Consider the following 144,179-nt stretch of genomic DNA (forward strand, 5'->3'; position numbering starts at 1 on the left):
TAGTTTTAATAAATATCAACCTTTCAGACATAAGTGCCCAAAATGTAAGATTCATCCACACACACTGTCAGCATCAAGAGATCATGCCATATACAGTAATCTTAATACGACAATGCCTAGCACATAGTGGGGATGTCCAATTATCAGTACATACTCATTTTTATTGCATTAACCAAGTGCCTTCTGTCACAGATGTTGATGCCCCTCAGAATCTGGCTGCCAGTAATATTCAAACAGAGACTGCCATGTTGACATGGAAGCCACCAAGAGCAGACATCAGCGGGTATATCCTCAGCTTTGAGTCGGCTGATGGCATGGTCAAGGTGAGTGAACTGCACAAATAAATGACTAAACATTAAACATGATGATTTACAGCAGTTTATTTGGGCCTTAAAACGAAAGCTTGATCATTTATCCGGTCAACAGTGATTACTACATGCACTGTCCAATGCTTCTGTACTGATAGTTGTATGTTCCTGGTTTTCTTCTCTTGGCTCAGGAGGTTGTCCTAAGCCCCACAGCAACGTATTACAGCATGTCTCAGCTGACTGCCTCCACAGAATACACAGTCAAACTGCAGGCCATCGCTGGGCCAAAGAGAAGCAGAATCATTTCTGCAGTCTTCACCACCAGTGAGCCAATATATGTATTTTACAGCTTCACTACATGATTATGGACTTTTAGTTGTGAAGATGTTGAATAAATAAACTTGCCCTTGGTCAAACTCTTTTCTTTCTTTATCACAGTTGGAGTGCTGTACAAGCATCCTAAAGACTGCTCGCAGGCTCTGTTGAATGGAGACACAGCCTCAGGCTTGTACACTATTTATGTGCGTGGAGATGAGAGTCAGCCCCTGCAGGTCTACTGCGATATGACCACTGATGGAGGCGGCTGGATTGTGAGTAATTATTCCTCCAAATTACATGCAGGATAGAAAAATTAGCTGTTATTATCTTATAGAGGTTTTTTTAATGGGATAGTTCGCTCAAAAATTCAAACATTTACTCACCCATATATCATACCAAATGCTCCAATGAAAGTCATGCAGGGTTTGGAATGACATGAGGATAAACAAATGATGATTGAATTTGAATTTTCAAGTCTCATCAAACACAGAGAGCAAAAACAGGCTCTCGTACACAAGAGTCATTGAAATATTGTGGTACCTCCACGCAGGTGTTTGTGAGACGGCAGAGTGGTAAAGTGGAGTTTTTCAGAAACTGGAAGAACTACACTGCAGGCTTTGGTGACCTGAATGATGAATTCTGGCTGGGTATGTTTATATCTGTGCAGACATGGCAAATTGCCAATATTGCCCTAAGTATAGAGGTCCAAATGTGTATTGATATGGTGAAATTTTGAGCATATTGGACTACTGATTCCATTGGCTGTGTCTGCAGGTCTCTCTAACCTCCACAAGATCACCTCCTCTGGGCAGTATGAGCTGCGTGTGGACCTCAGAGATAAGGGAGAGTCTGCATATGCACAGTATGACAAGTTTTCAGTCTCTGAACCACGCAGTCGCTACAAAGTCCATGTTGGAGGATACAGTGGCACTGCAGGTAAAGTATTTGACCCCTTTGTACTTCTATTTATTTATATTTTTCATTAATTATACATTTTTTGCCTAATATAAATATATATATATATATATATATATATATATATATATATATATATATATATATAAATATATTTTTTTGTCTAATATAGTGTATACTACAGTACCATTCAATAAAAAAGAAAGAAGTCTCTTATGCTCAACAAGGCTGCATTTATGTATTTATAATATTGTGAAGTATTAATAAAATGAAAAATATGTTTTCCATTTTAATATATTTTAAAATGTAATTTATTCCTGTTATGACAAAGCTGAATTTTCAGCAGCCATTTCTCCAGTCTTCAGTGTCATATGATCCGTCAGAAATGATTCAATATGCTGATGTGGAGTAGAGGTCTGCGCGGGACTGTTTTTTAAGTCCCGCTCCCGCCCGCTCCCGCTGGGGTTATTTCCCGCACCCACCCGTTCCCGCTATATATACACTATTTGTTCACCCGCTGTCTGCTTAGAATAATTTTCTTCCCGACCCGACCATCCCGCTTTAATATAGATCTCCCAGAATTTCACATGTACATTTTCACAGAGAAAATAAAAATGTAGTCTGCACAAACATTTTTTTATTATTATTTTATTCGCCTTGTCAATATACAAAATTTAACATTTTGCTGCAGACAGTAGGGGAAAAAATATCGCAGCGAAAAAAAAGAAGAAGTGTAGGCTATTATTTTTATTCGTATTATCAAAATTCGTAACATTTTGCTGTTAAGAAAATACAATCAATGCATGACAGAAAGAACCGTTACTGGTCCGTGCGTGCAGCGCGTGCATAACGGTCCTGAGTAACCTACAGGGCAGACTGTAGCCTATACCGGGTGGTCGATAAGATTAAGATTAGGTAAAGCGAAGATATGCTGTTCTGAAAGAACGTCGGCGTCGGGAACGTGATATTGAATGACCGACCGCTCCCGTTCAAATTACACCAGAGTTACCGACCGCTACCGTTTTTTAGTCGGAAATTTAATCCCGCGGCGCAAAATATCTGGTCGGGTCCCGCGGATCCCGCGGGACAGCCGCGGGAATGCAGACCTCTAATGTGGAGTTTCTCATTATTATAAAATTTGAAAAGAGGTGATGAACAGCTTTTGAAGAGTAGTGTGTATGTATGCGTCTGTGTGTGTATAAATTATCCTCAAAAGTAAACATACAACTTGATCATTGCTAGTTGTTTTAAAATCGGACTGATTTTGTGATGATGCTGTTTTAAAGGTGACTCAATGACGTACCACCACAGCCGTCCATTCTCAACTTACGATCATGACAACGATATAGCTGTCACCAACTGTGCGTTGTCTTATAAGGGAGCTTTCTGGTATAAAAACTGTCATCGAGTCAATATAATGGGCCGATACGGAGACAACAGTCACAGCAAGGTACACATTTCAAATGTGCTTTCTCACTTGTCATACAGTAGAGACAGATTGACATTTTTGTTTGAGTTCCCTGTAAGAGAATCATGTGAATATGAAAGAGATACACACTATATGTCAAGATAATTTGAATTGTTTTTTTGTTTCTTTTCTCCAGGGTGTAAACTGGTTCCACTGGAAGGGTCATGAGCACTCCGTCGAGTTTGCAGAGATGAAGATCAGGCCCGCCAACTTCAGGAACTTTGAGGGAAGGAGAAAGCGATCATAAACCAGTGCGCTCCGACTCCAACCAACCTTACCCTCCTCTGCTGCCCATTCTCCCCTTGTTCCTCCTGCATCATCTCATCCCCTTCATCTACCAAAGCCACTGCCAGGAGCCCAGCCTGCTCTCTACACTCTCCTATTCATGGAGTACAAGAGCAAAAAAAGCTGAAGTCCATACACAGTTGTGTGTGTACCACTTCTGTTCAACAGTAAACCAATAGACTCATAGTGAAGTGTTTAACATTACACACTGTGCCTGTACATCATAAGCACACCAAAGACAGACACTCAGTAACATCTAGATAATACAATGCTGACGGAGGGGAGATTTTGAGTTTGGCTTGGTGCTTTCCAGTTAAAAAAATAATGATATTATTCTTTCTGTACATCACATACAGTTACAGTGGAGAGAGTTGAATGTTTGTGTGTGGTATTTTATTTAATGTTATTGGAGCCTCTTCCCAAGGCTGTGGTTAGCCTCAAGAATACTTGATCTTTAACTTCTCAATTAGGGTGAGAAGTTTAATGGCACATGATAACTCAGCATTTAATATGCAGGACTGCATAACAATATCTAGTGGGAAGGCTCAGATAACTTTTCATCTCTTTCTAGCCAGTGTGTGATAAATCTAAGTACCCATGCTCTTCTCTCTCCCACAACTCATACTCATCAGTTCTGAAGTCAAGTGGCACGTTTCTCGAACTGGTATCTTTACAGTACTGCTAAGTGTTCATTTATATGCACCTTTTGTCGTGTTTCCTGTACCCTATAACTATATTGGCATTCAATCACAAAGCATAAGAATCTTGATTTGTTGCTTGATATCCTCTAAAAGATTTCAATGAAACAAAGGTTAAGGCAGGACCTATGTTTAGTCTTTGGATTAAGTGATACTTTGATCGCCATTTATGAGCTTGTATGATGTTCAAGAATCATAAAGGAAAAGTAATGGCCAGGTTATTGAAATTATTGTAAACATAGTCTTATATGAAAGTTCTGTTTGCAGAAAGAATTAATATACAAAATAAGTCTTCGTGTTTGCCCCTACCCTGCTATCGACTAAACCACTGACCCATACGATACCTGTGTAAATTATGTCTCGTTTTGGTATTTGAATATTTTTGTTTGTTTGTTTATTAAATGGGTGTACAACAGGTGTTTCTTTGTAACCCCTCTTACAATAAAACAGATTTTGTTTAATAAATCACGTTTTCAACATGATTATTTGGACAGACAAAATTAGCCTAATGTAACATTTACAATTTTCACATATATTCAAAACATTTTATTCGTTTCATGGAATCCATAAAGAAATAGATGCTGAGTGTTTTTTAACTTTATTCGAGTATAAGTGCGATCACGCAATCTGATTGGCTGGCTGGCTGACCGTTTTATCATCACTGTACCAATCCGCAGCAACCTGGTAGACAGGTAAAGGCGGAAGGTAATGGGGTGATTGGGGAACTACTTTTTGATGAATGGGATCGTAGATAATGAAACCCATATTTTGAAAGTAGGCTATGTGTATTTATGTTTAATAAGCGTGTTCTCATTCGTCCTTGTTGCTGTACTTCAGAAACCGTTCGCGATTAATGTCACGGATATGACAGTCTAAAACTAAATTCTGCTACTAAATCACAGTAGGCTTGTTTAAGATGAGCAAAATATGCGCAGAACCGGTCATCGCTAATCACCGTGAAATACATGCCATGCCGGTTAGCAGGGGGGAATCTAGAAAATTACTTATAGGGTGGCAAAGGGTTGGCATGAGGACAATGGGGTTCATGGCCTGACATACACATTTGTGACCCTGGATCACAAAACCATGTCACAAGTCGCACGGGTATATTTGTGGCAATAGCCAACAAGGCTACATTGTATGTGTCAAAATGATCGATTTTTCTTTTATGTCAAAAATCATTAGGATATTAAGTAAACATCATGTTCAATGAAGATATTTTGTAAATGTCCTACCGTAAATATATCAAACATTTATTTTTGTGAGTGAATGCAAAATTGCGAACATAAATGACAGCTTTTTCTCAATTTTTTCAGCTTTTTCAAGGCGATTTTCTCAATGTTTAGATTTTTGTTTTTTGCACCCTCAGATAACAAACCATACATCAATGGAAAGCTTATTTATTCAGCTTTCAGATGATGTATAAATCTCAATTAAAAAAAAAATTGACCCATGTAACTGGTTTTGTGGTCCAGGGTCACATTTTTGTTCATGCATATGCAAAACAGTTGCATTACCACAAAGTAATCTATACTGTTTACAAATAATTAAAAATAAATAACAAAATGTCAATATCCAGGGCACCAAATCAAGACACTGTATGTTAAAAACATCAACAGATTATAAATGTCTATGAGCTTGTGTCTTTACACTGTTTAATATTTTAGCGTGAATTTGCAGTATATTCCAGATTGATAATTGCATTACAGTAATTTCATAGAAGGACTTCTCTTGTATCCACTCTCAGACATTTCTAGTAAAATCTATAGTACTTCACTGGCAAGTTTTTACTGTTGTACTGTGAAAAAAAGTCTAGGTTTTACAGTGAGTTTACAGCATTTTTACAGCTTACAGGGGCGATGAATTAAAAGGGGCGGTATACACGACACTGTTTATAACTAAAACCACAAAACTTTGTATGCGCTTTGGCCGTTCATTTACACGACGACAGCGTTTTGGAGGCCTAAAAACACAGACCTTTAAAATCGGGTTTCAAAGTGTAAGTTTTTGAAAATGATACCGTTATCGTATCCATGTAAAGTACAAAATGTGAATCTGTGAATATGTGCACAGGCACATGGTCTTTCTTTACAAAGTGACATCGCCAGCTACTGGCCTGGAATGCACAATACAGATTTTTTTTGTTGTTTTTGTGGATCTGTGTGAATGGGGATCGTTTTGATAACATTGTCATCTATACAAAGATTTTTTTTTTCCATTTTTAGTACATCATTGTTGTGTAAACGTACCCTAATTCAGCTATAGCGTAATGCTGAACCTTTAGGCTTGCCATACTTTAATGCTTATTGGTTTAAATAATCGTGATGTACTGTATTGTTCTTTTTAAAATGTTTGATTTTAAAACTGTGATATGTTTTCATGTTAAATATGGTAAATATTTCCAAACTCTCTGAAAGTGTGATCTCTATGGATTATATATATAGCTTACTACCAGTCAAAAGTTTTAGATTGGTAAGATTTTTTTTTTTACTATAGTAATTGATAATATTTCATATTACTGTTTTTTTTTTATTATCATTATTATTTTTAATCAAATAAATGCAGCATTGGTGAGCAGAAGAGGCTTTTTTTAAAAACGTTTGCGGTGGGTGGTGTCCGTGCCGGGAGACGGTGGTGTCCGTGCCGGAGACGTTGGTGTCCGTGCCGGAGACGGTGGTGTCCATGCCGGAGATGGTGGTGTCCATTCCGGAGACGTTGGTGTCTGGGCCGGAGACGTGGGTGGTGTCCGTGCCGGAGAAATTGCTGTCCATTCCGGAGACGGCGGTATCCGTGCCGGAGTCGTTGGTGTCCGTCCTGGAGAGGTTGGTGTCCTTGCCGGAGACGGTGGTGTCCGTGCCGGAGATGGTGGTGTCTGTGCCGGTGTCCGTGCCAGAGACAGTGGTGTCATTTCTGGAGATGGTGGTGTCCTTTCCGGAGACGTTGGTGTCCGTTCCGGAGACGGTGGTGTCCGTGCCGGAGACGATGGTGTCCGTTCTGAAGAAGGTGGTGTCTGTGCCGGAGATGTTGGTGTTCGTGCCGGAGAATTTGGTGTCCGTTCCGGAGACTGTGGTGTCCGTTCCAGAGACGGTGGTGTCCGTGCCGGTGTCCGTGCCGGAGTCAGTGGTGTCCTTTCCGGAGACGGTGGTGTCTGTGCCGGAGACATTGGTGTCCGTGCCGGAGACGTTGGTGTTCGTGCTGGAGACAGTCGGTGGTGTCCGTGCCCGAAAGGTGCCAGAGACGTTGGTGACCGTTCCGGAGACTTTGATGTCCGTGCCAGAGACGGTGGTGTCCGTGCCGGAGACTTTGGTGTCTGTGCCGGAGACATTGGTGTCTGTTCCGGAGAGGGTGGTGTCCGTGCCGGAGACGGTGGATGGTGTCTGTGCCAGAGACAAGTGGGTGGTGTCCGTGCCGGAGACGTTGGTGTCCGTTCCGGAGACATTGGTGTTTGTGCCGGAGACGGTGGCTGGTGTCCATGCCGGAGACGTTGGTGTCCGTGCCGGAGACATTGGTGTCTGTTCTGAAGAAGGTGGTGTCCGTGCGGCGGCGCGCTATAGGACGGGTGAACTGGCTGAAAACTCCAACTACAGTGATGCCATGACTACAATGGCCAACCAGCTTGAAAAGATGCAGCACAACCCAACCCAACTGGTCTCTGCATTTTACTGTTTTGGGAAAAGGATGTCGGTGTCAAAACGGCGGCGGGTGGTGTCCGTGCCGGGAGACGGTGGTGTCCGTGCCGGAGACATTGGTGTCCGTGCCGGAGACATTGGTGTCCGTGCCGGAGACTTTGGTGTCCGTGCCAGAGACTTTGGTGTCCGTGCCAGAGACTTTGGTGTCCGTGCCAGAGACTTTGGTGTCCGTGCCGGAGATGTTGGTGTCCGTTCCGGAGACTGTGGTGTCCGTGCCGGTGTCTGTGCCGTAGACAGTGGTGTCCATGCTGGAGTCGTTGGTGTCCGTGCCGGACACCAACACATTTTTTTTTTTTTTGTATCTTATGGACTTATTGTTTTTAAAATATCAAATCAGCTAATATTCGAGGATTAGACTAGTGTTCGATTGCCGTTATTTGCCTTAACTTATTTCAGGCTAACGTTAACTTGTATAAAGACGGGTTGCTGTTGCCTTTTTATGTTACATCATGTTCATTGTGTTTTCACTTTTCACTAATCTCTAACTAATGTCAACTTTATGACTTTCAGATAGTACAGACAGACTGGTCACAGGTGATTGTGTCAGCTCACACCGCACAATGGGTCAATTAACTATAGTAGCAGTAACATGATGTTAAGTAAATGTAAAATTTAATTAAGTGAAATTAAGCTTATTGTTTATAATTCTTACAATTATATATAGTTATATAATTATTTAATGTATTATAAATATATGTAATGTATAATTCTTACAATACATTCATATAAACAATATGTTCAGGTTTAAAACAACTTAAGCATCTGTTTGTACTGTTAAACACTGCTGTTCAAACGTAATGATGCTGAAAATTCAGCTTTGCCTCACAGGAATAAATTACATTTTAAAATACATTAAAATATAAGTGTAGTTAAGGAAGAGTGGCAAGCCATAGGGGAGTCATCTACGGGAGTCATCCTAATTCATAAATAGTGTTAAACATAAACTTTTTGTGAACAATATTGTCTCTTTCTTCTAAATGGCCCTTGGAGTTTTAGAAAAGGGATAAATTGTGTTTGTCTTCATAAAATACTATGTAGGACACTTTTCTGTAGCTGTATGACGACTAGTGAATAGTAGCCTACAGCAGATATTTCATCGAGGATCCATATGATTACACGGTATGTCTAATGGGTTAAATATGGTTAATAGGCCTATCTAAATGTAACTTTATATAAATTCACAACAACATATTTCACTCAGTCTCCTGTATATAAAAACCAACGTTGAATATAACTATCAAACAGTAGGTAGCCTATAGCGTAGGGGAGAGCGGGGCACAACCTAATGCTTTTTGACTTTCTCAGTTTGTGTAAATCTACTTATGGTTCAGAGTATTTATTTTTTCCCACATTAATTTCCCACATGTCTAGTACAATTATGTGTTTTTGTTTTATTAATACAGTATATACTTTTTTCTTGATATACCCCGAAAGAATGGAAGTGAAATGTGACAACATGCCCCATAGGTGGGGTACATTGTAACATGTGTGGGGCACATTGTAACATAACATATGACAGCTTAAAATATCTGATCTAATAAAAAAAATATACAAAACAAACTAAAATAGTTTCTAAATAAAATAAAATTAAAAAACTTTTTCATATAAAATAATGGCAATTTTTAATAATTAAATAGAAACTCATTTTTGAGTTTTGACTACGAACACATGAAAACAGCTATACAACATAGTTCAAAACAAATAAATAATTAGTAATTTCTGGACATTGACTCTCAGTTTTTATTCACCTTTTTCTCACGTTTTCTCAATAAAATTAATAAAAGTATAGAATATAATAGCATATTTCTAATAGGGGCACATTGTAACGCAGTGTTACAACATGCCCCACCTGCACAACTGGGATTTAAACCCTGCTAGTGTCTTCTGCTCGTTAGCGAAGCATTAAAGAACTATCTCAACTGTTAAATAACATCTTGGAGACTAAAATAATATCAGATTTGTCTTATTTTAAATAAACACAAAAAATAGAGATGAAAATTTAACTTAAGTAAGAAATTTACTTTTGCTATGGGTTAATAAATGTCTCTGGATATCTTCCCAAAAAAAAAATATCTTCCGGATTTTTTTTTTCTATATAGTGTTGATATGGCAACTAGTAAATAAACAAAGTTCCGTCATCCAAGCATGTGCGGAAGTATTTAAAACAAGCGTGTAACAACTAACCCCGCGTTAGGTTGTGCCCCGCGCTCCCCTATCATTACTTTGTCCATCTGAAATCACACAATCCACTGCGAGAAGAGAACTGTAGTGTACTTGCCTGCACTATACTCTTCTCGACTGAATTCCAGGGCGAGGCACATCTCAAGTGAGGTTCTCGTAAAATCATGTTGCCAGGTTGTGCGAGGAAAATGCGCTTATGCCGCGGAGAAAACTAGCTAGTGTTTATCGCCTGTTTTGCGATTATTTGTGCGGGTTTCTTTAACATTTTAAATGAAGAAACTCAATAGCTTAATTGTGAATTCAAAATCAAGCAAATGTCTGTCTTCATTCAATCATCAAATCATTGTTTCGCTTCTGTATAGCCTATGCTAGAATAATCTGGCAACTCCGGAGAAAACACGCCCCGGTGATACAGCTACATGACAAATATTTTTTTTTAAATTAACCTTTATAGATTAGCTGGTTTATCTCGTGAATTACGTCCACTTAAAACCGATAGAAAAGTAAAATGGTTTTACTTTAAAAGTGGGTCAGCAAGTTAAACTGCCTGTCAAGAATGGTTGGTAACTTCTGCCAAACAAACGCATCTTAGCCTTACGCAAAATTAGCTTTCATCAAACATTCAAGTTTTGTAACTGTCCCACATGTGTGGGGCGATGAATTTTTTATTGTGTGTTAATATGCGCAAACGATCGCGGTTTAAACTTTTAAAATACCTTGCTTTCGCTGGATTAATAACACTTTTAGTTATCTTCGCTTTCAACGGCACATTACTTTGGCCATCTCTTCCGAAGAGGACTCCAACACCTAAAAAGCTTCATGATGTGATCTCACCATCAACATACAGATTCATTCTGAACCAGCCAGAACTGTGTGAGAAGAAGAGTCCTTTCCTGGTTCTTATGATCCCAGTGACTCTCAAAAGCAGAGAGGCTAGGACTGCAATTCGAAGGACATGGGGTCAACATGGCTTGATTCCTGGTGTGGATATTTTGCATTTGTTTGTCGTTGGTCAGCCCGCACAAAGCGACCCAGTACTGCAGGAGCACCTTGAGAGGGAGAGCAAGGAATATGGTGACATTATTCAAATGGACTTTGTGGACAGCTACCATAATCTCACAATCAAGACAATGATGATTATGAACTGGATTTCCACTTACTGCCAGGGTGCCTGGTATACCTTGAAGATTGATTCAGATGTCTTTCTCAATGTGCATTACCTGGTGGACTACCTGCATGGTCGGGACGAGTCCTCAAGGAAAGACTACATCACTGGATCGGTCATCTCAGATGCTGTTCCTCACAGGGACAGTTCCAACAAATGGTATATGCCAGAGGATCTTTACCCAGACACCTGGTATCCTCCGTACGTGTCTGGAGCAGCGTATGTCTTTTCCACTGACCTGGCCAGAAAAATATCATGGGCCTCTAGATTTGTGCTGCCAATTCCACTCGAAGATGTTTATGTGGGGATGTGCCTGCACGTCCTGGGTGTAAAACCAGTTTACGCAACAAGATTTCTGGGACTTAGGAATCTTTTTGAGGTGCGCAGGCTTAGTTATGAAAGGTGCACTTTTGCCAAGCGTATTGCAGTGAATGGCTTTAATCCACAGAATCTTCTCCGCATTTGGCATGACTTTCAGAAGTCTCAATATACATGTTGATACAGACTACTTCATCAAACTGAAATCCTAAAATTGTATTAAAAGTACAGTTCATTCCTTAAACAAGCTTCACACATCATTGTGATACACATGCAAGAGAGAACAAACAGTTTCAAATGGCTTAGAACACTTACAAAATAATGGATTAGAAAACATTTTATTATATAAATAATCAATACATATTAGAGGGAAGGTCAATACATATATATAATAAATAAATAAATAGGACATATATTGGTGGAAGTGGTGATGTGAAACACTTCTTTAGATAACAGAAACAATTACAACAACAACAACAACAAAAAATCCTCTTGAAGGCAAAAGAGTAAAAACATTATGAGAAGATGGGAGAGTCCTCAAGAAGTGGGGATGCCTGTTGTGCTATTTTCAGGATTTTTATTCATAATGTGTGAAGTAATATCAATAATAATATATTTGGTCTGGTTTCAAAATGTAAAAGACAGCTGATTGGCTGTTTTATGTGCCCTTTTGTAATTGCTGTCAATTTTAAAATCAGAGCGACCCTTATAGATATATCTGCAATTTATTGTATTAATTGGATTGCAGTTGCATTGAGTATATTGTGCTTCTGTCATGAAACAATTCGTAGCAAATGTGATTATAAAAGAGTTACCACCCATGCACTTTAAACAATAAAAATATTATTTATTATTTTGATAAAATGTGTGATGATTGTCTGTTTCCTCTAGGGAAGGTCACATTATGAACTGTTTGCAAACCCCAAAGATTCTGGTGCGTAATTTATACAGACGGGGGCGCTATTTCACTAATAATAGCGAGCGGAGGAAATGTAGTGAATATGTGGGCTAAAATAAAGACATTATTTATTGAAAGGTTGTATGACTAATATTTATATATATTTACAATCCAGATAGTAATTTGCTATATGGCCATGTCGAGTAAATTGACATCTTAGTACACAGAGCTAGAGTTTATTTGTAGGCTATAACGAATTAAGCAGAAATCTGTCGTCACTTTCTTTTGCATTTACCGCCTGTGGTACAGTTTGAGCCTGGAAAGTGTTTTAGTTTTGTAAGAGAAACTACAAGTCACATTTTCTAGTTTAATTAAATTCATGCCGATGGAGTTGGTACGCTTAATGCTTAAGTTAAAACGGTATCTTAGATTTGTATAGCCTACACGCAAATGGTCACTAAATTAATCTGTTTGGTGAAGAGATTCAAAAGATTCGAGTCAATGAACAAAATCACACCACTAGCTCTGAGTAAGCAGCAGCTCGCTCACTCACTCACTCACTGGTTTTAAAGCAGGTGGGTGGGGCTGAACGTAACAATTATGACGTCATGGCAACTGGCTCCCACTCAACCCAGCCCATTAAACATAGACCGCTTTAAACCATGTTAAGCAGTTGTAAGTCTGAAGGAGGGCTGGTTCACTGTATTTGAGGATTGTAGGGTTGAGTGACGGTAAATGGACTCATCCAAGAACAGAAGCGCAGTAGAAGCAAGTGATGCTACCGTTTGTCTCCGACTAGAACTTGTTTGGGGGTTGTAGCCGATTTTATTTGATCGCTGAGCAATCAATCAATCTATCAATCAGCAGCGGAGGTGAAAGACGCCGGGGTGCTTTTTGCTGTGAGTAAGAGATTGATTTTTATCGGGTGCTACTGCTAGGATGTTATGCACCTTGATGATTTTCCTACTTGTGTGTGTGTGTGTGTGTGTGTGTGTGTGTGTGTGTGTGAGAGAGAGAGAGAGAGAGAGAGAGAGAGAGAGAGAGAGAGAGAGAGAGAGAGAGAGAGAGAGAGAGAGAGAGATGAGAGAGAGAGAGAGAGAGAGGAGAGATGAGAGAGAGAGAGAGAGAGAGAGAGAGAGAGAGAGAGAGAGAGAGAGAGAGAGAGAGAGAGAGAGAGAGAGAGAGAGAGAGAGAGAGAGAGAGAGAGAGTAAAATTCTAATAAACTAGGCTTCAAGTGCACGTTTAAAACATTTCTGCTTGTTAACAACCGCATCTTGGTCCATGCATCCACCCACTCATCCGTCTGTCATTTTCATGTCCTCATTTAAATTTTGACTGATAATATGATGCGTCAGTTATGTGCACCAAGAACTGGCCTATTTCAGAGCGCTCTCATTGTGCATGTTACACTTTATCAGAGTTTGTTGGATTTAAAATGTCATGTCGGTTCATTGTGTTGTTTCTATGTCCTTGCTGATTCTGTTACATTTCTATGTTTTGTGTGTATCTGTTCATGGTTGCTTCTATGTGTGTCCCTTTTCTTATAGCTTCTGTCTAATAGGCACTTCCCAGCTTGTCTGTGTTTTGAGCTCCGGCGGACGCCTCTTCCACCCACCTCAAGATGCACATGAATAGCTTATTAAACCAGTGCAGTAAGTAACAATACTATAGGAATTAATCAATGTTTTGTGCAAAAAAAAAAAAAAAGAATTGTACATGAAACAGCTAGTTGTCCATGTGTCATGAAGAACAGGTTTTCTACTTTGCTCTGCCTAATGTATTCAATCAACTCCGTGATGCCTGGCTCAATAGAGAGGTTTGATAATCCTCACTTGACCTTTCTCATCTCAGTATGGCTGGGAATAAGTTAGGGGAATCACATTGAGAATGTCATGAAGAGAATTTGTCAGAATAGAAGTTAGTGGTTGAGGAGATCCCCCCCCCCCCCTCCCCCTCCATGTAAAAGTGCTTTGAGTACCTAGAAAAGCACTATATAAATGTAAAGAATTAGATATTCCCAGAGCTTCTAGTGACGTTCTCTACCCCAGAGTTGAAGTCTTGTGACACATGTCTTCATAACTGAGTGTTTCAGACAAGGCAACAGTGCAATAGAGTACCATGGTTAACATATAGTTGTCTCTGGCATTGTGTTGTCTCCTCGTGTGTTGTACTCGACTATTTTTATTCTTGAGTTTATATCTTTCGGTCTGTGCCCTCCTGTTGACATAGCTGATAATCCTCCCTGTCCTTTGGTGTGTGAGAGAGGAAAACATAGGTTTCCTCCCTCCATCTCCTTCCAAAAGTGCACTGCCCAGTCCTATCTCTCTCCTATAAAACAGCAAAGGGGCTGTTCTAAAAAGTACTCAAAAGTACTTCCTTCTATTTCCACACTGTATACGGTCTTATTTGTCTTTACTAAGTGCAGCATAGATGTATGTAGTTGTTGATGCTTGTCGAGCACAGAATCGTGAAGCACAAACATGTGATGCTGTAAGAGTCAGAAGTCAAAGTCAAGGGTAGACTAACAAAAATAAGCAAACCTCAGAAGATAATTGCTTTGATTGAAGGAAGAATGTGATGTTTATATTGATCGAACCTTGAGATGTGCTTGGAGACAAGTTGCGTACATGACATAAGAAGTGTCTGTGATTAGAGACTGAATCCTTCTGATAACATGAGAGTGGCGCTCGCGTACATCCGGATATGCAAAGGGTGATATGTAGTGTACAAGCAACAGCAATTACATACGTATTATATATTATTGTTCAAATGTTTGGTGTCAAGTCAAAGTTTATGTATATATTTTTTTTTTATTGTTTTGAAAGAAATTGATACTTTTAGTCAGAGAGGACATTAAATTGATCAAAATTGACAGTTAACGACGGTTACAAAAAAAATCTATTTCATATTATGTGTTCTTTTGAACTTCTATTCATCAAAGAATCCTGAAAAAGATTTCCTCAAAAGTTTTCCTTAAAAATATTAAGCAGTTACAAGCAACATTAATGATAAAAAAATTAATATTTCTGGAGCACCAAATCAGAATATATGAGTGATTTCTGAAGGATCATGTGACCCTAAGGATGGATTAGTGGCTGCTGAAAACTCAGCTCTCAAAAAAAAAAAAAAAAACCTCAGGAAATTAGAATTTCAAATAAATTGTAATATTTCACCATATTATTATTTTTTTATTATCAAATAATTGCAGCCCTTGTGAGCATAATAAACTTCTTTTAAAAACATTTAAGAAAATCTTACCAACCCTAAATATTTGAACAATAGTGTATGTGTGATATTACAATAGGATTCAAAATACCTAATATGTAGTTATTTAGGGCTAGTTTTTGAATGGTTTTTAGTGTATGTATTGCAAAAGAGCAAAATCTTTCTTCTCTCATCACAGGTTTTTTTTTTTTTTTTTTTCATAGTAGTGAAGTTGTAAAGCCTTTCCATGCTTTAGCTTAGATACTATATATCAGATACCGTATATAAGTTCAGCAGATTGAGTCAGTTATTTTGTCAATGTTTGCAAATGCAGCCTATTAGGCAGCAAATCATTGTGACAAAGCAGTCTCTGTTCAGAGTCATTATTAGGAAACTAGATTTCTCTTGCTGTTCCTTTGATTGATTTTTTTTCCCAGACAGGTGGGCTCCAGTCTTAACGAAATCATTACGACTAGCCCTCGCACCTAAATTGCTTAAATTGAGTTTGTGCTTGCACAGATGCGAGTTTGATCAATTCGACATGCTGCATTTGGTCACGCAGAAACCAGTGCTCCCAAAACTCCAAGAAAATAACAGACAGGCAGAGATGGAAAAGAGAAAAACATCAGTAAGACTTTTGACATTTGTGATGTTTGGTATGCCACTGTGCTGAATGTTGTTTTGTGTAGAGAGAGAGAGAGAGAGTGAGAGTGGGAGAGAATGTGAGGGGGAGATCTCTGGAGCGACGCCAAAGCTTTCTCTTCTCCAACAGATTCAGTCTGGAACAGACCTCAGCTTCTGCCCCTGCAGTTCACACCAATCCCAGCAGCCACATGAGAAGGGAGGGAGAACTTGTCGTGATGTGGATTAAAAGAATGCAACAAAAACAAATACATGGCATGTTGTGCGTAGACGCTTATTATGGTGCGATTATGGACACTAGTATGAAGCGATTTACTTGGTGTGAATTTCATGACTTGATCACGTGACGTCCTCTCATGTTCTTATCACGGTCTCTCATCTCTGTTCTGGCCTAGGCTTTTCTGAGAATGTTCAGGACTTTCTATCGTCCCATTTCTCATGTTACTGCTGCTTCTGATCTTTTCCAACAGCATATTCTATCTTCAAAAAAATCAGTGATTGATCAGATCAGTGTTGTTATTGTTAACTAAAATGTAAAAATGGTTTTCATTAATTGAAATATAGCTGAAATAAAATGATGCATAAATCTCAGATAAAACCTAAAATTAGAAATGTTGGCTTGGCAATTAACTGAAATCTAACTTTAAGTATTACATTACTAAGACTGAAATAAAAAATAAGTTAAAGATAAATATAAAAATGACAAGCACATGACAGACTTACTAAAAATCAAAATGGAAAAACCTATTTTAAATAAATGTATTATTATTAAAAAAATTATATTAAATACTATAAAGGTATAAAAAAACTCACAAGATATTAAGATCACATTTTTAGTAATCCAACATCTGACCAATTAAGAAATCGAACTGCATGCAAAGTGATACTAACATCTAAATTCACCCCCCCCCCCCCCTTCAAGGTTGAAAACTTGCCGCATACTTCCTGTTCTGGTGTTGATCAGACAAACAACTGTTCACCTGATACCAAGAGCAGATCTGTTTTAATGTTTTATAAGAGATGTATATTATTTTGTAAAAAAAATTAAATTAGATGTTCTTTATAATATTTAAAAATGTCTAGTCCTTTATAGCTTCTACATAACTAATTTCGGTATATTACTGCATGCTGAAGCATTAGTGTTCCTGTGAAAGTCTAAGTTGAGGGTCGATTTCCTCTCGTGTGCATGTGAAGGCAGGTTGCGGGCCTCATGATGGCATCCTCTGACGTGCTGTGTAAACTTTGAGTCAATGTCTCCTTTTGACCCGCATATTTCACAAACCCTGAGTCTCTTGTACGAGGGCAGAAGTTAGCTGCCACTTAGATAGCGGCTGTTTCCTCCCTGAGTAACTGGGAGGTTGTAACCACTTCCTTTAGTGAATTTTATCACTGTAATGTTAACTTGTGGTTTGTCTAAAACTAAATCAGCTTGCATGCTTAAACTCCAGTGGAGATGTCAGCTGTTATAAATCAGTCCGTACTAGGATGACACTTCAACTTGCGCCAAAAACATGCTTTTCACTGGAAGTTATGTTTATTTATTTGATTATTGTCATTATTTTCTGAATGTACTATGAACTCAAACTTCAATTGAGGTCTGATGTCAAATAGTGAGTCTGTAAAAGTACACAAAAGCTTTAGAGGAACCTCCAAAAGTCTGAAGTCACTCTTGGAGTCTTTTATTTATCATTCTGGCATTAAGTATAGAAAATGGTGGATGGAAGAGACGAGTTAGGATTGCACTCTAAGCATTTTGCTTTTTAGTGAGGTTGTAAAACTGAAAGGGCTGTGATTGTGCGTCTGCTGCTGGAAACACAAAGACTGCATGTGTGCGCTGTACCCTTGATGAATACCGCTAGATGATTCCCGCTAAAGTGACAAAGCCCGGCGGGTTGTGTAAGCGTGCCACTCCGTGCTTTTCCCCGGCAGCATCATTGGGCTGTGATGACAGTCCCCATTGACTTCAACGCCCCACTTTATTCTCTGTGTCTCCCCAACATGGAAATACTGACGCATTAAGTTGCAAGCACAAGTCTAGACCCCAGATATTATATGAACCAAGAGTGAACTGACACTAACCTAGTGCTGTTGATTGTGTTTTAAGATATTACAGGTGTGTATCAAGTTGGAGAATACTTGTTTTACTAGAGTTATGCTGTGTAATGTGTTTTTTTTTTTTTTCATCGTTATATATTTTTGCTGAATTTGCTCAACCTCACAAGAAAACCACAGTAATGTGTGACACTATTTCATGTTGCAAATATCCTGTGTGAGTTTAGAGTCTGACTTCCAACCTATACAGTATACAATATATAAGTCTCCTATGCTCTTTAAGGCTGCATTTATTTGTAAAAAATACTATAAAAACAGTGATATTATGAAAGGGCATTACAAATAATTCTTTTCTGTTTTTTTCTGCCACTTAGTTTTTGGCAGCCATTGCTCCAGTCTTCAGTGTTGCATGATCCTTCAGAAATCATTGTAAAATGCTCATTTTGTGCTCAAGAAACTTTTCTTGTTATTATTGCAGTTTTTGGAGGAATTTCAAAACAAATTCAGAATTCTTTGGTAAATAGAGTTCAAAAGAATCTGTAACATTATAATTGTCTCTTCATCAAGTTGTTCAAAACCAATGTGACTTTCTTTGTATGATTTGCTGTGTGCAGTTAAACTCGGCAAAGTATCAATGGGCTCCAAAAAGTCCATAAAACACCATATAAATAAATATATCCCTGTTGTCTGTGGTCACTGTATTCTTTCACTCTATGAAAAGATCAAACTGTGCATTCTTCTAAATATCTCCTTTTTTGGTTTACGAAAGAGTTACAAGAAGATGAGAAAACGATGACAGAATTTTCACTTTTGTGTGAACTAACCTTTTAAATGTATCTCAGTGAGTCTCAGCAGTAAATTTCTGTAATTTGTTGATGTCTCATTTGTGTTTTGATCAAGAACAGTCCATCTTTCACCTGCATGAATCTTTATCTGCATGCTGTCCGTGGCTATTTTAAGACATCCCTCTCCTGTCACTTTTATACCCCGCCACAGCAGGCGAGAGCCTTCCTACTCATTGAGCTAATCCAGTACTCCCTGTATGAGCTTCAAACCAAGAGCTTCACTTTCATCCATAAACGCACACTGCTTCCTTTAGAAACCAGCTACTAATTATTTGGCAGTTTAAGCTTTGCGCTTGATAAATATTTAAAGAGGCATTTCACAAAGAATTCTTTGATTTAAAAAACGTTTTTCAGTAAATGTTAGACTTTTAACATCGTGTTCTAACGCTGAATTACTTTTAAGCAGTCCTTGTGGAAAGCTTTGGTGTTTCTCTCAACACTTTGTGTGTGTGTTCGGTTCTCAGCGGAGATCTCCAGGATGTGTGAGGTGGACGTTTCGTCTGAGCCCACCAGCCCGACGCTGTATAGAGAGTCTTCTGATACATACTGCCATGTGGACCGCTGGCAGAAGCTACGCACAGCCGTCCGCAAGCTAGAGTTCTGGGAAAACTTTTCGCATGAGCTGATTGGCAGTGGCTTTTTCTCAAAGGTTTACAAGGTAATGCTCAAAATATCTTGAATCTGATGACATGAATCTGTCTGTGATTTAATAATATATGTGCAGTAGGTGCTAAGAAATTTTGGCAGACATGAATTATCTGATTAGTCCTTTAACACATTGTCTGTTAAGAATTTTGCGCAATTTTCACTACTTCATGCATATTGATTTATTTTGTTACTCAGTTGTATTACATAATAGTTTACAGAATTCTGTCATAAATGTTTAATAGTGAAGTCCATCAACAAGAATGAAGAAGAGTGATAAATTCGATCTTAATGGAAATGACTTGTAATCATCCTATTGTACTGCAGAAGTTCTCCCAGTGTGCGGTATATATTTGTGTGTATATTTTAATGGCACTCATACAGTGCAGTATTGTAGTCCTACTAATTAGGACATATTTGTCAGCTAAGCCCAGTTTGAGGTGGCCCTTGTGCCGAGTACACCATACCCATTAATGGGTTCCTGATGAGTCCCTGCTGTGTAAATTACATAAGCGATGATTGCACAGCTCAACTGTCTCAGCAGTTCTGCCCCTTCCTGTATATTAATATGGAAGCTTTTCTCTTTGATTGTACTGTAGAGAGAGATCGGAATGTTTTAATACCTCTGTAGGATTCATTCCCTTCCCCTCTCTTCTGTTTTTCATTTTATTGTCACTTTTCTTTATTTTCAGGTCATCCACAACAGCACACGGAAGGTGATGGTAGTAAAGATCTATAAGAATGATGTTGATCAGGACAGCATTGTAAGAGAAATCAGCCTTCTGCAGAAACTCTCACACCCCAACATAGTGAGGTATCCCTGAATTAATAACTTGCCATATACTGCACTCATTTTATTGATTTATTCATTTATTAATGATATGATATCATTATAATTTTTTGCTTCATCAGAATGGGATGACACCTGGTGGCTTTTGTCGCATTAGCTATGTGTGAACAAAAAAATCAAGGACGTGATTCGGATATGTTAAAGGGTAAAAAAAAGTCACACTTGGCTCCTTCGCGGTCAAAAATAGACTGACATAGGAAATTAATGGGAAATACAAAAAAAAAAAAATTGAAACCTCTATGAAGATAATCCTTTGGTGGTACAACTACAAATAAGCCACTGTGCAGAAAAAAAGTGCACAGCAATGAAGGGGTGACACACTTATACACACACATATATATATATATATATATATATATATATATATATATATATATGTATGTATGTGTGTATAAGTGTGTGTATAAGTTATATATATATATATATATATATATATATATATATATATATATATATATATATATATATATATATATATATATATATATATATATATATATATAATATATGCAGAGTTCAGATGCAAAAGCCTCTAAGTGCCATCTGAAATTTTCCTCTAGAATGATCATTTTTATCAAGCTCGTATATTTAAGTTCAGTAGTTTCACTTAAATGACAATTAATAGGCCATTTTCGTTGCTATTTAAGTGAAATAACTGAACTTAAATATAAAAGCTTGATAAAAATGATCATTCAAGAAGAAAATTTCAGATGGCACTTAGAGGTAACACATAAGAAGTAGACACATCCCCCCCTCCCCCTCACCCCACACATATTTATGAACTAGCGCAACTATAACGCAGAGCTTTTAAAGTTTTTGCAAATGTGTGAAAAAAATCAATTGTCACAATGCAGTAAAAAAAAAAGAACCGCAAGGAAGAAGTTGCACAAGAGTACAAAAGACACACACACACAAACTAACTTACATACTCACAGAGACACACACAACACACTAATTAGGTGTGAAATGAACTGAAATGAACTGGTGTGGCTGTAACAATATGGTAAAATTGAGCCAAAAGACTCAAATAAGAGGTTGAAATCAGATCAGACCCAGATTGATTTAAGCTATGATAAAGCATACATGTTCAGTTTTGTTACATTTTTATTGAATTATGATGTTATGTGTTACAAAATGTCCTCCTCTGTGTTCAGGGTGTTAATGCGAAAAATGACACTTCAAATCACATAATAAAAATTAATCTAAACCTTGACAAAAAGAATGTCTAAGTATAAATCCAAATCCACAACTTAATAAAAATAAGTATTTATTTCTAAAAACCAAAAAAAAGTTAAATTTCAAGGCTTTGGTCACTTTTGACCGCGAAGAAGCCAAGTGTGACCCCTAAACAAAGAGGGCCAGAGGGTTAAATAATATTTATAGCATAAAACTATTGTCTACAGAAAGGATTTTTATTTTTACCGCTGACAAAGGTCTGTTGATATTTGGTTACCGGCATATTATTTTTGCTTTCCATTCTCTTTTTTTTTTTTTATGTACACTGCGTATTTACACTACCAGCCAAAGTTTAGACCCACTGGACTGATTGTACTATATGTTATCCTAAAACCGTTTAATCTATTCAAAAGTATTTTGCTTTAAGGCTTGCAATTAATTAATGAATTTGACTTAAGAATTGTCTGATGTTTAAAATGCATCACCGGATGCACCTCATGAAGCTGGTTAATGTGTGTGCTGTAATCTAGACAAACGAGGGCTACTTTGAAGAAGCTAAAATAGCAGAGATTTTTTTTTTTTTTTTTTTTTTTGGCCATATCCATACTTCCATTTGTGGTTTCAGTTTTTTTTTTTTTTTTTTTTTTTTTTTTATTATTCTGAAACTGTTGAAAACTGTAATCGTGAAGATTGAGCAGGTGTTTCCAAAACTTTAACTGGTAATCTATCTATACATATGACCTTGTCATTAAAATCCAAGATACTATACTAGATTTTGAAGAATTCTGACAAGCCTGTTAAAGGTTAGATGTCACACCAAGCCCTGTCCAGCACAGCACTGTTATACTGCTATTAATCCTGCACTGTGACGTGTGTTTGTCTAAGAAATCTCAGAATGGCTTTTTTTCCCCATTGCGTAATGGAAGGACAGAGCCATATTCAACTGTCTGGAAAGTTGAGATAAATTAACACTGCACAGTTACTGCCAGCTGTCATCACCATATTACAGATGATAGTCATGTTGACCCATGAACAGAACTGCTGAACCAAATGAGGTCACCATGACTGTGAAATATTATTTACCCATGTTCATTGCTTCATGGTTATATTAGTGATGACAAATGAAAGCTTGAACATCACTTTTTTACTCAAAGTAACTTTCCATTTCTAAACAATTGTGCATTTGACAAATGATTTGGACTGTCTTTTAACTTACTCAACATTGCAATTTTAGGGAACATGTCATGCTGATGGTTCGTAACCTCTTTCATCTCTTTTTTTCAGGTATCTGGGTATTTGTGTCAAAGAGGACAAGCTGTACCCAATTCTGGAGGTGAGATTTCCATCTTAGCCTCAAAATGAAAGTTTGTTTCGCAGTTTGAGTTTATTTTATGCAAAAATTAATCACATATTAGATACAGTACAGACAATTAAATGTTAGATATTGAAAAATAATGAATAAATAATTCAATATTAAATCAGCTTTCATTATATGTGAAATCATACATTAAAGTTTAACAGATGAAACAAATCTAAAGAGTGGAAAATATTTTGTTTTATATAAACTTTACCTTTTGTTTTTATCATTTTGTTTTATTTTATTGTTGTATTACATTACATTACACTGGCCCTAGAGACCTGGACATAACTATAAGAATAAAAGTGAGTGTTTGTTTGTTTCTTTCCCTCACTGACTGTTTCTCTTGACAGTATGTCAGTGGAGGATGTTTAGAGGAGCTGCTGGCCAGGAAAGACGTGTCTCTGTGCTGGAGAGAGAAAGTTGACCTGGCCTCTGACATCACCAGAGGGATGATTTACCTCCACTACAAGAACATCTATCACAGAGATCTGAACTCGAAGGTACAGCAGGACTCTTAATCGCACTCATCTTTAGTGACGAACAGACTGTACATATAAAATGAGAATGGAAAGCATAGATAATATAACCGAACAGCAATCATCAGATCTCAGAGAATGGTTGTCTAGTCTTTACATGGAATTTTCCCCTGAGAAATACAGCAGACATAGATGTTTGCGTCAGTGTCATTGGTTGCCAGGATTCACAGAAGTGCTCACCAAACCTGGGGTGAAGGGCGAGGCAACAAGGCCAGTCCATTGTGATGGTAATAAACTCTCCCACTCAGTCTTTCTGTCACATACACACTCTCTCCCCGTTCCCATCTCATTTGAAAATGCACAAACAGTGTATAGGCTCGCAGATCCCCCCCCCCCCCCCCCCTTTTTTGTTTTGTTTTGTTTGTTTTCACCCTCGTCTCTGTTCCACTGCCTATTTGTTAGCCATTCAGATATGAACAATGAGCAAACAAAAATGCCAGCCACACGATTTACACAACCGTGACATCTAGCACGTCGGTTAGAGTGATCATCGATTGGTTTCCACTGCTCTGTAGTTGGCATTTGACACTCAGAATTTGGTATGACTGTGGGAAGATGTCAGAAAATAGAAGCTATTAAAGTTGACTGCTTCCCTAAAGCTGGTGTTTTTAAGAGCTTGTGGAACATTACTTTAGAGGAGGTGAAAGGGTTCATCAAGCTGAATGGCACAAAGTGTTTCAGAACTACAGGATTTAAATACGAGATCAAACATTTGCAAAGAGATTCATATGCATATTTGTTAGAGATACACAAATACATGTAAGATACTAAAACATTTAATATATGTCTGTGTACAGTGCTTAACAAATGTATTAGTTTATTATTATAAAATGTATTATATATATATATATATATATATATATATATATATATATATATATATATATATATATATATATATATATATATATATATAATACACTATTTACAAATTTTTATGTGTATATGTACTTTTTTTTACTGTTTTTTTGTTTTTGTTTTGTTTTTTTGTTTTGTTTTTTTAGTCAAACAATCTCAGTACTTTTTTTCTTTTTAACCCACCCATTAGCTGCACAGCCAAAGGGTGTTGCAACACTTGGCATATGCATTAGCTACTGTTCTAAATTTGGAGTTCTTCTAGGCTCAGGGCTGTGCTTGGAGTTTTCTTAGTCCTATAATCATAGGTCAGTTTTTGGGATAGAGGCTTAGCTGAGGTTTCTAATTCAATCCAGATGCAGAACTTGCTGTTTTATCCATCAGCACTTTCTGCTCCAAGATTCCCACTGGTCTTATGTAATGTCTCGGTTGTACCTGGAGTCCCCTTACTCTGGTCAGCTTCAGTGTCTCCTCATCTGCCTTTCCTCTAAAATAACAGCCCATTTTTATTATACCCACAATAATTTTGTTTTAAACTGATATTCAGACTAAATGGTATGCTTGTAGCCATGACACATCATCGCTAGAGACCATTCAAACTGAAAGCGAGGTATAACATTGCATATTGGTACCCCAGGGGTGTTAGAGAGATGGAGGAGAGGAGTTGTAGGTGGTCCAAGCCCTTTGGCGAGGTACAGGGTCAGCTGAATAATTCATTAAACGGAGACGGTGATGATGAGGAACGTCTTTCATTTGAGCCTGGGAGTTTTGCTTCTGCCGCTAGGCACATTGTCTCCAAAGGCACATTACATGCTACAGATACTAAAGAACAAAATGGCTGTCATGTATCCTATTTATGTTTTTATGCATAATTTATCTTGTAAATATAAAAAAGCTCTGCAAGTGAGCGCCGTCTTGTGGTGCCATCTCAAAGAGGCACAAAATCTCTTTCTCAGACCTTTTTCTGTTCTGTTCCTGATCCATCCTGGTGGAATGATCTGCCCAACTCAACCAGACCTGCTGAGTCCGTGACCATTTTCAAGAAACGGCTCAAGACGCATCTTTTTCGGCAACACTTGATCCATTAATACTAACACTTTATCTTCTTTTCTATATCTGTTATCTTAAAAAAAAAAAAAGTACATGTACTACGTTAGATTAGGTCATAGCACTTGCATATTGTTGTCCTATTGTTAGTTTAACTGCTTCTATTGTTCTCATTTGCAAGTCGCTTTGGATGAAAGCATCTGCTAAATGAATAAATCTAAATGCATTTGATCTGTATTGCATTTAGATGCCATTCACCTTATGTATTTACATAGTTTACATTGAAACTAAAAGTCCACAGACAAGTCAGTCTGCACAGGTTCAAACTTTTAGTTTGTGTTTATTTAGAGAATCTGTATTTTAAATGTCTGCCATATAAAAATGCTGTGTAAGAGTTTTTGGAGAAGATTGAGAATGTCATGAAACTTTATGCTAGTTTTTGCTGCCCCCTTTTGGCAGTGAATAAAAACACTCACTTAAAATGATTCTGTAACCCAAGATGCTTGTTTAAAAATTTTAACATTTTGTTTTTCCTTGCTATATCTGGAATAATTTATTTTAAATAATTTAATGACACGTATGACTTCATTATTTAAAAGGGAAGTTAATATTAATTCATAACATGCAATTATTTATTAGCAAATATAATGCCATATACTCTATTGTTTTAAAGATTGAGGTCTTTAAAGAAATGAATACTTTTATTCAGCAAGAAAGCATTAAATTGACTAATATATTTATAATGTTATAAAAGATTTCTATTTCAAATAAATGCCGTTCTTGTCCTGAAACAAAATATGTAGAAAAAAATAATAAAAATAAAAATAAACAATGTGAAGCAGCACAACTATTTCCAACATTGATAATAATAAGAAATGTTTCTTGAGCTCCAAATCAGCATATTAGAATGATTTCTGAAGGATCATGTGACACTAAAGACTGGAGTAATGATGCTGAAAATACAGCTTTGCCACCAGAGGAATATATTACATTTTAAAAATGTTTAAAATAGTAAACATATTTTTCATTTTATTAATTGAAAAGTTATTTTAAATTGTAATATTTGACAATATTACTGTTTTTACTGTATTATACTTTTACTGTATTAAATCTGAACAAATGCTACTGTATTCCAATCCTAAAAGTGAAAATAAATGAGTAGTAATAGACTAAAAAGAGACAGAAAACTGAAAAATACTAAGCGTGTATGTTTGTGTCTCCCACAGAATTGTCTAATAAGGGTGACCACGAGGGGCAGAGAAGCGCTGGTGACTGATTTTGGTCTGGCTCGAGAGGTGGTAGAACTTCCTGCAAAGGACAGGAAGCTTTCACTCGTGGGCTCCGCCTTCTGGATGGCCCCTGAGATGCTGCGCGGGGAGCCCTACGACCGCAAGGTGATGACTCAAAAATGCCAGAACAAGATGTGAAATTGTGCGCCTGTGAACACAGTGTTCTAAAGCATTGGTTGTTCTCGCTTTATGTAATGTTAGGTGGATGTGTTCTCTTTTGGAATTGTTCTGTGTGAAATTCTGGCTAGGATCCCAGCAGACCCAGAAATCCTTCCAAGAACACGGGTGAATATAAATAGCATTATTGACACGATTGAATGCCACATCCAGTATCAGAAGCACATGAATTTTTTTTCCTAAAATCTACCGTTCCTCTATGCATTTATGATTTTGTGTGCGTGTGTGTTGCAGGATTACGGCCTGGATGTGTCAGCATTCAGGAAAATGGTCAGTGAGTGTCCTCAGCATCTTTTGGAGCTGGCAGCCAGCTGCTGTCTGGTGAGTGACCTTTTGTGTATATAAAAATGGACACTCATTTCCTCTATCAGTTATGCTTAAAAGCAAACAAACCCTGTTCCCTGGAAAAGGATGTTCTGCGTTACCATCTGAAAGTCTGTTCTGTCTCATGCAGATAGAAGCTTTCCGGAGACCTTCTTTCACAGAGCTTCAAGACGAGTTGGGTGAAATTGCTGAGACTTTGGAGACTGCTGGCACTGATCTCACCACAGGCTGATCTGCGGCACAGCCTCGGGTATCCCATCAGCCCTGCAAATGGACTTGGACTTAAGCACAATGACAAATGCAGCAGAACTGCAGATTTCTCTCTGGGCTGTTTGCATTGAAAGAGCAAAAGGTCACTATTTATTATGAACGTTCTGCAAGTAACAGATGGCCTACACTTCAACTTTAGCACAGCTGTCCATGGTATACTATTACTATATATTGCACAGTGTATTTATACTAAAATAAATGTCGTATCAGGTTCCAGCTAAAGTCTTTAGCTGTTTGCAGTGTCATTTACAGAGCTACAGATTTTCAAACAAATTGCTATATCTGTTTTGCATATGTTAGATTTAAAAACAACCCTAAATTAGGTTCCGAGGCTTAAGATAATCAATAATAAAAGGACTAATTTGAGGGTCACAAGTTTTAAATAACCAAATAATATTTTCATAGGTTTTAATAAATCTATACATGATCAGTATAAATGAATTTGTAGTACACGAGAAAGTAATTTTATAAGTATTTTGGTACCAGTTGCCTGAAAAGGAAAAAAGTGCATTTGTATTGCTGAATTATATAAGTGATATATTTGAAAATTTAAGTGTGTACCTTTCTTTATTTGTGAGCAATTTGTACAGAATCAAGCACTCATCACTTGTGGGTTTGCCTCCACTGTGAGCTGAGCTATTGATCTTTGGAAATTCTCCAGAACTCACCAGCCACCACAGGATGAGGCCCATTTCCTGCCTTAAAGGGCTTCAGTGTTGCTGTTCTCTATTGTAGTGCTCTCATTTGGGCTGAGTGTTTGATGAACCTTATCTTTTTTTTTTCCTTTGCAACACCCAAACGAAACTTAAGTGTTCATTCTCGTTTGCCATGTGTTGTGAATTTAAGTACTCGTACCAGAAGTGTGAGATGGTACTAAGCCAACTCCAATTGACAGTGACCTCAAACACTTGACATTTCACTTAAAACAAGTCATATGGGCTGTAACTAAATGAATGTGTGATTTGTGCACAAATCAGAAGAAAAAAAAAACTCACATTTTGAGATCAATATACCTAACCAACTTGGCAATGTTGGATTGTTTTCGTTGATTTAAAAAAAAAAAAATGTAATATTGGTAACGCTTTACAATAAGGTCTCATTTGTTAACATTAGTTATTAACTAACTGGAACTAACAATGAGCAATGCATTTGTTACAGTATTAATTTTTGTTAATGTTATTAATAAAAATCCAGCTGTTCATGCTAGCTCACAGTGTATTAATAAATGTTAACAAATACAACTTTTGATTTTAATAAATGTAGAAATAAATTTTGAAATCAGTGTTACTTTTACAGCATTTATTAATCTTACATGGTTATTGTTCATTGTTAGTTCATGTTAACTAAAGTAGTTAACTAATGAAAGCCTATTGTAAAGTGTTACCTTAATATTTACGTTCTGCTCCGCTGTTGTTTCAGTTTTTACTCATTATGCTTTAGATGCCTGTGATTTGCCTCTTGAACATTGTTCATTGAACTTTAACAAGATCTACATTCTGTGCCTCATAGAGGAAACTTGACGACTTGAGAATCTTGTGCACTGTCATGCTAACCTCATATCTCTGGTGTCTGTATAGTCTGAATCTTTCTGCAGTTTGTATTGTTTTTGTAATGAAGTACAAAGAGGAAATGAAGCATATGTGAATGGTGTGTATTTTTCAAATAAAGCCATTGAAAATCTACTTATATGATAAATTTAGTCAAGTTCTTTACACAGCAAATGCAAAAAAAGTTAGCATCATTTCATAAGAGCTAATCAAAAGACAGTATAAGTTGGACTGACGCTCTCTGCCTGATTGAAGTTGAGTATGATAAGAAACATTTGTGTAAGTATTATCGGACAAACACACTTTGCTTTCGTGTCTGGTTCCCTGGCAACTTTGTCAACTGTGTGGTCCGTCTTAAGATACCCAATGCTAATCGGGCTTCTTTGTGGCGCCGCTGCTATCAAACAACTCAATGCAAATTATTTGAATAATAATGAATGGGAATCATCGTATTAAGGGATTAATCTCTTTTATGTGATGCTGGGCTATTGAATTAATAATGCAGGTGACAGGATTAAGACCGCCATGGACTACATTAAAAACAGACCTGAGAGTTTGAACCATAGACTAAAAAAAGAACTAATTAAGGGTGTGCCATATCACGATTTCTTTTTTCTTATTTGTTATCGTGGATGATTAAAATGTCTCCATGATCTGCTTTTTGAAGAAATCTCGTATAGCCTATCGTGCTACAGTGTGTGTTCTATTTGCAGTTCTGGTGTCTCCGTCCCTGTAGGCTACAACGCGACGTACATTAGCATCATCACATGTTAACTCAGAGGTCGAGTTACACTCGCGGGATACTGCAAATTACAAAAGTTCATTATTTGCATGTGCTTTAAAGCCTTGCCGGTTAAACATTTCATTTGCGTGCTGATGCCTGTTTTAACATACACCCACATGAGCGCATGCACTTAAAAGCCTGTCAAACAGCGCTTGGTTACTGGACTAAGTTATCTTTCGAGTATTGTGCTAATACTGTCAATTACACACAAGGTTTACATAAACACAATTGGTTGTCTAAGGTCTAAAGTGAAAGCAAACATTTGAGAGAAAATCGGGTGTGTGTCATATGCCTGTATATTAGATGGGCCGATCTTAAAGTGACAGTAGCTTAATAGTAAACAGGCTGCCTGCTTGTCCTTAAAGGGATAGTTCACCCAAAAATGAAAATTCTGTCCATATTTACTCACTCTAATGTTGTTCCAAACCTGTATCCAGTTTCCGTGGTGGTGTCCATGCCGGTGTTCGTGACGGTGTCCGTGCTGGTGTCCGTACCAGTGTGCGTGCCGGTGTACGTGCCTGTGTCCGGGTCCGTGCCGGTGTCCATTCCAATGTCCGTGCCAGGTGTCCGTGCCAGGTTTCCGTGCCGGTGTCCGTGCCAGGTTTTCGCGCCGGTGTCCGTGCCGTTGCCCGTGTCGGGTTTCCGTGCTGGGTTTCCGTGCTGGTGTCCGTGCCGGGTTTCTGTGCTGGTGTTCGTGCCGTTGTCCATGCTGGGTTTCCATGCCGGTTTCCGTGCCATTGTCAGTGACCGTGACGTTGCCGATGTCCGTGACGGTATCCATGCCAGTGTCCATACCGATGTCCGTGGCGGGTTTCTGTGCCGTTGCCGGTGTCAGTGCCGTTTCCGGTGTCTGTGCCGGTGTGGGGGGGACATTAGTTTGGCTGTATTGTTCTGTCTTGCAGTACCCCTAGTGTCATTAGGGTTAGGGTTAGGTTAGGGTTATTCTTATTGGTTGATTGTCTTGATTGTTCACAGGTGTTTCTTGTTAGTCATTAGTCTTGGTGTATAAATAGCCCTCATGTTTCCATCGTATCATGTCATGTAACCAAGTCAAATTCATGTTTTTGTCATTTTTATCTTCGCCACTTTGGCGTAAATGTCTGCCATTCTTTTTTATTTTATATTATGTTACCTTGTAAGGCTTTGTTTTTAAAATAGGGACATTAGTTTGGCTGTAATGCTCAGTCACTTGCAAAATAGTAAAACCAACATGAAAAAGAATCGTGATAAATTCGTGAATTGTGATTTTCCTGAAAAAAATCGTGATATGATATTTTGCCATATCACCCACCCCTAGTTTGAACAGTATTTTTCAGAGTTCTACGCAGTCTTGATTCTTATGTTTCTTTAGAAATAAAGTCACAGAATCTCTGTTCGAATGTCATATCATTGCCTCTTTTCTCGCAGACATTAATTTTATGCACTCTTCATTTTGTCTTTACTTGACCTGAAAACAAAATTGAACAATGTTACTGGTGCCTTTGGTGTTTAGACAACGGCCTGTGTTTGTTTCCAGCTGTACCAAAACACTAAACAGATGTGAATGAATAAATAAACACTGCCTTTTCTTCAGGTTTCTGTTGGTGGGCACGCAGAGCATGTCTCTTTCCCTTGTTTTATCAATCAGTGATTTATGACTAGAAAACAAATTTACAAGCAATTTACACAATTTAAATCTATTGTACTGTCACAGGGTGATTAGAATGTTAATATTAACAGTATAAGATCAGATTTGGAATATTAGAAAGTTATTTTCTGTTTTCTGGATGCCAATCCTGTGTTTATGTAACTCCCAGTGTGCCTGTTTTTTCTGCCAAGCCCATGATCATTTATGTCAGTTTCTTTTGGCTGAATCTACTATGTGACTATTACACATAATCATCCTGAACAAAGACAACATCAGATACAGAGATACATGCTGTTTCTTCTGTACAGACCACACAACAATCCCACAATGCACTGCAACAAGCTATGTGAAAGAATAAACACAATCCAAGCTTTTTAAAGCACTTTTGTAGTGGATGGAGTTGCTGCCTATGTAGATAATTTCAGACATTATTGAGGTACCATGAGAGTGAGATATAGCTCATCAGGTTTGGGAACAGAGCTTAAATCTAAATTAAGTCTCTCCAAAGATATATTGTTTACATATTTGTTCAGTCCAAAAGAGAGACATTAATAACAATCATAAATCGTTCAAAACTAGAAAATCTTATTTACAAATCTGTCACCATTTTGCCAAGAACGGTAGTGACACAATCTGTCCGTTAGATGGCAGTGTCTTGTTTGATTCACACTTACCTGCCACTTTTAAAGCAGTGACACTAAAAAGCGTTTTGGTGTGTCACTGCAGGCGTTTAGGTTTCTTCACAAATATTTATCAGTACAGCTGTTTCCAACATTGATAATAATATTTATCCTGAAGGATCATGTGACACTGAAGACTGGAGTAATGGCTGTTGAAAATTCAGCTTTGTTATTATCACAAATAAATTAGGCCAACATTATAAAATGTTAAAATAGAAAACAGTTATTTTAAATTGTAATATTTCACAACACGTTGTACTGTATTATTATTATTATTATTATTATTATTTCATCAAATAAATGCAGCCTTGGTGAGCATGAGACTTCCAAAAACATTTTAAAAATCTTACCTCAATCTTTTGAAACGAACCACACTATTTTCTTACAGTTAAAATATTTTTCCCCTCTTAACGTTTGGAAAACACCTGGTCTAGCAGATATTTTTCATCCAAAGTTACAGTAGCCTATTCATTTCAGGGAGCATCTTTGGGCTGAATGTCTTATGCCTGGCTCACACTACAGGAGTTTTAAAATCCTAACTGATTTTGAAATCTGGTTGCAGCAGACACTCTTTGCAGATTTTCTTACCTCAAATCTTAAACATGCTCATACTACAAGATTTGAAAATCGCGGCGCATCACACACTACAAAATGTTACTAAGATTATCATGCCAGAGGAAGCGCCTCACGTGATCTACGCAGCAGATCGGAAGCGGGAAAGCGGATGTAAACAAAATGGATACTGTAACACGAAAACTTGCTGTATCAATAAGATTTTTTCTCCGTTTCTCGGGAGGGGGAAATCGGGCATAAATCGGACTAAAACTCCTGTAGTGTGAGCCAGGCATAAGTCGATCATTGTTATGCTTTGTTTACTGGGTCACTTTTACCTGACAGAAAACCCATAAAGAACTGTTAACGGCTCAGTAAAACGACTAGGCTATTATTAACAATAGCAGTAACAATACACCCAACACTTTAATCATTCTGAATTGTCATCATCCTCAAGACACTTTCTATATATTAATTTGTTCTGTTATTGATAATTTATTTATTTTTAATATTAGGCCTAATATTTAGTAACAGATTTACCATTATACATTGCAAGTAGAAGGTTCAATGAATTTCACCACTTAGGCAACATGTGCAAGCACAAATCTTTCATATGGGGCTGCTCATAGTTTCCCAGAAATGTTGTAAGACCTTGAGGAACAGAAGGCAATAATCAAGCATTTTATGAGTCTTCTCCCTTCAGCACCATCAAGTCTGGCTGCTCATCATCCATGGGTTTAATGTTGTGTGTCCACCGTGGAGCAATAGCAGCCACGTCATTCGGCCCTGCTGTCTCTGACCTTCATACAACCCCCCCACCCGTCTCAGAACATTGGATCCTCTGTGGGGCTCATGCGCTTCCCACAGCCTGTTATGAGAGTCCTGATCGATTGAAACCATTCAAATGTCAGAGCTCCTCCCATAAAGAGCATAATCCAACATAACATAACACTGGTGTTCAAACAAAAGGGATTATTATTTTTAAGGCAGCACAGAGAATAGTTTGTGGGATATAAGTAATGTACACTTTACTGTCCAACTGTTAAAGGGTCTATTGTGCTTAGTTTCATGTACCGTAGTATTACTGCTTCAGGAAGGTGCAGCTAACATATTCTGAGCAGAATAAAATGAATTTATATGGCTAATGGAGTGTGAAATGTAGAACAGGAGCGTGACTAAAGGACAGGTCACAAACCACTAATATACTAGCCACATATAGTGTATGGGTCAACGGTATACTGAAAGTCACCTCTTCAGTGTATTTTTGAAAAATAGGATATAAAAATCCAGTAAGTATAATCCATTAGGCTAATAGGAAAGTGAAATAAAAAAGGACATAAATAATTTGTATCACTATGAGACATGTTTACAAGGACTATAAAGAGTGGTAAATTTCATATCATCAATCAGCTTGAGTGTTCACTGCATATTATACTGCATATTTCACACACAAAAAAGAGAATCTGACAAGCTCTAAACTGATTGGCTGCGTCTTTATGCCACACAATTCTTTTTTGTTCATTCTTGGAAACCAGGTCGAACTTAAAAGGTACTTGGTTGATACAATACGCACATAAACACATATAAAACAAACCGTGGATGGTTGCTTTACATGTCAAACATTGGCCAGAATAAGCTTCAAATGGATCAGATCTAATTCTGTAGTCAAAAGCCTGGCGAGCGAGACTAGTATAACCCAGTTTTTATTTCCATTAGGAATACATTCAGCTTTTCAATGGTCTTCTGTTCAGAAAGCATCATCCTTACTTAACAAATTGTGCAATTTGCATTCTCAAGCCCATAGGAAAAGATTAATTGGTTCACTTGAAACTGACCTCTATTTTGCTGACCACATAAAGTGGAGGTCTCGTTGTATCACTGGACCTCGTTGTATCACTGGACCTCGTTGTATCACTGGAGCGAACAGTAATTTGTTTTCAGGGAAGGGTAGGCACTTTATGTGGGTGTAAATGGGCCTGTGCATTACTGTTGTTTTCTGTAATTGAAGTGCAGAGGATTTACAGATTTACCAATAGCAGGTGTTGGGAGATAGCTCAGAGCTGGCAAACCACAGCATTATATCACAAGCTAATTTGTTATCTCTTGACCACAGGTATCTGGTCGCAAACGGGTTTGAACAAAGTGGATTAGTGCTTCGGAGTGATTTAGGGAGAAACTGTTGTTAGATCTTAAAAAAATAGATAAATACAAATAAATAAATGAATAATCCGATTGATATACACATGACTTTCCAGCAAGCATAAACGCTATACTCAAGCAATGCAACGTTGACCCGGAAAAGCCGTGAACAAGTTACGGGCAGTTATTTGTAGCCCTGTGATCAATACTAATCTAACAGTATGAGGAGAAAGAGAGCAGGAATCTGGGTCAATGATAAGGTAAATGGACAGAGATGCAGGACGGTACAGGAACTGAGCACTTACGCAAGGAAAACCTGTCAGGTCAAGAAGAAGGAGGGTTGGAGGAAGGGCGCAGAAATAGATCGGCACAGAATCATGACTCTTAGTCTGAATGCTCTTGTTTATAGGGTGAGGATGCAGCAGGCAAGGCTGGTGCTAAAATAACCATTGGCCTCCAGAGAGTGTGCTGAAGAGTGGGACGGTAATCTGTCTTAAGCCTCACGCATGGGCTGCTGATAAGACTAACATTGTTAGCCATGCTAATGACACCAAAATCTATTGAAATAATTACATAGATTTTTTATTAGTTATTACGATTATTAATAGTCAGTCTGTTTAATATCTGCTAACTGCTTATTTTTATGGTCCCCAAAAGACATTTTATTAAGCAACTTATTCTACTAACCTGAACCTGAACCCTACCCTAACAGTCTACCTGCTCTAATTAGAATTAGTTGACATGCAGTTGCAAAGTTACTTGGGCTACAGTTTGTAGAATGTCTAAAGTAGATTATCGAAATAAAGTGCAACCCAAAAACGTACAAAGTTTAAGTGAGCATTCTTTTTTTTCTTTTAAAATAAAAAAAAATAACCTTTTCTATTTTAATATATTTAAAAATGCAATTTATTGATATGACTGCAAAGCTGAATTTTCAGCAGCTACCAGTCTTCAGTGTCACATGATCCTTCAGAAATCATTCTAATATGAAGTAGTGTTACATTTTTTTCAGGATTCTTTGATGAATAGAAATTTAAACAGCATTTATTTGTTGTACAAATTTTTTTTTTTTTGTAACAATGTAAAAGTCTTTACTGACACTTTTGATTAATTTAATGCATCCTTGCTGTATTAATTCTTAATGAGTAAATGAATGAATGAATGAATGAATGAATGAATGAATGAATGAATGAATGAATGAATGAATGAATGAGTGAAGAGCAAATGAGTGAATGAGCAAATGAGGGAATGAATAAGTGAATGAGCAAACGAATGAACGAACAAACGAACGAACAAACAAATGAACAAACGAACGAATGAATGAATGAATGAATGAATGAATGAATGAATAAATAAATGCCCCAAACATTTAAATAGTAGTGTATAGTAACATTTTGCAATAGCGTTTAATTATTTAACATTACAGCATTAGGTGTCCTGAAGCTTATTTTCGCTTTAACATTTATTTATGTTATTTTATAAATATACTATTGTTTATTGATGAATCATATACATTTACACAATCTGAAATGTTAAAAAATGAATGTAGAGGTTAATATTAATGAACATTAACAAATGCAGTGAAAATATTGTTCATTTTTAGTTGATTAATGCATTCATTAATGTTAATTTTAAAAGAGAGAGCGAGAAAAAAAGAATAAGAGCGATAAAAGGGGGAGAAAATGAACACCCATCTTAAAGAATTCTCTCTCTCTTTTGATTGTGATTCATCAGTATATTAGGTAAGACAATATAAATGAATCACTAAGTAGGTCAGCTCTGATGGCTATACAAGGAAATGATGGTGCCATTTTTTTATTAACGTTTTTAATGTTTAATGTTCTGTTTTATGTATAAGTATGCATAAAGTGTTATCCCTAATGATCTGTTCTATATGCAACATCAAATTCTTAATGTTCACCATAGGGTGAATGAAAAGTTAAGTGTTTTTGATGATTTAGTTGCAGCAGTTTTACACAGTTTTACACTTTCCCATAATATATATTGGTAACACTATATTTTACAGTGTCTCTATTACACATCTTACATGTAAACCAAACCCTAACCCTAAACTATATACAGAAGAATTACTCAGAACATGTTTTAATAATTACACTGTAACAAAGGCACCTTCAAATAAAGTGTAACCTATTGTTATAATATTTCTATTTAGTTTTTTAATGGACAACAGGAAATGGAAACTAATAGGGAATATAATAAAGAATAACAGCCCCATGGAGAATGCTGTACTTCTATACTGTGTGTCTGTGAGTGATTTTGTTGCTTCGAGGTGAGTAAAAAGTAAGCAAGGTGGGAGGATGGATAATGAAAATAGAAGGGAGTGGTGTAAATGACAAAAGCGATGATGAAGAAACTCAACCTCAGGGCAGAAGATGATGATCAGAGGAGAAGGGTGAGATGAAGTTAAAGATGGCCGAGGGAGTGAATGTGAGAAGATGAGAACGATGCAAAGAGGATAAATTAAAGACAAGACAGAGGTGACGTGAGCTATAGGTTTGGAGAGAGGGAGATGGAATTAAGTGGCCCTATTTGCTGTGTGTGTGTGTTTGTAGATAAATGAGCTGTGGAGCAGAAAAGATATTAGAGCCTTTCATCATCCAGGAGATTTAAGCATAAAACATAAGTAAAAACAGAAAAAGAGGCCAACAGAAACAAAGACAGGGAATATTATGGACGGAAGTGTCTGCCTCAAAAAAAAAAAAAAAAAAAAAAAGGGGTATTGTGACTTTATGCCATAGAATTTTAATGTAATGTCACGTTACAATTGTGAATTTCTTTCTCATTCTTTATGTCATAATTGTGATTTTTTTTCCAGCTTTATGTTCATGTAATTTTGTCAACATCTCATGGTTTTTCACCACTGCAATTTTTTCATTCTCAAAATGTGAATTAATTTATTTCTCACAATTTTGACTTTATTTATTATGTTGAGGTTTATCTCACATTTTTTTACTCAGAGACACAGGTTCATACATAAAAAATACTGAGCAAGATCAAAACAGACAGAAAGACATCTTGAAAGGTCAAGATGGAGTATATCAGCAGACACATAACCATATAGAATGTAAGAGCTCCAATAAACAGCTTCAGTGAACAATGTAACAATGTCGTCAGAAAGTAACTCTGAAATCGATGAGGGAATTACCCAGAGTTCCATTAAAAACTTCAAATGAAATGTCTAAAATAAAATACCAGCTGCCTGCCACCAAAACCTCACAGTTCTCCAAAGAATGAAACAATGTGTCACCACCCAAATGACTCATGAAGCTCAGTCAGCCAGTAAAGTGCAGACATCCTTTTCATAATGTCTTTATGATACTGTGCTGTGACCTTTCGGCAGAAAACCAGGAGAGTATTTGTCCTGGGGTACCATTACCCTTAACTTTAAAATAACTGTCGTGTTTTATTAGCATCCCTATATGAAGAAGAAAACTACAGACATGCAGGACCGTATACATTTTATGACAGCACCAAACATCTATTTTTGTTCCTATCTGCTAATTAAAGCACCATGTTTGACAGTCCAACTCGTTGCAGTCACTTGTGGCAAGACATGAAATCTGCTAGGACAGATGTGAGCACGCACTGTGTCTTCTCTCGCCTGATGCCTTCGCCCATGAGGATTCAACCATCAAAACCATAAATTAGGCCATCTATTACACCACAACCCATTTAATGTAAGTGCCAGTCCAAAGCAGTAGGCCAATGACAGTTTACCCTTCATGATACTATGAGAAAGAATTGGTGCCGGACAGCTTTGATGGATTAAGATGGATCCTCTTCTAATTGCCTATAAGTCTTATCAACACCACAGAGGTCTAATGCACAGATTATGGAAAAAACTGTTGATAAGAAATTAGAGAAAGAGAGAGAGATTGAGAGAATAGGCCTACCTTTTGAGAAAGGGCACATTGTCTGTGAATATTGGACTTGTATTCTTACAGACAGGCACAGACTTTCACCCTTTTTGACAGGTCATGTCTGGGTCCAGAACTCCAAGCCTCTCTCATCCTGACATTCAGAGGAAAGCCTGCCACTAGCAATCACAACTATGACTAAGACGGCAACACTTTCAGGCACAAAGGCAAATGTAATGGACATGCCGAAAAGTGTTTTTTTCCTGCACTACCTGAATCTCTCAGGAGTGATTTTGAATTGTATAGCAATATATATTGAATGTACATTGAATTCTTTGGGGTTGGTAAGATTTTTTTATGTTTTTAAAAAAGCCTTTTATGCTCACCAAAGGCACCATTTATTTGATAAAAAACATAAAAACAATAATATTGTGAAATATTATTACAATTTAAATTTATTCATATTAAAATTAATATATGTAATATTAAAATGTAGTTTATTATTGTTATTTATGATGTCAAAGCTGAATTTTCAGCATCATTACTCCAGTCTTCAGTGTCATGTGATCGTTCAGAAACCATTCTAATATGCTCAAGAAACATTTCTTATAATTAGCAATGTTGAAAACGGATGTGCTGCTTTTTGTTTTGTATTTTTGTGATTTAAAAATTTGATAAATGCTATAACACTTTTGTAACATTATAATGACTGATTTAATGCATCCTTGCTAAATAGAAGTAATTTATTACAGAAAAATACTTTTTGAACTGAACCCAAACTTTTGAGCCCAAACCCCTCTAGAAAACATATTCTTACTTCCAAATACACAGATAAAAACTGAATAAAAAAAAGTAAGAAAAGGTTTCATGTATACACTTTCCATTTTAGCATAAGAAAGTTAATAAGGCCAAACAACAGTGTAAGTGGCAAAATATTTGTATAATTTGCTAATTATATGAATAAGACAATTTTGTCTTCCTGAGCAATAAAGCTTTATTGGAACATTTCCAAAATAAACTAAGTAATAGATATTCAGCCTTTACCAAAAGCTGCCTCACACTCTTTTAAATGATGAGAGTTTAAGTAAACTTTCATCTTTGGACAGTCAGCTACTCACATAACAGCCACTCTCAGCAGTAAAACTGCAAATAAACACTCTCAGCAGTTGCTAGCACTCTGTCAGGGTAATTCACACTCGCTCTCGGCCTAATGTGGAGAGACATGGCATGCTGAGACAAGAGAAGGAGCACGAAGAGCAAGAAGAAACCTGAATGTTGTGCTACACAACGTCGGTCAGGACATGACGTCTCTGCTGGTCGAGCCTAGCGTTAAAGTGCTCTCGGCCAGGCAGATACACGTGCATTAGCACGGGGCCATGGGAAAAAACGTGTAACTCAACTTGCTGAACAACCGGGTTGAAAACAAATACATGCGCTGCAGGAACACAAAATAGCACAGGCAGTGTTATTTAGCTCAAATATCACTTATGTAACCGATGCCACAGGTGTGTTTCTATTCAGCAGCTCTCATCCATTAATGACTCACTCCTACAGTATATTCGCCGTCAACATGTGTTTTCACCTCTAGTGAGCAGCAGGCCTTGAAAACACATTTTTGGTTAGTGAGCATGTTAATTAATAATGCTGATTTTGTATTCATGTAATGCACAACAGTTTGACAAAGTGCCCTTTGCTAACAAAAAGTCCTGTTGTGGACTTTGGTAGACCTACATACATTTGAAATGGAGAAACCCTTTGATGTTGAGACGCTGTTCACAGATAAATGAGAAGACAGCCTCTCAAAATTATGAGCCATTACTGCAGTCTGATTAGGAAAATTAGGCCAATCAGTAGCATGATAGCATCAGCTGGTGCCAAAAAAGAAGTGCATCATGGATAAACGAGCGGAGGGGGGGGGGGGGGGGGGGGGGAGTCAGTCAGAAGTCTGAATCTTTTTCTGAATAACATCGAGAACTAAGTTGATAACTGAACCCCTTGCTGTGTAATCCAAATTAGTCAAACAAAACACAACTGTCTATACAGACATCTGAAATGGTGTTTGGGATAAAACACTGAAGTTAAAACTGTGACTATTTTGAAATACCACGTATAAAATGTCTATACAACCTGACAAATATCACTGACACAGATATCCTGTCTCAGTAACAGCCTGAAGCTCTTGAGTAAACAGCATAAAAGAATCTGACAGCAGCCTACACGTGATTGTCACTCAAAGAATGTGGTGTGAGTTTGGGGCCTGTGGGGAAACAATCTGGAAACGTCACTATTTTTGCAATTTCATTTGGTGCTGGTAGCCAAATAGCATGAAATCAAAATGGACAATTCTTGTTTTTTATGGAATATTGAAGTATTTGTGATAAATTATGTATCTGTGCACATCATTAGTTTTTAAAAATTCATGTGCCCTCATAATCTTTGATCTAAATAACTTCCCCTCCCACTTGGAGCGACATCTCATCTCTTCTCTGATGAAGGTTTTTTTTTCTTTTTTTTAAAAAAAAGTGAACAGTTGGATCAACTTAAAAAAATTACTTCAATTGGTAACACCTAAAGAAATTAAGTTTACTCAACTTAAATTATCACGTTTTTCATGATAAAACATGATAATTTAAGTTGAGAAAACTTAATTTCTTTAGGTGTTACCAATTGAAGTAATTTTTTTAAGTTGATCCAACTATTCACTTTTTACAGTGAGGATAACCTGTCGCTCACATGAGGTCAATAGCAAACCACAACCATACAACAATCCAATCAATTCCCAATGGACAAAATCAAGTCCTGCCCTACATTTTTGTTTGTTCTACTCGGATATATTTCAAAATATGGAAGAAAAGAATTCATTTTCATGCAGACTTTAAGAAAGACTACAATGATGCCCCATTTCACAAGTTCACTTGATCATATAAACATAGATCAATAGGTTTGACATGCAGTCCAAGGATAAAGTTTGTTCTTAAATTGACAACGAGCCCCATAGTGCGATGAATTTAGGCCTAAGGTGGAGAAGCGGAAAAGGAGGGATGCTTGAGCGACGTCATCGGAAAAAGGAAAGCTGAGAATGTGATTAGATGAACAAGCCCCTTCCAACTTGTGTCTTGAATTTCATATAATGCTATTGCAAGTGCATTACTGTCAGTGTGTTGGTACGAGCTGGAACTGAGGTATGAGAAAACTTTTCCTTTTCTTTTTTTGGTAATCAATTTGTATATAATCCATAGACTGGCATATTTAATCTGATGTGAATGAAAACAAGGTGCAATCATTTTTTCAACTTTGGCATACCATGGTGACTGGTGTCAACTGAGTAAGAAAAATAAACATGGAATTAAATCTCAGTAAACTAGATTGGTTAACTCAACTATAAACTATAAACTGTAAATGTATGTGTTACACCCGCTGAACCTACAGTACTGTATCCACTTGCACCTTCACTAGATTCCTATCCTCTGAATTTTGAACTGCTGCGTTCTTGGACTTCATTCCCCAGAATCCTCTGTACAGGCTCATTATGGGCTCAAGCTGTTTGTCATTGTCTTTGGACTAAATACTTATTGTGAAGTATTGTTTTGCTGTTGTCACAATTCTGAGCCTGTTACTCTTTTGTTGGACTGCCTGCCTTGGACTATTGTTGTGCTTTGGATTATGTTTGCTGGTTATCCCATCACTGACCACTGCCTCTGAACTACAAGCTGTTTATTGTCTCTGGCCTTTCGGATTTGCTGTCTTAGATTCCCTGCTGACAATCTCTGCCAGTGTGTCTATTGCATTGTCTTTGCTTGTTTCAATAAACGCTGCTCATGGATCGAGAACCTACCGATTCAGACCCTGCATTGCATGAGTGCTAGTCTTCAAAATCAATGATTCTTGTAAGTGAAGCTGAATGACATTTGACTGCACCTGTTGTAGCCCTAGAGGATTAAAGTATACCAGTTGAGAGGAGACAGCATGCATATGTTCAGAGTCGTCTTGCTGCTTTTTTGGTTCTTTTTGGTCAATTCATTTATTTTCTTTCAGGACATTTGGCTTTTCTTTTCGCACCCTTTACGCTCCAACACTCTCATCTTCTGGTCATCCTCTTCAAGCAACACAGTAGTGGCATTCCTGACTGAATCAGTTGAGTGAATGATTCAATGAATCACTTATAAAGAATGTCACTTATTTAATTCCTGAATTAATCAGTGTTGCTTTTCTGAAATGACACAGCCTTGAAGATATATGCAGCCGACGAATGCCACCTCCAGAGGGTGCAGCCTAGAAATGAGACCCCGTTAAGGACTCACTTATACTGTCTTGTTTCTTTACTGAACGATTCAGTGTTTCTAAATGAATTGGTTACTTGATTTAAAGACTCACTCATAAAGACACCAACTAGTGTAACAATGTAACCTGCATAAATAGTCACTGTAAAACCCCACAACTAGACTGACCTCCTGTCTAGATCGCACAAACGGAGTGAAAAAATGATAAATATCAGTAGCAACCCTTGGAATGCTACTTAAGCCAATTTAGCTTAACTGTTCTTTTTCCACTGTCAAAAAGTCTAAGTTGTAAGTAAAACAAAGATTATTATTGGAGTATGTTTTACAAGAAAATAATATTCCAGTCTTTTTACTTTAAGGCGAGACACTACAGGTGAATAGGGTAAAATTTTTAACTTACAGATATCACCATGAAACTTTAACAGTTGATTACTCACATGAATAGGAGAAAAAAATGTATTGCAAGTTCTCTGTAATTTTATGTTTAAATATGCTAATCAGGCTATATCTAATTAAATATGCGCTAATTTGCATATATTTTGAAGTGACAAATCTGACCATTGAAAAAAACAAGGTTCAAAATAATTTTTGCATTTTGTTGATGTATTCAATGAAAAGACATTACCAGAGGGAATATCTCCTTTTGTTACCCTGTAAATCAGACAATACTGCCAATAGCCTTAAAAAATTGATTTCCGCCCTATTTTTAGGCATAAAATGTCATATAAATCAGGCCAAGAATGATATATCAACAAATCCCTCTGGACAAACGTTCACAATATAGTTAGGAATACGACTGTAAAGTTTGGTGTATGTAGGTGTTACAGAAGTGAAAAATCGTCACTAGGAGTGTGAGAAAAAACTCATTTTGAGAAAATGGCCTTTAAAGATTTTTATGGCAAAATTCCACCAATTTCTATTGAAAGCCATGAATTACAGACAAAATATGCTTTAGGTCCAAGTAGAATCCATGTATCACACTGTATAACATCCAAAACTCATTATTGCTTCATCCATCACTGATCATAACATCCAAAACAACACATCAAAACAACACATCAACAGTCCATCACACAGGTGTGACAAAAACTAAATATATCACACTCACAGTAGACGTCACAGCAACATCACGTGCCGCTTCTGAAGATGACTGCAGAGTCAGCAGTCGAAACTGTCAAGGTATGACAACAAACTTTAAGCCTGTCGTATAAGAAAGAATCACTAATAAATACAAATAGGCTAAATGAACTTGTTTGGATTAACACATTCAACTGAAGACCATTACATCACAAACTTCAAACTGACAGAACACAACCTTTACACCTAGTTCCCCCAAGTTAATTTACGGTCTACATATCCATGCCACCACCATATGTAAGGCCCTCCTCCATCTCCTGCTGGTGTCTTTTCACTTTTTTGGCTGTGCTTACACTTTTACGGCTCCGTTTTGCACTAGCGGAATGGACACTATTGGCTTTTGAAATCCTAACCATGTCGTCATCCTTCATTGCACTGACAGTTACGACTGTGCTCTGAAGCCACAATTTCTCCATCACAGCCAGCATGGCAGAGGCACCCTCATTAAACATAGAAATAGCCATACTGGCAGCAGCCTCAACTCTGCTTTTCCCCACAAAGACTGTTTTTGGACATAGGGCCCATATGACCGAGTTGAGGCATTCGTAACAATTTCATGTCCAGCGTATGGGTTGAGCGCAACCACCTCCTTGAATGCTGCACTCTCCCCATCTGACAGCATCTCTGTGTAGCGCAGCTGATGCTGAGACACAGACCTGGCCCACATCCTCTTGGCTGCCTCCTGCTCCATGGCCTAACTTGACCCTGATAATTTTTTTGCACAGTCTACATGACTTCTCCTTCCAGCTTTCAAATTCCTCCCGCGTAATCTTACCACCTCGCCTAGCACACTCTCTCAGGGTACGAGCATGGCAGTAGGAGGATAGCACCTCAAAGTCCACTACCAGCCCAGTGAGGATGTCGATGCACACACCAATGCCGTAGTGGGATGTGAAGCCTCTCTTCTGCCAGGTGCCATCAAAATACACCCTGATATTTATTATGGCATCCTCATCCTCCCTTACTATCTCAGCCACATCAGGGTCAATATCTGCGTATGCCTGCCTGATCTGATCCCTGGTTCTCTGCAGTGACTCCAAGCCTCTCTCAATTCCAGTGACTGAAATTAAATTTATAGCTTATTGCTAAATGTTCATCCATATTATAAAACACAATTAGATGGAGGCCATAATCTATAATGCCACAAATGTTACAGAGAGAGAGAGAGAGAGAGAGAGAGAGAGAGAGAGAGAGAGAGAGAGAGAGAGAGAGAGAGAGAGAGAGAGAGAGAGAGAGAGAGAGAGAGAGAGAGAGAGAGAGAGAGAGGGGCTAGATGTAAGACAAGAGATGGAACGTTTCCCATTACTGCAAAAATACGTTTTTCCATTCTGGGGGAAAAGTATCTTCACTAAGAGATTTACACCTTGGAAAAATAGCCAAGAACTCATTTCTGACATGCAATAATCATAATACAAACATGCATAACATACGAACACAAATTCAAACATTTAACACCTCATAGCACTTATGTCTCTTTCCCTCTTAGCAAAAAGGTACTTTCTGGCTAGCACTAGGCTGGGCACTCTAGTGATGATGTCATTCACCTAGTTCATCATCACATACACCATACATATTTTTTAAAGTAGGCCTACAATAAAAGAGTTGGAGCAGCAATAAGCCAAGATTGTTCTCAAACTATTCATGATACAGTATCATCAGTTTTGTTCAGTGTTACATCATGGTTCACATGGCCATAAAATTTGACACAAAATATTTTATAACAACAATACATGGAAAATCACAGTGGTGCTTTTCTATCTACACACCAGCCTCCACAATCACTCGTAGCATCATTATTATCACTCAGCGAAGCAGACCGGGGTGGAGCATTCCCAAGTTTCACATAATCATGATGGATGCACAGGGGCAATGCACCCGATAGCTCCCTTCTCCCATCAGCACACATTCCCTTAATCACTTCAGACACCAAGATGCTCAAGCCAGTCACGCCTAATAACCCAACTAGAAATAGATGATGCAATGGTGCTGCTCTCTCTTCTGTGAGTGAGTGTCAAGCAGTAATTGCTGTATGAGGTAGGAAAAGTCATGAAGCTTTTCCTCAGCTTGGGTTCGATCACCTTCTTATGGCAGCAGCCGTTAACGCTATAGGTCACAGTCCACTGCACTGCAGCATGTCAGTGCCATAACCCTCCTTGTCTACACTCCACTCCTCTGCATGCATCTGCAGCTATCTATGCCTGGATTATCTTTATGGTTTAAATCTTGAGTCAATCCAATTAACCTTCAGAAGCTGCATGCAGGCAGACTTTCAGTTAAACCTTTTGTTAGCGTACAGGCATTCAGACAAGGAAAGGTTAATCTAAGCCTCAGGACTGAACCTGCCAAAATCAGAGCTTGAAATGGATAGATGATAGTCTGCAAGAGTTGATAGCAAGAAAAATAAAAATATCAGCGTTTCATTAATCGCAAGTCCACTCTTGTCGCTGACTCATTTTCTTTAAGGATTATCTTTGCCCTTCACTTCAAAGTTTGTACAGAACGGTATTTTTAAACATTTATCCTGACCATTACAGAGATATTATCTCTCAAATTCTTTTTTGGCTCTCAGAGACACCAAGGCCATTTAGCTTTGGAAATAGCTTGGAAAACATAACATTGCTTTTTTTTTTTTTTTTTAATGCTATTATGGTGACATGTTGTATCAGACATCCATGTTTGTAGTTTTTTTGTAGCTTTGTTTCTAGTGGGAGGAGTTGATCATTGGGGTTTTTCCACTATAAAGACACTTGTAACCCTTTACAGCTGTTTGATTCCCTGACGAAGGCCAGTGTGCTGAAACGCGTTGGAGTCATTTTAAAAGTCTTTTTTGACTATGCCATAAAATAAAGGCATTTTTAATATTCCAGGAGAGTGCCTTGGAGTTTTTCTTTTGTTTAAAATAACATTGCTTCAGGTTGGATCAAGTATGAGGATGGCACTTTATGACTTTTCCTAATCTTTATTATTCCTAAAATCTAGTATTTATGATTATTTATGTATTGAATTATTCATTATATTAAACATAAATAATTATTGTGAGTATTATTTAAATTTTTAACAATGTAAATGTTACATTATGTATGTATATGTAATACATTCAATTAATCATGCATTTGTAAATAATTAAAACAATTCTGAATGGTGAAGACAACAGAGGTAGGCTACACCTGCCATTTTATTGTGTTTTTCTAGAATCTATTTTTCCTATGTCAAATTTACCCAAACAGAAACAATGTAACTCAAATAAGTAATCAGATTTCCTGTAAAGTGCTTGCCTACTTTGTGGTAAAACACAAGGGTGCAGCTTCAATATCTGCCTATAGCATTTTAGCCTGGCGCCGCCCTCATGCGTACTTCCGCTCAATTTTATTTCCCTTCAGTATACTGTACCAGAGAATGTCTAATAGGAAGAGAACTGGCACTCTCTGGTTACTTACAGTTTCTGGACTGGCTGCAGTAACACGTCTCTGTCCATGCGGGGGCGCTCGCAGGCGAGTGCAGAATGAATGGAGGTCTATGACGCTATACCCATCAAAATCCACTTTTCTCAGGATATAATTTTTTGTCTAGTAATTTGAATGTTGTATTCGAAAGGAGATGCAAAGAAATTACACATTGCTGGGTGTTAGATTTTTTAGAGTCACTTATTTGCTTTAAAAAGTCTTTTAAAATGTCAATGACGTCATACACATCGTACGACCAGAGATACTGCTTTACGGCAATCCTTCAGTCGCTTTGGTGCTTTCGCGCTCTGCACTTTCTTTTCTGTCAAGGCATCGACAACACAGCTGACACAGGTAAATACACGTGCTAGAAGAGTTTTTGTTTTGTTTGTTTCTGGTCCCACTTCGGATGCCACGGTGCCATCAAGCGGTATCTCTGGTCGTAATCAGTCCTTCACTGACCAATCAGCATTCATTAGCAGAATGCTAGCATGTTATTGGCAACAACAACTCAACCTGTAAGAAATCGAAAGGACATAAGCACTCGTTTATTCAATTTTCGACCTATAACCCATGTTGAACTTGCAAAACCTACAATAAAATCTGAGATTTCTTAACGGCAATTGGGTGAAAGAGACAAATTTAGCCGTCTAGCCCCATAGACTCCCATTCAGTCTGCACTCGCCCGTGATCACCCCCAGTGGAATTCTAATGGAACTGCAACCAAGATCGATACAATGGGGCTAATAAGAAGTGCCAAGGCTCTCCGTAGACGGGCTCTGGTACTACGTCTGGGATTGTGGTGTATTCTTTGGTTTTCTCCGATCATTTTTTTGGCGGTCCAATCAGCGAACAGAGGGAGTGGCTGAGAACGATGACGTTGAGGTCGTGCGCTAGTTTGAGTTGTAGGGTTACGTCACGACCAAAGGTTAGCGATTGGTTATGGCAGATCCAGAGTGACTCTGGGCAGATCCAATAGTTTTAAACTTCAACAGAGTACCCGCCTACAAGGAAGTTAACGCTTGTCAATGGAGAGAGGCCAGACTCTCTGTACAAATGAAATGTACGAGAGTCTGGTAGAACCAGGCTAATAGCATTTTGATTAGGCCAGAGGAACTTATAATAATTTGAATGGAAAATAATAGGTTCATTTCATAATTACTCTCCGAGTCGATCAGAAAATGAGGGTTGATTATTATTGACGTCACCTGCATTTTACTTGCTTTACTTGACATTACAAAATATGCAATGGCACATTGCCATGCAATATCAGACATCTTTAAATTCTACACTTTTCAGACTTCTTTTCCATCATGATCAATAACTTCACGAAAACAGTGGGTGGTTAGCAGATATGATGCATTACAGATTCCTGGTAGGTGTTTAGGCTTTACACTGTTTTTGTGTGTAACATTAGACAGACACTAAGTGGTATTATGTCCTTGATATGTGGGGCCAATGCCAGTAAGTCTGAGAGAGCACATTTAGTTTCTCTCTGACAGCCTGCACAGTGTTTGTGTTGGTCAGAGATAGATTACTCCTCTCTGTTCTTTCTCCATCAAAATGCTTAACCGGCAAAAACGGTGATCATTCTCTCTCTCTCTCTCTCTCCCTTTCTTTTTGTAAGGCCATTGTTTTTTACATGTTGTTGATAATGTTTTTAATTACATTTCTATGTTTATATTTTCGAATTGAATTACATAAAGCTTTTGTGGTGCTGATGAGCTTGTCTGACTCATTTTTAATGAACCAAAAATCTCTCGAGAACTCCAGCACCAATTAAACAGTGCAATCTGTTAGCATGTCAAGAGATTGGTCAGAGTGGCCTATACGCTGAACTTCGGGTCACTATTGGAAACAAGAAAATGAAAAAGAAAAAAAAGAGTGAAAGAGAAAAAGAAAGAGACAGAGGGAGGTCATTCTAGATTAGTTCATGCTGTCCAGCGGTTTGTCCTGTATCTAAGCACATGGCAACCTTTCCCGGCGGCTTTGTGTCAGGCTTTCTGTTCTGAACCACAGGGAATCTCACCACAGTTGTTTTTCTATTACCCACACTCTTACACCAGAGCTTTTTGCTGACGAGAAAAGAACCACGATCCCCCTGGACTACTCAGTGCCAGCCCAGGCTGCTAACAATCGGGGTGTTGTGTTTGATTGTGTAAGCAAGTGCGTACGGGTCTATCCATCCATTCTCCAATCCGCTCATATAGGGTGGCGGGATGTGTGAATGGGGATGGTGTATAAACAGCATTTGGAGATTATCATAGCTAGACTGAGAAATCAATGGCAAATCTAAGCAAATGTCACCCATTTTTTTCTATCTGGTTTTCTTCTGGATATGGCTGGTCACTTGTGTTTATTTAGAAAGATAAATCGGGTTTGAGGTGATGAAAGGTTTTTTCTCCATTTCGGTTTGGGTTTCTTTCTGTCACCTTTGGCTGGCTTAGCTGGGGTTTAAAAGACTTAATATTTAGTAATGTTACTGATTAACTTGAACTGAACTGAGCTGGATGATGACACTTGTCTTTTGCAGAGCTGCTTAATAGCTGAATCGAATTTCTTTCATAATGGATTAATTTTGCTTCAGTTATTGAACTGAATTGAATCAACAATGAACTGAATTGAGTTGAATAAATGACACGATTTCCTTAGAACTACTTGTGGTTTAATTGAACTCTTTTTACAATAATGAACTTGAAAACACAGCTATCGAACTGAACTGAATCAACACTTAACTGATTTGAGCCGAATCACTGATTCTGTTATTTCTCTGTTTATTTTTGTGAAGCTGCAATGAAGCAATCTGTATTGTATAAAGCACTATATAAGAAGGTAACTTGAATTGATGAAAGAAGACTCGAGACAAAATTCCACTTAAAACTGGGCACATTTTACTGTCAAACAGATTAAGAAACATTTCCAGTGTTCACTGCTGTGAAGAGGTTGTACAAGGCAAAACAAAGAGTTTTAGAGCAAACTACCTTCCTGAATACAACGTCTCATGTTAAACACTGTGAACACTGAGCTAAAGAGATAGAAACTATGAGCTTAAGCTCGGTCATTTAAAGTAGCAAAATGACAAGATGAGCTAGTTTGCTTAAGAAATATTGACCATTTATCTGAACTAAACACTATTATATAATATGCTGTATTTGGCAATGTAGCCAGACTAAGAAAACCATACATGTTTACTTTCAGCACTCCTCAAATACTTTTAGATATTGTAATACAGGCTATATTAAAAGTATTATCATTGCTACTGACAATGCTTTAAAGTGATTAGTTTCACCAATAAGGCCTTGCAGAAAATAAGAGACATTGTAAGACTACCCCCCCAAAAAAAAAAAAAAAAAAAAAAAAAAAAAAAAAAACAGTATTTCTCTTAAAATACCCCATGAGCCAAAGAATCTGACGATGCAATCATGATGTTGTCAGTCATTCAGCATTTAATCTAATCAACTACTCCATATCAGCAAGACAATAGACACAGGACAAGAAGAATATAAACTAAAGTATTCTGCTTTTAAGAGCTGAAAAAAAGTTACATTTGAAGCAGTGTAACAGTCCAGACATTTAAAAAAAGAAATTGATGTAAAATTCAGTTACACTTTATTTTAAGGTGCCCTTGTTACAGTGTAATTATACAATTAAGTACTGAGTAATATTAATAAACAATATGTGCTTACTATATAATTATGGATTGGGTTTAGGGTTAGTTGCATGTAACTATGCATCATTTACTGTTGTTAGTAACTACATGTAAACTGTAACTGGACACTGTAAAATTAAGTGTTATCTAATATTCTTCATTTATTAGGTCAAAATCAGGCTCTTGGAGGCATTTTCTCTTCCCCAAGCGGGTAGCACATCAAATCCACACCAGAACAATTTGAACAAATTATCTTTAAATCTCAACATATCAAGCTTACAGGCTTTGCTCCACAAAGTCCAAAGGGAACTAACAATAATATTGTGTTTTCTTAAAACATAATGTATCTTAGTGCCTCATGGAGTTTAATGTTTACCAATTACGATATTAATGTTTCAATTAGCATCACAACCAACCATTTCGTTTAATTGCTTTATACGTCGGAATCATGAATAATTTGTACAGTTAGAGGAAAACTGCCTGAGGCCTTCGAATATTATTGCCCAGAGCTCAATAACACCCTATATGTCTTTCTCCAGTATGTTGCAAAGCAAGTGGCTGTGGTAAAAATTTTAACGGATGCCGTTAGAAACATAAATAGCATCCAAAATATATTTAGACAACAGTGTCCTAGAAGCAGCATAGTCTGTCCTAGAAACAATACAGTCATGTTACAATGTCTATTGCTGGGGGGGGGGGGGGGGGGGATGCGCAACGGTGGATTTATTTGGAATGAGACACATGCATGTTTTAAAATGTGTTCTTCCACCAAACTCTCCTTTCAATTCCTAAATCCCACCTAACGTGGGATCAACACAAAGCCATATGGCAAACACTTATTGCAAGAGTAAGGAGGTCTTCACACACCACCTTTCAAAAATCCAAATGGCTCCATGATCCTCAGAGCTCTTGCGGATACCTTGCGGTTCTCATGTGCCATTGGCTCAATCAGTGTCAACACACAAGAAATCAAATGCTATGTTCTATTACACCCACAGATCATATATATATTATAGCATACAATGACTTTGGTAGAAACAGTACAGGGAGGATTACATGAGTTTAAATGAGCTTGGAAACCAAAAATCAAAGCCATCAAGACATGCATTTATCTAAACATATCCTCTGTAAAGAAGCGGTTGGGCTGTTTCGATTTGATCTAATCCAAACACACTCCGTTCCCCCGACGGCCCTACAGATACACAGATTTTGTGCTTTATTTGATTTTCGGGGCGTCTGCACAAGTGGTCAGAGATGAAAAGAGATGTGATAGATCAACAAGGAAAAACAGATACACATCCTTGACATCTCAGTGCTTTAAAGCTAAAACTCACTCACAAACACAGACATAGATAAACGTGTAATTCTGCACATATACCCTCCACGGCTTTATGCTCTAAATATAGTGATACCAGGGATGCTTTTTCTGCTGGCTTCCATTGGATATTGCAATGCGTTCTCATCTTCACATTATTACACCAGTAAGACTAACCACATTGCAGTTTTTCTATCTGCCAGCTTTCGATGAAATGCTTTGGACTGTCAATTGCAACAGCTGCTGCTGTTTTGCACTTGAACATCCACTCGTGATGATTGAAGATTACAACTATCTACCAATTTATCTGTTTGGTGCATCCAAAACACACCCACGCACCAACTACGGCGATTAGAGAACATTTTTCTCCACAGAGAACCACTTTAAAGGCTAAATGTACTATCTTGTATACTATGAAAAAAATGTAACATTCAGAACCACTTACTATTGAAAAGAGAAATACTGCAGATACAATTGCACTTTGACTTATCAGAAATAAGTTATCGTTCACCTACAAAGAAAACACCACATAACAGAGTGTGACATCACGTCAAATACATACCGACGATTATGACAAACAAAGAGACAGAGAAATACACAAATATGACACAATTCAAGCGTAAACTCGCTAAGTGTCTAACGTTGTCTATAGGTTCAAATTGAATACATTTTAAAATCTTATTCAAAGGTTTCTTAAGATGCTAGAAAATTTTGAAAAAACGTTGAAGCTAAAAGACAAAATCTGCCGATCTAAAATGAGCTGCTTCTACACATGCCTTAATGTTACACATACAGTGTGTAATTTTATGGAATTTTAGACGATAAATCTGTAAGTCTATAGAAATCTAAAATGTCTAAACACACAAAGCCCCTGATACAGATTTCAAGTGTTATTTCAACCCCACTCATGTAGCTCAATCCTTTGGACTGAACAACTTCATATTGAATTAAAGTTTCTCTTTTGTCTCTTCTCTCTATCTAAAGATGGTACAGTACAGAGGGAGGTCAGTTAAACGAATGAAACCTGAGTAATATTCCCTCGTGAATCTTAAACAAAACAAAAAACACACCATACTTTAACAACTAAAACAGTGCAATATTATGCTGAAAGATAAAGTACAGTAGTCATTTTAAGTTAGAGTGAATATGTACATACAACAGTAATGTAGTTCCAGTTTCTCCTGCACCTGTAGATAGTGAATAACATTAGAACCTCTAGAACTGTTTAGTAAATGGCCTTGTTTCATTGTCCCTGCTAGTTCACCACAAAAACAGCTACTCAAAAATACTAAAAAAACAAATCTGTTCTTATTTTTCCGTGTTATCACAGCTTTCTCAATTCTCAAAGAAAATAAACATTATTTTCTAGACCTCACACAGGCTAAAAGGTAAGACCTGCTGATATCTAGCGAATGTTTCTCTGTCAGGCTGAAAGCTCAAATAGATGGGGTGAACACACAGCACCTACAGTAACAGTAATGGCTGCTTCCCCTCTTGTTACATCCGAGGGCAGAGAATTCAAACATCTTCTCAATGTCATCCATCCTCATCCTCAACCTCATCTTCCTCCTCCACCTCAGGGCTTTTCCGCCCAGGCTCTCTCTCTCGGGAGGGAACGTTGCCGCGTGGGCTCTAAAGTAAGCTACCTGCCTCTTGGGCTGTTTAAACCAACGACACAATGTCACAGAAGGTCATCATAGTCGAGAAGTTTGGAGTGCTGGCGGCTCTTCCACAAGCGGTAGAGGCGGAAGTCGAAGTACATTTCGATCATCTCCTTACCTAAGAGTGGAGAGAGCACAACGTTTTTAGCTCTCCTTAAAATATCAGACCATCAAATCACAGAGAGCACGTCACACATCTATCGTACCATCCGCTGTGTAAAATAGATCTACATTAGGAAGCCTTTATAGGCATTTGTGGGTGTTTTAAATACTGTTCTCTATTTAAAACAGTGGTAATTATCCTCAACAGTGCAAATCAAGCTGTGTAGAGTCCATAGGGGACAAAATAGGAGACAGAAGAGGAGGGAGGGGAGCAAGTGGGCCTCCTGAGTCCAGTGAAGAGACAGGAACAGTGGGAGAAGATAATGAGGTTTTAATTGGAGAATAATTACTGTCAAATGAATAGCGGTGGCACTGATGAGAGTTGGGGTCAGAGTTCACGTGGCACATAGAACTCTCCATACTGTGTGTGTGATCTGCCATGCAAGTGTTTATTTGACAGACCACCATAGCCAGATATATAGATACAATTGACATTATTTAATTATTTATTTAAATGCATGTTTCGTAGTTTGTTTACTGCATGCGTGTCAGAATATTTGAGTGGTCATCTCTGTCGTGTGTGTGTGTGTGTTGTACACTCACCCTGAGCTGACAGCTCCAGAGGAGACTTAAACTCAATGGCATGAGGTTTCATCAATCTCTTGAGGTTTTGAAAAAGCTGAGGATGAGAAAACTTTGCTGTTACTTTTCAATTTTCACAGTTGTTAAATCTTCAAATTGTCAAAAGACCTTCGATATTACTCCCAATATTCCAAAAAAAGACTAAAAACGGATATTACAGATATATTTTTCAATGATCAAGGCTAATATCAATATTCAGAGAGCAGGGAGGTTGATTACAATAAAATGCAGATAAAAAAATAAATTATATATATATATACATATATATATATAATTTAATGAACGCAAATGAGATATACACAAAATTTTTATTTAATTACTTTATATACTAACAACAATTTAGTATATTATGTAGTGTGTGTATATTTAAAATGCATTATTGAATACTTGTTATTGTTATTCTATACACACAATATGTAATACAAATTATAATTAGTAATTAATAATAATAGCAATTAGTATTGGCTTGGTATACTGTATATATCAAAAATAACAAGTTTCCAATAATAATAGTGTTATTTTAATAAAAAATAATATTTTATTATTAATAAAACTTTACTGCTTCATTTTAATATTACTATTACCTATTTACTCATTCACAATATAATACATTATTTTTGGCTTAAAATATTTATCTAACAACAACAACAACAGCAGCAAGTATTCAATAATAATAATACTAATAACAATAATAATGAAGCAGTAAAGCATTAAAATAATATACATTTTTATTAAAATAATACATTATTACTATTAATATTACTCGTGTACTCAAAAAATTAGGCTGTCTGTACATTTCAAATGTCCAAATATCAGTCTATAAGTGCTATACTAGTCTGCAACTACTAAAAGCTAACCAAAAACTTAATCCAAACCTTCTCTCTGGTCGACTTGATAATCTGACTGCACACGCTGCTAATAGGAGCCATACAGTGATGTGTGTGCATCATAAACTAGAGGTAGCTGGACAGGGCAACTGGTGGGGTGTTGAACTCTGTGTTCTGCCATGCTGTGATCGACCTCCGCTGGCGGGGGTCTGGTAGTGTCAATGAGAATCCTTCATATCGGGACAAAGCCTGTCAGAGTGCATTAATCGCCTCCCGCTATTCTTCTCCCAATCCTTTGACTTCTGTTTCTCTGGATGCTGTCAGTATAATCTCTCATCTGGACATCTTTTCTGAGAGCTATTCTTCACCTCTCTAAAATCGATCATGAAAGCCACAGAAAGCCTGATAAATCCAGGCTCAGATAATCAATCTCTTTCCATTGTAGTGAAGGCCAGGCCATTTGTAAACCAAAGTGCTCGCATTAAAAATCCCCTTTCATCAGGATATACAAATATGACTTCTAATCATTAAAAGCAATATTAGCGGCTCAAATCAAATTAGCAACAGAAAAAACGGGACACATGGGGAACTGGCTCAAAGCTAATGGTTATAATGATGCTGAGCAAACTACTCCTTTCCCTTTATTCAGTATAACATTACATATGCTCAGGCAGTCTTTGCAACCTTCTTAGCTTTCTGCCTGGTATTGAACACACAAGATATATGGCCAGCTGCTGCTGCCTTGACACGGCTAATAGAAAAACAAATCACAGAGACAGTGTATAACCGTTATCTGATTTTACACAACTACAAAAGCACAAAGGCAGGAGAGTTTAAAGGCACAGTTCACCCAAAAATGAAAATTCTCTCATCATCATGCTTTAACAAACCCGTATGACTTTCTTTTGTGAATCACAAAAGCAGACATTTTTAAGAACATACTGGTTGCAATTTGCCATACAATTAGAACGAATGGGAGCTGGAGCTTCCAAGGTTCAAAAGGGACACAAAAGCAACAAAATATATAAAAAAAACAATCCATATGCCTTGTGCATGATATTTCAGAGTTATGTGATGGACATATTAGATGTCCGATTTGTGAACAAATCACTCTTTAGAAGTGGATCTCTAAGATTAATTTGATACGGTTCATAAAACGAGTCTGAATGATTTGTTCATGGATCGGACTGATCTGGTTGTCAATTCATTGACTTAATGATCATTGACTCATAACTCGTACGGCCTACTTATATGACACTTTTACGGTGCTTTTGTGTCTTTTTGATTAATTGTAATTGCATGGAAAAGAGAAATGTGTACAACAATAAAATTTCATACAGGTCAGGAATAACAAGAGGGTGAGAAAATGATGACGGTGTGGAACTATTCCTTTAAAAACAGAGAGAAAGCATAAAGCTGCTGGGTTGTTTTCTGCTGCTGCACCTGGTCAGAATCTATACATAGCAAGTTCACTGAAGCTCTTTCTTTCCCCTTCAGAAGGAGCAGGGGCCATGGGGAAAAATTGCTAAATGCAGTGAAAAAGCCTTCATGTTTCTTTTTTTTTCTTTACTTCAGTTATATTCTCTCTGTAGACCTGCTTCAAAAACCGACTGGATGAAATGCTCATGTGGCAGAAATATTTGTGCATGGTTATGTGTATACTTCAATCAGGGACTCTGTGTACTTCAATCAGAAGACTGCATCCAAATTTGTTTACCAAGTGTCTGTCATACAGGTGCACCATGGCGTTGTCAACCCTCAGCATAATGGTGTTGCAGAGCACTAACTATGCTTAAAATGATCTGTGTGATTTGCGGGAATCCTTTGCATGTAGACATGGAATAATAGGACAAAAAAATATAAATTTTGCCTCACCATAAAACACCTCTCCATGGTTCAAAACTCATCAGTGTACACTTATAAATATGCATATGCACTCATTCACCATGTATTCAGACACATTTGTTTACACTCCTGTGATTTGTTTATGATCTCACAGTCACGCAGCGTCCTGAATAACGAAAACGACTTAAAATCTGATCTGACCCTTCAGACTTCCAACATTTTTTTCAAAAACGAAATTTTAATCTGATCTCAAACGATTTACAGATGCATCTTGGATCAGGTTTGTTTGTATTTAGCATGATAATACCACTGACGTAAATACCATGGTAGTAATTCAGTACCATCTGAGACTGTGGGTTACACCACAGTACTTTTCTGAAAGCGTTTATCGTTATAAGCCCATATCCAGCTTGGCATAACTGAATATATGTCCTGAGCTGTGGTGGCCAGACATGTCAGTATGTGCCACTGAGAGACTGCGTGTGTTTGCATGTTGGAGTGTGTGAGTATGAGGCAGAGAAGTGCGAGGGTGGAGGGGTGACAGACTGTCTATCTGTCAGTCACAGAGCAGTTGCTTGTCAATCTGGCACCCTGATCTCCTGCAATCATATCCCTGCCTCACCCTGAACACACTCCAACCTGTCTTTCTTTGTTTCTCATACACACACCTACCACAGCATGAAAGTACATTAAAGTATGAGGCTGTGCAATCGTGTCAGCTCTGCAAGGGTGCTAAAACCCATAAATTAGTACTAATATAAAGAGTATGACTGATATACAGACTATAAACGTAATCTTTCTATCTATACACTGAATATTCATCCCATTCCCCTCTATCTCTCACTCATAATTTCCTGTCTTGTCTTTATGACAAAAATCCTATGGAATGAAACAGTGGTTAAAACACACAGGGAGGTGAGTAGATATGATCTACCTTTTCTCCATTAGCATTGCCGAGCACATAGCAGCCCATAATGTGGATGAGGTTGGGCTCAGGATTTAATAAACTCATGAATCTGCCAAGTCTCTTCCAGAACCTGCACACAAAAGCTCAGAATGATTATAAATTAGGGCTACATGGTTTTTAATTAGTTGATTCATTTATTAGTTGATTAACAAGTTGATTATCAACAAGAGAACAACAGAACACCATCTTCAAGTAAGCTACACAAAATAAACTGAGCTGTGATCTTGAATGATTTATCAGTAATAAAGAGGTCCTCTTTGCAGCATGAAAAACAATCATTCAAATTTTGAATTAATAATATCCTGTATTTACACCATCTTGTGGCTTGTTGATTATAATGTATTCTAGTTTTGTTATAAACTGTAAATAGAAAATTGAAGCCACAGGAGTGGACCAAAAGACCATTTTTGCAAACTCATCAAGGGTAAAAAAGGTGATGAAGATGTGACTCCCCTTGCCTTGTCCTCTGGGAAGAATTTTAGTTATTATTTTATTTGTTTTATACCATTTCTATGGTCCACTTTATACATTCTACTAACTAAAAGTAAATATGCAACTACATATCAGCTACCACCAGTCATTCGAGTATTAGTTGGGGTACTCGAACTCGGACTCGGACTTGAGTCCGGACTCGAGTCCAATTTTGAATGAACTCGGACTTGTCACGCACTCGGATGAATTTGTACTCGGACTTGACACGGACTCGGACATTTTAGACTCGGAAAATTTGCCGAGTACAGTCGAGTCCGGGCACTGGAGGACACAAGATTATTCAAAAACGAAACGAAACGAAACTGCTTACATTGTGTTGTGTCAGTGTTGAGCATTGTAGCCAATCACAAATATGTATATTAAGCGCATGAACACAGTGGCCAATCAGAGGCGTTTTGAGTCACCATGCGGAGAAGTAGCTCAAAACGTACAGAATCAGCGCGAGTTTTATCCTTTCGCAAATCTCCTCATAAACAACAAAGTCTTGACGCGATATAAATAAGAGATTCGCTGTGCAGTGCGGACAACTTCAGTGTTTATGACGAGAGTTTCAGTGAGAGTGCAGAACGCGGTAAATAAGTGATGGCTTAAAGTGAGCGCTATTGACAATCTAAATAATATATTTTTTCATGCTTGTAGAGGACCAGTGGTTACGTTCACACTGTAAATTAAAAAGAGTGATAACTGCATGAAATTGCGATGATTGACACAGTAACCATAGTGCGAGAACGTGATAACCAAAGCAACATTTTGGCGTCTAATAATGTTATGATTTTTGTTACATTGATTTAGCCTACACTTTAGTCATAAGTTTACATACACCTTGCAGAATCTCCAAAATGTAATATTTATTTATTTTTTAATGAGGATGATCATAAAAACATTGTTTCTATTTATTACTGCCCTGAAAAATCTTTTTCACATAATGGATGTTTAATAGCCTAGTCCACAAGAAAAAATACAAACACAAAATACAAGACAAATTACATAGGCTTGATTTTAATATTGTGTTTCATTACCTGAATGATCCACAAGTGTTTTTTTTTGTTTTTTTTATGGTTGTTCATGAGGAAAAATCCTCCAGCTCCAGCACATTCTTTGCTTTTCCAGCATCTTCTGCATATTTGACTCCTTACTAGCAGTGACTATGATTGTGAGATCCATCTTGTCACACTGAAGACAACTGATGGACTCATACACAACTATTACAAACCCTGCAAACATTTAGTGATGCTCAAGATGGAAGCAACCATTAGGAGCCAGGGGGTGTACATTTTTGAACTGGATCATTGGTGTAAATTGCTCTTATTTTATTTAAAAATTCATTAATTAATTTAGTCCTGCCATTTAGAGGCTAAATAAGATATTAGCATGTAAAACAAAATAAGATAATCAAAATAAATAAAAATTACAAAATCAACGTCATCTTGCTCAAAAGTTTACTCCTGGCTCTTAATGCATCGTGTTATATTCTTGAGCATTACCTTGCAGAATCTGAAAGATGTACGATAGGTAAACGTATGACTGTAACTGTACATTGGACTCATTTTGTAAGATTTAACATATTAATTTAAGAGCTCAGTGTTGAGACCTTTCACTGGAATTTGATTGACCTGCGATCTGACCAATCATAATGCAGATACCTGCCATTTTTGTCAGACAAACAAACCAAACCAGATAGTAGATTAAAGTCATTGGACTTGAACTTGAAAAATGCTGTGTATTGAATTCTTTTTGCAGTTCTGATGTTCATTCATGTTTAATTCGTGCTATAACTAGAAGATATTATCAGTTCATGTGTTGCTTGAGTTGAGGCCTATATTAAAGCACCACAAAACGGTGTGTATTGTTTTAATTTCATAAAAATTACAAAATTTGAAAGCTGAGACTTTATTTCATACCAGAAGTAGCCTTGTCTTGTCTGTTGGCGCATTGTCAGTGTCCTCTTTGCTCCGCAATATATATTTCACTGTGTGAGAACATGTGGCGTGAGAGCGGAATGGCTTGTTGGACGTAGCGACAGTAAGAGGGGCGGGTCTTTGTGAAAGGTCAATTTAAAACTATTTAAATCTTTGTGGACTCGGCTGGACTCGACTCGGACGTTAAGGACTCGGACTCAAGTGCGACTCTGCCCTCTTCGGACTCGGACTTGGACTCGGACTCGATTGTTCTCGGACTCGACAATGGTGGACTCGGACCCAACACTAAGTATTAGTAGACTTTCTGCTTAATATCTGCTATCACTTTATTTTGATGCTCCCCCAACAGATGTTCTACTGACTATAAATAGCTTTGCAACTACATGTCAACTTATTCTACTAACCTTAACCCTAAACTAACAGTTTACTACAGTATAATAATACTAATATTCATCTTAATTTACGTTAAACCACAGAGCTTTTATTTTGGCGGAAATACAGAAGAGAGACCTTAAAGTTTCACTTACAGTATGTTGACAACAGGATTGTAAATCTGGGAAGATTTTTGCATCCCTGAATTCATTGTGGGAGCCACCATTGTAATCTCAGTTTTTTTGTTTGTTTATTAATTGTGCAGCACTATAACAAATAGAAAAAAAAGATACAGAACTGTTTTGTGAATGTAAACTCACTGAATCATATCCTCCTCCTTCTCTACTTTAGCAAATGTGGCCACTTTGTTCTTCAGTAGGTAGAGATGACCTGGACCTCCCTGGAGAATAAAGAGAGCCAATTACGCAGTGGAAAATATCATGCACATAAATACTCCACATGCACACTTGTGAAAAAGCAAGATATGCAAATTATCGCACACATTTTTTCCAAACCTGACAGAAGATGAGCATGTTCCAGATTTTGCAGCCTTTTCTGTAGGCGGTGAGTTTCTTTTCAATCTCCTCTGAAGAGAAGAGAGATGAGAGAAGACAGATAGCAGAGAAGTGGAGAGGGAGAGGCAGCAAGGGAATCATATGAAATTACAACCCAGCTTTTTTATAGTAAACAAACAGCAGGAGTAAACATTAGGCATACAAAAAAAAAAAAAAAAAAAAACATGTCTGGCCAATTAACACGTACCTAGTATATCATCGAAGGTGGCATGTTCATGATCCTGCAGGCAGAATACAGGGCAAGCATGAACAACAACAAAAAAACTATCAGTTGGTAAATATTACGTCACGTTTTTATTTGAACATAACTTAAGCATAATATATGCGCTAAATCACTAGCTTGGCATTACAAAGCAGTTATCTGCAATCTCGAACAATGATGATTTGCACTACTAAAACTTGCATGTGAGAGCTGACTGGCAGACATCATTAGCGGTCCTTAACACAAGGGGCTTTATACTGATAATCAAAAATTGTATTCTCTTTGATCCTGTGTATGACTGCATCATTAAACTATACTCACATAGAGAATGGGGATTATGGAGGGGTCGTCCCGGCGGATTATGTCGGGAACGTACTCGGCCTTTGGTACTTTTGATGAAATTAGCTGTTCAAAAACAAGGATGAATAAAACACATGCGTATTAATGAGCTCATCGATGATCAAAAAGCTGCACTACATTTAATGAGAAACTGATGATGAGTTCATAAAGCCTCTGTTATACTTTCCACGACCGAGAGGGCGCGAGGGTCCGCGTTACGTAAAAATCATCATCGGGGGTGCGCGCGGAGGCTTGTTTCGGACAGCCGCGTGCCTCCCATTTTTTGTGACCGCGCGGACAAAAGGGCGCGCGTTCATTAGGTTAAAACCGCGAAAGAGATGGAAATAACATGGACGCCGAATTTGAAAAAAATGGAAAACGTGTGCATGCTAGAAATAGAACCAATGCCTATTTTTCACGCAAGCCTGTTGGAAGCGTTTCCAGGCAAAATAGAATAGGAAAAGATGTTTATATGTCATTTTGACACGAATACATATTAATAAATGTCATTTTGATGTTTGAAAGTGTCTAGGTTTTGACATAAATACAAATATAAACTATAAATATAAATATTATCGATTATACTGTCCATACCGATCTACTGTGCATGCGTTGAACGCGTTCACCGAGCGGACCTCAGCAGAAAGTATAAGTAGACCGCGTCCGAGCTGTGCGCAGCTGTCGTGTACGCGTCCAAAATGGAGTATAACAGAGGCGTACGAAGGCAGTTGGCTCATGTCAAAATGGATGAGGGTGACTGAAAGATGCACGTACCATTATTTTGGGTGGGATGAAGTCATCGCCCTCGCAGGCTGCTCTTTCTGACTCTCTCTCTTCCTCCCAGTCGACATCATCACAGTCTTCTTCATCCAGATTGCCAGACGACGCCTGGAGGTCTCCACCTGGGGAAAAGGAAATATGCAAATACACAGAAACACAACACAACACAAGCACATAAACGACCAATGAGATGACAGGTTTTATCAACAAGCATTCTGCTGTTCATGTCTGAGAGGTTGGCCTTTCTAACATGACCTCTCCTGCTTGTTTGTGAGGAGAAGATCTTACAAAGCAATGCATTTAGTGCTATATAGGACACAAAGAGAAAGCACACATATAGACAGCAGAATACACCTGTGGTAAACAGACATTTTACACATGCACAGATGCTGATGTGTGTGTGTGTGTGTGTGTGTGTGTGTGTGTGTGTGTGTGTGTGTGTGTGTGTGTGTGTGTGTGTGTGCGCATGATGAATACCACGATGTATCAAATGAAGCCTCTAAAGAACATGTCCATTTCATATTTAAGCTTTCTTTAAAAAAGTTTCATTAAAGGGGGGGGTGAAATGCTATTTCATGCATACTGAGTTTTTTTACACTGTTAAAGAGTTGGATTCCCATGCTAAACATGGACAAAGTTTCAAAAACTAAGTTGTACGTTTGAAGGAGTATTTTTGGAACAAAAATACTCTTTCCGGTTTGTCACAAGTTTCGGAAAGTTTTTTTCGAGTATGGGTCTATGTTACGTAAGATGGTGCGGAATTTCCTTATATGGGTTCTAAGGGCACTTCTCCGGTAAGATCGCGGGCGCGCGCACACTCGTAGACCAGAGCAAGAGAGTGAAAGCAGTTCGCCATCAAAGCGCCCTGCCCGGCTTTTGGGAAGTCAATGTCACCAAAGAACCCTGCACAGATTCCCAAAGAACCCGGCGTTAAGGGACCCGTGGATGGAGTTTGTTTTCCTGAGCATAAACGGAGTTGTGTAAGATTGTTTGTTCCCTGCATTTCGAGATGATTGTTTTATAAACAAAGCCCAGATCGACGGATTTGCAGATCGTCTAATGCTTAAGGATCGAGCAGTCACAATGATAAAGGTTCGCGGTCGTGCGTTGGAACCGGCCGGTGAGTAAAACTGTTGAACAAATGTCTCTGTGTGTTGTTAGCTCAGCGCGTTAGCACAGCTTTAGCTCCGCCCACACGGCCCGCCTCCAGCCGCTCGGTTTTTTCTGGAAAGACTCGGTACAGCCTATCTTTCTTTTATAAATATAATAAAACTAAAGACTTTTTGGAGATATGAAGGATGTAATACTACTCTATAGGTACTCAAGATTAACAGGAGATTGAGTGAAAATGAGCATTTCACCCCCCCTTTAAATGTAAGACATTAAATTCTGCCATCCAAAATCACATTATCATAATAAAAAAGAAAAAGAAAAAAAATGGCATTGTTATTACTGTAAATGTAATAAATAAAATGTATTACAAAAGTTTGGGTTAGTAAGATTTAAAAAATATATATATTTTATTCAGCAAGGATTCATTAAATTGATCAAAAGTGACAGTAAATACATTTATAATGTTACAAAAGATTTCTATTTTAAATAAATGCTGTTCTTTTGAACTTTCTATTCATCAAAGAATCCTAAAAAAAAGCACGGTTTGCACAAAAATATTAAACAGCACAACTGTTTTCAACACTGATGATAAATGTTTCTTGAGCAGCATATCAGCATATTAGAATGATTTCTGAAGGATCGTGTGACACTGAAGACTGGAGTAATGATGCTGAAAATTCAGCTTTGCCACCAAAGGAATAAACTCCATTTTAAAATGTATTCAAATAGAAAAACGTTACTTTAAATTATAATAATATTTCACAATATTACTGTTTTACTGTATTTTTGATCAAATAAATGTAGCATTGTATTGGTGAGCATGATAAGAGAGTCATAAACATTACAAAAAATAATTTACCAACCCCAAACTTTTGATAGTAGCTGTTGTACTTCCTTTAATCAACGTTCATTTTAAGGCAAGTCAGTCCAACTCCTATTCACTCCAGTTGGCAAGAACAGAAATATCAAACAGAAAAGCTGTTTGTAATTGTTATGTTTAAATAAGCCCGGGACATGATCTTGACAGGCATCATAAGATTTGTATGTGAATGTTTTGTGTGGGTGACCAAAAATGTACATGTACTGAAATCAGAAAAATATACACCATGGCCGTGTGTGTCTCTCTGTGTGTGTGTGGACTCACTGTCTCTGGAGTCATGGAGAGAGTCAGGCTTGACGGGTGTGGGGTCACTCCAGGAGCGGCTGAAACTCTTCGCTTTGCGATCAGCAAATGCTAATAACAAAGCGGAGGAGGAAAGCGTCACACTCACTGCTCTTCAACACACACATACACACACACACACTCTCTCTGGGCTTTTGTCTGAGGTTGGAAAGTGACATGTTTGAGGATTTAGCCGCTTTAGGCTGACTACTTCGAAATATTAGAATCAATTTTCACTCTGTATACGGTAACGCTTATTGATGAGAGAGAGGCGAGGTATTCAGAAACTAAGTCACATTGCCAGTTGTATATCAGACAAGAGCATCGGTTTCATCCTTTTGACCAGATGCTTGAAGCATCTGTGACCCCTGAAAATAATTCATCTGACACCATGAATTATTGTCAAGCAATGGCATGTTCACATATTTGCATTGAAAAATCACACACAATTTGCACACACAACTCACTCTGGGTCTTCACCTTCCTGCTGCCCACCATCCTCAAATGTTTCCGGAAGTTTCTGGGATAGAAAGGATTTTCAGAAGCACAGTAGATTGGAAAGAGGTATAAGATGAGAGGGGGAGAACACAAGAAGAATGGGAGATGGAGTAAGTGGAGACAAAAATGGAAATGTTAAACACACTTTCAAACAATCCATTTATACATGGTAGCATTAGCATGGCAGATTACGGACAGGGACGAGTGTTTGAAGTTATACAACAAGTTCAGTGCACTCCAAAACTAATCTCCAGTCCTCACTGTTCCTCTGCAAAAAAATAGGCAAACATAAACAGTTTGTCCCAGTTTGACACTGCTTCAGGCTTCAGAAACACATTTACTCATCTGCGTGTCATTTTCAGATATTTAAGCACACTGTTTGATCTTTTAGCTTAAAGTCACCAAGAAATCTAAATGGACATTTCTTATATTTGATGGAATACTGCAGTTTATTCTAAATAATTTATCTGTGCACGTTTTTTTTTTTGGTGAACATGTGCCCTCTTTAATCAAAATAACTTTCCCTCTCCCTCTCTTTTCTGATTCTTCAGGACAATAATTCCTTCTTTCCATCAAACTGTCACTCACATGAGATCACAGCAATTAGCAAACAACAACAATCCAATGAACCAAACAATTCCCGATGGACAAAATCAAGTCCCATCCAACATCTTTTCTCAATCGAGAAGCTGTATCACTCGGATATACGTCACAATAGGGAAGATCACAACTTCAGGGCAAATTTCAATCGGAAGTGAGCATCCCTATGCCCTACTCACTCCGAATAGCAGAACATGACCATAAATGATTAAATTACTTCCTTGACGCGACCACTACATGTTCCCTTCACTAACGGACTTGTGGAAGGGGTCTTCGTGAAGGGATTCAGTTGTTAACTTTCGTTTGGAACGCTCCTACAAATGGGTTCCCCTTCCGAAGTGCCCTTCGAGGTTGCAAAAACACAGATTGGAATTTGCCCTTGGTTTCATAGTGACTTTAAATTAACATGATAGAAAACTTAAACGTGCAAACTTAAATGAGCATTTTTTTTTCCACTTAAGTGTCTTACTACTTTTGAATATACTGTAGGTTTAAAATTGTGAATATAAATAGGAAATTAAACCAGAGAAATTACTCTAGTAAAGTCAGTGGCCAAGAAAAACCTGTTTTATTCTACATAAGACAGGTCGCCTATACCAGGTCAAAAACTACTTACTCTACTTTAAGGGTGAAAAACATTAGGGTAAATAAGGTATTTTTACAACAGCATTGGTACCCAAAAACATTTGATTTTGTGTGATCCATCCATGCAGATAGATGTCAGTATAAACACTGTATTGGCCTGTGAAATATAAATGACCTAATATGGTAGGTACAGTGTGTGAGCCGAGTAGTATGTCCGAATTCATAATATTCATAAAATTGTGGATGAAAAGCACCCAGATGACCTACTACTTCTGTCGAGATTCTAAAGTGCGCATCTGATGGACACTTTATTATCACATGAGGTCACGGGATATGATTTGTGAATGGCAGTGAAGCAATGCAAATGACGGCATAATCACATGATGTGTATGTTTTAAATTTCATTCATACTATATAGAACAAACTTTTTTAACAGTCACAAAGTAAGTTTCAAACCAAATGTAGTACCTACTATACAGTATGTGATTTCGGTCACAGCCTTAAATTCACCTGTGGGTACGTGTTAGCGCAGTAAACCTTGCTAACAATATGAATCACTTCATAGCGCAAAAACATTTAAAAATGTCACTGTGCTTTATGTTTTCATTACTGAGTTCTGGTGACTTTCAAACCAGAAAATCGCTCACAAAAAAATAACAACTACAAACTGCCTCATCAGAGAATGAAAGCAAGTTCACTCCTTCAACTGACAGCCTTCCTCCTCTCGTTTGCACTCTACACTTGTTCTCCATGCATCATGTCACCATGGTTACACCGTAGTGTAGTATTGTAGAGTGAGCCGTGGAGAGGTAGGTGGTCTTTCCTCATTTGCCAACAAATAATAGAGCAGCTCACACACTCAATGTGAAGCCTTTAAAATAAAGGAGAGCTGGGCCAGGGATGAAATAATGAGGCAATTTGGCTTGTACAAAAAACAGGATCAAAACCAATGGCCACGGTGTAGAGTAAGCATTTTCTTTCTGCAGGCATGATGCAGTTGCACAACACCACAATATTAGAAAGAAGCACTGCTGCCTAAAACAGTAAAATATGCTGCGGGAAAACTAATATTCTTACAGTACATTGAGTGATGCGTAGCAGAGGACATTTTTACAGCATGTACTGTACTTGTGCCGCTATGAGCCTCTAATCAAATTCACCAACATGAACATTTTACAAAAGAGAAAAGGGCTTTTTTTAATATCGCTGTTATATTTGAGAAGGCTACAAAGAGCATGGTGACAGTGCATCTATATAGCTGTCAGAACTGCTTTTCTCCTTATGTCTGTCTTGCTGACAACCTTCTAAACTGCTGTCAAAGTCAATGTGCCAGCTGACAGGGAAAGAGCGCAGATCTTCATCAAGTTTCAAAAATAGAAGCGCGTATCAAGAGAACTATGAGAATCATTTTTAATTAGACGCTCTAACGATCTTAATCCTCATTTGTGAGCGAGCTGAAAATAGAGTGATCAGTCAGATCGCCGGAGTGTGACATGTTGATCTTCACAGAAATATATATATATATCCATTGCTTTTATGAATAATTTAAGAATATAACATAACACATTTCTTAAAAAGCACAGCCATTCAAAATGGGAACAACAGAAACAGCTCAAAGCTGAAATAAAACAACTGTGCCAGAAGATTTAGAGCATGTTCTACTTTTTTTAGCTGATGAAACTCAGCACAATTAAAAATACTATGAGCTTCATGGGATAGTTCACTGAAAATGAAAATGCTGTCATGATTTACTCACCCTCACGTTGTTCCAAACCCATATGACTATTTCTTCTATGGAACATAGAAAGTGCTTTTGAAGAACATATTGTTCTCAAAAATGAGAACTGGGGCTGTCAAGCTTCAAAATGATAAAAGGCATACCCTACCTCTCTTTGATGTGTTCAAGAGAAGTAGATATTCTGATTTGTGAATGAATCGATCAACTGAATCGGCTGATGCAGTTCACAAAGCAGAATGATGTGTTCACTAATTTAACTGGTCTAATTCAACAGTGAAGTCAACTTACTGACACAGTATTCAGTTACAGTAGGTTAACATCTCACTGAAGAGTAATATTATTAGTTAATAAATCAGCTTAAATGTTGGTCTGTCCATCACACAAAGCTACTGTATTAATAATGTTTCAAAAGACTTGGAATGCAGCACACAAATCAAATGCATATAAATGCATAAATGGATTTTGTCACCATTGATTGTGATTGCATGGAAACAAAGGACCAAGTTATTATTATTATAAAACTGTATGATGGAAGAAAGACACTCATAAGGGTTTTGAAAGACATAAAAGTGAGTAAATGATGGCAGAATTTTCATTTTGAGCGAACTAAACCTTTCATGTGCAGTTGTTTTGTAATCCTAATGGATGCAACCAATTATCTGCAACCTTCCCACAGTCACAGGCATCTACAGTAATGTTGTTGAGCAGCGTCATGGGATCTAACCCACGAAAACACTAAAAGCTAGATTCACAGTCTGCTCTTTTTTTCTGTGTAATAAAAGGGGAGCTGAACTCTGTTACACATTTGCTGGGAAGATGAAAACCATATCTGTCCTTTCAATTGTCCTTCATTGCTCTAAACATTAGTTCTCTCTAGCAATTCTGCACCATGCTGGGATTCACATGGCATTAGTATCCAGCGTGACACTAGACTGATAAGTGAAACTCCGAAAGTGTTCAGTTGTCAGCTGTATCAATTAACACACTCAAGATACTGCACCTTCGGTTTTTCGACTGACCTATTGATCCAAGCAGCCAAACACAGAGAGACACAAACACCCCCACCCAGGTGCTTTGTGTGTGTGTTTATGTGTGTGTCTATGTGTGTGTGTGTGGTTTATTTAAAGGGATACTTCAGGATTTAGCATTAAGCTTTGTATTAGTAGAAAACCTGTAGTATTTTCTAATTACCATGCTTTCCACCCTCATATCCCCCTGAGAGGAGAGATTTATGTATTTTTTGTCTGGAAAAAATCCTCCGATGACGCAAAAATCGTCATTTTGCGTCATCGGAGGATTTTCTGTCCAGAGGCTAAAGACTACAGCCAGTAGAAGGCGTTGTTCCGCATGTTGTCAACCCGCCCATACAGGGTGGGACCTCACTCACAGAATGTACACACAGTCAGCCGTCTTTCTTTGGAAGCTAAGCTAGCAGGCTCTTGTTCTGTGGAGAAAGCTGAATAGTAGGAGAAAGCTGAGTAAGTATCCTCCTCCATCCTCCTTTTCCCTGACTTGTCCGGCGGGCGAGATCGTTCAAAATGTCCGGGATTCGGCTTTTGCTTTCTGCGGTCGCCATTCATTGTTTACATGCACACCTCTCGTTTCAATCTAACTGAATTCATTCCGATCGGTGAATCTGAATGTAGTGTTTACATGAACGCTAAACAAGTGATCGGTTGATGTGCGTTTTAACATTGCTAAGAAAATTCCCGCTCCTCCGTGAGAGATGCGAGACCCGGCGCGTCTCAGTAATGACGCCACCGGCCTCGCGCCGTTCTCCCGCGACCGTCAGCCTCGTCCTGCTCGCCACAGTAAACATGATGAATGGCGACTGTAGAACGCAAAAGCCGAATCCCAGACATTTTGGGCGATCCTGAAATCCCAGGCAGACTCCTCACGGAGACTCACTGGTAGCCTAACCTTGTTTTAAACTGCGCTCTCTTACCAGTAGGCGTGGCCTCCTAGGGCAGCGAAGCAAGTGCATTCTGGGAGTTGTTGTCTTTCATCCACATGAGCCAAAAATACATTTTCTGGCTTTTCTCAGTCTAGAAAGCTCCAAATTAAAAAATTTCTTCACATTTCTTCTACATAAATGACCTATTTTAAATACACATTCATCTTTCCAGAGGTGAAGTGTCCCTTTAAGGGCAGTAAACCTGAGATCACGTATATTGTGGGAACCAGCAAATGGCTTAGTGAACATCAAAAAATGTTCTAATGAAAATGTAAAAATCCATAAAGGTTTGTGTGAGGGTTAGGGGTTTAGGGGTTTGGCAATAGAAAATATCACTAGCTCTGCATAAAAAAAGTCAATGGAAACTCCCCACCATTGGGATCAGTAAGATAGAATGTTTTTGGAAAAAGTCTCTTATGCTCACCAAGGGTGCATTTATTTGATCAAAAATACAGTAAAATAGTACTATTTGTGAAATATTATTACAATTTAAAATAAAATGATGTGCTGCTTAATATTTTTGTGGATTTTCCAGGATTCTTTGATGAATTGAAAGAACAGCATGTATTTGAAAGAAAGTATTTACTGTCATTTTTGATCAATTTAATGCAACCTGGCTGAATATTAAATTCTTTCAAAAAATCTTACTGACTCAATTTCGGAACGGTAGTGTATATCTAACCATTGTGATTTTATTTCTTATTTTAAACTTCATCTCACAATAACTGGTTTTATTTTTTACTCTAAAGTGGAAACTGGCTTCTGCAGAACTCCCTGGGTTTAGATCAATAAACTGCTGCTGGCTTTCTGCTTGGTAAACCTAGCATCCCAACTCCACAGGGAAGTGTGCAAAAGAGGAAACAGTTCTTCATGTGTAGTATGCTATGCAGCATCAGAGTTTGGAATTTAAAGATCTGAGGCGATACACACCATAATACTACAAGTAACACAGGACAACACAAAACACCATCTCTCCACTGTCTCACTCTATGTGTGTGTGTGTGTTTTGGGAAGGGCTGTGACACAGGACATTAGGGGCATTAGACAGTACCTCTCCATCAGTGCGGTGGCCTCTTGCTCTCTTTTCCTCCTTTTTCTCTCTGCAATTCCACGGAACGCCCTGCTGGGACCGGTCACAGTGTTATGGGTGTGTGTGTACAGGGAGAAGTGCAAAGGAAAAAGTCTAGAGTGGCCACAGAAAGGTTCAAACCACAACAGGATCTGATCACCACCCACAGGTCAAAGGGACACGACTACACACACGTTCACGAACCAAACACTACGACCACAGCAAAGTCAAGTGTAACAGACACTCAGTCACCAACCAGCAGAGGATCAATTCACAGAAATCTGTAACATCTTTGTGGGAGTGGTTATCATATCTAGCGTGCTTTTATTGTTTTTGACAGGGTGACAGAAGATATAGCCATCATCAGTGACAGTTTATGTTAAATCAAACTCCTGTCCCCAGTAGATGAGGTTAATGACAGCCCAGAAGCTACTTTCTGACAGTGCATGTGTGCATTTAATTGCATGTGGATGTGTCTAAGTGACTGCATCCTGAAATCCTTCAGCGCCTTGACAGATTGGTGTCGGTCTTGGAATGCTGCGTGCAAATCTTGATGAGTGACTTTTCTGGGGTATACTTGGGCTGTATTTGTATATTTTGCATGCAATATTCAACAGTGATGGCAGCAATCACCATATTGCTCCTAACAGGGACAGTCCACAATTTTTTCAAAATTGTTAAAATATATACCACTCATTATAGCCAAAATACAAGCTTTGTTCCAAAATCTAGTCAACAGTCTACCTAGATCTTATCATAGAAGACCGTAGGCAGGCTCCCGACCCGGAAGATATTCCTATATATTATGCCTCTCTCTCTAAGATACCTTGTTTTTAGATACAATTTAAGGCCGCATTGCAGATGAAGATGATAGAAATTTTGATTCTAAATATATTTCATTCAATATCAAAAAAGTATTGATAAATAATTGAAATAGTATTTTATTATATAAGTTTTTTATACATTACAGTATTACTTTGTTAGAAGTACACTATGCAACTTTTTTTGCTTTTTCTAAATCAACACAATTTAAATCAATACATCATCAATCCCTTTTCCAAAATGTGTTTTTGTCTTACCCTGATTCACTATGGAAAGCCTATTATAAGCGTTTATATTTTAGATCTAGCGGGACGGTTTTGTGTTAAAGGAGAACTCCGGTCAATTTTAACATTGAGCTAATTTTTTTGTAAATTTGGAGTGCTGTCAGTACAGAGAACAACGACAAAAATCGGTGTTGCCTACACCGAGTTATCCTCTTTTTAAAATTTGCACCCTGTTGACTTAAACGGGGCAAGTTTTAAACCTGCTTTTAGCCTCTTAACATCCTTGATGTGTCATTACAAGTGCCCAGCCATGTGAGTGATTCCTTTAGAGTCAACACGCGGTGAATCTGACTGCAGTAGATGTGAAAGATATGAATAAAAATGATACAATTTCAGCCAGTGCACATACCTGTATTTACATCCTGTTTTCGGCTGAAGTCCACAGTAGTCGATTGTCGAATTCGGGCGCATGATCGTACGTACTAAACCTAGGCGCGTGAACTCGACAATCGACTACTGTGGACAGCCGAAAACAGGATGTAAATACAGGTATGTGCGCTGGCTGAAATTTTATCATTTTTATTCATATCTTTCACATCTACTGCAGTTGTTCTCTGTATTGACAGCACTCCAAATTTACAAAAAAATGAGCTCAATGTTAAAATTGACCGGAGTTCTCCTTTAAACTGCATACATTCATCACTCGCCTGTGCGTGTCTCGTCATAACCGTAAAATCGAGAAAAGTTGCTCCTCCTACTTTGATGCGGGTATGGTGTGGAAGTGGCATAGGTTAGTTGTCACAACAAGCGAGAAAGTTTGATATGGAGCACGCTAAATCTTCAACCTCCGGGGAAGCAGAGGAGAGTCTGCTGACAAAAAGAGAACATGACAGAACTCGTAATAAAACAAGAATCAACATTGACTTGGCTTTTCGGAGATGGCGAGAACTGAGGTATTTGAAATATTGTAAAAGTGATGCAGAGATGGCATTTTTATTACTCAACAGGTGAGTAAGGTATTTTATTGAACAGATCCATTTTCATATGTAGCTCTCTAACAGACTTCATTGTAAAGCATTATCTATTGTAAAGGCTATTTTCATTATGGTTGTTGTAGCGCTGTGCTGGAATTTATTTTCAATGAAGTACCTTGTCTTTTAAGGGGTATAGTTACAGTAACGTCTTCAGCCAGTAAGACTGAGATCCTTTCCATCTACACTGGTTATCTCTCTTAAAGGCACACTATGCAAGATTTTTACCTTAATATAACAGCTTCGAAATCATCAAACTCGTAGTAGGGCGAATCATCCCGATAGCAAAAGGGCCAAAAGTTATTGTGCCTTTAACATCAGCATGTTAACATGAAACACTGTTTTATATGTTATGGTTATGTGTCATGTTGCATTGGTTGCCTTAAAGGTGCTCTAAGCGATGTCACACGTTTTTTTGGCCAAAACATTTTTTGTCACATACAGCAAACATCTCCTCACCATCTGCTAGCTGCCTGTCCCCTGAACACACTGTAAAAAATGCGGTCTCTGTAGACACCCCAGGCTCCACAAACGACAAGAAAAACAAACTGGGCTAACCCGCACCACGAAACATAACAAACTGTTCCAGCCAATAACCGACAAGAAGGATTTGGGGTGGGGTTTGGGGAGTTAGTGCGCGGATGAGGAGGAGGGAGGGTCTAGCTAGCCTCCGTTTTGTTTGACAATACTTTAAACGTCAACAAGAAGTGACGTCACCCAACATCACTTAGAGCACCTTTAAGACACATTTAGAATACGTTTGAGTTAGGCTGAATTCTGTCTTATTCGAGTTCAACTTTACTCCACATACTGCAGTTGGATTCCTGCACTTTTATCCAGATCAGTCACCTATGAGTTTAGAATGTTAGGAATGAACAGTAAGGCAGCTTTCTAGGTTTTGGAACAGAGCATCAGTAACTAATTTGTGGTTAAAATATGGGCAAAAAAGTGGTTAAAAAGTTCAAAGGTCACATCACCATAGTAGTACAACAAACCAGGTCTTTCTCCTACACAACAGCTGAAATGTGAGAAGCGATAACTGATATTGGTATATCAAGAGCATTATGTGTGCTGTATGAGACAGAGTTCCTCCATAACTTCAAACACTCTGTCCAATGCTGGTGGAGTGAGAGTTAACACAGGACAAGGAGAGGCGGCAGCACAGAGGAGCAGAGGGTGGGGATGGAGCGGAGTGTTGACTTTTGAAAACAGTGGGCTAATGAGAAAGGAATACTCACGATATTCTTTAGAGCCAAGGAGAAGCAAAAGAGAAAAGAGAGAACAGTGCTTTAACCATCACAAGAAAACACATGAAAAGTAAAAAGGTAAGGTACACAGTAAATAGAGAGTGTCTTTCAAATATAAACACTGGGTCAGGTCTCATGAAAGAATTACCAAGTGCTTTATCACTACCTATTATAGTCAAATCACAAAATGACAGCTCTACAGCCAAACATTTCACACAAACTGAAATGGTTCTAAGTGAAAGTGTTAATTAGAAACCAGGAAAAGGAGGGAATGAACAAGTGAGAGGAGAACATGAGATAGCTAAGTATTCGACTAGGGAGTGGGTGGTAGAGCAGAGTAAGGTTGAGGGGGAGACAACATGCATGTCGGCTGGAGGGAGATGGACTGCACCCCAGTGGGGGGGCTCAGCCAGCGGGCTCTGTGATTAAGACTTCTGCCCGACAGGTGATAATTAAACAGTCAAACTGAGCGAAAGCGTCTGTGCACAGAGAAGAATGAAGCCTGAATTCACTCGACTCAAAAGTTGAAGAATAAACGAAAGAGAAAGAGGGAGAGAAAGAAAAAGATGATAGGATGGAAAAGGAAAAGAGCTAAGAAGAGGACAAAGAAGAGAACAAAAAAGGCAAAGAGAAAGGAGGGGGGGAGAAATGGAAGGAACAGACAAATGGAAAGAGGAAGAGGAAGAGAAGGAGAAAGAAAGTGAAAGGAGGTTGGGATAAAGGAAGGGAAAAAGAAAAAGAAAGAGGAAGAGATTAATGAAGAGAGAATAAGTGAAAAAGAAGAGGAAAAAAGAATTAAGATGACAAAGAAAGAGAAAGAAATGGAAATAAAAAGGAAAAAAGAAGAAAAGTAAAAGGAATAGAACAAAGACAGCAAAGAGAAAGAGGAAGGGAAACAAATGGAAAGAAAAATGAAAGATGAAGAAAAAGAGGCAGAAACAACAGGAAGAGAGAGAGAGGAAGTGACAGAAGAAGGGGAAAAGAAAAAAACAGGATCAGTAATAGAATGAAGAAGGTAAAGAGAAAGTAGAAAGGAAACGGAAATGGAAAAGAAAGATGAGACAGAGATTGTGAAAAAAGAAGGGAAAAGAGGAAGAGGAAGAGAATAAAGAAGGCAAAGGGAAAAGGGAAGGGAAACAGTAATGGAAAGAACTGGAAAGGGGAAAGAGGAAGGGAACGGAAAAGAAGACAAATAAAAAGAGAAAGGAAAGGAAGGAGAAAGAGAAAGAATACCTCCTGTCCTCCCACATGCATGAGTCAGGATAGCTTAAATTATACAGTATGTCTGCTTCAGAGACCAACCCTACTACAGGGGAAGCCAAAGGATGAAGTGAGAAGTTTGATTAAATGAAATCCCACTCACGCTTGCATGGTGGTGGTCGCAGTCTGAAAACTAAACATGTTCTCTTTAGGGAACCAGCTGTTCGCGTGATCCTCTGCAAGCAAAAAGAGCAAAGGTAGCAGGTATTGTGTAAATCTCAAAGTCAATAAACCAATTAACAGTCTTAATTACATCTTCTCCTTACCTCGATCTTCAGAGGACACACGGTCCTCACTGTACATTCTCTCCAGCTTCTTGTGCTGTTTGCCACCACCGTGAGGTGACGTCTCAAGGTCCAGAGAGCGCTGGCTCTGGCAGTGTGGCCGAATACAGGCAACACAATCCGGCGTGCAGTCCTCTCTAGACCTGCTCCGTCTCGACCCCCAGTCCCGGATGTTATGGGCACTACCTGAGCTCTGCAAAGGTTGGGTCAGAGGTGCATGGCCATAGTGATGCTGGTGGCTGGGGCCGTTGTTTCCACGATGGTGGCTTCCTCGATGATGGCTGCTATGTAAATTGGAGGGAGCATTGGTTCTTGGCGGGTCTGTGGCCCTCTTCAGCACCTCTAGTTCCAAACTCTCCTCGCTTCCCTGCCCCCTGAGCATATCTCGCTCCCTGGTAATGGTGTAGACACGTGCTGGCTTCAAAGAGCTCTCCGCACGCTTTTGATTCCGCTGGTCCTCAGAAGAAAGGCTGCGTTCTACGGAGAGACGACGCTTGGAACTGGTTTGAAGGGGCGTAGACTGGCTGTACGGCTGAGCCTCTTCTTGACTGGGCTTGACTATGAGAGTGTGTTGGGAATATGGCTGGAGGCTGTTATTGTTGTTTAGTCGGTTGATGTCAGGGGAGTCTGTATCTTGACCAATGAAGGTGTCAGACAGCAAATGATCTGGAGTGAGAGACACAAATAAACCAAGAAAAACAGATTTTTTATCTTGTCTTGGCAAAGACAGGTGTAAATAAAGCTCTTCTGTAGTGATCAATTGAAAGATGACTGGGTGAGTGGTCAGAGGTGGAATTAATGTTGCTTTGCCTAATGTAAGTATTAATATACTCAAGTACTTCACAAACTGTAAAACAGGTGAATATGAGGGGACAAAAGACATGAGGACAAATGAAGGTAGGGCATGAGGTGGAATGAACCTAACCTGCTCCGTTGCGGTTCTCAGGGTGTGTGTGAGAAAGATACTCTCCAAATGCTCGAGCTGCTCTGCAGAGAGACAAACAGAAGACCAAATCAGAGCATGGAGATAAAACTCTCGGTCTTGATGTACTTTCGCATGCTGATGCATTCAGCTCTCAGTAGTTATTCATAATCCCTTTGTTAAATCTGATGTCACAAAATCAGTGTTTTCAAGGTCAAAATGCTCTTTCAGATCCCAAAAGCAAACAAAAATGGTGCTAAAATACAGTCACATTGTGCTGTAGAAATATCAAAAAACTCATGATCCTAACCATTATCTCCATACCAAAAACTCAGAGATTAATTTTATTTTCAGATAGTTTCAGAATTGTTAAAATACTGGTGTATGGGACACTTGTGGTGGGCTGTGAATGAACACTGCTCATAAATGGCTGTTGAGACAGTATTCTCACTTTAAATAGAGAAGCTTGGACCCAGAAAAGTATTTGATACTTTCATGACTTATCCATGACTCCATGACTTATCAAGCAGATCGTTTTTAATAATAATATTACAAACGGCATCAATGTTTCACATCCATTTCAATGGACCTGTTCTATAGCGTTAAACAGAGACATTTACAGACCACAAACTTTATCAAGCAATTTTAGATTCTCCTCTTGGCCACTAATGCACTTGAGAGTGATTTATGGCTTCTCACTTAAATATAACGTCTGCTTTATAATTCGACTGACCGTATTTCTCACCTAAACACTGTGTGAGATGTGCAGTCAATACTCAACAATGGTTTTCCCACAACGCAAAGCATAAGACTACAGGTCTAACTCAGTCTATTTCCCACATTCAATTATCTCACAAGTGAAAATAGGAAACATTAGCAGATGTCACAAATTATGCCACAAATTATTTTTCTGCAGATGCTTTCAGAAAAAATGCTGAAAATCTCCATACACCATAACTTCTCTAGGCAATGAGGTCTAAAGCAGTGAATGAAATCGAGACATACACTACAGCTTCCAGTATGAGGCCACTCAGCTGCTGTGGTACAAGAACATGGCCCCTAATTTGACTTGCTGTATGAAGGGAGGGAGCAATAGCTCAGAACTCAGGAAGCGTAGTCAGGAAAAGAGGTCGCGTTAGATCGTTCTCATTTCTCATGGTTGAAAAAATTCTGTCATAATCTAATATTAACCGTCATTTTAATTTTCACATTTTAATGATAATAAGACTTTTAATAGCTCTTGTTTTCATTCACATTTAATCATGAACTTACAGGATGAGCATATGGGCTATATTATGCATATAATTATTTAAGAAGAGAACAGATGAAGAGAGTCTGTTTCCCCCCGCAGTGACAGTGGAGGCAACTAAAACAAGACCTTTGTGCCTGAACAGCCAAATATGAACAATGCAATAGATTACATAATACAATTCAGATTATAATATGAATGAACAATGTAAAAAATGAAGTGAACTAAACTCTTGTTGAGTATTTTGCATGAACTCAAATTTTCTAATTTTCCTCACTGCTAAAAAAAAATATTCGGTTAAAGCGACCTCAGGTCGGAAAGATGAGTTTGTTATAAAGAAGGAAAAGGGAAACAGCTTTATGAGTAGAACCATGTGTTCTCAGCAATAAAAGGATTCAAAGAACTCAAATCTTTCTCTCATTTAACCATTCAACCAACCTTTATGCAATGTTTTCATTGTGTGTGTGTGTGTGTGTGTGTGTGTGTGTGTGTGTGTGTGTGGTTAGGCCTCTGAAAATGGCTTCCACAATGCTGAAGTCCATTGAAAAAAATAAAAATAAATGGATGCATTTGCACTCCCGATGGCCCTTAGAATCAGCATAGATGATTTATACAAATCATTAATACATTCGAAGAGCTGCCAGATTCCATTATCAAATTCATCACTCCACCTTTTAAGCATTGGAAAGGTTTAGACAGTATTCCCCCCTCCTGTGTGGCCCTGCGAGAACACTACTAATGCAGCCTAATCGCTCGCATATGCTGGGGGGAGTACACCAACTAGCAAGCACAACTGAAAAATAGCACCCAACCCGTTTCACTCACCTTGTTTTTAATTTAGTTCCCAACTAATGATGCATTCCCAGTTCCCACACAAATGTTTCTGCTGCACAAGCTCAATAAATATGTAGATTCTAACATGCATAAATAGACCCTTTGAATCTCACCTCCATCCCTGCACTTTGAGAAACGTACATGCTACACAAATGCACACAGATGAACGCTGTGAACTGACAAGCACCTCAACAAGCATAATCAGCACGCTATGGGCAAATTGTGCAGTCTCTGCATCTCTCTAGAGATGCTGGGAAATGCTGTTGGAGTAGCCATGCTTTACTGTAACGACAGTTTGAATAATTCAATACTAGCCACTAGCCAGCATGTGCATCTCTCTCTCTCCTCACTCAACAAACTCTTCTAACAGATGGGAAGAGTGAAGCAGAGTGCAATTGTCCAATCCCTTTCTCATCATTCTTCTCACTGTCTCACTCCACAGTGCCTGGAGTAGGTACAAGCTAAATGTTTTAAAGTGTGATGGGCCAATCAAAAAAACACTTAAGGGCAGAGGTGGACTAGAACTAAAAGAGAGCAGCGGACCTATGCCGACTCATCGAAACCCACAGTGTTTGTGTTATGATTGTACTGACATGGTTAACTTGAAATGTACTGAATGATGGTCCTAAAATAACACGTTTAGCTTCTAGTCGGTGAGGAGTGGTGTGTGTGCAGGCAGATAGCAGGAGAAATGGGATGGGACGTTTGACGGAAGACGAGGAAGTACAGTGCAGAGGGCTGCTCGGAAAAAAAGTTCCCCGCTAGGACACAAATCATTTTCAAAAAGACTGGAAGGCAGAACTCAGAGCGGAAGCATCCCGTAAAACTGCTGTGAATGTGCGATAGATAAGTGTAGTGAGTGTCTGAGGGCAGTACGCCAGGATCCAAAGCTTAAACGGGCTGGCCTAGTGGAAATTTTTCTCCCTACAAATCTTTGTATATTTACAGCTTATAAAAATTTGGTTTTGACAACCAATGTCATGAGAAATCAGGTCTTGCCTCAACATCAGGTCTCCATCAACTATTAGTTAATAGTTTTACCAAGTCCAGTAGTACACACAAACAACATTAAAGGGTTAGTTCACCCAAAAATGTAATTTCTGTCATTAATTACTCTCATGTCGTTCCAAACCTTTAAGACCTTAGTTCATCTTTGGAACACAAATGAAGATATTTTTGATGAAAGAAAGGTAGTAAAGACAAAAGTTTAACACTAACATAATTACGCATTTGTACTTAACCTAATAATCTTGAATGTAGTGTATAAACTAAGCTATCGGACTAATCGTGTATCTTTATGCTATGAAAGTGTGCAAGGCAAGCTCACTAAAAGTAAACAGACATTAATTGTTGTTATTATATCATAACATGATTTTGTAGGAATTATAATCAGGTGATAGGAGTACCCATTAAGAGTTCTTTGAGCCAAAGGGACAGCTTGTGGCCCTAACAGAGATCTGATTTCTCTTGACACCGACCCACAAGTCAACTGGTGCACTGGAAAAAGTCCAACTCTCTATGATCAGTCGATTCCTGTAAGAGGGTTGAAGAGGACAAACTGAGAACACATGCCTGTAATAGACAAGGACGGATTATGGTCCAGCTACGTTGGGCAATAGTCGATATGTAATGAGTCTAAATAACAAGAAATTGCATTGCAAAAATGAGAACTAAAACTGCAGTTGTGAGAATAAACATGCTGTCTGTGAAATACACCGCAAAATGGATGCCCCACAACCAATATTCAACATTATATCTGCAAGGTGTTCAAAATTAACTCAAGGTGCTAAGGATGAGCCAGGATAACTTTCCTCAATTCTTCATTTATTTTATTATATATACACATTCAACTGGCACATATTCAAAAGTTCATTTATATGAATTTTACATTGGCAGTGGCTTGTTTCCAAGTGTCAGGCCACCATGGGCCTCCTGGCTGGAGGTCCCTGACAGTCAGAGGCCCCCAGCACTGGCCCCATTGGCTTGTATTATAATCTATCCTGTTAAAGATTCAAGGAGTGAGGCAGGGAAAGTGATACCTCACCCCACACATTCATTGCTGAACCGTTGAACCTCAAAACTGCCAGCTTGTCCACTCTGTGATTAATTTGTGCCTCTTTGAAATCCGACTGTTCTACATTAATACCTTCTGCCTAAGTGCGAGGCACAAGCAATTACCTTATTAGTGTGAGGATAGTTTACTGTTCTTTTTTAATTCAAAAATCTCCGATTCAAAACAACAAAAGCTGCTCAGTTGGAGAGAATTAAATTATGAATAATAAATATTGAGAAGCAGTAAGAGAGGGCCAAATCACTCACAAACATATTTCTCCTCTCTCTTTCGCACACAGTCTAGCCTTCGTCTCATGTCAGTTTGTCTGAGGGTGTAGTAGTGTTTTCATCTGGGAGCATCTCTCATGTTTTCAGTCATGTGACAGTAAAGGGGGAAAGGGAGGAAGCAATGAGGGAATGCAGAGAGAAGTGTTTTAACCAGCAGAAGCTTTAACCAGGACTGCTAGACGAAAGCCCCGTGGTGCTCCAGGAGAAGAGGCGGATGACTAGTGATTCAGAAGAACAACATGAAGATACAAGCAGATGTAAAAACAATAACTGCCCAATGTGGACACAAATACACATTGACATTTAGATTGAATGCATGAGGCTATAAGTGCATGAAGGCAGCATGGGAAAAGGAGAGTTGAGATAGCACACACTGGAGCTGTTTTCATGCGTCTGTTCACGCACAGAGCCAGATATGAGTGCTTTTGCCCTGGGTGACTTCAGCGGACCGCTTTGGTGATCTACGCTAATTTACTGTAGCAAAAAGCAAGTACAATTTGTTCTTGAGTGCCTCAGACGCATTATCCAGAACACCCATGTGTGACATGACCTCTTTCTCTCACATTGTTTTCTAGTCCTCCTTGTTTGCTTATAATGAACCTACAAATCTTGTGTTCTCTTTGCCCATTTAATTTCTTAGTGTACTGTTCATATCCTCATCTCACACTGTCCTCACTGCCAGCTAAGAGTTTTTGTCATTGACAGCTACAATTTATGTAAGCTTGCAGTGTGAACTAAACACTGAGTCATATTCGTCTCTGAAAATGCTAAACATCTGCCATTGGCATGCAGCTTTTAAAATCTCTTCATTAGAAATTCATTAACACTTAATGAGCAGGTTTCTAAATTAGTCACATAGCAAACATTGAGGTTCCAAATGGCAATCGACCAAAATGTCCCAGCTGATCCATTCCAATTTTTCGAGACCTTTCAGAACTCTATCTGCAGTACAAAAAGGCCATTTATTGGAACTAAGCTGCAAAAAGGGGTCGTTCTGAAAGCTTTGGTGCGCAACTTTACATACGTAGTCAGTAAAATAGGAGGAGAATGGAGGATTTTGTTACTCCTATCCACAAAAAGAGGAAGATATTGCGCATTATTCCAGATGGTACAACTAACAAGCAAGATTCCAAAAAATCTCCACGTTAGTAAAGAATGACTGAATTTTCTTTAAGTCCCTAATTCAATCAGTCTGACCTTCACAGATTGTGCTGCACATTTCATTGAATGTTTCACCAAAAACAATGTAAGGCAGTCTTTCTAGAGAGACAGATATTAAAGGACGAGACAGGAAACCACCATGTGTCCCAGCCTAACCCAAAGCATCGTCACACACATATAAACATATGAGTTTTCATATAATCTGGGCCTCCCTCCAGTACGACTACAGGTGGTCTCAAACTCTAATTAGACATTTACATGTCAGCCTGTGAGACTATGGGGAGGCTTATAGATCTATTCACTGCATAACTCTAATTGGCATTGGGCTGTCATTTCAGCGTGATTCTTTTATTCTCTGTCACTGGATGCGGGAGATATTTTAAAGAGCTGAAAAAAATGTGTGATTCCTAAAGTCATAAGTCATCTATCATCTATCCATCTCACAAGAAATACAGTGGTCAAGTAGCCATCAAGCTCCCCTAAGGCCTGCATAGTGCAGTTCAGTGTACAGAATATCCAAACAGTCTGTAAATGCATCTTACACATCCATAATCCATCTTAGAAAACTCTAACAAGGTTGCAGCAGCAGCAGAAAGAGGGAAGACACTCACTGAAAATGATCACTCTTCCCTCCCGTCCAGAATCTGTTTCTCTGTTACAATGCATACAATGCATACAGAAGTGCTGTTTGGCTGAGATATTAAAATTCTGAAACTGTCAAGCATCACCCCACTAAACAGATGAATTAAAGGAGGAAGATGAATACAGCAAAATATCACACTGTCACTGTAATGCAGATGTTATGAGTCTCAAGGGTAGGTCAGAAGTTTGGTGACAGCTGATTGGGGAAAACAGTTATGGTGAATATGGTTGTTAATGGTCATTTGAGTGGGTAAAATGAATAAGTGACTGATAAATTTACTTTCAAAGGTGCATAATGATGTTGGTTGAGTCTAAGGGCCCAAGCACTACACAAAACTATATGAATATTCTAGCCAAGTAACAAGCAAAAGAGACAAACAGGTCAATTTAGAACAAAAAAATCTCAGGCTTGTCTCAGTACGGTAGGCCTAATCACACCTGACTTCATGACGTCTGTGATTGAGAATGACGAAGTGACTGGCGGATCTGTGTCATGGTGGAACATCAGCCTTATATTTGCGCTGTTACGCAAACAAAAACCAAACTGACAATTTAAATAAAACCGTATTGAAATATTTAAAATATCGGAAATAAAAAACAAATAATAATAATAATAATACAATCTTGAATAAAAAAAAATATATATATATATATATATAAACACCAGGCTACTGTAAATTGATGGATTCTGAAAAGAGCTTTAATATGTTTAGCATCATCGGCACCCGAAATTAACGTTACAGCAACAATCCTTAAACAACAGCAAAAACAACAATAAGTCTTAGGCTATAAATAATAACAATAAATGACAATGTCACACTGATGTCATCAGCTCAAAAGTAAATAACTACATTTCCGATAGTTTCTAATTAAAAAAGCCATGAAAAATAATTTTAGTCAAACGTAATATTTTGATACAAAGTTACCACGCCAGTAACAAAGTAGTGACAGCTCTGTCACTGATGTATTTCTGACCAATTGTATCTGTGTTTTACAGTCGTCAAAAACAAGAAAACAAGTGTTACGATATGAGGTGTGATGAGACGTTATAGTTTTGAGAAGAAGCACATGATCCACCTCCTCCATGAGACGCGTTGCTCGCGCGCCTGTGATGCTGCAGAGACTCACCTAACTTTTGCGGCAACAGAAGAAATCGCATCATTCCTTACATTCTTCTTGGACACGGCAGTTCCCATGCTGTAGTGAAACGACCAGTGTGTAAAAACAGCTCATTCCACTCGTCACATCTGAAATGGAGGAAAGTAATGCTCAATGGAAACAAATCATCCGCAGAGTGGAGGATACGATCGCCTCCTCTCTTCTCCTTGATTCAAACTGCTGCTCAGGGTCTCTGTCAGACGTTCCGTTTGTTCCTCATGTTTAGGAACGCGACGTCCAGCTGAATTTCACAACGTGAAGTTTATGGTGTCTTGTTAACGGAGTTTGAGTTAGTACAGCAATGTGGAGAGTGAACTGCCAGTACGCTAGAATGTGCTCGTGCGCGCCACTCACTTACAAACATTCTCTCTCTCTCTCTCTCTCTCTCTCTCTCTCTCTCTCTCTGATCCAGATAAAACGCGTGACGGAAACTAGTGCCATATAAGGGAGAAAGTGGCTCAGCTTGTCCTTTGGCGTCAGATTAAAAGTGGACAAAAAGAATGAAGCACTTTTTTGTCTCCAAAAGCAATTGAAAATTTCCACCAGCAGCCTATTTTGCCTACATGTTGACCCCAATAGCGAGGCGTGTTGTCTCACAGGAAGCCATTATGCGCTTTTCAGAAGAATTTAGACAGCCAGCAGATTGCGATTGTAAATAATAGAATGTCATAAATTAAAACAACATTTAAAACACATGCACAACAACAACTAGAGCTCTATTTACAGAACATAATTTTTTATACTTCTGTCTGAATGTAGGCTACACTAATTATATAAAACTATACTGTGAGTACACCATATTTATACAATTGAACTAGATCTTTACATTTATTTCCATTCTAAGGGATGAAAACTGATATAAAAGATTTGTCTTAAAAGATCATGTAGCTCCCTCTAGTGGACAGCATTAATATCACAGCCTTAATCTTTCAATTGAAATTAATTAAATGTAAATTGATAATTAAAGCTACAAACCATATCCACTCAAGAGCAGTTAGTGGTTTTCTCTTTTTCTTTTGATGTTTGATTAACATTAAGGACACAGACAACAGTGAGTATTAGGCTGCTGTCACTTTAAGAACTTCCAATTGTTTATCTTCACTTAAGACCTAACTGGTTGTGTTTATGTCAATATACTGTCCAAGACGGTTCTTTTTCACAGTTTGTTGTGCTATAAAAAAAAAGCTATAAAAACATAAATCAGTTACTGCGCTGTTTCTCATTCGCTTTAACGTGTCAAACACTTAAATGGATATTTCACCGCTGGAAAGATGAATGTGTATTTAAACTGGGTCATTTTTGTAGTAGAAATATGAAATTATTTTAGAAGTTGAAGTGCCTTCTAGACTGAGAAAAGCCAGAAAATGTATTTTTGGCTATTGTGGATGAAAGATAACTCCCAGAATGCACTACTCACAGAATGCACTTGCTTCACTGCCCTACGAGGCCACTCCCAAGCCACGCCTACCGGTTACAGAGGGCAGTATCGAAAGAAATTATACAACTAGGCTACTAGTTGACTGAAAAACTAAAAAGACGCCGTTTTATCGTGAGATCCCACCCCCTATGGGCGGGCTGAAAACATGCGGAACTAGCTCCTACTCCTGGCTGTAGTCTCTTGCATCTGGCCAAAAAAGCCTCCGATGACGCAAAATGACGATTTTTGCGTCATCTGAGGTTTTTTTCCAGACACACAATACAGAAATCTCTCGTCTCAGGGGGACATGAGGGAGGGAGTCACGGTCATTCGAAGCTTAATGCTAATCGGTGAAGTATCCCTTTAAGACTGGCAAGAGCAGCCTCTAAATCCTCAGTTCTCATCCTGCTGGATCTGTCTGCTGCCTTTGACACAGTTCTAAAAAGTTCAATCCTAAAAATGAAGGGCATCTCGGGAACCGCACTACAATGAGTCTCACCTCTCAGGTAGGTTCTTCAGGGTGTCGTGGAGGGGTGAGTTGAGGTGTCTAAGACCCAACATCTAGCTACTGGGGTGCCTCAGGGCTCAGTGCTTGGACCACTTCACTTCTGACATCACTAGGATCTGTGATTCAGAAACATGGCTTTTCCTATCACTGCTACGTTGATGACACACAACTCAACCTCTCATTCCAGCCTGATGATCCGACGGTTGCTGCTCGCATCTCAACCTGCCTGACAGACATTTCTGGCTGGATGAAGGACCACCACCTTCAACTAAACCTTGCAAAGACAGAGTTGCTTGTGGTCCCGGCCAACCCAACACTACACCACTTCTCCATTCAGCTAGGTTCGTCATCCATACCTCCATCAAGGTCAGCCAGGAACCTTGGAGTTGTGATTGATGATCAGTTGAACTTTACAGACCACATTGCTAGAACTGCCCGGTCCTGCAGATTTGCCTTATACAACATTAGGAGGATCAGGCCCTTCCTATCAGAACATGCTACACAACTCCTTGTCCAAGCGCTTGTTCTATCCAGACTGGACTTTTGTAATGCTCTCCTGGCAGGTCTTCCAGCTTGCACTGTCAAACCTCTGCAACTGATTCAAAATGCTGCAGCTAGAGTGGTCTTTAATGAGCCGAAGAGAGCACACGTCACTCCTCTCGTCAAAAAATTGCACTGGTTGCCAGTTGCCGCTCGCATCAAATTCAAGTCACTGACTTTTGCCTACAGAACAACCAATGGCTCTGCTCCCTTTTACCTAAACTCATTACTTCAGACTTATGTGCCATCCAGAAGCTTTCACTCTGCAAGTGAGCCCCGTCTTGTGGTGCCATCTCAAAGAGGCACAAAATCTCTTTCTCTGACCTTTTTCTGTTCTGTTCCTGATCCATCCTGGTGGAATGACCTGCCCAACTCAACCAGACCTGCTGAGTCCGTAGCCATTTTCAAGAAACGGCTGAAGACACATCTTTTTTGGCAGCACTTGATCCATTAATACTAACACTTTCTCTTCTATTCTATATCTATTTATTTAAAAAAAAAAAAAGTACTGCATTAGATTAAACTGGGAAGAGTCATAGCACTTGCATTATTGTTGTCCTGTTGTTAGTTTAACTGCTTCTATTGTTCTCATTTGTAAGTCGCTTTGGATAAAAGCGTCTGCTAAATGAATAAATGTAATGTAATGTAATTTATTGCTTACAAAACTTTGCATATCAGTTCAAGACTGGTATGATATGATCTCGGTGCACATGCTAATTTGTTAATTCTTTGTTTTGTTGATCAGGTGGCTGTGAAATTTTCAGTGAAGACGCCAGATAAATGCTTTATATCAAAGTGGTGAGTAGTCTGCGCTGTCTATGTTATTGCTTCTCAGTCACTGTTTTCAATTTATTCTGTAACATCTTGTATTCATGTTAACATCACAGACTACAAATGAGTTTTCAGAAGGCAAATTGTTTGATTTATGGTCCAAGTCAAACCACCTCCATCTAACTGCATATTTTGTTTCTTTTAGCCTGGTTATGCCAAAAGCCTCCCCTTGGAGATCGGCCTGACAGTGATTGCCAATAAGGGCCTCAGATAATTCAAATGCTGGACTGGCAGGACGACACAGACCACTGCATCATGGTCATGGAGCGGCCCTTGCCTGGCACTGACATGTTTAGTTTTGTGGAGCTCCGCGGAGGAAGGGGGGACAGCACAACATGTTATGTGGTGTCTTCCATCGGGACATCAAACTGGAGAACCTGCTGGTGAACCAGGACACCGTGGAGGTTAAATTGATTGACTTCGGGTGTGGTGCGCTCATAAAGAAATCAGCCTTCAAAGTCTTCAATGGTATGTGTTATGGACCACTTTGTTAATTTGCTCACAGAAACTCATCCTATATATAGCCAACATTCTGTGGAAATGTATTAAACATCAGTCAACATCTCTTTCCTCTAGGCAAAGAAGGTTACTCTCCACCAGATGTAGAATACAACGGCAAGTACCACGCAAAGCTGACGTCAGTGTGGTCACTATAGGGACCGTCCTGTTCGTAATGGTGTGCGGAGGTTATCCCACAGCCGACGACCTGTTCATGATCTATGCCAACATCTGGACCAGTCCTAGTCTGTCACAAGGTGAGATCTTCATCAGTAAACAAAGAAGGACAATTTGAATTCTAAATCATACAAAAAATACCAATAGTTTCAAAGAGAGCAGGTGTAAAATATAAGCTAATAATCAGACATCTCTCTTGACTTTTTGGGCTTGTCTGCACCCTCAACCACAGAAGAGACTTGTTCTGGAGAAGATGCATCTTCATGACTGGTTTAAGGTACTGAGTCTAAGATTAGCTAAATGTTGGTTTTTTTCCATTTTGTTGTTTTTGTTTTAGTTTGCTCATCAGTCATATAATTATAAACTTGTTGCTAAGTCAAATTTCCTCAAAATGCATTCATTTAGACAAATAACACTGATTTATGTTTTTGTTTCAGGTGATGGAGTAAGACATGGAGAACATCAGCAAACAACTCCTGTCATGGCCACCCTGTTGTTCTGTCTTCAGTCAGCTTTGTCTCTGGCGGGCTGAAATAAGTGCTGTTTACATCCTTCCACATGGGCCATAGCGTTTTGTGGGGCCAGCAAATCCTGGTAGCATCTGGAGCCTTGACTTGAAGCAGCAATATTTGAGTCTGGCAGCATTGCTTGTTTTGGGATCTGTAAATAATAGTTATTTGTATATAATAGTTATTTGTATATAATATATCATTTATATATATATATATATATATATATATATATATATATATATATATATATATATATATATATATATATATATATATATATATATATATATATATATATATATATATATATTAGGACATTTTGTAAGAAAATTTGTAAGAAAATATTTAAGAAAATTGTTAGAAAATGTATAATACATTTATATTTCTATTGCACTGTTGCACTGTTAGAGTTTCATAGTATATTGCCCTGCTAGACACCCTTGAGACTCCCGCAAAAGTCATTTCTATTTCTTCTTGACCCACTACGACCCCAGAGCTTCCTGCCATAAACTCAGGCCAAACATCTTTCATCAGTGGTCTCTCACACTTCAAAATTAATACAATTAATAAACAGATCCGAGATATTTAAAAACTACATAGACACTGTTAATGTGTTCACCTTGAGATCAACAGCCCAAAATTTGGCATGTTTTCTCAGACTGTCCTGTTGTTCATGTGTACCAAGTTTCGTGAAGTCTGGACTTTACATTCACAAGAAATACGCCAATTAGTAATTATGGACCACACCCAAAAAATATATTGGCCTACATCTCCACAACCATTAAATGAATCAAAAAATTATAACTTCTTACTGTAAATACTGAACTTTTGCGTGCCTACATTTAAGAGCCACATAGTACAAGGAATTGGTCTTGGTGACAGAAGCTTCCACAGTAAAGACAGAATGACAGGACAAGACACAGATAATAAAAATAGAATAAGTGAATAAAAAATACACAATATACAAAGTAGACAACAATGTATGCACAGATATGTTATATCCAAATACAAGAAACTGTAAATAAGAGGTATGGTGTGCTGAATGAATATAAGTATAGTGTTTTGTGTTGCACATGTTTATTGGGGGCATTTAAATGTTCATAAGACGGCCTGAGGAAAGAAACGTCTCGTGTGCCTGGCTGTTCTGGTGCTCAGTGCTGTCTAGCGCCGACCGGACAACAACAGTTCAAAGAGAAAGTGGCCAATGTGAGGGGTTCAGAGTGATTTTTGCCAGCCCTTTTACTCACTCTGGATAAGTACAGTGCTTGGATAGTGGGGAGGGGTGTACCAATGATTCACTCAACAATCTGGACTATCCGCTATAGTCTTCTGAGGTCTGATGTTGGTAGATGAGCTGAACCAGACTGTTATAGAAGTGCAGAGGACAGACTCAATGACAGCAGAACTGGATCAGCAGCTCCCGTGGCATGTTTTATTAATCATATCACAACTGTAAAAAACTGTGTCTTTATATAGATTTTATAATATATTATCTTGATAAAAGACTAATAAAATTGTCTCTTCATTTTAAATGGACATCAATATATTAAGTCATGTCATGTCAACTTGAAAATAATGTTTTACTGGGGTCTATAAAAGTTAAATAAACATTTATTGATCTAGCATTTAACAGATTTACGTAGGCCTATAGCAATTATAGATCAGTAAAATAGAGCCCAATGTACTGTGCTATGAAAGCCATATTTTTATTTACACATTGCATTGTATTTTATGGTTAAAGAAAATGTCTGTAAACTTGCCGGATAATGTCTTTGCAGAAAAATAGCATTACCTTTTCTGTTTACAGTATAGAGCAAAAGTACAATGCTGAAACGAGTAATAGAACAATATCATTTGAGATAAATAGAAAATTGTATTTTATTGTTTTCAAGTGTTTGAAAACCAGCATACACAACCACACCTAGTGAAAACACAAGTGTGTGTGTGTGTGTGTGTGTGTGTGTGTGCGTGTGCGTGCGTGTGTGTGTGTGTGTATATGTGTGTGATTAAATTTTATGAAATTATTAAATATTCATTTGTGGGGAAAGTTGAGGTCCCACAGATAAAGATAAATCACAGAGGAGAAAAGGGAAAATCACAAACTATTAGGAGACTGTTGTACAACCACAAAGTACAGAGGCTTTCATTTAGTCATTAATAAAATAAAACAGATAAAAAAATTATCAGAAGGAAAAAGGTTTTTGTTGGCATCCTTCATCCTCTTTGTCGAGGGGTTGAAGTTCCTTAAATGTGTGTTCCTTGTTCAACTAAAGTTATTTCTCTTTAAAAGCGGTTGTCAGTATAGAGCAAGTGTCAGCCTCAACATTAGAACATTTCTTCAAGGGCAGATGAAAGCTTACTAAAACCTTTACTTTCAAAGACAAAGCCAAGACAAATAGCAGAAGATATTCTTGGTTGGCTTCCACAGTCCTGTTACAGAAATACTTTATTAGTTGTTAATTGTTATATTTTTGTAAACTATTCAGGTTACAAGTTCTGGAAGCATATACGGTATATTATGAAAACTTTTATAATGCACTTTCCTTTGCACAAGCGAACATGAATATTAGACAGAGAATAACATAAAAAATGTACATTTAGTAACACATGAATAAAGATTTCCTGCTTACTCAGTTTCATTCTGATATTGTTGTGGCTGGTCTGAATAAATACTTCTGGATTGCAGCGCTCGAGCAGAAAAGGCGTAAAGAAAGGGGTTCACGCAACTGTTGATAAAGAAAGAGCCCCGGTAACATTGTGGCTGGCCTCCGATTTCCATGACACCATTAAAACAATGTTGTTGATCATACAGGGGATGCTGAATATGAGGAAGGCCACTACGATTCTGACGGCTAGTTTCGTCAGCCTGTGGCTGCTGAAGGAAGCTGACTGACTTATCCGTTGGTGAAGTCGAAGTTAGAAGCACAACGGGCTGAAGAGCGGCACAATATACAAGAGTCTCGACAAGTAAGACAGCTATTTTTTCTTGAAGATTCCTATAATCACAGTGTAGAAGCCCGTTCTTCTTCCGCTCAACACTTCGGTCATAAAGATCTTCAAAAATACAAAGCTCCACTTGATATCCATATCCCAAAAATCAGCCCCTTTTGACCCTTCCCTCCAAGCTTCGCCCATCACTGAGTATACAGCACTTGCAGGTACCTTTGCACACTCAACAAGGTGACAGAAAGCACACTACTGTAGAGGCTCCAGTACACTACATAGGAAAATAACTTACATAGACCTCTGCCAAAAACCCAGCCACTCAGAAGGGCATAGATCCACACAGGCAGAAAAATCAGACTCCGTAGATCCGAGACAGCCAGACTCAGCATTCGTTTTGGGGTGAAGCTGTCCTCTAAATGAATTTGGTGAGCATGACCATCACCGCTAGATTACCTGGTACACCCAACGCAAAGCACAATCCCAGAACAGTGCTGGACGTTAGCACATTCACTGAGGTTCGGGCAAACAGAGAGCCATTCGAAATGTTCTGGTACTGCATGTTCACCTGCCAATTGCTGATGTGAATATAAAGTCTGACATGTGCCCATGCATTAGGTGAGGATATAGACTCAGGAAGTGAATTCACCCAGGGAGCAATTGTGGGTTAGATGCCTTGCACCTCAGTCATTTGATGCCAGTATTGAGAATCGAACCCACAACCTTCATGTTACCAGTCTGACTCTCTATACATTAGACCACAATTGAATGTGAGTAAACGAGCATTCAAATGTATGAAGAAAAAATAGTGCAGTTGAAAATGATTTACAAACTTTTTTTAAACGGTCAGTCAGTCATATAAGGCTGTGCATGAATGTGGTGTTTGTTGTGGTGTGATTAGCATTTCTGTCTTCCTTCAACATCTGTTAATGTTAATGCATTATAGTAATGTGTGTTTATAAGCTGATTTGCCACATTTCTTAAATATGCATCAGCTCTGTTCGCATTTTAGTAGTGGTTAATGCATGCCTGACTGACCTCACGCACAGATGAGCACATTTCCCCTGGCAAGCAGTTAGTAGGCTATGTGCATGCACCCCCACACTCTCTGGAAATATCATTTCTACCAGAAAATGCAAGAAACTAGAGATGCACGACACATCAGGTCCATAGAGGCCATTATTAGTGCTTAGTGTTGCTGGTTAATACAGAAAACTGGGGACTATCTATCTTTATGATATACAGTATTTTTATATATATACTCTATTGGCTGCTACCGAAATTAAAAAATAATTATTGGGTTATCATTATAATATGTGGCCATTTGTGAGTGTTTATATTTAAAATAACGTATAAGCTAGTAAATTTATAATTATGCAGTTCCCCTTCAGTGGTGCTCATGCATTTTCCGCTTTTGCTCTGTGTCACTGTTGTGTGAATATAATTTTTTATAACATACTTTTTCAAGAAATATTGTATACATTTTCAGACATGAGTCAGCGCGGGTTCAAGTCTCTTTACCGGCAGGAAATGTAGGTAGGGGGAGTGAATGAACCGTTCTCGTTTCCCGCCACAACTGAGTTGCCCTTGAGCAAGGCACCTAACCCCCAATCGCTCCCTGGGCGCTGCAGCAAAAATGGCTGCCCACTGCTCTTTGGCTACACGTCACATCACTTTTTTTAAGAACTGCTCATTTTAACTGCTTGTTTTCATTTTTCATTTCCCTCAACCTAATGCTAGCCTTGTTCTTAAACGGCACACAGTTTTATAATTCCGACGCTGTGGACAAAACGGTAGGGAATTAAATTCTGAACCTCTGGATGGGTTCTGCTTTGAGGTCAGTGCACTGTTAAGATATATTCTCACCCCCCCCCCCCCCCCTTTGTGTTTCCTATATTGTGCATGTAGTCTATACATCATGCTAATAGAGCCGTCCAGAGGGATGATGCTGTGATCTGATAGTTCCCTATAGCACACAGAGAGCTGAAACCAAATGCAAGAGAGCAACGTTCATCACCTTCCCTATAGCAGTACTGACTTATTTATCATCTCCGCTGATTTCATTCATACATGTGCGAGAAAGGAATTTTCCAAGGCGGCAACTAACCACTTCACTTTCGCTGATGCTGAGACATGATTGCTGCAGAAATAACTGTAGTGGATATCATGTATGTTTTACAGTCAGTATGTTTTAATTAAATTGCATGCGGTATGCATGATGCATAGAGTTTTTAAACAGGTCCCATAAAACAAAAAAATAAATAATAGCTTAAAATAACTAATTAATTGATGTTTTGTTGGAAGGAAACCAGCTCAAGTTTCATGAATGAAATGCTGTATATATGTGGTACTTTGTGAGTTGTTTTTCACCCACATTATTGCGTTTTGTTTTAGTTTGTGTGTGTGTGTGTGTGTGTTTAAGTGATCAAGTTATTAATAATACAGATTTAATCCACAATTGAGGGATTGGTGCATAAAATGTTTGTATGATGCCAGTGATTGGTAGGTACATTTTTATTTTATTTATTTTATTATTTACCAGTTACCAGCTAGCCAAAAACATTAGTAAACAATACCTGAAGCCCAACATTTCTGAAAATATGAAAATATATTACTGAATATTTTATTTTGACATATTTTTGAAAACAAAAGCAGTCTAAGGAAAGTTCGCCAATGTTAGACTTCATACTCCACTTGACTTTAACTTGCAGGCTATACTGGTCTTGCTTAACAACCTCCAGAAAGGCAAGCGGGCATATTCCGATTACTCATGCGGTTTGTTGGGACAGAGTAATGAGATTTTGTTTTGGAAATGAGACAATTTCAAATTGAGCCCTTTGTTTCAGCAAACATTATATTCAATGCAGCAGGACGCAACAAAACACACACAGCATGAAAGAGACACAGTAAACAAGCAGAATAAATTGGTGCCTGAGAGATGAGGTGTGGTTAGATTTCTCTGCAATAATGGAAAATTAATTTTCACTGTGCCAGAGATGTCTCTGGTTTACAGTTTGCTGAATTGATATGGGTAGAATCCAGAGATAACTTAGTTATAATATGAGACCTGTTCCTAAATCAGATTATGGTGCACACTTGTCTAATTTCATCAACAGAATGGAGTGTGACTTTTACCATGACCTTCAAGGGCAGAGCATATACACTGCAGGAGACTTTCAGATGCAATATATCTTGGCATGTCAACTTAAACACTTTCTTATTGAGCAAACAATTGATTGATATGCACGTCAATAACCATTTGAAGGGTGATCTGTTTGTTGGCATGACCATAATGATTGCTCTCAAGTGATTGGCCGGTGAGAAGCACGAGGCAGGGTAAGGCAGAGGACGAGTGGAACATATATAAAGACATGTGATGGAAAGTGGCCAGACAAGAAGTAAACAGATGGATATGGAATGGAAAGAGGTGAAGGGAGACTGATGAGACAGGTGGAAGATGAATGAGGATAGAATAAGGGAGTGGGCAGCAAATAATGAGTAGCCTGTTAATTGGATTGGTGGTACAGTTAATTGAATCAGCCTTCTGTCATGTTGTTGAGATACTGACAGATCGATGTCAGCATACATGTAGTATATGTCAAAGGTTTGGACACACCTGACTGAATATTGCTCATGATCTTCAGGTCCTTTTGTACTAAAGGCTTATCCTTAAATGCTTGAAATTAGCTTGTAGACAAATTTCAAGTTTTTTTACAAATCTATTTTGTTTTACGTTGATGAGAGAGTGACGAAAAAGAACCCAGGAAACTCATTCAGTTCTGTTTAAAAAGTATCCCAGACCGCATTGATTACTCGCATGTGAAGATGGTTGAGAAGATGCCTGTAGACAACATATGACTACTTTAGTTTTTCAGCTACTTTACAATACACACAACATTGATTTATCTGTATTTCATAGGCTATGTAATCATTGTGGTTTGCTATTGCTGTGATTGAATTTTGAGTAAGCACGTCATCAGAGAAGAGTTGTCGTTGCGAGACTCTGGAGAAGTTATTTTAATTAAAGATTACAAGGGAACCCAAATTAAGAAAAATAATAATTAGTAGGGGTGTAACGATACGCGTATTCGTATCGAACCGTTCGGTACGAGGCTTTCGGTTCGGTTTTCGAAAAAAAATTAAATCAAGGAAATTTCTCTGGCATTTCTTTCTTTTTGCTGTATCAAAAACGTACCGAACCGTACCGAACCGAACCATGACACAAGTGTATCGTATCGAACCGAACCGTGAATTTTGTGAACCGTTACACTCCTAATAATTAGGTGTACAGATAAATCATTTATAATATATACCCCAATATTACATTTTTAAAAAATCCTTGAAATTTTGTTTTCATGCCGACTTTAAACATTCAGAATAATTTTTTCCTATTTGGTCTACTAGCTCTTACTAGTATGTTTTAACACACCGAGTGTATGCTTGACATTTACTAAGAACTTGCATTTAGATAGAAAAAACATTAATCTCAATGAGGGTGACTAAATACAGTTTTTCTCGATTACTTGAATTTTTAAACACGTTTCTTGAAACTATGCCTTGTATTCTCAAAACAGTAAACACAAATCCATAACTTCTCACCAAGTTCCCCAAACATCCTATTTTCAGGTCAAAATGAAGCTCTACACTCAAAACCATTCACTCTTGCTGAAAAACCTAACTTTGCCCTCAGACAGGACACACAAGCCCTCAAAATCACACACACACTACAACATAGTCTAACACACTGGTGCAATAAATTCAAAACAACATTTCCAAAACTGGTAAGTTATGTTGCTTGTGGTTCCCTCCCCTCACAAACCTTTTCACATGATGAACACAACCAATGGATACATTGGCACATTTTTATTCATTCATGTAGGCTACTACACAGTACAACACACACACAAAAAAACAAAAAACAATATTTTTTTCCTGTTTTACTCTTCTTCCTCTTTTTTTAACTCTCTCCTCTAATTTTTTTTTTTATATTTACTTAAGATGTGTGTGACCATTATATGACAGTAAAAGAGCACACACAAACCTAATATGGAATTGTATTGGAATGGTAAAGAGTGTTGGGACGTGACAGGAGGGCCTCCACTCAAGGATACAATATGATGGACACGTCTAAGAATGTTCCACATATGGTTGAAATACCATCATTGGCCTAGAAAGATAACATTCTGGGAGTCAAGACTATGAAGGATGAAGGATGCCCTCCCTTCACTGTCACACTCTGCAGCCACTCTGTGTGACTGTACGACTGCTGGCCTTTTCTTGCAAGAAAATAAACCTCATCAAAGACTATTGGAAATGTTTCTCTTATTCAGTGATAGAATTTTGTTTGCCACCACACCTGAAGGTTCTCGAGGCGACAGTAAAGCGACTCAATTTGGCCTTACTCGTAGCCCAGCCTCCCTCATAGTCATACCATTGATAAAGACATGGGCAACTAGACTGGCTTGAATTTCATCTGAGACTGCTTGTCTTCTTGCCCTTGCCCTTCCTCCTCCTCATTCTTATCCCTCTTCCTTCATGTCTTTCTGGATCCATTGTTCCAAAACTCAATAAACTGATTTGGGCCCTTCTATTGAAGGATCTGATTGATATGTGTTAAATTTTGACTCTTAGTATTTCCACTTGGGTAATTGTGTGCTAACTGAACTGAAGCTGTGCTGACTTGAGTGAACAATATTGAATGCTAGTTCTTTCTAAATGACAACATCTAGACAATGAGAAATGAAGGGATTTGTGTGTATAGAGTAGGGACGGCGAAAACTAAAAATTTTCTTGACCGACCACCGAGCCTCATTAGCCGGTTGAAACCGGTTAACCGATTAGTTTAAAATATGCTACGCTATTTGAAATAACAGCCATTTCGAGCCGCGCCTGCAATTTCGCAACTCTGTCGCATCTCTCTGCCGCTCTGCCTCCCGCTCACGTCACTTTTTTTAAATCCCCTACAACGCGAAACATGAGTCCCGCAAACGCGGCACCGGGGAGCTTGTATGTAATCGGAGGACAAATGGCTCCTTAGTTTCTAAATGGTTTGGGTACAAGGTGATCGCGTTGAAAATAAAGGCGTTTGTCTAGCGTTAGAAGCTCATTTAAGAAAATGACAGCTCCGAAGAGACGCTGCTTTAGTTTGAGGTAGTGCTAACAATAATAAAGAAAGATGATGATCGTCATCACCTTACATCATAGATGATGTGCTACTACTGTATTTAAGCACTGTATCACACAAGTTGCAACTTACATCTGTGTCATTCTTTTTGGTGAAATGGTCCCACACACCCTACTTTTCTTTGCACGCTTCATCCTGTCGTCTGCCCTGGCTCTAACCTCGAGTGTTTTAGCCTGTAGCCTTTACTTTTCGCAAACCTTGTGAGCGCGCGAACCCAAACGCTGTGACCTCGCGGCAAATGTTTTTATTGGTTTATTAAGTACAAACAGGCGAGTTATGAAAAATTGAGTGTGAGGGATTTGTTCACTTCACACAAAAAGATCTTGGAATGAGATGGCTAACTGTAGTAATGTTTAGTCCACTGTCTATAATAGCCTAATTTAGAGATCACTTTTTTTTTTTTTAACCGACTTCCCACAACTTTGATCGGTTAACGTTGATACGGTCAACCATCGGTCAAACGGTCATCGGTTAACATCCCTAGTGTAGAGTTTTGCAGTGACAGTTCAACAAATCTGACTCATGTGTCAAAACAGGGAATAGTGTTTATAGTTTAGGGAAATGGGTGTGCTTTTTGATAAATGGCATTGAAATTTTAGTTCAAAAGCATGGTTATAGTGTTTAAGCAATTGAGAAAAACTGTAAAACACCATAATTGACAAAAAAAAAACAGACAGCACTAAACTGAACTCTAAACACTACTCTAAAAACTACAACATTTATTAGTTACATATAGAACAACTATTTGCACTGCATATATGTTTCCTTTTTTGCCTATCTATATTAAATGGTCACAGTTATTTTACTGTTGGTGTAGAAAAGCAAAAAAAGAAAAAAGATTGACTTCAGACAAACAGCCTTATCAAGTACCATCAGAGAGTGCTTGAGGGATGTGCCTCATCACAGTCCTAATATCCACCACAGCAAATCAAATCATCTAGAACATTTTTCAATCAACAGTAAACAAGAACCTCATTTTATCTCCCCAAGATCATGTTAAAAATATCCTCACTCCAGTTTTCACACTCTTTCAGTCGTGACGTGACACGCTTGATCTCATCAGTTTCCTCTGAGTCATCAAACAGAAATCCCATGGTAGCTGATTGACCTAAATATCTCCAGGAGACTGGCAGAATAACAGGTGAGGGAGTAAAAAAGCCATATGAATGAGATTAAAGCTAGCCGGCAGGGTCTCGGACCATACGGCCATCTTGGCTGTTTCATTTGGCCTGTGGACCAGGTGGTTATGAGAAGGCAGAGCTGAAATTGAAACGTCTTGTGCACTCAACAAGATTGTGTTTAGAAGTTTTTCTGAAGGAGCAAATATATACATGTTATAGTATAACCAATACCAGGGGCCTATACCATGAAGCCGGTTTAGGTGGCTAGTCAGGTATGTTTCAGTTTAGTTTGCGCCAACCCTGGGTTTTAGGCACCATGAAAGTGGTTTGGCTTTTAGCAGTGTTCATCGCCATAGTAACTTGCGGTCCACGGCTAACCTGGTCCGGCCCGGGGCAGATTATGTTCCAGGTAAGAGGTTGCAAACCCAAACTTAGACCAATCAGCTGTACTTAGACCAATCAGCTGTGAGCAAAGTGATACATCTGATGCGATAAAGTCACTCCACCTGTTTCTACTCCAAATTAAAGGTAACTTTTTTATAGACAAAATTGTCTGGCTTTTAGTAGCATGATGCTTATATAATAACTTTTAGAATAATAATTTTGTATGATATAGATATTATTTATGTAATTATTATACCCTTAATCGATCACACATGTACAATTTTAGTTTATTAATTATTATTACGCACTGTTTAAATGAATAAATATACAAAGGTAATATAAATACACTTTAGAATCAATAGATAAAGCTATAAAATGACTACATGTGAGCTTAAAAGTTCAATTCTCTCTATACTAACTGTATAAATTAACTTCACAACTTTTACTTGCACTGATATAACAAGACTTTTTAAGTTGTCCTCTTTCATAGACAGCTATTTTCTGCTTGTGTAAATTTGCTTAAATTCTTAATATTTTTCAATCTCGTAATATTCAGCAGAGAAGTGAATCGCGCTGCTTCTCTCACGGGAAATAAATCGCAGTTTCACTTATTCTCAGCATGTGATTGGCTGTTCGCTACTGATGTCACACTTAAAGGTCCCGTTCTATGTGATCCCATGTTTCAAACTTTAGTTAGTGTGTAATGTTGTTGTTAGAGTATAAATAATATCTGTAAAATTATAAAGCTCAAAGTTCAATGCCAAGCGAGATATTTTATTTAACAGAAGTTGACTACAACGAACGGCTGGATTGGACTACACCCCTCTACTTCCTTCATTAATGATGTCACTAGAACCGTAACCTCCGCCCACAGGAACACAGGCGTATTGATGGCGAAATGTCAACAGATGTGGTTGATGTTTATCTATAATCGGATACCGCAAAAGTTTAATTCGAAGTTGTTAGTTTGCTCTGTCCATTTCACCACGGACTGTTTTTCTAACCTGGAATAATATCAAGCAGACTTCTCTCAGCGTTTCATACAGTACTGACGAAGGGGACTATTTCAACTATATTCCAGCAAGCGGTAAGTAGTGATTTAATATGGAAGTAGCGATCACTCTTCACATCGTTCGTTTCTCTTAGTAGGATGAAAATAATCTTACTTAAACTGTGATTAATATACAGAAAGCGATCAAAGAACAATCCCTTTCCAATCGCCCAAGCTGCTGTCGGTGACACAGCGCGAGTTTATCTGGACTCTTGCCAAAACTCGTTATGAAATAAATGACGCTGTTACACTGCACAACGAAGCTCTTACTGTATTTATATACCTCATGTTTGCATTGGTGAAATCATTAGTGAGAGTGCAGAAACTGCGTTGCAATGATAAGATCTTTTTACACGCGATCAACAGGCTGTCATCTGCTCAGTGCTCATAACTGCAACCTTTTATGTGATGGGAATAGATCTAAATACTTAAAAAACTTCTCACGATTCGTTAATCCAGATAGCTGTAATAGTAAAAACGTATAATAGCTGTAATAGTAAAAGTTTTCCAGATAGTTCCACATGTAATGCCAGATATTTCATATGCAAGCATGTCAGCCAATCACAGCAGAGGGCGTTTACACTGAAGTCTCACAGCAGACACGCCCCTTCAAACAGAGTGTTCAAACCAGGGAATGAAACTGTTCAAAGCAAAAACGCTTTCTGTGTGAACCAGCCTGTAGAACATAGTGCTCTGTAGCTTTAAATCCAAGCAGACTCAAGTTGTTAAAGCTTGCTTCTACGCATGCACAAGTAAATGTCTGAATAGAACACATGAATATGAGTATAACTATGAGTATATGACATTAAAACATACAAGACAAAGAATAAATGGATCAATGCAAGAATAATATTTGAAAGGATTTATCATAGAAATAATCATAAAATACAAATTTTTTTCTTCTTATACAGCACATTGAACAAGATTTCATCTTTAACATGAATGAATAATTTGTACTTGTATACTTTAGGTTGCATTTGTTTGGTTCTTTGTCCAATCTCAAACAATTTATTTTTATTTTTAAATATATAAAAACTAAATATAAATGTGTTCACAAAATGAAAACTAATTTAAGAATGCAAAATAATAATAACCTTGGCTGTTACACCACTAGCAACCCAGCAAGCTATAGCCATCATTTCACAGTCTCGGTAAACCATTGACCTGATATACGAGTAACCCACTTTATAGCCAAAATAACCTTGAATTTGGTTACATGTCATTTTTGCCATTGTATGATATTCCATCACGTAAGCTGTAATGAAAGATCCATTGAATGCAAGTTTGGATAACCCAAATGCAGTTTATTCAAATAATCAGCAGTCATGGCATGGCATGGCATGGCATGGCATGGCATGGCATGGCATGGCATGGCATGGCATGGCATGGCATTCTAAATTTCAACATAAGCAGTAAACTAACCAAACAGTGCTTTACAGGTAACAATACTTGACCAAGACACATGGCAAACATGAGGGCTTAAATACATAGACTTGACAAGACGAGGGACACCTGTGCACAATCAAGACAATAATGATGACAAGGGGAGCACATGGCAGGATCACATGACTTATAAAGGAAATGAAACATGAACATTGCACAAAACAAAACCTATCCATGACATAAGCAAAGTCAACAGGGATTATAAGGTGTTTGGTTTCATTTCTTTGACATGTTCTATGCGTAGCCTGTGTCTATTCTTGGGCTATGGTTAGGGCCAGGTACAACACAAATTTGACCTTGTTTTAGCCTAGACATCAGGGCTGTGTTTGGACGGCTATTTTAAGTCTTTTAAACGCAAAATTGCTCGCTGGGAAACTTCAGTATTCATATTTAAAATCTGCTCCGCACACAAAGCTACTGAATGGCTAGAAGATTTGGATTATTAGGCTACACAATAAGTAGCACAATTAATGTTCACTGAAATTAAAAGTTATGTAATGTAATGTCTAATAAATAAGTCATATGAACCACATTTAAATAATTTTGATGGTGCTTTTGTGTCCTTTTTGAAGCTTTAAAACTTCATACATTCATTCATTCATTAAACTTTAGTGTTTCTTGAAAGAATGTGGATGAGAAAATGATGACAGAATTTTGAGTTTTGAGTTCCTTTCTTTTTAGAGGACAAGCAGACCATCTGCATGTGGTGAAAACTGTGAGAAAGGACCACATAGATTCTCGAACTCCGTCAACTTTACATCCCCCACATATTCATCACAGTTCACACACAGACCTGTTGTTAGGATCACGTGTCTCAGAAATGCTGATGAGAAACAACCAGGCCACTGAGAGGTGTTTTAACACCTCCCACTTATCTCAGGGTCGTCGCCCTCACAGAAGTGGGCCGTGTCTTAACTTGCACAGCAGTTCTAGTCACATCTCAGTACGGAAAGAACCATGTGATCTTTTTGAATTCCCAACTCGAGAGATGTGCATTAGTGATGCAAGTGATGGTAGTTTTAAAATACATTCTCATTCTCCATGATGCTTATTCATCAGAGGACCTTGAATAGAGTCTTTAGACATTGTCTGTCATCATGTTTAAAATAGTAATAGCAAGCTGGGCTCTTTGAAATGTATCAGCGGTGAATCCAATTTTGTGTTTTATAGTTCTTTTGAAACAGTCACCCTCGGGCCAAACCTCCAGCGTTGACTCATCGTCTGAGAGGAAGCTGCTGTTTTATCATTGGTAACAGCCCTGTTAGCTCAGGTCTAGGCACCGTAGGATGAATTTAATGCTGGTGACGTGTGGATTTTCACATTTCGGAGCTGTTTTTAGAGGTCTAGGTAATTGGTGACACACACCAGGAGATTAATCCCTCTCTGCCCACCTTCGCACCAAAACATCAGTGCATATAAATAGCAAGTTTGTGCTATTATTACCTGCGACCTCTTCCCAGAGCTGGAAATGTGGATTGATCCAGCTGTCTCCCCATGAGAAGCAATAGGAGGGCTGCAAGAGGTCAGATGACTCTTTTTAATTGCATACTGCTCAGGTTAGATGGGATACTGATGTAAGTGATCAGTTTAAACGGAATGTAGATCTTATTTGTTGTCATATAAGTTTTACATTTCTGCATTATTGTACATATATTTTCATAACTGTTGGGTTATCAAGAAATATTTAGCATTAAGAAAAGGGTTTTTTTAATGTCCTTTAAAGAAGTCTCCTGCACACCAAGGCTGCATTTATTTGATCAAAAATGTAATTTAAAATGTAAAATAACTTTTCTATGAAAATGTAATTTATTCCTGTGATGGCAAAGCTGAATTTTCCAGTCTTCAGTCACATGATCCTTCAGAAATCATTCTAATAAACTGATTTGCTGCTCAAGAAACATTTATTTTTATCAATGCTGAAAATAATATTGTGCTGCTTAATATTTTGGTGGAAACTATGATACATTTGTCTTTTACATTTTTGATGAATGGAAAGTTCAAAAGAGCAGTATTTATTTGAAATAGAAACCTTTTGTGACTTTATTGTCACTTTTGATCAGTTTAATGTATCCTTGCTGTAAAAAGTATTCATTTTAAAACAAATTCTTACGGACCCAAACTTTTGATTTTGTGTCACTAAAACAAATTAGTTTATTTAGAAAGAAGTGAACCTTCTTATTATCTTGCGTTTATGGATAATTTGTGTCATAAGCTAAACATATATTTTGAGAGATATAGATAAATAGAAGATTAACATAATAAACAGAACTTTCAAACAGTACTCATGCAAAAATGAAAATGGTAGAACATCAGTTACAAAGAGCTATTTATCTTTATATGAACTGCAGTACATTATGATGTTCTGAACCTTTCTAAACAAGTGTAATCATAATATCATACAGTATCATATCTGAAAGTTATAACTCAGAATTTAAATTATTGATCTGTGATTAATACACTATGATTCGCTCTCTGCTTCCTTCGAGGCTTCACCCACAATAACCTTGGTTGGTTTATGTGCACAATTCCACAGTTCCAATTTCTCACACCAAATCCACATTTCATACCAAACCCAAATGGCTGCTGTGTTTCAAAGTCAGATGTTCTGTGCTGAATTTCTTTAACCAAATGTAATCAGTTAAATTCTAAATATAATTATTCAATTTATCTTTTTCATTCCTGGCATCTATTCATACACCCAATAAGCAAGTTTCTTAAACATATATATATATATAAATTATACACTGTACAAATGTTTTAGGTCAAGAAATTAATACTTTTATTCAGCAAAGATGCACTAATATGATTTAAAAACATTTAGTCAAACAGTAAACAAACAGTAAAAACATGTACAATGTTACAAAGGTTCTTTTGAACTTTCTATTCATTAAAGAATCTGGAAAAAAACATGATGAAGCAGCATATTATTATGATTTCTGAAGGATCATGTGACACTGAAGACTGAATGCAATAGCTACATTTTAAAATATAGTAAAATAGAAACAGTTATTTAAAATTGCTATGATATTTTACAATATTACTGTTTTACTGTGTTTTTGCTCAAATAAATGCAGCAATTTTCAAATGCATTTTTTCCCCAAAAAATATTAGAAAATCTACCCCAAACAAATTGGCCTTGAAAGTCCAGGTACAGTGCTGATAATGGTGATCATTTGAAAATATTTACTGTAGGTTTCATCTACTGTAATGATAACTGGCCTGGCAGGAGCTTTCAACGTCTTCTTGTAAATGTAATTTAGCAACATTTCATCACTCTCTTCATCTAGATTCTGAGACTTTATGTAACTTCAATTCTAGACACAACCAATCAGGTCAGAATTGTTTGGCAGAATTGTTACAGTCAGAGCTCAGTTGGAGGACAAGATCCAGTTCCCTTGGAGGAAAAGGGGAGGATGGGGAAAGATCCATAAGGAAAACTCAATTTAGCTCCTCATTTTTACTTTTCTCCACCCTCTGTGCCACCTGTACGTCAGAAGGGGGCCCAGTGCTGGGTAAACACGTCAGGCACAGCTGTCATTTACCCAAGCCTGTCTGCTGTGATCCCTCCATGGACCACTTTAATTACTCGTCACCTCCTCCTCTGTCCCTGTGCTGCCTTTTCCTCGTGATATGGGTCACACAGCAGGTGCAGGTGCTGGTAATTACTCATCCAGAATCCTTCAGTGTGTCCAACAGCATGTCTTGGCCCTTTTTTCATCTAGAGCAGGGCCTGTCAGGACCCAGATCACCTGCTTGTTTAACAAGGCTGAAATATCCTTCACATTATAAACTAGAACTTTTATTGGATTTATGTAAATTATGAAGTACAAACCAAGAACACATAAGAGTGAGACATTTACATCCCCATTTGAATAAATAGCACTTCCCTTGAATAAATTGCACTAGAATGGCTAGAGATTTTCAAATAGGAGATTTAAAAACAAGGAGTACAGTAAGATATGCATCATTTCTGGGGATCATTTTAGCAGATGGATAATGAATTTACAGCAACAACAAAAAAAAACAACCTTTGTTCGGGTCTATATTTATATTTGAACATATATTGACCATTGAACATTGTAAAGAAAACTTTTATTCAGTTTCTAAAACAGTTACACCCACAATGTAAAAGAAGTTGCTCCTGGTATAAATTAAGAATAACAAAAATTGTGTTCTCGGTGGTAAAAAAAGAGAGAGAAAAAAGAATGTACCTGGTTGATCTTGACATCCCCTGTCAGAATGGTGCTGGGATAAAGATGTTTGGACACTAAAAAGAAAAATAGTATTAAAAATGTAAACAAAACAACATACAATTCATTTATCAAATATAACATTATTATTGGTTCTGCTTTTTAAAGATCATGAGATTACAATTATTTTATCAGCCATAGTTTTATGTTTCTATTCAAGTACTCTAGCCTGGCAAGCCAGACCTCAAGATGTTTGGTCTGGCAACTCACCATAGACACGGCTCAATCTGAGGGGTGGGATAAACGGCTGTCTTTCAAATTCCCTCTGCACGCAATAGGACAGCGCTTCAACCAACCAGAGCGTTTTCCCAACAGTGGAGCTTACGTTAGTTGATAGATTCAACTTTTGAATCTGGCCGGCAAAACTACGAACACATCTTCCTTTTTTAAGAATGACTTAAGTGACTTTTCTCAAAGAAAAACTTAACTCCAAGTCCTCCAGAGTCGCGGCCAAAGCCGATTCGAAAGACTGTTCTCCAGCAGCAGCAGCTCTTCTTTGTTTTCAAGTAACAGTTAGCAGGGAACCGTCGCAACTCTGTCCTCATTATGTTAAGCCCGCCCCGCCTACTCTATACACGACGTGATTGGCCTGGCTGACCCAATTTAGGTTTTTCCAGCACAAAAGTCAATGGAGAGTTGCTAGACTACCCTGGCTGCAAAATACATTTTGCTGCCGCTAGGGTGCGTCTAGATTTCTAGGCTACAAGTACTCTGATGGTGAGTAGAAAAAAAATACAGTGCTTAACTCAATAGATTGCATATTTCCCAGATGTTATTTTACTCATATTTATATGAGTAAAATTTATAGCTACTCATTTTTCACAATATAAGTAGGACTTTACATGAAAATATATATCTGCCTTGAAAGGGGTCCTTCGCAAGGGGATCATCATATTTGGGGGTCCTAAGCATCATAAATTATCTGTTCTAAACAAATCTGGTTGAAAATGTTTTACATAGAGGCAGCATATTAATGCAAACTAGTTGATCACACTGTTTTGTGTTTCCTAAATACATATTCAAGGCAACCGAGGAGCCTGGAAAAAGTAATCTTAGTAATTACACCCTGTGATTTCTGCTACTAAATAAAATGTATTGCTCATGGTAGTGAAATAAAAATGTTGCATAAAGTTAATTTATGGACTCGTTGAAAGCAAGAACACCCTTATTTAATGATAAAGATGTAATACACAACAAATCAAAAGGAAAGCATAATTGCATAAAACAGTCTCTCTCTTTTTTTTTCTTTTTTTTTTCAAGACATCATGATACTACTCTAGTTTACAATGCCAGAAAATTTTCACTATGATCATGTCAAAAATCAATAAATTTCAATTTCCTTTTTTTTCTGAATCACTTGTTCACTTGATCCTGCATGGGCAATGCATGCCGTCTTTATGCGAGGAACTCAGGAGACCAATTGACCCTGATGCAGGCGATGGCATTCAGCAGAGGCTGGAGATGATCCAATTTTATCTGGGCACTGACCGAATTACCTGCTCATGCTTGTATTATTTAAAAAAAAGTATAGCTTATATGACTGATCAGATACTGAAGAGGCACCATGAAATGCCCTTGGCTGTGTGCAATTAACTAAGTTAATATTTTTGTGTCTCATTTATTCTTTTTAAAGTGCAGTTCAGTTCATATTGGTCTGAGAGCCAAAATGTCATGCCTCTTTTTCCACATTCGCAAGCATTTAAGCATTTCCTCCTCATTTGGGTAAATCATCACATCTGTCATTGATCTGGTTCATGTCACGCTTGTGGAATATATTGATCTGTATCATGACCTGGTTTTCTCTAAGTGTACCTACGTGAGGGTGAACTATATCACCCTGAAGGATTTCAGTCATGTTGCATGCACTCAATTCACAGCCAAAGACTGTGTTCAGTTGACTAGACCCATCTTTTGCTGGAATTGTGCCAAATTGAAGCCCCTTCACAATTCTATTTAACCAGTTTAAACTTAAAAATGTCAAACTGTTTTTTCTTTTTCTTTTTACTAATCTGGAAATAACCCCCAGTTTCTTTCTTTTCCTGCTCTGGTGTTTTTTCTCTAATCATTTTTATGTCAGTGTCTTTTTCTTGGATTGGTGGACATCAACTATCCATTGAGTCCACGGGAGAGGATTTATGAATGGCAGTGAAGTGACGCAACTGACGCTGCAGGTCATGTGACAGTAACAACATGGCGGATGTGATGATGATTGATGATTGGCATGCATCTGTCATGAATGACAATGCTTGGGTAGTTCACATCTTTCCCTCAACTTTTGAAGGTTGCTGGCGTGGTCTAGTTGTCTTCCTTTGTGAAGTTGAGCCCTCCACTGATCCCGATTCCTTGATGCTATATGGTCCAGGATTCAGGTTGTATGCCAAAGTCTACAAGATCTTGTTTGAGTACATCTGATCTAACAGTGTGATGAATTCCCTCTTCCAGAACGCAATGGAGGATAGAGTGAGGGATGCGGGATGGTGGCATTCTGTTTACATGTCCTGCCCATCTGAGACGAATTAGTTATCTTAAAGAGTTCCTTGTTTGTCATCTTGTCTTCCCAGGTTTTTCCTATGATGAACCATAGTTTTCGTAGGAGTCTACTTTCTTGTAGACTCTAGGTTGGCCAGCTTTCTGCTCCGTAGAGGAGAATGCTCAGAAATACGTCCGAATTTCATAGTCATACTACCCATATTCATACTCAATACAGCGTACATTTTCAACGGTTGCGAAGTAAATTCAGATTCAAATGTAGGTGTGTAACAGAATTGAAGAGAACTTGTACCTCTCAGCTTTTTTAAAAGTTCAAACTTAACATGTTAACTTAAAAACAGCATGAAACTGAAGTTGTAATCGTCTTTTCTTCTCTATTGTGAAGTATATTTGAGTAAAATGGCTTCTCAAACCAAAACAAATGTAGGGGGGGGGACTTGATTTTGACAATGGAATTGATTGAAACGTTGGATGGTTTGGTTTGCTATTGCTGTGATCTCATGTGAGTGACAGGTTGTAAACACATCAGAGAAGAGAAGAGATGCCGCTGCAAGATGGGGGATGGGGGGGGGGGGTATTTTGATTAAAGATAATGAGGGCACATGAATTTAAAAAAGAATGAAATGCACAGATAAGACATTTATAATAAATACTGCAGTATAGAAAAATTGTCCGTTGTAACTTTTAAAACGCTGTGATCGGTGCGAGATGCTGAAAAGAGAACGTTCGGTTCCACGTTTTATTTATGGGATTTCATGTTCTCTACAGCTCTTCAAAAATAGTACTTGGTTTGAGGATGTAAGCCACAAATCTTTTCTACTAACAAACAGGGAATGTGTGCAACAGATTTATTTGCCTTTCAACGCCCCACACTTTTGTTGCCAGACAGCTCGCAGTAAAGATTCTTCAGGCTCTCGTCTCATTGGCTGCAGTTCGGCTGTTCTTGTGCCAACTCCAACTCTTCTTTCTAAAGCTTCAGCCCTTCAGTCCACACGCATATCTCTGAGACCTCATACAGCCTTCCTGCACTGTTTAATAATCCTCTTAAAAGGGCTATAAACCATCACCCTGAACCATACCAAAACGATGTCTTTAGAGGCATTATTTAAAATGTCCCATTATAACTAAGCCCATGACTTCTCACTTCAGCATAACTGCTGAACTGTTATTCTCCCTTTTAAAAGGCTTTTGTGGTCTGGCCAGGGTCTCGTATCTGATTAGATGATGACTTTAAGTGGAGCTCTGGGCTGTGACTTTGAATATGTTGCCAGCAGGTTGTTAATCTTGAAGATAGCTGGAGGTGAAAGGGACAAAGGAAGGAGAGGCGCTTCAATACTAATCAGCTCAAAAGTCAATCAAACCTGAAGACTCAGCCACGGGGCAAATTTCACAGTGATGTGAGGCAGATTTTAGAGGATGTGTCCTCGGGCCAATAAAGAACCAGCCTCTCATGCCAAACAGAAACATTATAGAACCACTGCATCTACATCAATGGGGACCCTTACAAAAAAGTTTATTCAAGTGTGCTATTAGTATATTTCTTGTAAACTAAAATAAGTTTAATTTAAGTGCAGATGATCTCACACTCTGAGGTAAGTATTTAGGATTTTCTCTGCCTTTGTGATCTTGATATCCATACTTTTCTGCTGGTTGGAGTTCTTGTCCAAGGTCCTGAAAATTAACTCATCCTAACTGGACTGTCTGTGGTGCTGAATTTTGAATAAATAAAAAAAAGCCCTGCAATTATTTTGTTTTGATATTCTTTATCTGATTCTTTTGCTTTTCATTGTGATCATGCATCATGCAGCCATTTTAGCTTTTTCAGGTTCTTCAGTCCCACTGCTTTACAAAAACACTTTGAAATGATTTTCATTCCACACATTCCTCACATCTGAAAGAAAGAGGCTGATTGAGCTAGAGCACATTTTCTTAATGGTGTTATGCAATGATCTCTTGTATAAGCATTTCGATTTTTGTACTTTAATTCTATGAACAAATAATACAAGTAAAATGAACAAGAACACTGAGGATTTAAACATTTTTCACAATATTTTCCCTATTAAAAAGGTCATAGACGGTCAAGATGTCATAATCATTTATTATTTTGACCTTTTAGTATTTGATACTGTTTTAATATGTATAAAATTAGTCACATGTCTGTGTGACTATTTGTCATATTGGATAATTGTTACACAGTACATAATAATAAGAAATAATTTATATTAATATAAATTAGCTGCATTATAAAAAATTTAACCATGCAACCAATTACTTATTCATATTAATTACATATGTATTCATACATTTTTATAAATTATTGTATCTATACTGACTTGACCAAAACCATTAATTTTGATATTACCACGTGAAGCACATTTGTAGGTTACCAAATAAAATATTTCTTACAGTGTGGATAAAATTTCAGCTGTTTCTTAGATATCTAAACTCCTGAAAACAACAGGTACTGCAGGTTTCACAATTTGTCCTTATAGTATAATACTTTGGACAGTTTTCTTGGCATTAGGTTTGAAACACTCAATTTTTTTGCTGATGTTACTGTATATAGTCAGCTGCATATTTTTGCATGTGCAAGAAAAACAACATCATCAGCATACATTTGACAGACATCAGAGATGTCATTAACATATATGCTGCTGAACAGCAATATAGAGACCCAAGATTGACTCTTTGTGGGACATCATAATCTAAATATCATGTAAAGTTCTCACACTGTACTTGCTTCTTAAATGAAATTTTATGGTGACATCCGATGAAAAGTTAGTGTGTTTGTTTACTTTACAACAAGTAAATCCACTTCACCAGCTGATTACTCTTCGACAGCGATGCCATAGAAACCGAAGTTCAAACAAAATTCTAAAGATGGCTGCGCGCTTGTTTCTCTGGCGCGTAAGGTAGGCTAGGCTATAACGTTAATGCAATTATAGAACATGTAATATCGAAACAATGTCAACAAACATCCGTGCGTCTGTCGAGTTGTCCTCGGGGGCTGCACGAAAATCAAACGCAATGCTGTGTATGTCAGGGTCCCGCCGAAGACAAGAATCTTGTCTGTTTTGTCACTGTTTAATGTTCCCTGGTTTGTCTTGTGCTTGAGCACATGGCGTTGTCTTTGTTTGTGTTGGCCATGTGCTCCTCTTGTCCAGCCTCCTTGTTTCCAGTTACCACGCCCTTGTTTAGTCCACGTCTAGTCCTTGTTTCACTAATTGTGTTCACCTGATCCTCATGTGCTCTGGTCCCTTATACTGTGCCTCTGTCCCTCATGTCTTTGCTGGTTCATTTTGTGTTGTTTTGATGTTCGCTTGCCTGTGTCTGCAGTTTATCTCTGCTCTTATTTCAGTAAAGTGTTTGATTCTAGGGTATCCTTGCTGCTATTATATATATATATATATATATTTTATATTTATTTATTTAGATTTCATTTTACTTAACTTTCTTCTCCAGTATCTAGTTGCTTGCAAATTTGTTCTTTTTGTTTAATTTTTTGTTGGTAAGTTCCAGTTGTTTCTAGGTTTCTTTTATTTATCTAGCCATAGTTATTTACATCAGGTTTTAGTTTGCCTCTTGTTTCATTTATTATCCTCTCTCTTGTCTTGCTCTGTTATCTTGTTGTGTCTTGTTCATTGTGAGTCTTTGTGTTTGTCCCTGCCCTGCATCCTGAGATTTCCTGACCACTGACATTCACTACAGCTAAGAGATTATCAAGCCTCTGGTTCCTTGTGTTCCTTCTGTTCCTGTCTGGTCTTCCTCACCATCATTCCACCTGGTGCTGCCTCTTCTTCTGCAGTCCTCAAGCCCATTGTCACCCAGGACTGGTGTCAGTGGTCATCCTCTTTGCCTGTCAACAGTAGTCAGCCCTACTGTTCGAACTGTTTCACACCTCACTCTCCTTGTTGTGCCCTGTCTAGTCTTGTTAATAAATACCCCCTTCACAGCTATTCTGCGCCTGGGTCCTCTTTCAGATCCTTGACTGTTTGTGACAGTGTTGTCCAATTCACAAACAAATTACTCTTGAGTTGGTTCTTTAGTGAGCAGCAGAGCCATAGAGAGAAAGATTTGCGACACTCCCATAGACCTCCGTTGTAAAAAAAATGGCGGCGCTTTTAATCGCCTACTTCCGGGATTCATTTGGGCGTTCGACCCCATTCACTTACATTGCTGCGCGTCGAGTTGTTCCAGAGGTAAACTGCTGAAATATCGACCTCTTTTGAATTGTTAACTGTCTATATTGTATCAGAGGCCCTTTGCGATGCTTATACTGATCTTCATTTGTATATGCACAGCGTAATTATTTATATTTTATCTTGGTTGTTTCAACAAATTTTCTAGCATTGCCTGCTTGCTAGTTAGCTAGCGCGACTTCGCCAGCTGTGAAGGTATAATAGCATCTAATTAGTTCGGTAATGAATCGCTACCACCTTTATAGCAACTTTTATTGAATTTAATTTTTGTATGCCTTTCTTTATGGTTTCTTTGCCCCACTTTATCCCACCGTTTGTTTTGTTGTTTTGAGTGAAGCGGCTTGTGAGAACAATGCTGGACCTCGAGGATTGTTATGGCCATCACCTGGTTTTTGTTTTTCTTGTTCACACACTCTCACACAAGCACACATTTTTGTTGTCTGTCATTGTTTAATAAAAAATATTTGATTTGAAAACCTTCATTTGTATCAGCCATGCTTAATTGATCTCAATAGCAGTAACAGAAGTTACAAGTGTTTTGTTAGTTAATTGCTTAAGTTACTTGGATTGAGTTACAGCTACCCTTAGCCTACTCTGTACACTAACCCAGAGCCATAGAGAAAAATCTTCACTCTGCACTTACCTATAGACCCAAACATAAAAGTGTAAATTTGTTTTTAATATGTTATAGTTTTGATATGTGTATGGTTTAATCTTAAAATTATATTCTTAGTCTTAACATGATCATATTTCACGTTGTGGTCCTGGGGATGGCCACTTTCATCAGAAGAAGTGAGCTAGCTTCTAAGCGAATTCTGAACGGACCGCCACGGCAGACCTCTTTGCGTGATCACTAAGGTAGGCTAATGGCTGAATCGGAATTTATAAGGAAAATCATGGAAATCAATAGCCTAATACAGCCCAGTTGTGCTAAAATAAATATCATGAGACGTCCATCATCAGATGAATGATATGGAAAAGTTAAGATAGAGCCGCTAAAGCCAGTGCCACTACTCATGCGAACATGAACACTAAGCTTTTCCCTCCAAAAATATAGCCTAAAACTTGCAAATGCAAAACTGACATTAACAAAATGCAATAACAGCTGAAAAAGTACTTGGGTGTGTGTTTTATTTATATTTACCGTTCAATAATAATCGCTGCTGTCTGTCCCATAGAAGAACATGACAGCCAGCGTATGTTTTGGAACTATTGGGGCTTACATGAACCACGTGACAGCCATAGCGGCGACATCAAAGAGTGTCGCAACTCTTTCTCTCTATGGCTCTGGTGAGCAGAATACACTAATCCTGAAACGAATGTCTCATCAGTCGATTCTTTTAATGAAGAGTTTAAAAAAAAAGTCTGAAACATTTTCGTTCATTTGTGAGAAAAAAATGGAAATAACTGAAATATACTAAGGCCTAAGTGAATTGCAATCAAATCTGCATTGATATCTACACCAAGGAAAATGGCTCATTTTTTTCTGAGAGGTGTGGTGCTGCTTTCTTCACATTGGATCTCCTGATGTTGGTCTGTACACCCTAGTGTAGTATACCACACATCAAACACAGTCTTTCTATACAGGTTGCCAGCCATGCACAGAAAGGCCATTTATGCGGCTGAAAGCCAAGAAAACTAGAAGCAATGATGTGAAGATGAAAGGATACTCACAGCAATCTAATCAAATTTGCCAATCTCCAGTGGGCCAATTGTGATCTCCAATACATACAGTAGTGGCTGTCTTTTAAGATGCATAAATCACACAGATCTCAATCTTCAGACCTAGAAGATTGCGAGTCAAAAAAAAAGAGCAGATATCCACCTGTCTTATTTATAATCCAAAGCAAAACCTTAATCATCCTATTGCTGCAGGGGAGTGAGTCTGAGTGGTGATTATCCAGAGACAAAAATCATTTGCTTAGAGGCAGGATTTATAATGCTTGTTTGAAGCCAGGTCTTGGGTTGCAATGATCATTAATCAATGTACATATACATTTTTTACACCTTCATCCATATAATCATCCATGTAAATGTCACAGGTCAATATGAGTTATGCAACTAACAGCCTGCCAGTGTTTCCATAGCAGCCACCCAGACAAAGAGTTTCCATAGAAGGTGAGATCTACGTCATTCTGACTTCTCAGAGTCAACATAATCACCCCCCATTGAGAGAGCCACAGCCGATGGAAGGCCTTGAGACGGCATTTATATTCCAGACTGAATTTAGTCTGCATAATTGCGTAGCATAATTAAGAAATTATGCAAAAGTTTGGGGTCCACTTGACTTTTTAAAAGAAAGAAATTAACGTTTATTTGGCATGGATACACTAGATTGACCCAAAAAAAAAAAAAAAAAATTCAGCTTTGCCATTATAGAAATAAATAACATTTTAAAATATATGAACAAAGAAAAGGGTATTTTTTAAACTGTAATAATATTTCTTTCAAACATATTTAAAAACCTACTGCCCCCAATTTTTTTGAACAGTAGTGTAGATAGCTTGCAAAAAATGCTTTAATAAAAAACTGATTATGCTTGACAATAAATAAAGTGTCTACACCATATGTAGAGAATCCAATAATTAACATTACTAGAGACAAGCTGCGAAGATGATCCGTGAACATTCCACTAGCATCTACAGTATCACAGCATGGCAGCAGGCAACTTATAATGGATGACGGGGAAAGCAGAGCAGTAAATGGCCTCCATCTCTCAGCAATGACGTCACCCATTGGGTCCCAGACCAGCCGCGAGACACGAGTGTGCTGGAACTGGGAAAGGGACTTTGGTTGTTTGGTTTGGACTTTTGGTTTGAAGATTTAGAAACTAGATCAGATTTTCTTAGATGCACATCCAAAGAGCCATAACTCAGATCTTCAAAATCTTAACATTTACAATTTTTCATTGATATCTTAACATGTTAGCATGTTCTAATGGACTTGTTTGCAATATCATACTGCCATACAACCTTTGTGGCAGTGTATAGTATGAAATTCTGTGAACATTTGCCAAAATGAGCAGTACATGTTGGGGAATTTCATCTGTCTCATGCTGTCTCTTGCAAAAGTCTATGTGCTGTAATGCCAAGCAGAAAACTAGGTCACAGTGTTTGTAAGGATGGAAAAGTACCCAAAAGCTCTGTCCATATATCTTACGGGAAGGTGGACATGGTGAAAGGCACGAGAAGGTATACTGAAAAACATGTCATATGAGAAGTTTTCAGAAAAGTATATCTAATATGAGATGTTTTTTTTTTTTTTTAAAGGCGTATGGTCAGAGATTCTCCGGCAATAGAAAGAAGGCCTCGGGGAAGATGTTTCTAACGGTGGCGATATCTCAAGGAGGAGCAAAAAGAAAAATATAACTGTACAGATGCTCATTGGATACCTGGCGATAAGAAAAAAGTGTAAGACCTGAAGGCTGACCATTGTCAGTCAAACAACTTTGTTGTTTATTCAATAAAGTGAATTATTCTGAGACCTGGAACTTCAACGCTGAAAGATTTCTTTGAGACCTGAACCAGAGACTCTAAATCTGCCACAACATACACAACGGAGCTTTTGCTGAAGTACTGTATCACTTAGTGCAATGCACTTGACCTTCCATGTCCAGTGTGAGTGATGAATCATAAGTGAAATCAGCTAAGAGGTTTTACATTGCTTTCTTGACTTAGCATTTGATTGGACTGCCAAAGGTTAAGACATTCAATTCAAATAACCATTTTTATTGTAATCTGATATTTCATAACATGTGCCAACTAATCACATAAACAGAAGAGGGCATTTTAGTTCTTTTTCCTAAATGAATCCCTTGAATTGTTGCCATTGCCAATGCAGTTTGATGGAAGCATCATCAGCAAGCATAATTTGCTGAAAAATATATTGAAATTGGTATAGTTCTGCTTATTTAATTTAGTCTAAGTTCAGCTCCCCTTCCATGATGATGTGATGCAGTCCTCCTGTCTGATGCAGTGCTGGGTCCAGCGAGCAAGAGAACAGCCTGAGGATATATCTGATTAATGCCACTAAAAAAAAAAGATCTCGCCTGTCTAAAGATTCCACACCTGATGCTGTCTGATGTTGTCACTAGATAGAGCAAAGTGTGGCTAAGACAGCTAAGATGATATATGCTCTCAGTATCAGTTTTTTTTTTTTTAAAGGGGATTAAGACCATGAAGATAAGGTTTGGATGGTCAGCCCCTGCTGGTTGATGCTATAACTACATCACCTTAAACCTTCCACTAAACCTGTAGTTTTGTTTTACTTGGTTAAAAAGGTTTGAGACGAGCATATGAGACATGGGGTCTGTAAATAGATTTTTTAAAAATAATTTCTTTATAACACTAAAACTAAAATTAGGTGTGGAATCTTTAGACAGGCGAGATATTTTTTTTCAGTGGCATTAATCAGATATATCCTCAGGCTGTTCTCTTGCTCCCTGGACCCAGCACTGCATCAGACAGGAGGACTGAATTACATCATCAGGTTTTCTCTCTCTCTCTCTCTCTCTCTCTCTCTCTCTCTCTCTCTCTCTCTCTCTCTCTCTCTCTATATATATATATATATAATACATCTTAAATTGAACTATTTAATTTATACAGCTTAACCTGGTAAGCAGGTAAATCAGTTCCTTGGCACTAACTTTGATGATAAGTATGTGACCAGAGCGCCCCCCAGTGTCTGAACAGTGGAACAGATGAGATATATGGAAGATATATGCTTTAGAAAGTTAACTTCATGTTCCTTGGAATGCTTTCTCATCTGCTTTACTGTTGGAATCTGAATCAGAAATCACACTATGAAATAAATGTTTTTCTCCAAAACACATTAGCCATAATTATTGGCACCCTTTTATTAAATACTTTTTGTAACCTCCTTTTGCCAAGATAACAGCTCTGAGTTTTCTCCTATAATGCCTGATGAGTTTGGAGAATAACTGACAAGAGATCAGAGACCATTCCTTCATGTTGGCACTTCTTCTCTACAGTTCACCCCACTTATTTTTATCAGGGTCCAGGTCAATGGACTGGGATGGCAGTGGCAGAAGCTTCATTTTGTGCTCAGTGACACATTTTTGATTTTGATGTTTGTTTTGGATCGTTGACCTGATGGAAGATCCAACCACGGCCCATTATAAGATTTTCTAGCAGAGGCCGTCAGGTTTTGATTTTTTTATCTGTTGGTATTTGCTAGAATCCATGATGCCATGTATCTGAACAAGATGTCCAGGACCTCCAGCAAAAAAATAGGCCGACATCATTAAAGAGCCAGCGGTATATTTAACTGTGGGCATGGGGTACTTTTTATCCCTTTTTGTGCCAAACCCATCTGGTGTGTTTGCTACCAAAAAGCCCTTTTTTAGTATCATCTGACCACAGAATCCGGTCCCTTTTGAAATTCCAGTCGTGTCTGACAACTGAATATGCTGGAGATTGTTTTTGGATGAGCGAGGAGGATTTTTCTTGAAACCCTCCCAAACAACATGTGGTGATGTAGGGGTTGTTTGAATTTTTTCGGCTTTTTGTTTGTTTGAGGCTTTCCGACCCCTAGACTCAACTAATCTCTGCAATTCTCCATCTGTGATCCTTGGAGAGTTTTGGGCCACTCGAATCTCCTCCTCGCCGTGCATTAGGACGATATAAACACATGTCCTCTTACAGGCAAATTCATAACATCTTTAGTTTAATGGAACTTCTTAATTGTTGCCCTGAAGGTGGAAATTGGAATTTTCAATGCTTTAGCTATTTATCTAATATTTAGCTATATCTAATAATATTTTATTTCAGCTTTATATCAAAAAATTTCTGATAGATTTAGTTAACAATGACAAAACGGGTTCAGAGCATCTACATGCAGAGTTATTCATGGAAAACAGATTGTGCTTTCAATAATGGATTTTGTGGCAGGTTTTATAACAATAGATTGTGTTTTATATTTATTTCTTTGTTCTAGTTGCTTTGAACAGATTAATCTAAAATGTACAAGTTTTTCTGTTTGTTAAGAGTGCATTTAAGCAAGCAGAAAATGATTCTTATTTAACTTTTTTTGTGAAATCAACTAGACAAAACTTGAGATCTTTTCTCAAAGACTGAACACAACAGGTTCTAGCAGCAATAATTGGTGTGCTGCCACCCAGTGGTGAAACACAAAACACTTTGACAGGGTTAGAGGTGTTTTGAAATTGTAATAAAAATCATTGGTCACAAACAAAACATTCTACTATTATATCAAGTTATTAATATATATTATGTTCCTCTTATAAATAAATCAATTTCATTACAGTTAGAGTCTCAGTCAGCATTGAGGCACAGACACACTCCCTGTAGTACCCAGTGAGAAATGTGCTTGGTGGTGAAAAGATCCGCCTCAAACACCAGTCCAACACCCATAGCATTCCTCCTCATTGAGGTGGTGTAGACTGGAGTCTTCAGGGTGTTCTACAAAATTAGCCAAAGATACACTTTACTTACAGATTACACAGATTTCCAGACAGATATTCTGAGATGTCATGAACTGAACACCTGATTTAAAAAAAAAAAAAGAGTCGGTCTTACCTGGAGTTTAAGGCGGTGTGCTTCAATGGGAATGATTTTGAGAATGGGAAGTTGAGACACTAGAACTCTAGGTCTGCTGCGCACCAGACAGCTCTGTTCAATGTCCCAGTCTGCCCCCTCCAGATACAGTCCTGATACATAACATCCTGACAGAAAACAAAGAAGAACATTTGTTTGAGTCTCAATGTCCTCATGTTCATTTTTTTTATGTGCAGGATGTTGTGTGCTCTCACCCTGTCCTGGCCTCTCTTTGACCTCGTCCTCAGTCCTGTAGTGTGTAACCTGTGTGTAGAGAGTGGAGTGATCCAGAGGCCAGCCGTTCTTCCTGCAGGTGGCCTGGACCAGTGCTGTCAGGTACGATTCTGGGATATGCAAGCCTGACAACCACATCACGTAGGGCTCTCCCTCATCCACCTACATAAATGAAAAACAATATGAGATCAAATGTATTTATTTATTTAGTAGCACATTTGATAAATTCAATTAGAAGTTGATTTACAGGAGCTGAGATAGTAGACATAATGAACATACAGCGGGGTTCAAAAGTCCACACTGAAAATTTGGCATTTAAAAATGTATTTAAACCAGGGAACAGGAAGTTTGAAAAAACATGACATTAAATGAATAAGAAATATTTAAAGTTCTGAAAATATATTTAAAATGTACAAAAAATTGTTTTAGAGGTAACACCTCTGCTATTAAACCATTGCAAATTAATATTTCTTCAGCAAGGATGCATTAAATTCATCGAAAGTGATTATATAGACTTTTACATTGTTACCAAAAAAATTATATTTCAAATAAATGCTGTTCTTTAGAACTTTGTATTCATCAAAGAATCCAGAAAAAAAAATTATCACGGTTTTAATATATATATATAAATGTTATTTAAATTGTAATATTTAATTTTTTTTTCTGTTTATATTGTATTTTTGATCAAATAAAGGTAGCCTTGGTGAGTTTATGGTGTTATATTTGATTCTCACCCATGAGCTGTACTGTTCATGTCGTCTCTTGAAGTGGATCATCCAGTTCCCTAGAGATTTTAGAGTATCTGGTGCCAGTTTCCTCCAGATAACAGGAATATGCCCATTAAAAAGAGCTCTCGCCACCTCATCTAACTCGCTGCTCATTCCCACCTCACCAGCCAGGGCCTTTAGACAGAAAGCACATATGTTCTACTGAGAAACCTACCCTTTTTTTCATTTTTTTCTCTTCATTTTTTATGAACAACCAAAGTATTTCATAAACAGTTGTATTAATTGTTAGCTGTAATAGTTTTTGATTCTTTTCTTTCTCCCTGTCTTCATGTCACTCACTCGCTGTAGTTCAGCCAGAGAACGTCTCATCCTGATCGTAAGTTTGTTGAAGCGTTCCAGCTCTTGTAGTAGTACTACAGTTGTGGGGGAGATCTCCAGCCCCAAATTCTTGCGGATCACGTCCAGGTCAAACGCGTCGGGCAGTTTGCTCTGAATGTCCCGTGCCACCTGGCTGATGTACTCATCTCTACTAATGCCACCGCCAGTCTCACCTTAAGATCATACATGGAAGTAATTGTATTTAAAGGCAGCAAGCATTTTAAAATAAAGCAAAACAACAGAAGATTAATATGCTATATATATATATATATATATATACACACACACAATATATTTTGCATATTATTATTTGTATCTTCTGTAGCTTCTGAAGGGCAGTGCAAAATGAAAAAAATATGATCTATAAAGTGACTCTATTATGGTTTTTTGAATATTCCCTTTCATGCAGTGTGTAATATAGCTTTTTGTGAATGTATACGTTGCAAAATTGTAAAGTCGAAAGTGCATGATAAATAGTTATTGTCTAGTCGTATTATTACAAGTCGTTTGTATTTCGAATCCCACTGCGTTGCGGTTCTACGTCACTAGAAAATACATTTGCATAATGCTCGCCTATGTTGTCCGTTGTCCGCACGCGAACAACTTGACCAGCCCTCAACACGTAAATTTACTGGCGACTGCTTCTCAGATCTCTGAGTTCAACAGAGATTCGCAAAACGCTTGCTCTTGAAAGAGAGATCAGTGCACAGTTTATTTGGACCAACTTGCTCCTCAGAATCACAACCTGTAAGTATGAATAATTATTGATGTATATATTTTCTAGCGGTGTTCAAAATACTTAGTTTTGTGTTTTATATTGTATAGGTCTCCGGCTAACCGGCAAACTCACGTTATTAATGTCTTAGCTGTCTTTGACCAACAGCTGCTTAGCAGAAATATTTCAGTATTACCTAAAACTGTCTATAAATGCAGATTGTCTGTCGTTCCTACTACTTTAAGTAAAGATAATTGGTTGGACCAAGATTTGTTTTACAAATGTTTATATTACATCAGTCATTCACATTAGTGTTCGGCTAACGTATGCACCGTTATTGATACAGTTCCCGCATGTGCACCGCAATGAATTAGAAATATACACACCGGTTTGTTGATGGACATACACTTGTTAATGCTGATGGTGAGGAATTACAGTTGCAACATCTCATAATGTACCTCAAAAAGAGAAGTGAATCACTGAGAAACGTCCTGCTCAAGTCGTCCTTGCGATGGAGGTTCGGGTTGAATAAGAAGTTCTTCCAATGTTTCATCTTCGGACTCACGCTCGGATTGATATGGTAAAATTGACGTCATCGTTACTGTCTTTAGTTTACAGTGTGTACAATCGCTGTGCTGCAGGAAGCCTCTGGGCAGAGCTAAAGTTGTTATGGTAATGGTCGTTTTTTCCGACAGGAGATGTAAGCGGTAGACCAATCACAACAGACTGGGCCATCTGGCCAATCTGAGCAGAGTAGCACGCGGAAAGGAGGAATTTAGAGAGACTGATTCATCCATCGAGTCGTTTAATAATCATTGAAAAATGTGGTGATGTGGAATGTATATTATGAGAAAATATTATGGGAAGGTTTTTTGACCTTTGATGCATGTAAACCTGTTGTAGGAGACCTCCAAAACAAAATTAGGAGACTTTAAAATAGCATAATATGGGCACTGTAAACAAAAATAAGAAACAATTTACAATGTTACGATTTACAAATTTACAATTTAAAATGTTTCACCCCTTGGCTCTTAATGCATCGTGTTTACTTCTGGAGCATCAGTGAATGTTTCCACATTTTTTAATGGATATTGGTAGATGTAAACGTGTGGTGGTCACAATTATGAATATGGGACCACTGATAAACTTGTATTTTATATATGTACAAAAAATAATAGTAAAAAAAAAATTGTGGAGATAAGGTTAGAAAGCATGAAGCTTGCAGTGTCAGAATGCCAGTCTGTCAGTCAAGTCTGAAGCAAGACGCAACCCTTAGCAATGCGATATGGCAATGACGTCTCAGATAGTCTGACGGCAGATAAAATAAATGAGTTTCGAGTGATTTCTTACTAAAGTGCGCATCAAATATGCTAAACACGGAAGCTCGAATATGAGTGTGTCTGTGTGTGCCGTGCTAGAATGGTTCTCTCGCATACACATTTGAGCAGCTTATTTTCCTTTTAATGCCAGCAAACCCACTTGAAGGGGCATACCGCCACCTATTGCATGACACCTGCATGACAGCTGATGTAAAATAAAGGATCAGGCTGAGGATTGCAGATACCGACCAGTTGAAAAAATGCTTAATCTGCCCCGATATCGATCCTTGAGATCGACTCAGGCCATCCCTATATTTCAGTAATATAAAGTACTATAAATCAGGTACCTGTCTGTGGTTGTAGCTCAATAAGATGAGTCCACATGTCTCGGGCAGCCTGCGTGTAGTATCCGATTTCAGCATTAGGGTGCAAACCAAACACCTCTGCTGTGTTAGCAAGAGGCAGCGACTCTATCTCATCTGCAAAAAAAAAAAAAAGGAGAGTTTGAGTGCCTGTCACATTCAAAGAAAGAGTATTTCTAATGCTGGATTCTAAGCTGCAACATACCAACATAATCCTGCTTGGGTCCGTGTGGTGGGATCTTGTAGTCCACTTCTTTATTGTGAAAGAAGTGGAAAGGCTGGAAGGTGTCAAAGATGAAATCACCCAGATACTCATCCATGTAAACTGTGAGGATCCTACGATCAAAGCTATCAATAGCCCTGCCACCATACATCACCTGCAAGATGCATTTTAAAATTATATATATACAGTGTTTCCTCTATGTTGATTAGTTAATGGCGGCCCGCCACGGCAAAATTTTTGCCGCCACGGTAACGTTAGGGCTCTACAGTGCGACCATTTCACTCGCATTTGCGCCTAAATATGTCTGTGTGCGATCATGAAAAGATATTTAGGCGCACTTGTGCGACTGACCCGATCGAAGATTTTTTTTTTTGGCAGCCGCCAAAGCGTTTTTTTCGTCCCGCCAAAGTCTTATTTGACCGGTGTGTAATGTAGATAAACTGCTGCGCTTGTGACAGCTGGGCGCATGTTTAAAAGAACGAGAGAGCGAGAGCGCGCGCCCTCTGGTCGCGTGTGCGCGAGCACTCTCTTTGCGAAGCAAGGTTCCACGTTTTAATGAATGGTTAAACGACTGATCTTTCCAACACTGAACTCACGAGACGTCTGAATCGGTGTATAACAGATCGGTAACACTTTACAATAAGGTTCCATTTATTAAACTCTAGTTATAACTACATTAGTTAACATTAACTTTTAATAAACTGCACTTCTACAGAATGTATTAATTTTTGCTAATGTTCATTTCAACATTTAATAGCCTACATTATTGAAATCAAAAGTTGTATTTGTTAACATTTAGTTAATGCACTGTGAACTAACATGAACAAACAATAAACAGCTGTATTTTTATTAAGATTAATAAAGATGAATACGTTCAGTAACATGTATTGCTCATGGTTCATGTTAGTAATAAACTAATGTTAAATCAAACCATATTGTAAAGTGTTTAAAAAAAATAATTTACAGAACAAATAAGAACGTAAGGTGTGCTTACCCCCTTTAGTACAGCCTATATGGTTAGCTAGATTTAGCCTTAATAAACTACAGCATTTACAACTGAATGGTAGCCTATTCAATTGTAGATGGTAGAAAATAAGACTATTAGTTAAAATAAACTTTTTAATGCTACTTTTTCTCCCTGCTTTTTTATATTGATATGATTATATACCAAAATAATCTATTAAAGAAGGATTTTATCTTACAAAGCTATGAAATCCATAGGTAAAATCACAGCTTTTTTTTTTTTTTTTTAAGTGTTGGCCACCGAAGACCATTTTTGACCCAGGTAAAACCCTGCAGGGCCAACAATGTTTGTGTGCGGACATTCACACTTCAAGCAAGAATCGCTAGTGAGGCACGAAATGTATGAATTTAGTTTTTTTTTTTTTTTTTTTTATGCAATTTATTTATGACAGCCAGTGTAATTGTTTTTCTAAAACTGAAAATATTTAATGTTCATAAGGTAAACTTTTGTCACACAATGTGGCACAGTAATATTAGGCTTGTTTGAGATGAGCAAAATCTGCGCAGAATCGATCACCGGTGATCAGCGCGAGATGCATGCCGGTTAGAAATGTGTCCGAGTGCGGTCCGCCTTGCTCTGATGTCATGCTGACGTATGTCAAAAATCTCTCGCGAGCGCAAGGCACACCTGTCGGATTCTGCAGTCGCGCGCAGTTGCTCTCCACCGACTGCGCTGATCAAAAGCATGATGGGAAACGACTTGCTGACGACACAGCTTAATGCTCATTGGTTTAAACCGTGATGTATTTGTTCTCTTTTAAAATGTTTGATTTTAAAACTCTGATATCATGTTTTATGTGTATACATTATGTGTGAATATTCCCAAACTATCTAACAGTGCGATCTCTATGGGTTATGCAATGTATTTTTTATAAAAAAAAAAAAACGAAAGAAAAAAAAAAAAAAAAAACATGTCTGTATTAAAGAAAAAAAGACTGATAAACATGTATTTGGAATGGAATTAAATAAGTAGGCTACTTTGGGTGTCTTGTTCATTATATTTATTTTCATATAAAAGCAACAGAACTTAAATTCCATCCAGTTTATTAGCAACACTGTGCACGAGCGTGAATCCGGTGAATCCCGCGATATCCACCTTTGATCTCGCAGGTGTCAGATCCACTGCGAGAAGAGAGAACTGTCCGGCTTGCCTGCGCTTTTTTCACTCCTCCTCTCACTGCAGCCGCCTACTCTCGCCTACATTTCAGGCGAGGCAAGGCGCATCTCAAACAAGCCTATTGTGTCGTTAAAGGAAAAAAAAAAATTTGGACTGTGCTCCTAAATTTTTTTAATTAGGAGCACAAGTGCTCCTAATAAAACAAGTTACCATAAAGCCCGGGCTGTACGAAAGCCGTCTATCAGCAGTGATTGTTAAAGTGCATGTCGGAGAATCCCGCGGATAATCGCGCGGTTGTTCGGACAGACCTGCCCCCACTGCTAAAAAAAATCCTAAAGGAAACACTGATATATATATATATATATATATATATATATACATACAGTATATATATATATATACACACTGTATACATATTATGTTTTTTAAAATAAGTCTCTTATGCTCATCCAGACTGGATTTACTTGATCAAAATACAGTAAAACAGTAATATTGTGAAATATTTTTACAATTTAAAATAACTTTTCTATTTTAATATATTTTAAAAAGTGATTTATTCCTGTGATGGCAAAGCTGAATTTCCAGCAGCCATTTCTCCAGTCTTCACTGTCACATGATCCTTCAGAAATCATTGTAATATGCTTATTGGTGCTCAAGAAACTTCTTATTTTTATGGCATTGAAAACAGTTATGTTGCTCTTTTTTGTGGAAACTATGTTTAGTCCTTAAATAAAAAGTTTTTTCATTTTTCAATAGAAATCTTGTGTAACTTTATAAATGTCTTCACTGTTACTTTTGATCATTTTCTGCAGTCAGCCTATAAAAAGACAAGATTAACTTAATGTGATATTTACCTCTCCGATTAGGTATTTGAGACTTCCCCATGGTATTGCGGCATCTCCTTGAGTTTGGGCTTTGGTCAGGTAGGTGTCCAAGATTTCCATACAAACCTGAGAGACAATGAAACTACATAATCAAAATGCAATGTAAAGTGTCTCAGACTTGACAATACTATCTGAGCACTACCTTTAAGGACCTTCAGACTAGAGCAAACTTACCAGGAAGTCGGACTCATTGAAATCATAAGGGACATTCCAGCCGATCTTGCCATACTTGCGTCTTTCCTGTACCACAGCATGGAAGAAGGCCAGCACATAAACCAGACTGCGAAAGGCAGGGTGAACACAGCCCATGAGCTTATCATGAGGGATCTTAAAATATGTCGCCCTCATGTTCAGCTTCAGCCCATTTGGAGGTTCTGTTACAACCTGCAGGTGAACATGAGAAAAACAATAGTTAACATGGAAATGAATATTCACACATTAAAATATTCACGCATTACATGTGTCCTGACCTTGAGGGATTTCTGCAGGATGCCGATGGGGAAGTCTTTAATGGGATCTGTAGTGAGCCACAAGCGGAAGTCTGGGTGGGGTTTAGTGATTCTTTCCAGTGCTTTCTCTAGATCCTTCAACCATTTCACTAACAGGTGACAGTTTTGTAGCATCAGCCACTGGCCTCGTGCCACTGCGGTTTCCAACAGCTGCAATGCAACCTGAAATAGAAATGTCATATTTGTACCTTTTTACAGACTGTCTTGTAGAGTTCAAGGGTAGATTTCCCAAATATGTCCGTTATGATATTGGTGGTGGTCAAGATGCAATGCACCACCGCAGTGCACTGTACTGGTGTCAAATATGAGAACTGTAGCATATATACTCTAGACTCTACCTTCTCCTGTCCCTGCCCCATGGCAAGAAATTTGAGTCTGTTGGTCCCAAAGCCAGAGCGTTTGGCTAATTTCATCAGATCATTGGCTGGTTCTGAGCCCGGACTCAGAATAAACACAATGGGAGAGTTTGGGGAGCTCTGGTCAAAGATGGCTTCAAAACTGATCACTGGGGGCTGTACGTATCTGAGTGACAGAGTGAAGAAGTGACAAAGAGAAAGTTAGAACTTCACCCTCTCGACAAATGCCATTGCTACACGACATTTGCACACATTTCTGTCCCGTTTTGCAGTGTAGAGGAGTCAGTGATAGTTGCTGAAAGTCAGAGCCAGTGTATAGATTTTGGAAAGTTTGAGTTGGATGGACACAGATTATGATTCAATCCAGTCAGAGGATAAAAACAAAATTGTGATATTTTGAATCGTTTTTTGGAACACATATGGACAGATTTACTAAACAGGGCAAATTAGCGTGAGAGCGCAATTCCAAAAAAGCGCAGACGGGAGTGGAAAGTTCAGCACATGATCTTCTGACGATAAAAGAACACAGACACAGCCGGATCATTTCCATAATGACCAACGCAATCTACCATTTAGTGTCTGGTTTAAGACGTGCTTTTTTTTGGTGGAAATTTTTTTCGCAAACACCAGTAAATGAACGAGCGCAAACCTTAGTAAATTACCTTGCATGATTAATTTAAATACTCTCCTCCCAAAAAATTTGCATCTAAAAGGAAAACTCCTACAAATGCATATGCAATAAGGTCAGCCAAAAAATAACTGTCCAAGCCTTTTCACCACTTACTTTTCACACTGGCTCATGGTGTTTTCATGGCACGTTTCTGCAAGAGTTTGTTGTGTTTGAAATAATTTTTAAGTGTGGTTGTGTGTAATCCTCCGTAGTTTAGTGTATGATGCCCAGTTTTTCAAGTGTACGATGCCTATTGTTTTAAAATTTGTTTGGATTTTAAAAGTTGTGTAGTGTATTCCAGCCATCATTTTCCCTCTGTAGTACTTGCGTGTACATTTGCATAATGCAACTTTCTGACAAATATGAATCAAATATAATTATTATAATAAACCCTAAGATTTTATGTGTTCATGTCTTATCCAAAATATAATTCTTAATCCACGTTATTTTTTCAATAGTAAAAATCCACCAAATCAAGTTTACCTAGCTAACTTGAATTTGTATCCATAGCATATTTTTTATAATGATTAATTAAAAATGTACACTCCTGTGATTACATGATCTGTTTGCAATATGCTGCTATTTTATAAAATCCATAATTGATTTTCAGTTTCCTCTTACTTCTCTCCCATGGTAAGCGTGACGTAATCACTGACGGCACGATAGACTCTGTCCAGCCTGAAGCAGCGGATCAGCAGAAGCTTCTGGAAGGGAGTGAGGCTTTCCTTGTACTTCATTGGAAAGGAAGCCTGCTCTGGAGCATCCAAGTCATACCACTGTGTCAGAAACAGAAAGTCAGATTCCATAAGTGATATATAGAATCTCACTGTAGGTTCATCTGGTGTGTGTTTGATGATTTCTGCCACTCACTTTCTTCCATTCCTCAGGATTCTTCTCTATATCATCAGCTAAAGTGCCAAATTCATTAGGAAAGAGTTCCATAAGGCGCACTATATCCTCCCAGCCCTGATCAGGCAGCCAGTCGCACAGCTTCTTACGTTTGCTCTTCTCCAGAGAGAGGTTACCTGGAGAGAGGAAGAAGATTGGGTGTGTATTGCTATACATGTTTATATTGCAAAAGAAAGAAAGAGTAGGAGGCAAGTATTCCTGAAGCTCCTACCTTTCAGGAAGAATTCAAGTTCATCCTGGGGTGCTCGGCCATCTGCCTGCTCAATCTTAATAGTCAAGTTGAAGGAGAAGAGAAGTTTGTGTCTTTCAAACAGACCTAAACAACAAAGCAAAAAGAAATTTGGTTTGAATCTGTTGAAGAAACAACAGTGATTTCATCTAAACTTTTTCCTGTCATCACTAGCTGCTAATGTTCATGGATTAGAAAATGTCTTAATCTGTTGGCATGAAGTTTAGCAAAATTGTTTATTAAAATTCCCATGATCGGAAACCATTAGACTTTAAAAGTTTAGCAGGCTCACCTGTACAGCCATAGTTATAGACATTCTGTGTAAGTGTGTCCATGATATTCTTCAATCTGTTGGGCAGGATTGTGCTGGGTAGAGATTTGGACAGTGAGAGGTCAAACACCTCTAAAAAGGAAGCAAGTGAATACTGATACATGCTATTAACCAGAGCCATCTCAGCCAGCACAAAGAACAGGACAGCTCCCCGCTTGGCAGCCGGACGGTAGCCGTCTCTCAGTGAGTCAATATCAATGGACGTCTTTTCTGCCAGCTTCAGTTTCTCGAACACCTGTTGGAGTCAAATAATGAATGTAAAATAGTAAACTGCTCATATCCTGTTAAGTTTCATTAACCAGTATGTACACTGCCTATCAAAAGTTTGTGTTTAAAAAAAAAAAAAAAACTACTTTTATTCAGTGGCAGTAAAGCCTTTTACATTGTAACAAAAAAATGTATTTCAAATACATTCTGTTCTTTTGAACGTTCTATTCATCGAAGAATCCTGAAAAAAAATTATAACCACACAAATATTAAGCAGCACAACTGTTTTCAACATTGATAATAATAAGAAATGTTTCTTGAGCACCAAACCAGCATACTGGAGTAATGGCTGTTAAAATTCAGCTTTTCCATCTCAGGAATACACTACATTTAAATATATATTCAAATATGAAATATGAATGTTATTTTAAATTGTAATCATATTTGGCAATATTATAATTTTTACTGTATGTTTGATCAAATAATGCTGCCTATAAGAGACTTATTTGAAAAACATTAAAACAAATCTTACCAACCCTCAATTTTTAAATGGTAGTGAGTTTCTATGATAAATATTTATGAAATAATTAGTAAGCCATTATACTGTACATGTGTGTAGTGTGCAATGAACTGACCTCGCTGGCTTTGGACTTTGTTTCCTCCAGAGTTTGTATCAGTTCTACATTATCCAGCATGTTTCCAGTGGAGGTGGCCAACTCTCTCAACAGCGAATCCTCCAGGTCTTTCAGCAAACGTTTGTTCTCACTAGTCTCTTGAATAAGCCGTTCTCTCTGCTCTTCCAGCTCTTTCCGCTCAAATCCCACGATAACACTCAGCAGCTGGTCTTCCAGGCCCTTCAGGGTTACTGAAAAACAGTTTTAACAAAAAGAGTAAATGATAATCTCTTTTTCCACTAGAAACAAACATTGATGTATTATTTTAATTTAATACTGTGAAGCTGCTTTGATACAATCTGTATTGTGAAAAGCGCTATATAAATAAACTTGACTTGACTTGTAAAATCTCAAATTAAATGCATACTCAGACCAAAGTGTTATTTGAGTCATAAGAATGGTCACTGTTTTTTTTTTTTTTTTTTTTAAATGTTGTAACACAGAGAATGTTAAAAAAATTGGCATAGGACTCAGTGTGTGCATCTCAATTTGCATCGAGACCTGTTATGAATTGACATAAACTGGTGTGTATCGCATACAGTTTGCTCTCTCACCTGTGTAATTGATTACCATGGCTTTCCCAAATACAGCAGGAGAGAACTTGGGGTTTGCAAGTTTGGTATTGAGGTAAAGTTTGAAGTTGGGATCATAGTCAACTTCCTTATCTCCAAGTACGACAACCTGACGCCCCTCTGGCCCTTTTACATTCTTCTCAAGGACATTGTCAATAACTGGATCAATATATTCATCCACATCTTGGAACAGGAAGGGGAAGCCATACTTAATGGCCAACTCCAGCCCCTTCAAGAAGTCTGGGTCATTGAATGACGAGATCTGCAAATCAAAAGATTTACTATAAAAATTGATTACAGAAAACTTTGTGCAGACTAAAGTGATGGAATGAAGTGAAACCTTCAGATTGTTCTTCTCCTCTTTCTTTTTGACCCAGTTGAGGGCTTGCTGCTGGGGGTCAATGCACAAGGGGAAGCGGCTGGATCTGGTGGTCAGGATGCCATTCTGCACTGAAAGTTCATCTGGAGGAAGACCTTCAGATCCCCATCTAAGAGAATGGAGAGTTTTTTTTCCACATAAACATATTATATACATATGATATTCATTCCTCTACACATGCTTTGATGACTTACCTGCTTATCTCCACCTCATCAGTGAGCATGTTTTCTATTCGGAAAGGCTGGCTCAGAGGAATACCTCTCTCCAGGACATCTGCCTGCCACACCTCATAAACCATATCATTGCGGAAGTCCCAGCTGAATGCTCCCTCGTAGCAGAGGAAGGCAGCGCAGATCAGACAGTCTCCCAGAAGACGTACTCGCCGCTGCTTCAGCTCCTCCAAGTCCTCCATCCAGCTACACGTAAATAGACATACAGTACATTAAAATATTACTAAAATGCCTTTTATCTTGGTGATCTTTGATCAGTCATTCATATTCAAGCAAAGTTTTTAATGAGTAAGCTGACCGCTCATTCTCTGATCCCAGGCCTGAGATGAGTTTGTCTGCAGCAACGAGTCTTCTCTCCATAACCTCGGCCTCCTCCTGCAGAAGTTGCTTTTCTGTCATGGCAGCCTCATATTTGTCTCCAAGAGCTCCAAGCTCTTTCTGGATGGCACTGAGCTCATTCTGGATTAGCTCCAGCTCACGTTTGCTTTGGAAGAAATTCCTCTCCAGACGAGCTACCTTTAAATGTAATTTTGTGATTTAATTTCAGCTCATCTTCTTAAATGAGATCAAATAAAGTAAATAAATGTATGCATTCTATTATGTAAGCATATCATACCTTCTCTCGCTTAGGTTTAATGTCTCTGGCCACGTCACAGTAGCCCATGACTGCCTCCACAAACCTTAGCATGCCAGAACCAGCTTTACTGATGGCTTGCATCTCCTCCAAAGTGGTGTTGAGGTTCCTTAGGTAGGCTGGGTATACAATATGACAAGGTGGAGGCATCAGAATTTCTATGAGTGGGTTTACGTTGAGGAGCTAGATACTTTATAAGTTGTTTTAAGGCACTGGGATCACAGAGGCTTCGTTTACACTGCAGGTCTTGATGCCCAATTCTAATTTGTTGCCTATATCCGATTTTTTTGACTGTCTGTTTACACGTTCTTTAAATTGTGACCCAATTGTGGCCCCGTTTCGTCGGGCCATCCGTCCCTTTGCAGATGTGCGTCAGGGTTTCTCTCATCGTTAAACGAGAGTGAGCATGTTCCTAAACATGAGATGTTGCCTAATGCCTCCGAAAATCCGATCTGCCTGTTTACATGACAGTCGCATTGGCACATATCCGATTTATTTCCACATATGAATGAGGCCTGAAACCGATCTCAAAATATCCGAATGCATGCGTTTTTTTCCTGTTTACACTGTCATAGAACACATCTGATCTGTGTCACATATGAGCAAAAATCGGAATTGGGTCACAGTTCACTGACAGTGTAAACGAGGCCAGAGAAGCATCAAGAAGATGAGTATATGGACGTTGGCTTACCCTTGACAGTCTTGACTTGACTGGCATTGATTGAGTCACAGTCCATCTCCATAAGCGAGCGCAGGAAGTTCCCCTCTGACATCATGCCCTTGGCTGACTTCCAGTTGATCTCTTTATGGCCCCGTATCACTAGGATGCACTCGCACACAACCTGCACCTGTTTGGGTGGCTTGGCGAAGGATCTACAATACCGCAAACAAGAGGGTGGAGGAGTGTCAATACTGTTCTTACACTGTTTGTCTTATATGAAGCTAGTGGCCTTCATGTAACAAAAGAGAGGCACTTTTTTTGTGGTGTGACCAGTGAAAATGATCCATAGCAAGTAAAAATTATTTTTGCAAATACATTTTACTTGCTGTGAACCATTTTCACTGGCACCACCACAAAAAATGAGAAAAACCTGTCACTTTCCTTATTTATATAAATATTTTTCTAATATTAATATCATAATTATTATATATTGAAATGTAATATTATTATTATAATTATTATTATATATTCCAATTTATTTAATTCATTATTAACTGTATTTCAACCTCATGAGACCAATAATAAAAAAAAAAGCTTTTTGAATTTAGTATTTTGTCATGTCATGGCATGGGGGGGGGGGGCATTTTTGAAAAAATATATATTTTATTTATAATGCTATGTCCTCTGTAGTGGACACCAGGAATCAAGGTATAGGCAAAAACAATGGGATTGTTGTACAAAATGTTTACCAAATGTTGTATAAAGATGATTCTCAACTATGTTATGAAAGATACTAGGAATTAATTTATATACCATTTTACTTTATGCAATATGTGGGTAAAATGGCCATAAATGGATAGTCCCATTCAATACAATGTATCTATACATATCTGCATATTAATGTGTTCTTGGGGCAACATGTAATGAAAAAAGAAGTGTAATAATGGGAGTAATATTTTGAAACATTTTCATTATAATATCTAATATTTCATAGGAATATTGATATATAATTTATTTCCCTGTTTACATCTTGTGTCTCCCAAAATGCCTGATAAACATGATTAAAGTCCTGGTGTCCTCTACAGTGGACATGTATGAAATCAATGCATTGTTTTATAACATAAAGTCATATTTGGATTAGAAACACCATAATATTTTTCTGGGATGTTGATTTATAAAATACAATTTGAAAATTAGTCAGATTTAAATCTGATCATATTTAAATATGGTAAGATCATATTTCCATAAGAGTGCTACATTTGATCACTAAATTATGTCAGTCATTTTTAAAGACCAAGGACAAAAGTCTATTCCTGGGTCCCAGGAGGATATAATAATTATAATATTTCATATACAAATGTAATATATGTAATATTTTTTTTTAAATCTGCCCAGCAACAGAAAAAAATATTTATTGAGTCCTGCATATGATTCACAAGAGTCAAAATTGAATGTTTTTGCATTGATTTAGTCTAGAAGCACAGTGGTCGTCACCTGATTTCTGTGACATCAGATTTGTCCAGGTCTTGCAGGGCCATGCGAGCGGCTTCTAAAGCAGGAAGAGCCTCAGCTAGAGAGCTCTCAGCATCCTTCTTCTCCACCACTATCACTTTATTCTGCTCCTCTATCTCTGTAGCCTTCTCCTCCGCCAGGGCTTTCTTCTCCTCCGCTGAAAGAGAGAGTTTACAATCTATTTCGATCCTATCCATGTGTAACATCCTTTCTTTTCACACTTTTTACATTATTTTAATAAATATGTGACATATCAACACATCTGTAACATTAATAAAAACCAACTTGATATTAATTACCCATAGTTTTACTGCAGAAATGTTTGTATGTGATGTTGTACTAACCAACAGCAGTATTAGAGCAGATCTCTTCAAGAAGGATCTCACAGGCTGCAGTCTTCTCTGCCAGCACCACTTTCTGCTCAGCTAGTTTGGTGTTGAGCTCTGCTAGTTGCCCACTCGCCTCCTTCAGCTTATCCAAACCCCCTTCTAGACGTTTATATTGTGCTGTAAAATGCATACAGATCACTGTTATTGTAGGATTATATAAATACTATTATAGTTTTATTAATATTTTGAATTAGCGTTTATTTTTTGTATTTAAAGTTTTCATTTGAGTTTTTTAGATCTACAAATGTTCCCAAACAGCTCAAGAGAAATTTGCTCTTACCCAGTATGTATTTATCTTGGTCCTCCAGTAGGTTGGAATAGGTGCTAATAAAGTCCAGGTAGTTTTTAGGGGTGACGTAGTTGCTGCGGCGTAGTGTCTGCAGGAACAGTTTACTATACTCGCCTACAGAACCGTGCACCATACACACATGAGCAATCACCGCCTCTGAATGACACTCTGGGATCATTGGACTCTCGCCTGAAATGAGACACGATACATAAACCAGCATGAATGGGTGTGCATTATTGCAATATATGCATGCACAGTGTTAGTAAACAATAATTTATAAACTGCGCTGAAATCTCTAGTTAACGCATACCTAAGAAGGACTTGGCCACTGCGTGTAGAGCTTGAAGAGGCCATGGGGAGAACCAGTCGATGTTTGTATTATTAACCAATCCTAATGCACAAAAACACACACATAAAGAAATCAAGGAAGCAGGAGTAAGATCAAATAAATACATTTCTGATGCATTGCTCAAAGACCTGGGAAATTCCTGCAGCGTGTTCTGAGGGTGTCACCAACAGGCGACATGGCCAGCACTATGTGCAAGTTGTTGGCACTCTTGTTGACAAAGTATTGCCACACGCTCTCTTTCGACGGACCAGAGCCCGTTTTCATAGCTTCGTCTCGCAGCTGGTTTAGGACTGATTCCTTCTCGTCATCAGGGAACAGTGCTGGAACCATCCCTGACAACACAAAGAAACTGCTGCTAGTATCTCTTTTTAATACAGTCCATAAAACTGACATAATTTGTTCATGTTTACATGTCATACAAGGAATTTAAACTAAACAGATTGATTTAAGAAAGTGTGTTACCTTATTAGACTTCATTAAGTCAGTTGTTTTAAATACCTGATGTAAGCATGTTGTTGATGAGCTCCAGAAAACCTTCCTCAGCCACATGGGCATCAGTGAACAGGAAGACCATTTTCTTGTTCTCTATACCCAATTTAAGGTACAGAGTTTTCAGATCCTCACGAAAGTTAGTCTCTGAGTACCCTCTACTAAGCACAATTTCAAACACCTACAAACAAACAAACAGCATAAATTCATTCTTACTATTACTAAATTGCTAATTTAGAAAGTAAATGAAGGGGATATATAAAATATATAAAAGTAGAAAAAATACAGGAAATATTACATATAGAATATGAAAAACAATGAATTACCTCATAACCTGCGGTGAAGGCAGCCAGCTTTGTAAGAGATTGTTTCCCTGAACCACCTACGCCAACCAGCAACGCATGACTACGATCCATTCTGATGATGCGATGAATGACAGTCAGGTGTTCAAGAGCATCATCAAACAGCACCAAGTTCATTCTGGTCTTATTTTCATTATACTCCTCCAGGATCTCCTATAGGGGTCAAAGAAAAGAAAAAAACGAGTAAAATAAAAAAAGCTTCACACTGCCAAGCTTGTTCGTTTTCAGATATACTGATGGATTTCTGCTTTGGAAAAGGCATTTCCAGGTTATGCATGAATTGGAAAAATAATTTATAGCTTGAGTGCAATGCATGCTTTGGATAAAATCATCTGCCAAGCACATGGGTGTAAATGTAAATGGAACATTAAGATATCTATGCACCTGAAACAGAGCTTTGGATGCATCATAGTCCAGTATATCCTCGTAAACTCTTGGCTCAGACTTTAGAGCTGTTCTGTAATCTCCAAACAGAATGGGGTCTCTCATGGCTGAATCGAGGTCTGATTTGAAGTGCTCTTCAATCAGATTCTTTACATGCCCCTGGACCTGTAGAGAGCGAAGCCAGAGCATGGGACGACAAGCGCGTAGTTTAAAATGTAGACAATTGCGGGTGTTTGTAACTTGGAAGCAAGCATACCATGATTTTGTCAGTTTCATTGATAAGTCTGTCATGGAAGACCCTTAAGCATTCATTCCTCCATACACGTACAAACTGGGTGACTGTACAGAACCTGTACAGTGGAGTTAAATGAGAGCAAAACACACACTTATTATTAAAATAAACATTACACATACTGGTCATAGTGGAGGATAGTGGTATAGAGTACTGCATATGGCATAGAGTGATGGTTCTCAACCTTTTTGATTATATCACAATATAATATAGCCCTCTATATAATATAATATGAACAGAAATACAACTATATCTATTAACTATAATATATTATGAACAGAAATTAGGAATGTCAATAGGTAAATTATTAAACCACAATTAATTTTGTAATTCCAGATACTTGAAGAACTGTGTGTTGAAAAAAGATTTTTATTTTTATTTTTAAGTTAGATTGTTTCAATATATTAATAATATGTTAATTTAAATGATTTTAAGTCATCCTGCAGACCCCTTGGAAGTTTGCTAAACCCCTAGTGGGCCCCGGCCTCCTGGTTCAGAACCACTGGTACAGAGTAATTGAGTATTGCAAACATCCAACTAAAAAGAACTTTCTATTCTTTCTAATTCATCTGAATGATGAAACTCCTAACCTTTCAGGATTGGTCATTGTCAAGCCATTGTAGACTCTGGAGAGATCTCGCAAGTTAAAGATGTAGTGGAACTTGGAAGGTGTTGGCGGTAGGTCCTTAATTATGGTTTTGTACAACTCCAGAGTACAAAAGGTCAACTTGTCACAGATGTTTTGAATGCATTCCTCAAAGGGCTTTAAAATACAAGAGCAATCATTCTGATTAATGTCAATCATTCATTTCATGTATAAACTAGGGCTGGCAAAAATACTAGGTAACAGTTTATTTCAAAGTGACGTAGTTACACATTACTACATTTACTTACTATAGTAATAACAGTAAATTATGCATAATTACAACTAACCCTAAACCAAACCCTAACCCTAATCGTAACTCAATTGTAAGTACATGTAGTTAATACATATTTCTCAGTACTTATTTGAGTAAGTACAATGTAACTACATCACCTTAAAATAAAGTGTAACCAAATACTAATACAATGATCCAAAGTGTCAACACTATACGAGTGAAAAAATGATTGCAATATATTGATATATGATTGTGTCATCACAGGCCTAAAATAGAGAATTTAATATGAACACATGAAAGCAAATGGCATTTGTTCTGATATGGGCAGTTGAATTATTTCTCGCACCTTGGTGTGTCCTTTAAGTATGGAAGAGTAGATGAGGTGCAGGGACTCTTCCTCCGGGAAGGGGATGTTAAACACACTGAAAAGAGAGATGAATCGAGGGTCCACCTCATTCCTACCGCCCCCTGCCTTCCCCATGGCTGCAATGAAGCCCAAGTCCTTTATGAGTTTATAGTTAAGTTCCTTTCCTCTGTCATACATGCCACCCCTGTCCAACAGCAGCTTTAGAAGAGCTATAGGCTGCTGGGTGCCATATTCATCCACCTGAGATCAAACAAACGACAATCCATGAAGAGCCGTGAGGTGAAGGTTCAGTCTCGGATATGACCTACAGTATAAATCCATTCTTACCCTTGGCATGTTGAGGTCATCCATAAAGACAAGGAGCCTTTTGCCCATTGGAGGACCATACGTGTCTTTGGTTCTCTTTTCAACACTTGCCTCCAGAGTCCTCTGCAGGTCCATAGATGTTGTTCTCGACGAGAAATTGATGGTCATCATTATCTGGGTAAAAGGTGCATATTGTTATCCTGTGTGTGAAGTCCAACTGGACTGCATTCATTTATAGTTCAGAGAAGCAGCTTCACCAATATTCACAGCGATGGACTTACAGTTGTATCTGTTTTGAGATTACCCAGGAAGTTCTGTATGGTGGCTGTTTTAGAGGTGCCAGACTCTCCAACCAGCACCACTGGCCTTTTCACCTTCACCATCTGTTCCAACAGCCAGTTAGCACGAGTGGTGTCCACTGTCGGGACTGATGGAGAGCAACGGATAAAATAAGCTTTTATTGAAGCATACCGTACTGAATTAAAAACAACTAGGTTAGTAGAGAGAAAGGAAACGGTTGTAGAGGAAGATACAGCAATACAAAGAAGGAGCAAAGAGAAGAAATAAGCTGCTTTACCAAGGATGTCGATGAATTTCATATCAGGGCTATGAATGTATTTTGATACCATGGAGCTCCAGGGAACCCACTTCTTTTGGGTTCCATCAAAATGAAAATCATAGAGAGTTGGCAAGTAAACTGCAAAATTAAACAAACAAATAAAATATCAAATAATTAAAAAATTTGACAATAACGATTAATAATAATTTAATTTAATAAAAAATATATATTTTTATGAGGAACAAAATCATAATATATCTTGTTTTTGTGACAGTTGCCCTTTCATAGAAAAATATGAACCATAGGAACCACATGAACCATATGGCTGATCTTGTATATGGAGTTACACAATATATGTGTTGTTTGTCGTTTTGATAAAAAATAATGTATACCGTTTCATGTGCACTTTGAAATAGTTATATTTTCTTCAATCACTGCCAATACCAGGTATTGCAATAAGTTCATTTTGGACGCTGCTTCCACCTCACCTGGAATTTGTCCAGGGCCAGCAAGCACTTCCTCATCATGAACATTGTTCAGAGAGGACAACTTTTTGATAAAATCGTCAAACTTCTGTCTGCCATTTTCCATGAGACAAGCCCCCAGCGAACAGTAGAGTGCCTCCAGAAAATAACACTCCAGCTCCTCAGTAATAAAGTCCTCGTTCTCCAGCAGCGAATCTAGCACCACAGTCAACTGCGTCACCTACAGGAAAAAAGAAGTTTGTGCTACATGCTACAGTGATTACTTGCACTATAGTGTTGTTCAGGTCTCTACTGACTCACTCACCATGTTTAAATCCGTCTGTGGGATCACAGTCTTCAGTTTCTCAGTCAGTTTACCATCAACCATACCATCCACTATCATATCAATGGCACTTGGTACATATTTTTCAAACAGTTTGTGGAGTTCTGTCTTTTCCTGTTGACAGAGCAAAGGGATGTTGAAAATATAATCTTATCAGTGTCAGAACATGATGATTTTTTTTTTTTTTTTTGCTATTGTCAGTAGTGGTTTGTCAGAGAATTTGTCAGGTTGATGTGTAAAATAAATCTGCTTACAGTGTAAAAATAAAGTATTTACTACATCTATGTATTTTGTTAAAATGTATGCTTCCACACACAGATCTTATTCTAATATCTTAAAACTGCCTTAAAAATAAATAACAGTATTAGATTTTTCCAATATATTTCATTTCATTTCATTTGGCCACAAATAATGTTTGCTATGGCTGTCAACTTCCTTTGACATGTAAAAAAAAAGGAAGTTTGCTTGATGAACCGTTGGTTACATTTTTAAGATAAGTTAAGCACAGAGTAGAAATACACTTACTTTGGGGGGTCTGCTGTTGACCCATTTTTCCCAGAAGGGAGTGTAGCGAAGGTTTTTGGGGTCCACAAACACCATTCCACAGCGCGAAACGGTAGCAGGGGAGGCATACTGCAGATCTCCAACCTAAAATACATCACTTTTGTTTGCAAGTCTACAACAGTTACACTGAATTCCAGTCCTTTGACAAAATGAAGGGGTTGCATGATACCTCAAACAGCAGAGCACAGTGGTTCTGTAGACGAATTCTCTCTCCATTAGCCAGCGTGAGAAGCCTGTTATCATCCATAACTGAATTCATGTTCTCCACCCATAAAGCGTCTACATCTCCATCGAAGAGGATGTACCTGTAAAGCAAACACAAATTCATTCTGTTCTGTTTCATGCCTTTGATATAAAATAGATGTAGAAAAAATTTTAAGCCATGATTTCACCTCCTTTCTTTTTTGTCTGTAGGTTTATTGATGTCACGGAATATGTTAGACAGAATCCCATCAGTCCAATCTCGTGTGACAGGGTCCAGGATCCCATATAGCTCAATCACACTCATCGCTTTAGGGTTCAGGCTGTACATTTTGGTCAGCAGGCCCAACCTACAAGATACAATTTAACACTTATGTGTATTTGCCTGCGAGAACAATTTGTTTTATGAACATGTAGCAGAATTTCTAGACATTCTGCATAAAAAAAATGTATTGTATGAATATATTGTCATTTATGAGTAGACAAAGACCTGGTCTGTGATTGGCAGAGTGTGTTGATCACCACAGATTTTCCTCCTCCTGTCGGTCCAACCACCATGGTTGTGTGTCTTGTCATCATGGTCTCATACATTTGCACCACTTTGTCCACCTGCATTCACAAATTAGTCATGAATCATTGTGCCTAATAATTACAATCCTTTTAAAATGAGTTTTGAAGGGAAGAATCACCTGGCTGGACAGCATAATATACTTATTCTCCTGCAGGGTGCCCTCTACAGCGTCATTAAAGCTGGGGTAACGTACACGTGGGCAGTCGAGCCCGGGGAACAGATCTGAGATGAGGCCCAAAAACAGAGGAACATCCTCAAATACAAACTTGGGGAGGTTCATGTCTCTCAGAGCCCTCATCAAAACCACATCCTAATAGGGGTAAAGAAATGAGAAAGAGAGAAAAAAAGAGAAGACAATATGAGTACATTTGTGATGGAAACTCATTAAGGTGTGTTGGAAGATGATGCAGAGAGATCAATACCTCACTGAGATCAGGTGAACCTCTCTTCAGCTCCCCTGCCATTACTAACACAGACTTCAGAGCTCTAAGCCCAAAGTCATAGTGTGACTGTTTAGACAGCTGCTCCCGTGCTAGTTTGTACAGCACTGTCATCTTCTTTGCCAAAACCTGCAAGCAAACCATTTATGCAATTTTTGATTTGTATTTTGTTTGCCTATTCACACAAGGCTCTCTGAGGATTATTGTTTAATGTTCATGTGAAACTTTTCGATTAAAAACAATTAAATTGTATAATTTATTCTCTTTTTAGTCTGATCCATTTAATCTACTGACATCCCAGTCCTTATTTTCCCCACCTTAGCCAAAAGGAAGCCTTCAGAGAAGAGCATGATCTCACAGATCTGCTGCAGGTCAGGCACGATGACCACCACTGGTCTGAATAAAGTTTTCACTGACTCAGGAAGTTCTGTGCGGCCAGCATAACCAGGGTTCATCGTGATGAAGATCCCAATGCGGTTATCTAGACTGATTTCTTGACCTTCAAACTAAACACAAAAAACAAAAGACACTCAGAGCCTAAAATATTTACAACAACCATCTTTCAGTATTTGACTATCAGAGTGACTCCGGAATAAAATTCCAGTTACAAACTCACTTGAAACCTCTTGAGGTCCAGCATGAGAGCGTTTCGGATTGTTTGGATCTGGGATGAGATGACAGACAGCACTGAGGCATCAATGCGGTTGAACTCGTCAAAACAGCCCCAGGCTCCACACTGAGCTAAACCAGAGAGGATTTTACCCACAGCCTAAAGGACAGGAAAAACCAAATCTAAATTAATAACATACACTCATAATATACACAATTTTGGGCTCAGATTTTTTAAAAAAGATTTAAAAAACAGGGATGTGTTAAATTGACCAAAAGTGACGTGAAGACATCTATAATATTACAACAGATTTCACATTTCAAATAAAAGCTGTTCTTCAAAGAATTCTGAAAAAAAAAAAAAACTATGGTTTCCACAAAAATATTAAGCAGAGCAAACTTTTCTTTTTTTAACTGTAATAATACTTAATGCATATTAAAATTATTTCTGAAATATCATGTGACACTGAAACTACATTTTGAACAGTAGTGTTTATCATATTGAAATACATCATCTTAATAATTTTGTTGAACTAAACATCTTACCCATGCAAACCAATAATCTTTCAGTAGAGTTTTAAGTCTGAAGTCTCTTACCATGAAGTCCATGCCCTCTCCACAGTTGGTGACCACACACAAAAGCCCCAAAGCTTTTGCCAGATCTTTAGTGGATTCAGTTTTCCCTGTACCTGCAGGCCCGGCTGGTGCTCCACCCAGGAACATAGACAAGGCCTGTGAGCGTCATACAATGTATTAATAAGACGTGTACAAACAAAACAGGCCATTTAGGCAAGGACAACTGGGTAAATCGAATACCTGCGTAAGTGTGAGATAGATGCGGTCAGTCAGGGGAGTAATGACCAGCCGGCCGTTCAACCCCATGTACTCGTAGCCGTAAGAGAACTGAGCACTGCACTGCCGCACAAACAGCTCATCGGGCTCTTTAACCCAGTAGAATCTCAATTGACTCTCCCATTCAAACTCACGGGCATCTGTAATACTGCCCACAGAAAAAGTGTGCGTTAGGATGGAAAATTCAACCAATTCTCAACGTTACGACCTCTTTTGAGGTGACAGTTTTCATATCTTACCTATCTCTGACAAAAGCATCCACAATGTCCCTAGCATGGACATCAATGATGAGGACAGTGTTGATTTTCCGTCTGTCATTCTTATTTAAA

The 144,179-nt window shown here is 38.1% G+C and overlaps 5 protein-coding genes and 1 pseudogene across 12 annotated transcripts in view; 3 read left to right on the top strand and 3 right to left on the bottom strand.

Moving 5' to 3' along the window:
* The window catches only part of tncb (tenascin Cb), a 35,520-nt gene extending 31,065 nt beyond the window's left edge, over window positions 1–4,455 (top strand). Inside the window, exons 17-23 of one of the 2 annotated variants that reach the window (XM_079872013.1) lie at window positions 193–323; window positions 500–632; window positions 747–898; window positions 1,177–1,273; window positions 1,401–1,562; window positions 2,828–2,991; window positions 3,146–4,455. In XM_079872013.1, the coding sequence (XP_079728139.1) occupies window positions 193–323; window positions 500–632; window positions 747–898; window positions 1,177–1,273; window positions 1,401–1,562; window positions 2,828–2,991; window positions 3,146–3,256 (950 nt within the window). In that variant the 3' untranslated portion in view covers window positions 3,257–4,455. The remainder of the gene's footprint in view (window positions 1–192; window positions 324–499; window positions 633–746; window positions 899–1,176; window positions 1,274–1,400; window positions 1,563–2,827; window positions 2,992–3,145) is intronic. The other variant, XM_079872014.1, reaches the window with a different exon arrangement.
* A 5,672-nt stretch (window positions 4,456–10,127) lies between these two features.
* Window positions 10,128–12,347, top strand: b3galt8 (beta-1,3-galactosyltransferase 8). The gene has a single exon (XM_079872015.1). The coding sequence runs from the start codon at window positions 10,507–10,509 to the stop codon at window positions 11,524–11,526; it is 1,020 nt and encodes a 339-aa protein (XP_079728141.1). The 5' UTR covers window positions 10,128–10,506; the 3' UTR covers window positions 11,527–12,347.
* A 537-nt stretch (window positions 12,348–12,884) lies between these two features.
* Window positions 12,885–29,198, top strand: LOC307159318 (dual specificity testis-specific protein kinase 2). Of its 3 annotated transcripts, none has more exons than XM_079872608.1 (10): window positions 12,892–13,142; window positions 13,792–13,896; window positions 19,452–19,645; window positions 20,325–20,446; window positions 22,943–22,991; window positions 23,369–23,518; window positions 26,683–26,850; window positions 26,947–27,030; window positions 27,157–27,243; window positions 27,377–29,198. In XM_079872608.1, the coding sequence occupies exons 2-10, from the start codon at window positions 13,866–13,868 to the stop codon at window positions 27,476–27,478; spliced, it is 987 nt and encodes a 328-aa protein (XP_079728734.1). In that variant the 5' UTR covers window positions 12,892–13,142; window positions 13,792–13,865; the 3' UTR covers window positions 27,479–29,198. The 3 variants fall into 3 exon arrangements, with proteins under 3 accessions (XP_079728735.1, XP_079728734.1, XP_079728736.1); XM_079872610.1 differs by having other exon boundaries at window positions 13,017–13,142; window positions 26,994–27,030; XM_079872609.1 differs by lacking the exon at window positions 13,792–13,896 and having other exon boundaries at window positions 12,885–13,142.
* A 22,739-nt stretch (window positions 29,199–51,937) lies between these two features.
* On the bottom strand, window positions 51,938–85,531 carry nsmfb (NMDA receptor synaptonuclear signaling and neuronal migration factor b). 4 transcript variants are annotated; one of them, XM_079872066.1, is made up of 15 exons: window positions 85,134–85,531; window positions 77,783–77,839; window positions 76,840–77,523; window positions 76,677–76,749; window positions 71,972–72,043; window positions 66,013–66,065; window positions 65,528–65,617; window positions 63,265–63,392; window positions 62,473–62,556; window positions 62,137–62,170; window positions 61,890–61,960; window positions 61,695–61,774; window positions 58,559–58,661; window positions 54,914–54,989; window positions 51,938–54,326 (listed from the first exon to the last, which is right to left on the bottom strand). In XM_079872066.1, exons 1-15 carry the CDS (start codon window positions 85,165–85,167, stop codon window positions 54,229–54,231), a joined length of 1,737 nt encoding a protein of 578 aa, XP_079728192.1. In that variant the 5' UTR covers window positions 85,168–85,531; the 3' UTR covers window positions 51,938–54,228. The 4 variants fall into 4 exon arrangements, with proteins under 4 accessions (XP_079728192.1, XP_079728191.1, XP_079728190.1 ...); XM_079872065.1 differs by having other exon boundaries at window positions 71,972–72,040; window positions 77,783–77,844; XM_079872064.1 differs by having other exon boundaries at window positions 77,783–77,844.
* A 6,833-nt stretch (window positions 85,532–92,364) lies between these two features.
* LOC307159138 (atypical chemokine receptor 2-like) lies at window positions 92,365–93,151 on the bottom strand (annotated as a pseudogene). Its single transcript has one exon. The product of its transcript is annotated as an atypical chemokine receptor 2-like (transcript).
* Window positions 93,152–119,969: 26,818 nt separating this feature from the next.
* Window positions 119,970–144,179, bottom strand: part of dnah10 (dynein axonemal heavy chain 10) — a 40,495-nt gene continuing 16,285 nt past the window's right edge. Inside the window, 49 exon segments of the mRNA XM_079871282.1 lie at window positions 119,970–120,151; window positions 120,269–120,414; window positions 120,502–120,682; window positions 121,255–121,422; window positions 121,588–121,799; window positions 124,008–124,139; window positions 124,228–124,399; window positions 127,240–127,335; window positions 127,444–127,653; window positions 127,740–127,940; window positions 128,117–128,300; window positions 129,426–129,580; window positions 129,675–129,829; window positions 129,925–130,029; window positions 130,235–130,508; window positions 131,116–131,345; window positions 131,709–131,988; window positions 132,067–132,214; window positions 132,300–132,521; window positions 132,634–132,851; window positions 132,952–133,088; window positions 133,661–133,842; window positions 135,125–135,299; window positions 135,487–135,648; window positions 135,812–136,009; window positions 136,131–136,211; window positions 136,298–136,501; window positions 136,668–136,839; window positions 136,985–137,173; window positions 137,405–137,569; window positions 137,661–137,754; window positions 138,287–138,459; window positions 138,921–139,181; window positions 139,269–139,421; window positions 139,529–139,674; window positions 139,825–139,944; window positions 140,295–140,511; window positions 140,596–140,727; window positions 141,139–141,261; window positions 141,347–141,482; window positions 141,570–141,728; window positions 141,869–141,987; window positions 142,068–142,259; window positions 142,372–142,518; window positions 142,707–142,895; window positions 143,006–143,158; window positions 143,596–143,730; window positions 143,815–143,998; window positions 144,090–144,179. The exon segment at window positions 144,090–144,179 is cut by the window's right edge and continues 180 nt beyond it. Coding sequence (XP_079727408.1) covers window positions 120,005–120,151; window positions 120,269–120,414; window positions 120,502–120,682; window positions 121,255–121,422; window positions 121,588–121,799; window positions 124,008–124,139; window positions 124,228–124,399; window positions 127,240–127,335; window positions 127,444–127,653; window positions 127,740–127,940; window positions 128,117–128,300; window positions 129,426–129,580; window positions 129,675–129,829; window positions 129,925–130,029; window positions 130,235–130,508; window positions 131,116–131,345; window positions 131,709–131,988; window positions 132,067–132,214; window positions 132,300–132,521; window positions 132,634–132,851; window positions 132,952–133,088; window positions 133,661–133,842; window positions 135,125–135,299; window positions 135,487–135,648; window positions 135,812–136,009; window positions 136,131–136,211; window positions 136,298–136,501; window positions 136,668–136,839; window positions 136,985–137,173; window positions 137,405–137,569; window positions 137,661–137,754; window positions 138,287–138,459; window positions 138,921–139,181; window positions 139,269–139,421; window positions 139,529–139,674; window positions 139,825–139,944; window positions 140,295–140,511; window positions 140,596–140,727; window positions 141,139–141,261; window positions 141,347–141,482; window positions 141,570–141,728; window positions 141,869–141,987; window positions 142,068–142,259; window positions 142,372–142,518; window positions 142,707–142,895; window positions 143,006–143,158; window positions 143,596–143,730; window positions 143,815–143,998; window positions 144,090–144,179 — 8,224 coding nt within the window. The 3' untranslated portion in view covers window positions 119,970–120,004.

Source organism: Squalius cephalus (assembly GCF_949319135.1).
Source record: "Squalius cephalus genome assembly, chromosome: 5".
Lineage (NCBI taxonomy): Eukaryota > Metazoa > Chordata > Actinopteri > Cypriniformes > Leuciscidae > Squalius > Squalius cephalus.

Coding starts and splice junctions, on each gene's coding strand:
- b3galt8 (XM_079872015.1), top strand. CDS start 10,507: ATGTGTGGGGCGATGAATTTTTTATTGTGTGTTAATATGCGCAAACGA.
- LOC307159318 (XM_079872608.1), top strand. CDS start 13,866: ATGCACATGAATAGCTTATTAAACCAGTGCA. Junction 13,897..19,451: donor TAGCTTATTAAACCAGTGCA/GTAAGTAACAAT, acceptor TTCGGTTCTCAG/CGGAGATCTCCAGGATGTGT. Junction 22,992..23,368: donor AGCTGTACCCAATTCTGGAG/GTGAGATTTCCA, acceptor TTCTCTTGACAG/TATGTCAGTGGAGGATGTTT.
- nsmfb (XM_079872064.1), bottom strand. CDS start 85,201: ATGGGAACTGCCGTGTCCAAGAAGAATGTAAGGAATGATGCGATTTCT. Junction 77,524..77,782: donor TGAGAACCGCAACGGAGCAG/GTTAGGTTCATT, acceptor CTCTCACTCCAG/ATCATTTGCTGTCTGACACC. Junction 61,961..62,136: donor CACCTTCGATGATATACTAG/GTACGTGTTAAT, acceptor TCTTCTCTTCAG/AGGAGATTGAAAAGAAACTC.